At 36.9% G+C, this 121,896-nt stretch overlaps 4 protein-coding genes and 2 non-coding genes across 8 annotated transcripts; 4 read left to right on the top strand and 2 right to left on the bottom strand.

Annotated features, from left to right (window-relative positions):
- Positions 1–1,114: 1,114 nt before the first annotated feature.
- On the bottom strand, positions 1,115–4,240 carry LOC140166888 (uncharacterized). Its single transcript, XM_072190375.1, has one exon. It carries the CDS (start codon positions 4,238–4,240, stop codon positions 1,115–1,117), a length of 3,126 nt encoding a protein of 1,041 aa, XP_072046476.1.
- Positions 4,241–7,637: 3,397 nt separating this feature from the next.
- LOC140166356 (venom phosphodiesterase-like) lies at positions 7,638–67,835 on the top strand. The gene is made up of 24 exons (XM_072189801.1): positions 7,638–7,795; positions 14,260–14,295; positions 14,561–14,648; positions 15,355–15,439; positions 15,837–15,934; positions 27,873–27,949; positions 28,636–28,767; positions 30,150–30,289; positions 37,431–37,496; positions 39,703–39,775; positions 40,136–40,288; positions 42,553–42,631; positions 43,584–43,630; positions 43,944–44,065; positions 46,075–46,150; positions 53,695–53,782; positions 54,999–55,198; positions 55,712–55,781; positions 56,256–56,413; positions 63,498–63,636; positions 63,763–63,843; positions 64,739–64,886; positions 66,052–66,226; positions 66,641–67,835. The coding sequence occupies exons 1-24, from the start codon at positions 7,790–7,792 to the stop codon at positions 66,806–66,808; spliced, it is 2,505 nt and encodes an 834-aa protein (XP_072045902.1). The 5' UTR covers positions 7,638–7,789; the 3' UTR covers positions 66,809–67,835.
- Trnav-aac (transfer RNA valine (anticodon AAC)) lies at positions 60,438–60,510 on the top strand. Its single transcript has one exon. It is a non-coding gene; the product is annotated as a tRNA-Val (tRNA).
- On the top strand, positions 60,878–60,950 carry Trnav-gac (transfer RNA valine (anticodon GAC)). Its single transcript has one exon. It is a non-coding gene; the product is annotated as a tRNA-Val (tRNA).
- A 14,417-nt stretch (positions 67,836–82,252) lies between the features above and the next one.
- LOC140166887 (putative nuclease HARBI1) lies at positions 82,253–85,432 on the top strand. The gene is given in 3 exon segments (XM_072190374.1): positions 82,253–82,872; positions 82,875–83,268; positions 85,270–85,432. Coding segments are annotated over 3 exon segments (921 nt in total). The 5' UTR covers positions 82,253–82,508.
- Positions 85,433–102,369: 16,937 nt separating this feature from the next.
- Positions 102,370–110,940, bottom strand: LOC140166355 (uncharacterized). 3 transcript variants are annotated; one of them, XM_072189797.1, is made up of 6 exons: positions 110,849–110,940; positions 107,378–107,478; positions 106,158–106,277; positions 104,809–104,965; positions 103,910–104,043; positions 102,370–103,248 (listed from the first exon to the last, which is right to left on the bottom strand). In XM_072189797.1, the coding sequence occupies exons 2-6, from the start codon at positions 107,441–107,443 to the stop codon at positions 102,772–102,774; spliced, it is 954 nt and encodes a 317-aa protein (XP_072045898.1). In that variant the 5' UTR covers positions 107,444–107,478; positions 110,849–110,940; the 3' UTR covers positions 102,370–102,771. The 3 variants fall into 3 exon arrangements, with proteins under 3 accessions (XP_072045898.1, XP_072045900.1, XP_072045899.1); XM_072189799.1 differs by lacking the exon at positions 110,849–110,940 and adding an exon at positions 110,601–110,644; XM_072189798.1 differs by lacking the exon at positions 110,849–110,940 and adding an exon at positions 110,165–110,190.
- Between the last annotated feature and the right edge of the window lie 10,956 nt (positions 110,941–121,896).

Raw genomic sequence — 121,896 nt, 5'->3', positions numbered from 1 at the left:
TTCTCATCCTTTCTGAGCAAATTGGTCAAAGGATGTGCTATTTCTGAGAAGTTGGCGCAGAACTTCCGGTAATATCCGGCCATGCCAAGAAATCTCATCAATTCTTTCTTGGACATTGGTGTGGGGAATTGCTCAATAACTTCTATCTTGGCTTTAATTGGTTTGACCTGTCCCTGTCCCACTACATGACCTAAGTAAGTCACTGTGGTATGACAAAATTCACTTTTCATTAGGTTCACAGTGAGATTTGCTTTGGACAGTCTCTCAAATAGCTGGTGGAGTTGCTGTATGTGTTCTTCCCAAGTTTGACTGTATACTATGATGTCATCAATATATGCTTCATAGCCATGTAGGTCCGAAACTAGACTGTTGACTAATCTTTGGAATGAGGCTGGGGCATTTTTTAACCCAAAGGGCATTTTCTTGTATTGGTACAGCCCTTCTGGAGTACAAAAGGCTGTGATCTCTTTTGCTCTTTCCTTGAGCGGAACTTGCCAATAGCCCTTTAATAAGTCAAACTTGCTTACAAATTTGGCATTTCCAATCTTATCAATACAGTCATCAATCCTTGGGATTGGATAAGAATCGGTCTTGGAAAAATGATTGACTTTCCGAAAATCTGTCACGAATCGATAAGAACCATCAGGTTTGGGGACCAAAATACAGGGCGAACTCCACTCGCTATTGCTAGGCTCTATAATGTCATTATCTAGCATATACTGTATCTCTTTGTTTAGATACTCTTGTTTGATGGGATTGACTCTATATGGGTGTTGTTTTATAGGCTCAGTGTCACCCACATCTATATCATGGTATGTCAAGTCAGTAGTGTTTGGCACATCTGGAAAAATAGTTTCCCATTCATGGACTAAATCTTTCAATTCACAATTTGGAGGAAGATGTGTCCACTTTGTGTCCAAGTTAGAGAGCACATCAGAATTTTTAAGACTGCATTCAGTGTGTTTATCAGAAAGGCTGTCACTGGGGTCACTCATACATGTATCTTCAGTATGCTTAATTGTGACTTTCTCCTTTTCATCACCATGTGGCATAGGTGCAGTGGCAGTAGCACACACTGGTTGAGAATTTTGCTCTGATCTTTCAAAGTACTCTTTTAGCATGTTGATGTGACACAATTGTTTTGCTTTGCGTCGCCCTGGGGTTTCACTATATAATTAACTTCCCCAACTTTGGAGTCAATTTCATAGGGTCCAGTATATCTGGCTTGCAAGGGCTGTCCTTGTATGGGAAACAGTGCCAGGACCTTGTCACCTGGTTCAAATACCCTGTTTCTACTACCCTTGTCATACCATGTTTTCATTTTCTCTTGACTTTGTTTGAGATTGTCATGGGCAATTTCTGTAGCTCTGAATAACCTTTGTTTGAAGTTTACAACATAGTCCAACAGATTCAAGTCTGTGTTTTCACTCAACCATCTTTCTTTCAGAAGCTTCAAAGGACCGCGCACCGAATGACCAAACACAAGTTCAAAGGGGCTAAACCCAAGGGAGGTTTGCACCGCTTCCCTGGCAGCAAATAACAGGAGATGTACCCCTTCATCCCAGTCCCTTTCAAACTCATAGCAGTAGGTTTTGATCATATTCTTTAGCGTTTGGTGAAAGCGTTCAAGCGCTCCTTGAGATTCAGGGTGGTATGCGCTGGACTTGAATTGCTTGATTCCTAATTGCTGCATCACCTGCTGGAATATGCCAGACATAAAGTTAGATCCCTGGTCAGATTGTATTTCTTTTGGTAATCCAACCAAAGTAAAGAACTTGGTAAGGGCTTTCACTATTTGGGGTGCTTTTATATTCCTCAGCGGTATCGCTTCAGGGAACCTAGTGGAAGCACACATTATGGTAAGTAAGTATTGGTTCCCAGATTTGGTTTTAGGAAGTGGTCCTACGCAATCAATCAGTACCCTACTAAAAGGTTCTTCAAATGCTGGAATGGGTTTGAGTGGTGCAGAGGGTATTTTCTGGTTTGGCTTGCCCACCATCTGACAAGGGTGACAAGTTTTACAATACTCTGCTACATCTTTCTTCAGTGAAGGCCACCAGAAATGTTGTAAAATTCTGTCATAAGTTTTCTTGACCCCTAAATGACCTGCCATTGGGGTATCATGAGCAATGCTTATTATATCATTACGATATACTTTGGGAATCACTATTTGATGGACTACCCTCCACTCTTCATCCATTTGAGCATCTGGAGGCCTCCATTTCCTCATAAGCACTTCATTTTGCTTATAAAAACACACAGGAGATTGCTCTGCTTCCTGCGGGGTCAATGCCCTTTGACCAAGTATGCTAATTTCAGGATCATTTTCCTGTTCAAAAATCAGCTTATTATGATTCAAGGGATCTTGTTTACTGTCCCTAATTTGCACAGGATCTGGGGTCTTTTGTTCCCCTTCAGACTTTGTTAGAAATGTATCTTCCAAATCATAACTCTGGTCATTTACTCTACTTTCCTCTATTGCTTCTAGAGACGCTTGTTTACTCATTGCTCTGGTAACAGCGCAAGCAGGGTATATATCATTTTCCTGAGTACCATCATCCTGTAAACAGGGCTTATCGGTCATGATTGGATCGGGAAAAACTTTCTCCCCTGCCAAATCATTTCCTAACAGCATGGAAATGCCTTCTACTGGCCATTCCTGTCTTACTCCTATGGTTATAGGACCAGACACCAAGGTTGAGGTTAAATTAATCCTGTGGAGGGGTACACTAAGCACCTCCATCCCAACACCCCTGATCAATGCATGGCCCACTTGACTATCCTCACTAAAGGGTAACGTCCCCTCCAAAATCATAGATCGTGCACAGCACGTATCCCGCACAATCTTGATGGCTTGGGGACTATCCTTATCATCCAGTGACACTAATCCCTCTAACATGAAAGGTTCAAACATTTTACTAACTTCTATTGTGTCAGATTCCTTTTGTATGACCTTTTGATCTTCACTGGGGAGACTCTCATTAATACGCACAGGGGCTGCGCACGCTACAGGAGTTGAACTTGGTTTCCCATGAAGTTTCCAACATTGGGACATCAGGTGCCCTTTCTTCTTGCAATGATAGCATGAAGGCCCTGATTTAGGCTTATTTTCATTGTTAGCCCGAACTTGTTTCTTAGAGTCACTGGGAACTTCTGTACTTTTTGTATCACGAACCTCAGTTGACGAAACTTTTTCTCCTTGTGTGCTTCTACCTGATCCCCTGTAAAAATTAGAGTTTGAGTGGGGCTTTCCCAGTCTTGCTTTGTGGGTGAGGGCATATTCATCAGCCATTGTGGCTGCCTCATTCAAAGTTTTCAACTTATTCTCATCTAGATAGGTTTTGATGTCCGAGTGTACACACCTCTTGAATTCTTCAATGAGCAATAACTGTCTTAAATTCTCATAATCTTTGGCAACTTCTTTAGAAAGTAACCATCTGTCAAGCAGAACTTCCTTACTTCTAGCAAATTCTAAGTGTGTTTCTAACTCAGTCTTGCGTGTATTTCTAAATTTCTGCCGATAGGCTTCCGGAACGAGCTCATATGCATTCAGGATGCTCTGCTTGACTGTGGGGTACTTAGCGTCCACCGGTAAAGAGGAAAATACCTCCATAGCTTTACCCACCAAAACACTCTGTAGTAATAAACACCATTGATCTGTTGGCCAGGACAAACTATTGGCGATTTTCTCGAAATGCAGGAAATATTTGTCAACTTCGCATTCATTGAATTTTGGTACCAACTTGATATATTTTGTGACATCAAATTTTTTTTTTTTTTCTCCCAGCTTTTTCTCTTGGAAAGCTAATTCTTGTTTCAATTTCTCATGCTCGAGTGACATTTTCATTTCTAATTCTTTCACCCTGAATTCTTCTTCCATCTTTAACTTTCCTTCTTCCATCTTTAACTTTTCTTCTTCCATCTTTAACTTTGCTTCTTCCATCTTTAACTTTGCCATGCTTTCTTGCTCTACGATTTTCAATTTCTGCATTTCTATTTCCTGTTGCATTTCCAGTTGTTTAAGTTTTACTACATCCACCCCAACCTGAATTTGGACTTCCATTTTCTTATCCAAATATTTTTCATCAAGAAGATCGTCACCAACCGATACATCTATGAGAGCATTTTTAATTACTTGTTTTCTCATTGCCTGTTTAATATCCAACTCAATATATCTACGTAACTTGTCAAACGTTTCCCATGTTACATCCTCAATGAATTCTTCTGGTTTAAACGCCATGATGATGATGATACTGATTAAACCCAATTTTTACAGTGTATTTCTTTTCTTTACGTACAGTGTACTGTAATTTTTTATTTCAATATCTCAGAACACGAGCCCCTGTTTCTGGTAGGGCTCCAAATTACTTAATTCATTCCCGGACGTGAGCCCCCAATTCTGTTATGACCAACGTATATACCAACCTTACTGATGGCCTAGGGACAGAATACCCTTTACTACCAGGTTCACACAAAGTAAACACAGTACACTGTTTTTACTATTTCAGAACAATAAAACACCAGTAACATTTATTTTGGGGTTAATTACATCATCAGGTGGGGCTTTAACCATGTTAACCTGCTTCACAAGTTATAATACACATACACAATCATATAATGTATAGCATACTAGCATATAGAGTAAGAATATTAATATGTTATCATTGGCAGTGCCATCATTGTGGCATGAGATGATCTAGAGTCATTTGTTATCCATATCATGTCTTGATCTGTAGTTGGGAGTTTCCATGAAGACTAGTCTGTACTCTGTAGCCAGTTAATGCATGCTCGCAGTTCGCGTTTTCGTGTACACTACTCAAAGTCATGTCATGACAGAATCAAATAACACAGCACAGCTAGCTTAAGCTTAACAGTTCCTTGGAATGGTTTCATACCAACGTATAACTTTACCTCCACTATAAGGAATAGCTGCTAAGTCTTTCTGGTGAATCCCTTGCATTTACATTGCAAATGTTAGATATAAAAATCTGCAACTATCTCAGCCCATGTGCCATCCGTGTTGCTCAGGTAGGCAGCCATTTTGATCTCCCTGTATTTTCAGTCTGTAGGCAATTAAGCCTGTCTCCCAATTACTAGTAGCTGGCAGGGGGTGTCTGATGCTGGATGCTCAATGCCTCAATCAATCCTATGATATACCAGTGGACATCACAACATGTTCAGTAATATTTCAGATATGTTTACTTTTTCAGAAATATGTATTTCCTCTCCGTATACTTGTCTGATATACAATCGTGATGAGACGATTATTACCACAAACAATGCTGGCGTAACAATGTAGATTTAGAGTGCCCGTCTCTCTTTCGAAGCGATATTGGACCAAACTCCTCTGTGTAATGTTGATGCGAGTCATCGCTGCACCTCCTCCACAGCAACTCTGTTACCTTCATGGCATTGGATAAAACCGGTGCCCATTTACACACTAGTGGGGTGAGGCAGTACGGGTGAAGAGCATTGCTATACACAACACGTTAACACCGCGGGGATTCGAACCCACGACCTCGAACTATATCACGATTATGAGTAGAGAGAAAAAACAGTTAAAACAGTTATATATCCAACTGTAACTCGTATGTCAGGCAGTTGAAGATTGAAGTGTGTTTTAGCGTAGACATTCTTGTTTGCCGACTGAAGAGAATAATGAGAATAACTGATATTAAAACACTCCTCGATCTCCTCGATACTATCACGAATATCAATTTTTTTTCTGGACTTTCGATCGAGAGATCTCTTAATGGGTGAATATTTTAGATATGAAAATGGCTATTGAAAAATTCTCTACAATTCGTATGCTTTGACACGCACAGCATGTAAAATGTCAAGAACATTCGCCACAGGTTTGAAGATTAAATCAAATATTGGAAATATCAATTACAATTAACTCGAGGAGCTCCGAGGACCGATCGGATTTGAAAAAAAAAATGTATATAATTTCATTTCAAATATACTGATGGGATCAACTACACTTTAGAGCAAATATTACCAATCATCATATTGTATCACTCTTCTAAAATAATCATATAAATTGAAAACACCTACATCAAGATTCAATTAAAGTCCCATTCAGTGATCCCAGCGGAAGTATGAAAACAAATTAAATTGTTTATAAACCCCTTAAAAGTGAAGGATAACCCAGCAAACACAAAAACGTTTTAAAAACGTTTTAAAGAAGTTATATTTTGGCGTTTGGTTTAGGTAAAAACGTTTTAATAACATTAAAATGTCTGGTTATATAAAGGTCATGATAACGTTTTAAAACGTTTTGTATGAAAACATACTACAACAATATTTTTAAATGTTTTCAAAAAATGTTATTGTAAACTATTTTTGCAAACATTTTTGCCAAATATTATGTTAAAATATTTGAACCCAGCAAACACAGAAATGTTCTTAAAATGTTTTTTTTTTCAAAACCTTTTAATAACAAAATTGTCATTAAAGGGTAAATATTTTAGATATAATGGATTTTGATAACATTCTTTGCAATTCGCAGGTTTTGACATGCACTAAATGTAAAATATCAAGAACATACGTAATAGGTTTGAAGATCAAACAAAGTTATTGGAAATAACAATTATTACTACTTACTTGGCTGCCCTGAACTACTTGATGGATCAACTACATTTCATAGCAAAAATCATCGATCATCAGTTTGCAATTGTCATATCATATCGAGTCCTTGAAAAAACACATCAACGTTAAGAACTTGCTTGTTTACAGAAACAAATACACAAACAAAACTTGAAAAGCATTTGATGAAAATGCTTTAGATGTCCACAAATTTATTATTACACGATCGCCAATATGCAAATGTAAATGCAAACTGTTGGATAATGGATATGACGGATACTTGAGTTAGCATCTAAAATTTAATCTGCATTGAAAAAAAAAAAAACCGCTGTGTTCCGAAACTCTCTGGCATTTAAAAGCTTCTTTAGGAAAGTCTGTTAAAGTGTAAAATAATCAGTGATATCTGTATGAGTAAGCTCTTCAAACCACCAATCTCTGAGGAGAAATGGTCGTATGTCTTTGATGATATTGATTTGAATTCAAATTCCGTTGTCGTCCTACTGATCGACCCGATAAAACCCTTTTTTGAACATCGAAGACATATAGTCTTTATGTATTGTATGGTGCAACTGTAATTTTTTTCGTCTGTGCCCCCGAAATTTTATTTTGCTCCTTCCCTGACCAAAAAAGCTGGCTACGCCCCTGTATAATTTGCAAAAAATTCAGAGCTCAATTGATATTAATATTTATTTATATTGTGGAATAATTATGAACAAAATTACAAAATATATCGGAGGTAAACAAATTGGATGAACAAATATTAAATTTTCCCACATTAAAAAATGGAACCAATTGTAGTTTGATCATTTGAGATGTAAGGATGTCAAAAACATTGGTTCCATGTAGCAAGAAAAAATGGTAACCCAAATATTACTACACATCGCCATGTACTATTTACACCCTGTTTTAAACGAAACCGATTTACAGATAAAGGCCTATTGTATTTCGACAAACTATTCAGGTTTTGTAATTTAAATATTTCATGCATAAAATATGACCTTCAAATGCATTATAGCGTGTCTTTCTATTTGTTGTTGGTTACGAACAAGTTCAAGGGTTGGTACTTTAACCCACTGGTATCGGAGTGAAAAGTGAAAAGTAGGGATTTTGTTATTTGCTGTAAAGCAGAGATGTGACATTTCATGGTGCAAAAGACGAATATCACCGGTTTTCCGCCCTGACAAGACAAACTCCTGACAAGATGAAAGTAGGTTCACTTATTTGTTTGTGGGTAGGGATGTTCAATTATATTGAAAACTGGATTGGTAGAAACTGTTATAAATACATATTAACAATAATTTCCTATAAATCTGAATTAACTGTTTGCGGATTCTCGTTCAACTGCGTCATGCCGAGTAGTATCATATGCCGTATTATGGTACACAGAAGTACACTGAAAACAAAAGCTTGTTTTTCGTTGTGTTCTACTAATTTAAATTAGTAAAATAAACTGCTTGAGCGCATTCTACCAATTTTACGATGTCTTACGATATATGTAACTAAGCGGACGTATGCAAGACTCGTAAATGAAGGAATAATAGTTGTTGAGTGGGTCCTACCAATTGGATTTGGAAGTTCTACGACAATGCAACATTTAGTACAGCATCGATAATTCGTAAACCCTGTCATCGCGGCATTTACGAACTCGTTGTACCATTTGGTTTTACAAAGCTCTGGTGGTTTTACGATGTTAACATTCCCGCTGTTTCGATCATGTGTTCTGCACTCGACCACGCTTGCAGACGACTGACCGAGTAGCGGTTGTGCAGCGACAAACTTGAAGGTGAAAAACTATGCTAACAGGTAATATTTCAAGTTATTTCTTTCAAATTGAGCACTAGATATTGTATTGATGGTGTAAGCTTCTTTTCTGTATGATCAGAAATGCTGTGCACATGTACAGTGTGGTCGTAAAGACTAAAAGTCATGATGCTGTGTCACATCGCATGTAAGCTTAAAGCTACATGTATAAGCTTACATGCGATGTGACGCAGTTATGACTTTTAGTCTTTACGACCACACTGTACATGTGCACAGCATTTCTGATCATACAGAAAAGAAGCTTACACCATCAATACAATATCTAGTACTCATTTTGAGAGAAATAACTTAGAAATATTACCTGTATACATACTTTTCCACCTTCACAACCATCGTACATCACATTTGTACAATTGATTCGTTCGACCAGACAAACGAGTTCTAAACTTTGTTGAGCCTGTCGAACTAACGAAGATTAGTAGAAAGAGACATCGTTTTTACGATCTTATAACGTTAGTACGGCAGGTTTGAAATTAGTAAAGCGTATGCCGTACTAACAGTTTCATTGGTAAAGCAGACTTGTTCAGCATACCCAACCAATATAATAGCATCGCTAAACATGCCTTACAAATCACTAATTAGTAGAACGAGACATCGTTTTTACTAACTTTTATTTAGTATAGCTTACGAAATAATGTTTTCAGTGTATGTAGAAGCCAATGGAATTGGCAAAGGGGTAGGATTATGATCGAATCAATCTATAGACGAATCCAACGAGCCAAGTCATGGTCAGGATTTGGTCGGCCATTACTGGGTCCCCGGCGCACCAAGCTGGTGTTGGGACTGCCCAATTGGGTGGATTAAAGCCGCTTAAAAAATCAATGTTATATTGTATTATGTTGTAAACTTTCATCATTATTTTGTCTACGTGTAACACGGGTGATGGAATGCAGTTAAAAACTCCCTCCAAGGACGCATCATTTAACATTTCAGGTGAGATATACTCGGCGGGACCCAGCCATGGCTGCCATTGAGGTGTAGGAATGCGTGAAATTGGATTCGTCTATAATTGAAAATCTGTCCACAAATTGGAGGACGTTGAGATTGACAGTTTTGTAACGCTATTAATTTTCCCACACGAAAAAGTATCATTTTGAAAATAAAGTCATGATATATGCATGTAGTGGTCCTTATTAATGTGTTTTAGCAACCGCAATATTCGAGAAGCACCGAAATACAACTAATTGTAAGCGGCATTTATTAGTCCTGGTTTATAGTCAAAATCATAAAGTTTTCCTGAGTGGCCTGCACAAGCAATGGTCTCGATCCCCGCCAATTTGTGACCCTTCGTGACGCAGCACAATTATTAAGCATGGTACCGAAACTAGCGGTATATACGCACGTATGAACGCCCGTATTGACGTAAGGACCCCGCGCGTATAGAACATCGCAATAGTACAGCATAATAATAAAACATTTCATACCTATATTCGTTGTAACAAAATTGAATAAACCTCAGACTACATGATAATGATGTAATGAGCATCGTGTTGGCTACAAACCACTGTGGCGAAAATATAGTAAACAGTAGTCGTGTTTTTCTTTTCTTTTCTTTTGAAGCAATGGCAACCATTGAAAATGCTTATATTTTACTGAAATGATGGACAAAAGTTTGGAATACTTTTTTGTTGAAACACATCGCTTGTTTCGTGTGAAGACACTCCAATAATTTGACAATGACCTAAGTGGCCCGAGTACTGGTGCACTCTACGACGGGGGGTGGGGGGTCACTCGCCTACCAAAGTGGTATGCATGCTCGTCTCAAAAACGTCGAAAAAGGGTCGATTCTTGGGCTTGTGGCGGCGTCGACTTTTTAGAAAAAGGGTGCTTTTCAGGTTAAGTTTCGACGTTTAGGGTATGTTTTTTCAACTTCAATGGATTTGTTTCAGAGTTTACGCCATTTAGGGTTCCATTTTAGTTTCTTACGCCGAATTACGCCACATTTTAGGGTAAGATTTACAGAATCTTACGCCAATAAGGGGTAAAATTTTTCTACACAGATTACGCCATTTAGGTAGGGTCCATTTTTGAGGTGCTGGGACGAGCATGCATACCACTTTGGTTTGCGAGTGACTCCCCCGGGACTGTACGCAAGGGATAACTTTTGAAAGGTTCTATTGCAAAATAAATAGAATTTAAGGTAACACGGCCTAAAAAAGGAGGTCGTACATTCATATGTGCTGCGCGAGGGACCCTAATGGTGACCGTGATAAAACATGTCTACAAAATAGTTACTTGGATGACAGAATTCAGCAATAACGAAACCTTAAATGATATATTTTATGGCTTTTTTATGGAAAAAGTACAAAACAAGCAGACGAATGCTCCATCACTCTCCAGATCGAGTTATTATTGAGTAACACACGTTTTAAGCAAGGTCATGGCAAAAAGCAAAAGAATATTCCACACTTTTGTTCTTACATTTATATACTGTACAAGTCAGATAATTTATTCCATATATTATCCGTGTACAATAAAAGCCAATGAACTGGTTATTGATACTATTGTTAACCAAGTTGCATTTGCAATAAATGAGGGCAAGATTGTTTATGCCAGAGGCATGGATGAAAATGTCTCAGTGTTCAATTAGCTTAGATTCTTGTATTTTTAAGATATTTGAAAAAAAAGAAGAAAATTGTGGTCAAACTCATCAAAGAAAAGTGTTAGCACAGCCTTAGACACTTTTCAAATTCTAAAGTTCTATTTAAAACCCCATTTCTTTTCAATGTTGCCTCATTTTAGGCAGTTACTTGGGTCCACCAAAAGGGTTCGCGACCTTTTCACAAATTGAGTGGGACGGTCCATTCTCAACTTAGGGCATAGACCTTATCGAATTTAGCAAAAAAAATCTGTCCACCAATCTGTCCTGCCATTTCAATTGTTATACAGTTCCGGTTTTTAATAGGCGATATGATGGTCCACTGGTTTATGTTGCACGAAATTAGGTGAAGCTCCGTGAGGTGTGCGCGATTACGTTTTATGCATAACATCATTCCGAGCATTATTTTATTTTCCTAAACAATGACATTAAAATTATGGATTTCGTTCTTATTTCAACTGCTTTCATCGATACAATGCAATTGAGTTTTGTTTAAGGTTATTAATTATTTTAAACTGTTGTGATTTGGTAGTTCACAGCATCTTACGAATGGTAGTGAGCTTTGGCAAAAACTGCATTGCTCAATTTATGGCGAGTGTGTAGAAGAATTAAAATATCACAGATATACTTTTATAGGTGCTGCGGTTCTTGAGTTACGTTGTAAAGAGGGCTGAAACAACAACACTTTTGTAAAACGTACATAACTCATTAACAACAATAAATTAAGCAAGTTTGCAAAGTATATGATTTGTAGAATGAACCTTTGCAAAACATCAAGGCGTTAATTTTCAATAATATATTGATATAGATAATGAAAATCAATTTTTAGGTTGCTTCGACCGACAATACCTCGTCTACCCTTAATACCACCATTCTTTCCCAAGAATATCAGCATTTGCTTGACTTTTTCAGATACAGTGACTTTACAAGAATTGTTTTCTGTAACCTAAGTCATTGTTTTAAATAATATTTTCTTGTACAAAAGTTCTTTTGTCTCCAAATCTTCTTCTCATAGATTGTATTCAACAAACAAAACGAAATAACAAATTGAAAATAAATGTGTACTCTCTAAATGTAAAAGAGTGAAAAACCACTCTGAATTTCAGAGTGAATTTAAGTTAGCTCTAAAAGAGTGGGTTTTAGCTCTAAAAGAGTGAAAACAGTACACATAATTTCACTCGCGATTTCGAGTGAGCCTCGCTCGCTCAAAAGTGGCGCAAAATCTCACTCTTTCTTGGAGTGAACTGTCAGCCAATCAGAAGCGCCGAAAATCGGCCGATGTTTGTTGAACTTGTGTAACAAAATGGCGTACAGTGTGTGAATGAATGGCGAAAAGAAAGCGGATTTGATGAAGAAATAGACAGCATACTCAATAGTGATTACATTTATGTGTAGGTCACCCGGGGTAGGTCATAACTCGTAGCAAGTATACACTTGGTCTGGAGACAACGGCAGCAGTAAGCTTAAGTCATATGTGAGCAGTTTGTTACCGGCCCAGTGCCGGTTTACATGTACGCATATGTAAGCTTATGTAGGTTACGCCGCATCACGCTTCTCCAGACTGTGACCGTAAACATGGTATTTGCCAAGTGTTATGTCCTACACCTAAGTGTACTCACCATTGAACAGTTTGACTATTAGCTTCACTAAATCCATAGTTTTTCATCATTCATCCCACACTGAAGTTCGACACATTGTGTATGTGCTTAAGCTTTAGACCAGTTCAATATTCCTAGACCGGGTCCTACCTAACCTGGGGCCTAGCCTCACAACAATTTAAAGCACATAGTAGCTGCTATGAACTGCTGTGATATTCTTGTATATAAAATAGGCCTAAATGAATAAATAAATAAATAAATGCTCTTTTCTGATTCACTCTTTTCCGGAGTGAATATTTTCACTCTTTCTTGAGAGTGAGCTTCACTCTAAAAGAGTTGTCACTCAGATGGCTCTTTGAAAGAGTGAGATTTCACTCTTTTTGAGTGATTTTTCACTCTTTCACATTTAGAGAGTAGTTTTATAATAAGCCTAGGCTCACACCTTCTCAGACCCATCCAATAAATAAATAAATAAATAAATAAATAAATAAATAAATAAATAAATAAATAAATAAATAAATAAATAAATAAATAAATAAATAAATACGCAAGGAATGTATTTATATAAGCTAGCTGGACCTATTCTGAAAACCTTAGTTAATCTTCACATTTTTATAATAACGTAATATTTCAACAGCGGGGTTTCAACACGAAAATAGGCCTATAGCTATTTCGCTGGACAATACTTTCTGATGCGGATGGTCGAATAAATACTATCTCAGCGTATCTGATTATTATGACAATCGTCCCCATTGCACTAAATGGATTGATTCAAAAAAGTTCATGGTACCCGATATTCTACGGCTTGTTATAAAAAATATCGCGGAAAAGACCAAAATTGAAAAGAAGTGGGGTTTCAAATTGAACTTTGGAATTTGAAAATATAAATCACGTTGGGTCTAAGGCTGTGCTTACACATTTCTTTGATTAGTTTGACCACAATTTTTTATTTTTTCAAATATCTTAAAAATACAAGAATCTAAGCTAATTGAACAGACAGTAACAACCAGTGTTCATGTCTGTAGTAATGTTTGGAAGCAAGCGATTTTCTGTTAACCCTAGAACTACTGAGAAATATTTTGTAACACGAACTACGAGGGGAGGGGTTGTTGCGACCCCCCTTAATTTTCAATTATAAACGTCATATTCGCTTATATTTGGTATATGGGTCTCCTCTATCCAGTCATACCAAAATAAGTACAAACATTCCCCCACATAATGTCGATATGACGTCATAATATAAGGGCGCCCATGAAAATTTGGGAAATTCTGGCTATGTACAAAAGTATAGTATGTATAGGTAAAATTGATTTTCGGCTAAAAATTCTACAAAAATGCCAAAAAGTCAGTATCCCTTGAAATAATTTCACAAGAGCAAAATGAAAATCATTCGGGCCTCATCAACCCCCCCCCCCCTCTATGGTCATCTTTGATGGCCGGTCCTACCCCCGGTAAGGTTGCTGTGGTAATTTTTTTTCATCAAAATGAGTGCAAAGGATGTATCTATGATTGGCTTAGGTCATTCATGTCATTTGGGCGTAAACGCGTGCGGGTTTTTATGACCAAAATCTGGGGGCAACTCCCCTCTTCGTAGTTCTAGGGTTAATTAATTTTTGTACAATTCGTTAAATTAAATTTTTGTTCACATTTCAGAAAGAACCTGAATGGTGCCGTAAGAAACCAATATGGGTGAGTAATACGCATCTATATTAATATTATATATATCTATATTAATATTATATATTTTTAAAGATAGACACTTGAAAATTTAAACCATATAGCCAGACTTATTAAAATTGAGCTATCGTCACAGTGTTCCTGGAGCACAACAACATGCAGTGCTTATGCAAATTGTCTTGGAGCCTCATCCATATTTTTAAATATAAGATGCTTATCCTTTTCATAAGCCTACTGTTAATCAATTTTCTTCATTTCAAATCATTTTTGTTTTCAGATTCTACTTGCAATCATTGTTGTAATTGTAATTGTACTTGTGATCATTATTATTGCTTTAGCAGCCACTGGCAAGTTTAGTAAGACGGGTAAGTCATTTGCGTTGTCATTTGGCACTCAATTGGGTTCAATTTGAAAGAAACAAACATAATCATGAGGATGCAGGGGCTCTGGGGACGCCCGAAAGCTCTTTCAGCACATCACATGAAAACGCTGGCCAGGCCTACTTTGATAGATATCGTCGGCAAGGTTTTTTTTTATAATGATAAGGCGTAATTACGAATAAAGATGACTTGCCTTAGCTATAACATGTATAACTTACACCAAGATTTAAACTTGTAAGACGGACTTGCAAAATGAAAAAAGTATCAATGGACATCGTAGTTGCCAAAACCATTTCTGCTGATGATTAAAGATATATCGCCGAGCGTACAAGATGCTGTCATCGACCGCTCATTGCCAGAAGTGGTAGCTGCCATGTGTAGTTCCCATGTGTAGACATGGTAGATGAGTACAATATACTGTGTGCAAATTGACAATGTTCACAATGCAGCTATTGCACTTACCCACTTCTGGCACTGATCAGTCGTCATGTTTGTAAACAACCAATTTTTGAATAATACTTTGCAGTAATAAATTGTTTTCTCAGTTCTGATATATATATTTTCTTTAAAATTATTGGTGTTCACTTAATTCTATTTATCACCAATAAACATCAAAAGAGCAAAATCTTAAACAGTCTCTTAATCGCTTTGTAGGGAGAATTAACCTTGTTTATTTCTTATTTCCTTTCAGCTAGTTCGGAATACAGCGGTACTTTTGCTTCGTTTGCAGGTGAACCATGCAATCATACATGCAAACCAGGCAAATATATGACAGAGTAAGATTTATTTTTTAATTGAAAAAAAATTGTCTCACATTTTTATTGTATAATGATGTATATAGGAAGCAATTTTAGACTTCTACGCTACTCAATTTTAGTACACTCACCGGAGCGCTTTCACCGGGTCAACCGGCGTCTTCAGCGGATGTTATTGCTCTGAAGATTTGTTGTTGCTAGTGATGTTGTTGTAATATTGTTCAAATAAAAATAGTGTCTTATTCACGATCAACAGTGATGTACGAAACATGTTGAATGATATGATGATTATGATTAGATACTCGTGTTCCTCAGATATGTGTATCTAGGTAGGTTTCAGGAAAACATTGTACAACATGTCGTTAAAACAATGAAACAATGCAATATTATAACAATAGATTCTGATTTTGTATTTCAGTGGATCAGACACTCCGCTTGTCGTTTTGGCTCTGGATGGCTTTCGAGCTGATTATTTACAAAAATATAAGAAGGACTTACCAAACCTGAGCAGATTAAGTGAGTAATGCATCTATCAGTCTATAAATGTTATAAACATAATATGGGTACTAGTACATCATCTGTAGCGTTAAGCATGTTAAGACATATTCGTACACTCTTATAGATAGCGAGAACCAATCCGAGAAACCTTAGAAAATGCGAACCATGCATTGATTATAGGTTAATAACTGCGCATCAGTTATTTGGAGGGAATTGTGAAAAATCTTAAAGCCATATTATAACATTTCTTTAAAAAATAGATTAATATTTATTTTCCATAAAATGTTAGCTTTTACTGTCAGATATGTCCCCTTTTAATTTTGAGCCGAACAAGTGAGGTATAAAGCAAAGAAAATTGGAATTGACTAATAGCGCCAATGCATGTTGTTGTAATACAGTACGATCCTCTGGCGTGTGTGTGTATCCCGCACGCCGTGTACGTAGTACTGTGTTATGAACAACACATACGCGTTCGACTAATATTTCTATCGTAATAATAAAACGCCGGTTCCATCGGTTTATTCAAAATCACGGATTTTGACAAAACTACAGCACCTAAAGTCTTGATTTTTGTAGAGAATGTTATAATATGGCTTTAAGTTTAGATTTTGGAACCGAGGGGCGCAGTGGTTAATGAAAGCACAATGTTTAGATATTTCACAATACCCGAAAGTCATTAACCTTATTCATAACCGTCACTTTTCACTTTTTAAAAAAATCAATTCATGTCACATTTTCTTCTTTAAAATTGAAAACAAAATACAATTTCAACTGTATCTTTCGCATTCCCTGTAAAAAAATCGAATGGCCGATTAGGGAAATACCGTCATGGGCGTAGCAATCGGGTGGACAGTGTGGACGAAGTCCATGGGCCCCAAGAGTCGGGGGCCCCGAGAGTTCAGGGGCCCCGAGCAAAAGCGAAAATGAAATAAGGGGTTCAGCTTGAGGTTCAGATGGCTGAAAGTAGAGCCTTCGTGGCTGAAATTATAACACTTATACCATACTCTCACTTTATTATGTAAGTGCAGTGTTTTGTCAAAACTAAAGCGATAGAGTGGCTTGTCCTATTGTACCATATCTTGATGGGCCCCTGTAAGATTCGCCATAAGGCAGTTTAATAAAATTACACGCCAAAATGATAATCTTCAAATTTATCATTTCGATCTTTGTGGTATTTAGAATATTAATAGGAAGGCCCCTAGTGTGTCGGAAAATCATGAAAATTGTGTTGCCATGTTCAAAATAATTAAAGAAAAACGATTTTAAATTAATAATTTGCCTTCATCAGGCGTCGTACTATAAACAATCTCGACAGAATCTATGAAAATGTGGGTTGAACATGTTGAGGGGCCTAATATATTCAAGTTTGACAATTTTGTTATTGTCATGACTGTGTAATAAAGACAAATGTGACGTAGTTAATACGGTTATGTTGATGCCATTTACCAAAATCAAAGTTTGTTTAAGTGTTGTGCATCCTTAATCATTGCATTCCTATGGCATGTTTGTTTATGTGATGAGCGCCCTTGAAGTATAAGCTAAACATAGCCTGCAGCCCATCAATCACATGTAATTTGGTGCCGAATTTGGCACTGGAGGCTGTCATCTTGTATTTTGAAGTATTGTAGTGTAGAAGCTCTCGGTAAAGACACAATTAATCTTTACCTAAACCAACATAATTAGTATTTGTGACAAGAACAAGAAGAAGAATAGCAAGTGAAGATAATAAACATCATCAAGATACGTTTCAGCTAAAGTGTATCCTTGGATTTGTGATGATTTGTGTCACTTTTTGTTGTTGGTTTCGAGTCATCGAAGATTGTATTATTTAGTACCAAGCTTCTGCTAACCAGGGGAGCAAAGCAAGTTTGCCCCTACATTTGTAAAGATTAATTATCTGTAAGAAGATGCTATAGTTGGTAAATAGTTACCAAATAAAGGTTCAGTTGAGCGTCTGTTTTGTAAGCTTACCTAAAAATAGCTAAAAGCTTAAGGTCGTGTCAGCAGTGTAAACATAAACATTGCATTGGCACAGACAGTCACCACAGCCTCCAGTCATGTCAGACGTCACTGAATATAGCAAATATTAATGAGTGTGCATGTAGATAAATGCACACTTGGTAGAAGCTTATAGATTAGAACTTCAAAGAAGTTATCAAGGCCTATGAATCCGAATCGTAGAAATCAAATAAAGATATCAGTAGTAGTGCCTGCATGTACATTTCTAACACTCCCACGAGTCGCTTACGACAACACAAGCACAAACTGACACGGGACTACTACTGAAAAATAGCTTTGTGGTATTTTTTAATAAATATCTAATAAAGGGGTAACAAGTTTACTCCCACCCGTCGCGAGTCGCTTACGACAATTCAAATAAAGTTTGGTAGTAAAGTGCCTGCATGTACGCCTCTAATACTGACATTAGTAATCTTGCAGTTGCACAGCTAGTGCATGCAGGAATAACTCATAGAATCATACAACACTGACACAGGACTTCTACCTAAAACACAGTTTTGTGGTATTTTGTTATCAATAAACGGACGCAAAGAGCTTACTCCCGCCCGTCGGCACACAATAAACGGGTGGAACGAGCTTTCTCCCACCCGTCGGTAAGCAACGTAGGGCCTGCATTCAAGCGAAGTTTCGTGTATACTGACATTCGCATTTATTTCAGGTTTCGACACATGTAGCCTCACAAAGCACACCTTACACAGGTCCTACGTATAGTTTCTCACATAAATTTGTGAACCGTTGTTCACTTTAGAAAAGTATTGCGCTTCGTTGCTTGCATCGGCGTCGTTTCGTTAATTCGTTCGTTTCGGTACTATCGAAAACATCATGTCGAGTCATAAAAGCAGTTCCGAATTAAGAAGCAGAAGATCTTATAAAAGTGATGCATTATCAAAAAGTACAGAATATGCATTATTGCAAGCTGCAACGCGAAAGGTTGAACTAGAATGTCGAGCCAAAGCATTGAAGGAAAAACAAGCTTTAGAAAGTGAGGAATTTAATATCCAAGCAAGGGCAAGAGACTTGGAACAAGAAATGCAAGCCAGGGCAAGGGACTTGCAACAACAAAGAGAGTGGTTGGAAATGAAGACCGAAATAAACATAGAGCAAGCTAAAATAGATGTATTGGAGGATTATGAACATAAATCCCAGAGCTTAAGAAGTAGACCAAAATCGGTGCTTGATGACCTCACAGAAGCTCAACCAGATACAAACACATCAGTGAGGCAGTGGTTGAACCACAACACTAGAGAAGGTCAAGAAATTGATGGCAAGTTCCTAGCTAAACAAGATACAATTGGTGCTGTAGGACTAAATCCAGGGCAAGACCAAAATACACTCACATGGATTCGGGATTTGCTAAAGACCAGCCAGCAGGGGGTATGACTACTGATGGTAAAGTACATGCTGATTTAGGTCAACAAGTTCAACCTAGAAGCATGTTAACAACCAGTAAAACTATGCAAGTCAATTTTCCACCACAAAGTGAAGTCTTGTTTCCTGCAGCAGCACCTGAGGAATCAGAAAGTACAGGGGACAGAATACCCCACATTATTTGTCAGCCACGAAATATGAAAATATTGATGAACAGTATCGTCAGTATGGTCAAGAACAGTACAGTGAACAGTATGAACATGACGGGCCTTCATCAGTAAAGTATGGTCATAGAGTAACTTCGTCACCAGAGCCTGATGTGAAGAAAAACAAGTCATGTTGCCACGGCAACATACAACAGAAGTGAAAGAAGAAGATAAAGATACCAGTATAGAAAATTTGGCACGCAACCAAGACAACTTAACAAGGCTGCTGGTGGAACAACATAAACAAGCGAGTCTACCAAAGCGGACATTACAGACATTTACTGGAGACCCGCTTCAGTATGTTACTTTCATAAGAGCCTTCGAATTCATAATCGAAAATAAGAGCAAAAGCAATAGAGACCGTCTGTACTATCTTGAACAGTACACAAGAGGTGAAGCCAACAGTTTGGTGAAAAGTTGTATTCACATGGATGATGAGGTTGGTTACCTGGAAGCAAAAAGGTTGCTGGAAAGGAAATATGGTAATAAGCACAAGATTGCAGAGGCTTACTTAGCGAAGATGAGGCAGTGGCCGAATGTGAAAGGTGATAGTTCAGGGCTACAAGATTTGTCATTATTTTTGTTAGAATGCAAAAATACCATGACAAGCCTGGGCTATACTAATGAGTTGCAAAGTACAGCAAACATTAGAATGTTGATGATGAAGTTACCATATAGTATGAGAGACAGATGGAGGAGACAAGTAGATTATGTAGAAGAAGAAAGAAACAAAGTGGTAACATTTGAAGACTTCACCTCCTTCTTAGAAAAACAGGCTAGAATCGCAACTAATGCTGCCTACGGTAGAAGTGTGACGGAGAAGGAAGATAGTACTAAGAAGGAAGAAAGGGTAAAAAACCCAAACTATCAGACTTATAAAGCTAGAAGAAATCTAGCAACAAACACAGAAGCTGTGTCGGCAAGTGTGACATCAAATAGTCCAGGAGCCAGACCAAATGTAATGTCATATAGTCCAGGAGCCAGGCCAAATGTGTCGTCAAGTAGCCCAGGAGCCGACAAGCCGTGTACATATTGCAAGGGTAAAGATCACACTTTGGAAATGTATAACAAATTGAAGGAAAAGCCTATAAGTGACCGGTTGCAGTATCTAAGAGAGTTGGGAGTTTGTTTTGGCTGCCTAAAGAAAGCAACACATTACAGTAAAATCTGCAAATACAAGCTTACCTGCAAGACATGTAAAAAGCGCCATCCAACAGTGCTGCATGTGAAACAGGAAGAGACAAAGAAGTCTGGTGAAGTTGCCAATCAGACATGTGGGCTTACAGGCGCCGGAGTTAAATCTAGTGAATCATATCCCACAATAATACCAGTCATAGTCTACTCAAGAGTTTCCAGAATGTCTGTAGAAACTTACGCCTATCTCGACAACGGCAGTGATGCAGTATTCGGTTCTGAAAGGCTGCAAAAGGAACTGCATGTTAAAGGCAAGAAAACCAAATTGAAATTGAAACCATAACAGATGATATCATAGTAGACAGTGAAATCATCCAAGATTTAGAAGTTTCTGACATGAACAGAAATAATATCATCTCTCTTCCAAAGGCATATACACAAGATAAGATCCCTGGTGACTTGGCTGACATCATCAACCAGGATGATATTGATGCAATTCCTTATATGGAAGAAGTTAAGCTAGGAAGATTAAATGATGAATCTCAATGCCATATTGGTCTCCTCATAGGAAATAATGTGCCTAAAGCATTTGAGCCAATACATGTAGTAAATAGCCAAGGTGAAGGACCTTTCGCCTGCCAAACTAGACTCGGATGGACAGTGTATGGTGTCAAAAATAAAGAACACAAAAGGACATCAGTCATCCACAGAATTAAGGCACATGACACTATTGACCAGCAATTAGAGAAACTCTACAATGCTGAGTTCAATGAGCGAATCATTGACGATAAACCAGAGAGAAGCGTGAGTGAAGGACAATTCCTAAACAAAGTAGAAGCATCAATCAAGTATGTAGATGGGCACTACCAAGTAGGTTTCCCGCTCAAAGATGATGACATAAAATTGCCGAACAATATACATCAAGCCGAATTGCGAGCATGCCATCTGAAGAGGAAGTTAGAAAGGGACTCAGTTTTCAACGACCAATACACTGCATTCATGAAAGATAAGATTAAAAATGATTATGCAGAAGAAGTGCCCAAAGATGCATGCAATAGAAAGGATGGCAAGGTGTGGTATGTCCCCACCATGGGGTGTTTCACCCCACCAAGGGGCAAGCTGCGAGTTGTATTTGATTGTGCGGCGAAGTACATGGGCCAGTCTTTAAACTCACAATTGCTAAAAGGACCCGACTTGACAAGCAACTTGGTAGGTGTGTTGACGAGGTTTAGAGAGCACCCTGTTGGAGTTGTAGCAGACATAAAAGCAATGTACCATCAAGTGCGTGTACCAGAACCAGACAGAGACTTAGTAAGATTTCTATGGTGGCCCTACGGTGACCTGAGTCTGCCTCTGAAGGAATATAGGATGAATGTGCACTTGTTCGGCGCAACTTCGTCACCTTCATGTGCAAATTTCGCACTGAGAAAGACCGCTGATGATGGTAAGGAGAAATACAGCGAAGAAGTATGCAACACAGTGCTGTCCAACTTCTATGTCGATGACTACCTCAAATCTATCGAAAGTGAAAGCAAAGCTATTCAACTCGTCAGTGATCTCACCAGCTTGTGTAAGGATGGTGGCTTCAAGTTGACAAAGTGGTTGAGTAACTCAAGAGAAGTGTTGCAGTCAGTCCCTGAAGACGATAGAGCTGAGACTACAAAGACACTAGATTTGAAGAATGAAGAATTACCATCAGAAAAGGTGCTGGGGTTGCTATGGTCACCACAAACCGACAGGTTCGGCTTCCATATTAAAGTAAAGAGAGACCTCCTACCAGAAGAGGCATCCTAGCAACTGTAAGCTCCATCTATGACCCGCTAGGATTTGTTGCTCCAGCAATCCTGCCAGCAAAACAAATACTGCAGAACTTAAGCAAGCTGCAGCTTGGTTGGGATGAGTCTATTCCTAGTGAGCTTCTGACCCGTTGGGAAAGATGGCTTGATGAAGTTCCGAAATTGTCAGATTTCACCATCGAAAGATGTTTCAAGCCCAAGGACTTTGAAGAAAGTGAAGTTCAGATGCACCACTTCTGTGATGCAAGTCAGAAGGGGTATGGTTCAGTGAGTTACTTACGATTCGTTAACGAGAGTGGTCAAGTGCATCTTACTCTCCTGACAGCCAAGGCAAGAGTTGCTCCTTTGAAGATCATAACTATACCTCGCCTAGAGTTAACTGCAGCTGCAATGGCAGTAAAGGTCAACAACATGTTGCAAAAGGAACTACAGTTGAAGGTCGAAAGCACATACTTCTGGACTGATAGTCAGACCGTGATCAAGTATATTAACAATGACACCGCCAGATTCCACACCTTTGTGGCTAATCGAGTCGCATTGATTAGAGATGGCTCCCAGCCACACCAATGGAAGTATGTAGGAACCAGCTCAAACCCTGCAGACGACTGCTCAAGGGGCTTAGCCGTTGATTGCTTCCTCAAGAATAGAAGGTGGACTGATGGTCCAGACTTCTTACACAAAGCAGAAAACCAGTGGCCAAAGACTACCATTGGAAACAGCGCTGAAGAGCTAGCTGATGATCCAGAAGTTAAAAAGAAATTAGTAGTCAACACAGCGTCGACAGAAGAAGCAACAGATACAATGGAGAAACTACTTACACGATTCTCCTCATGGTATCAACTTTGTCGTTGTGTTGCATGGATCCTCAGAGTCAAGAAATATCTCCGTAAGATCTGTCATGATAGAGATGATGATAGAGTTGATGATAGAGTTGATAATGGAGATGATGATGGTAGAAAGAATGATGAGAATGAAGAGCATGGCAACATTACAGATTTGCTTAATGTTGCTGACATGCAAGAAGCAGAAAGAGCTGTAATAGTATATGTCCAAACCAAGGCATATCCAGAAGAAATTAAGACACTAAAAGAGCTGCAATTGAGAAGTAATGACAGTCAGCCAGAAGACGACTTGCAACAAGTTGGCAAGATTAAGAAAGCAAGTCCTCTCTACAGACTTAATCCATTTATAGAAGATGGAGTAATCAGAGTAGGTGGTCGACTGGCTAAGTCAGCTCTACCTGAAAAGACAAAATTTCCATCAATCATACCAAACAAGATATTCGCATGCAAGGAGTTATGTACTTTCATCTAAAGGACAGCAACAGACTGCATTTCTAGTTTACAAACTAAACATTGTTGTGTTCATGTTGATATGTTGTGATCATGTTGCACTTAAATAGTATCTCCCATGTGTTCTGTTGGCTTTTCCAATCTCACCAAAATGTGCCTGTTGTGTGGGTTTTTGTTTGGTTTTGTTTCAAGTAATTTTGGTTGGCATGGGCAGTTATCTCTTGAGTGCAGCATCATCTATCTTGTAAAATGAAGCTAAATAATTCTTTCATGTGAAGTTAAAATCACTTTGAAATGTCCAAAACTCAGTTTATTTTTCTTTTGGATCAAATCACTTGAAATTTTTGAAATGTTTTTTTTGTTTTGAATCATAGCATTGATACAAGTTTTTTATCACACAAGTGAATCAGATAAAGGTTTTTGATTTCATAAACTTTATTCATGTTTCAAAATCAGTCAAGTTTGATGTTTTGAAGTTTAAGGGTCACAAAGGCACCTCTTGTAAAAGGTTCAGTTTTGTCAGTCAGTAAATGGCACACCAAAACTATGTTTTAAGAAGTAATTGTTGCTGGTAGCAGACAATTAGGCGCCGGAATGTTGATGCCATTTACCAAAATCAAAGTTTGTTTAAGTGTTGTGCATCCTTAATCATTGCATTCCTATGGCATGTTTGTTTATGTGATGAGCGCCCTTGAAGTATAAGCTAAACATAGCCTGCAGCCCATCAATCACATGTAATTTGGTGCCGAATTTGGCACTGGAGGCTGTCATCTTGTATTTTGAAGTATTGTAGTGTAGAAGCTCTCGGTAAAGACACAATTAATCTTTACCTAAACCAACATAATTAGTATTTGTGACAAGAACAAGAAGAAGAATAGCAAGTGAAGATAATAAACATCATCAAGATACGTTTCAGCTAAAGTGTATCCTTGGATTTGTGATGATTTGTGTCACTTTTTGTTGTTGGTTTCGAGTCATCGAAGATTGTATTATTTAGTACCAAGCTTCTGCTAACCAGGGGAGCAAAGCAAGTTTGCCCCTACAGGTTATATTATGTTGAATCTCTATTGAAGCCATAATGTATGATGTTTTGAAACGAGATTGGTCATTTTTTTTTCAAAAACTGATTTTTTTGCCATAATTGTAATGTTTACACATACCAGTCCCAATTGGATTCAACCAAATTCATTGTGTTTTAGAACAAATGCACACAGCAGTTAAGCGGATGAGATAGTAATGAGTTTTCTGTCACATTCGTTACTTCATTAGTTTGGATTAAAATGACCAGAAAACTTTTTTATAATATTGCATAATTTTTGGCAAATAATAATCAAATTAAAATTTGACTGAAATCGTATATTAACACTACTATTATTAAAATGCATAGGTCCATGGTGAAAGGAGCCCTGTACATGTACGGTACGTACGAGTGTACGTGGGATGTTTTTTCTTATTTCAATGTAAAATATTTTCTATAGAACATGTAAATCGTTGACATGGAATGATTTATATAACTGGGATTTATGCATACATTATTTTTTCAAAGGTTTCCATGACTTCTTGATTCATGAGAATACACATGAATAATTTTCATAATGATCAAATGACCCGTGAATTCTGTAAAGCTCAGAATAAAGTTCATTACACATGTTAGAGGTAGACTCAGGACTATTAAATTTAGTTACGATGATAAAGATATGGAATGACTTCCTCTTCAATTTTTTTTGCAGTCTATTAAAGTTTCAAAATTCATAACCATAATTCAATACATTTTAGGACTATAGTCTGTCCACATAGAAGTACAAAGTAAATAGACCTCGGAAACTGGAGGTATGAGAATAATTATTTCAGCGCAATGCTTCTTTGGTGCGCCAACTGCTGCGCGATTTGTACACCACGCTCTTTACGCGTCGCGTCGCGCTCGCGTGTGACGCAAAGCATCGACCCCGGATGCCACAGATTTGGTTTGTACTTCTAAGTGGACAGACTGTACAGGGATTAGACTTTAGAAACATGGAAACATATGAATTAATTTACATAGTTTACAAAATTAATATTATTGTAAATGATTTTAATAAAAATAAAAATGTGCAGCCTATACAGTTTTTCATTGTTTATTTCTAGCCCAGCGTGTTAAAAAGGTCGCCTACCCCTGCTTTATAGATGGATGAGGATGATTTAAGCACTACCCAGCAAGTCTTGCGGTTAGCATAGCTGTGTGAGTGAACATGACACCACTGCCCACCCACTGCATACACGTGCATGGTTAAATTTGAATTTGGACAGATATATTTACAATAAAAACACCTTCAAAAATCTGGTCGATTTCACATTTTATGTTATCTACAGAAGGTGTGAATTATCCTTCATGCATACATCACTTTAGATCTGAAATCGACCAAGTAATAATGACACACACACAATTCTAAAACAACATCTTTTGCACAGAATTCAATGGGATTTGAAAAGTAAAGTGGCAGTTGAAACTCTAGTGATAACACTTTTACAGTGCATGATGGGGCTTCCTTAAATCATCCTCTGGTCACATCAATGACAGATGAATAAGTACGTTAGCATCATTCCTAGTCATATAATAAACCAGCAACATAGATTCATAATGTTTGCCTCTTGTTTCCTGTGTGTTAATTACTTAAAGGAGGATTTCGTGATCCTAGCATCCTCTTTTTGTGACATTTTTCAGTAGATATCCACGAAAAAGCTTATTTCCAAAATTTCAGTTGATTCCGATTTTGCGTTTGCGAGTTATGCATGATTATGTGTATTACACTGCTCCATAGACAATGTGTTGTAATTTCGTTCTGGTGCACCAGAACGAAATTCAAATTTAACGATATTTTTGCTAAACGAATTAATCTGCAAGAAATATTTGGTACATAAACATTATGTAGCCAGAGGTATCCAGTGGTGTAAAAATCTCAACTTTTTTGGGAAAAGTGGGGGATGAGGCTGTGGATCACGAAATGCCCCGTTAATGTAAAGTATTTTACAGCGGTCTTAAAGTCATGTATTAGTGGTGGTACTACACCCTTGATAAATTTGTGACTATTTTTGCATTTTCTCAAAAATAATAGTACACTGGTATCAAAAGTTATGTATATTATATGGGCAAGGAATCCAGTTACTGCACTGGAATTTCAGTGACTCAAGACACGCGGTACGTTATTTATGAAAAGAAAAGAGGTACCGCTACAATCTAACTCATTTCTTAACAAATAATGAACCACTCGTCTTGAATCACTAAAAAATTTCAGTGAAGTAGTTGGATTAGTTGCCCCTAATTTACATAACTTTTGTTAGCAGTGTGTAGTTATTTTTTGAGAAAAATGCAAAATTAGCCACAAAATTTATCAGGGGTGTAGTACCACCTTAAAGATTAAATATCTGTAGAAAAGTGAGTCGCAAATGGCCATTATTTTTGCCAATTTATTGCTAAGTAAACCATATAATTTTGGACTACTTGGTTTTCATTTTTGCCTTGAAATACTGGAATTTTCGATATTTCACATTTACGTTTAGCAGGAGGAGAGGGGTTCAGCCCCGGGGGTTCAGCCTCCTAACGAAAGAACGTTCGTTTATAGGACTTCATCGAACTTTCGGGTTGTTCCCTTAGGGATAAGGCTTATAAAGGAGATGTTAAAAGGCCCCGTATTGCTCCTTGTCCATGGGCCCCGAGGCTCTTGCTACGCCCCTGAATACCGCTAGCAACCATCAATCATGCGATGTCCAAAATAATACGGCAACTAGCGCCCGCGTAAATTCTTCGAATGTATAATACGTCACGCAAAGCGGTCATTGTAAAGCGTACTTTTAGCCACGTCACGAGATATGGTCAATAACATGCATTTGCGTCCGCCTATTTAAAAGTTATTATCTATGATTGGTTCAAACACATCGCGTATATTAATGAGGTGTATAATGCACGGCACGCGCACACGTACTACATGCAGTGCTTTCGGACCTATTCATCTTTCCTGCGGGTTGATGTATTTATAATTACTTGTATTTTCCAACATTTTTAGTGAAAATTATGTTTCAATACTTTGCCTGCAAAAATTATATTCTTATGTATTTCATTTTTATTTGTCTATCATAACCCTATTGTGTTAATAATTTACTTCAGGTGAATGTGGTGTAACGGCAGATATGCGAGCATCTTTCCCAGCTACAACAGCACCAAACCTATGGACGATAGTATCGGTAAGCGCAGGGACCAAAGTATTGCGTTTCATTTTCACACGTGCTCATAAATAATTAAACTAAGTGTCTGGAAATACAACATTATGCCTCATATGTTAGAAAAATAATTATCAAGCACGAATCACACAGTTTTATTTTTAAAAAATCTCATATTGACCATAATAACGATTTCAAAATTCCCGCGCCAAAGTTGTCTGGAGCAACGACGGTTATATGTGCTCAATTTTCGTCAGCTTTCATTATATTACCTGATTACTGGGCTGTCAGTACCCTAGACAATTTCGGCGCCCGGGAATTTTGCATATCGCGTTTTGCAAGGAAATCACTCCAGACCTTGGTTTTATTAATACAAAATTACAAAGATATATTTGAAAGAAAAGAATTCGAAGTTTTATTAAAATAAATATCGAGGGTTTCTGAGATACCGTGTAATAATATTTTTTCCAATTATACCCGCTACACAACGAAATTTGCACATGTCGGTTGCATACAAGCAAAATTTAATATTGCAAGAAAATTCTTATACATTGCTTACAGGAATTTGGTCAAAGTATAACAATATTCTGAAACTTTAAAATAAATCGACTGCCAAGGCTGCACTGCACAGATCTTATGAAAGTTCTTACTTTAATCTTACTTTAATACTTCAACAAACTCAACCGATTTTATCATTATGTATATTGAAGGGTTACTACCCCCAGTTCCATGGGATTGTATCTGATTGGATTTTGGATCATAAGACTGATGAGGAATATGCTCCACGAACAGACCCCACGGGATATGGTAGCATTGATGCAGGATGGTATCATGATCCAGCGGTAAGATAACATGATAAATGCAGACAAAAATAAACATCAAATCAATCTCGGTTCGAATACGATTACATTTTGTTGATCCTACAGAGACACAAATCTCTTAGAAATGTTAAGAAATTGAATATCAACAACTAAGGATGGATTAAGATACATGTATTGCCTTTATCCCAAAGGATTAGAGTAAGTTGTTTGCTGCTGTTTTGGCCAGCGACCTTACCGTGTATATTCATCCTCATGAATGTATTAAAAAGTAAAGAATATGGAAAAAAATATCCATCTTAAATCGGTTGATTTCACAACTTTCGTGTTTAGTTCATTGTCTCATCAAGGCCCAGTGGGAAGTGTCTATATATCTCCTTTTCCTTGACACTTGGACCAGACGTTGTGGTCAGAATAACCAGTGATGTGAACTCGTATCCTGGTAACATGTTGTGGGGTGTTCGTCTTACGCCACTAACCCCGTACAACGACTTTTGCACGTGACTCCAGCAATAAAGGTGCTATCCGGCATCACGGGTACGGCACCCGCTTATACCCTAAGGTAGAGACCCGGGGGGGGGGTCACTTCCATTGTGGCCTGTACACCATCCGCGATAATCAACTTTTGAAAAGCACCCTAAACAAGGATTTAACCCTTGGCTAAAACGATACCCTAAACAGGGATTTTATTTCTTGCATCAAATTTCATACCCTAAATTTCATTTCCGCGTATTTAGCAATTGCAATTTTGATACCCTTTTTCCAATTTTTCATGTTTTTGACACCCTAAACACGTTACGCGCGTATCTTGCATATCCACGAAAAACTACCCTTTTACGCGTTTTCATTATCGCGGATGGTGTACAGGCCACAATGGGAGTGACCCCCGGGGGTAGAGATGGTGAGAGAGACGGCAGAGATAACGGGTTCGTCTTGCCAAAGTGCAAAATGTATTTGCGGCACTGCCCTGGTTCGATACTACGCCTTTCCGATCATAACTCATGCAGCACGTGTACGCGTAATACCAAAGATCATAAACATAATAAACAGTTGCTCCACCGCGCCTTCCCGTTTTTCACTTTCCACGATTTCAGTTCACATTTTTTAAATATGAGCCAACTTGACACTGGGGTAAACCCATCCTACACATTTGTTGTTATTGTTGTTGTTGGTTCGATTAAATTTTATCACCACAGCCAATGCAACATTCTTGAATTCTATAAGGTAAGGTTAAATCGAATTCTGGAAATAAAATTTGCAACTTACATGCGACAGTTGCGTCCGGTAACTCCGAACGTCATCAGGCATCTGATTGGTCACGTGATGATTTTCTTTTATGTTATTTACTGGATGACTAATCTACACCAAGATTCTTGCATTCTGATCTGCTCTGTTATCCCATACAGTTATGGCAGCTCGCAAGAAAGCAAGGTAAAATCACCGCCAGTCATTCGTGGCTTGGAAACAATCTAGGGGAAGTTGAAGACGATCATCACCCGGGAGAGACCGTAGACAGAAGCCCTACATATTACAAAGCGTTTGGCAAGTAAGTATTCTGTGAAATTTGTAAAATTCACTGGTTCTAACTTTTTGGCATGGATTGATCTACTTTTGCAAGTTTTCTAACTTTGAAGGTTTCATCAAAGCAAAAAATAATAGTATAGAAACGTGTCAACCCCGGGTGTTAACCTGTCAAGATATCATAATTTGCAAAAGTTCTTGTATACAAACCCAGACATTATTAGGTATAACATGAAATGAATGACCAATTCTCTCGCTCCTCATTGTCTGCTTCATGTTGGTACTTGACGTTGGTGGCGCTGTTTGGGTGTTGAGTAATTGTACAATCCTGAACAATTTCTATACTGGACAATCCCGGTGAATGTATTTACGGATCTGTTAAGATATGATTTCAGTTATGTTATTTTACTTTGAAAATAAAACAAAATACTTTATATGACTCCCATCTTTGCTTTCCTTTTGGCTTATAACAATCTTACTTGAAACGTAGAAATATTCTTCATAAACAATTGACTGCTGATTCTTAATCTACTTGCATGGAACACGTAGAACTGAACCCGAGGGAGTTGATCCCGGTTGCGACGGTATATTGTACGTTGCAAAGGCTGCGTGTTATGATAAATACATTGGTCAAAAATAATGAATACATTTTGCTGAGCAGAGACCTTGAAGTGTTTAATCACTCAGCTAGCCACAAGTGTTAAAATTAGAGTTTTTGCCAATATTAATCGCAGTTTCATCTTTCGATTATGACTTACTGTAATCCCCCAAAAGCAAAAGCACGATAATAAGACACATAAAACACGGCTAAAGAATTTGATCAGAACTGTGTTATCGCACCCGGGTAAATCACCCAGGTCATATAACATGTATAACATCGGCTTTATCAAACCCCTGTAAATCCCTTTGGTCACCTCGTCGGCTTAAGAATTAGCATTTAAAATACATTGGCTTCACCAGACGTGTCCAGTTGATTCCTTCGACATTATCTCATGCATTGACTCTAAGAATTTGAATTTTAACTAAACTACCTCCGTATAACAATGGATAAGTAGTCTCATTCTTATTTGAACCAGGTCCTTCTTGACGTTTTTCCTCCGTGGAAAATAAAACCCTGTGGCTGTGGGCCAATCTGTATATCGAAGTGGACATTAGGTGGAAAAGTCAATCAAACGTTTATGAATTGTCGGTGAAATTCAATTCTGAACAAGTCAAATCCAGGAATAATCCTGTAAATTCTCTCGCCAATAGCCAAAATCAATGACTTACCGGTATTCTCTCAAGATGCCCTCTAAGTAAGAATTGCAGTTCAGTGTATAACTTAATGTAAAGCACGCCGACCTGATTTTTCTCAACCTTAACCTGACTTTCTCAACCTTAACTTGTTGTAAGTCAAGCATGACTATTTCACCAGCATAATCACGCAGAATCCCTGACGTGCGTAAAGGGGCTTTGAGAGATTTGACAGGAAACTGACTTCGCTTTATTCTGATAGATTGAAGGATCCATAGAATCACACCAGTGGTATCTTACAGAAAATCTATTAAAAGACGGCGATTTTTTATTATTTTAGATGATGATTAGTATATAGACAACCATAGCGTATACATTTAAACATCCGTGAACCGAACTTTGAACAAAATTGCGTGTGTAAGTTTTGTGAAATCTCACAACGATCCTCTATTAAGCCTAGAACTACGAAGGGGGGGGGGGGGTGTACCACCTCCTATGATTTATCCGTCGTAAAAAAACGCACTCGTTTACGTCCAAACGACCTAAGCTAATCGTAGATACATCCTTTGCGCTCATTTTGGTGATAAAATGTATACCCCAGCACCTTACCCGGAGGTAGGACCGGCCATCAAAGATGACCAGGGGGGGGGGGGGCGTGGTGAGGCCCCAATGATTTTCATTTCGCTCTTGTGAAATTATTTCAAGAGTTACTAACTTTTTACTTGTTAGTCATTCCTTTTATATTTTGCAGAAAATTCGGTGAAAATCGCATTTTTGTAGAATATTTAGCCGAAAATCAATTTAGCCTATACTTTTGTACATAGTCAGAATATCCCAAATTTGCATGGGCGCCCCCACATTATGACGTCATAGCGACATTATGTGGAGAATATTTTGTACTTAGTTTAGTATCACTGGATAGAGAAGACCCATAGCTATATAAACATCTCAAAAAAGTAACTAACCCCCCTTAAATAATGGCCATTATTCAAAAAGGGGCTATTGTATTACAAATCTGTAAAATGCGTTGGAAGCAGAATTTATTTCTGCGCATTTTGATTCCTCATTTGATACGATAGCCCAGAAGACAATAAAACACCGGTCAATTTAATGTCAATTTTGAGGCCAGATCCCGGGTCCACATTTGAAAGTTGCACTTACATACAAATTTTTACAATGCAAAAACACTCAGATATCATTACACAGATTTCCTTCCATTACACTGAATAAAAAATCAATACAATTTACTGCAACTTTCAAATCTTGGGTTACATTGATTTAAATGTACGCTGTGACGTCAATATTTAGTCAATTGCTGTAAATGTGGTGTCAAAATGTGCAGAAATAAATTCTGCTTCCAACGTATTTTTCTGATTTGTAATACAATTACCCGTTTTTGAATATTGGTCATTATTTAATATAAGGGGGGGGGGGGGTAGTTACTTTTTTGAGATGTTTATTATTACCAAATATAACGGTATATGCCGTTTATAATTGAAAATTAACGGGGGAGGATCGCAACAACAACCTTCTTCGTGTTACCAAATATGGCTCAGTAGTCATGGTAGTTTTGTGATTTGGATATGACAATTCCTGTGGTGACAAAAAATGTTTCATTTACAAGTAGTTTCTTTATAATTCACTAATATAGCCTATAGCTTACAATGCAATGCACTAATCACCTAGAAAGTACCAGAAATATAATATGCTCACTCAATTATAGCTCACATTTTCCATTTGGGATAATGATGATACATAAAATATATTGTAAACGCTCTACTTTAATAAAAATAATACATGTTTTTTTTGTCAGTCTCAGTTCAAAGTCGCATTTTTATGCGTTTTTTGTTTTTTTCGTAATAATCATTGTTTTGAAAATGTAATTTAAGGCATTATTTGTCGCAATTCCATTTTGTTTCATAAAGAACATTAAGAAGTATTGAATATACGTATGCATAGAAACGCATTAATAGCCCGTGGCCAAAGCGTAAAACATGAAATTACTGGTTCAGGGCAATCTATGGGTTCAAACATGACTATTATTGGCTCAAATGTTATTATATAATATTTGCTATTGTGGTTTTTGTTCAATTTACCAGCGGTCGTATCAATATAAAACATGTCTATCGAGCTGAAAAACCAATGTGACATATCTGGAAGCGACAGTATCACATACGTTTTTATTAAGTCCTTTAGGCTTGTTTGTTATTGGAATTGCAATGTATACCACTTCTACATGACCCTTTTCTACAAACTGGTTAATGCACAGTTATCAGTTACCAAGTTGCCAAATCAAAAATCCTGATAGAAAAGAAATCCGAAATTCCGATACCAAAAATACATTGAATGCAATTCAAATTCCTTTTTTAAATTTGTACACCAAATACTAGATTTTTAATGCTTAAAAAATTTCATTGACGTTGTTTCAAATTACCATGTTTTGTGCTCTTTTTGTTTCTGTTTGTATTGGTCTTGTTTAATCACTTTTCAATGCTTTGGATATATTAAAGGGACATTTCGTGATCCACAGCCTCATCCCCCCACTTTTCTCAAAAAAAGAGATTTTTATATCGCTGGAAACCTCTGGCTACATAATGTGTATGTACAAAATATCTCTTGCAGATTAATTCGTTTAGCTAAGATATCGTGAAATTTGAATTTCGTTCTGGTGCACCAGAACGAAATTACAACGCATTGTCTATGGAGCAGTGTAATACACATAATTATGCATAACTCACAAACGCAAAATCGGAATCAACTGAAATTTTGGGAATAGGCTTTTTTCGTGGATATGTACTGAAACATGTCATAAAAAGAGGATGCTAGGATCACGAAATCCTCCTTTAAATGGAACACATAAGTTCTCTGTTGAAAAACGTGACATGCTCAAGATTTTTAAAATGGTAACATTTTGGCTTTAAGGCTGTGTCATTAATATATTGAACACATTCATGTTCAACGGAATTTTCGGAATCCCCATCCTTCATAATGTGTTATAATATGTCACCAATCACGATGTATTATTGCATTATGATATGCCATCAATGTCTCCTTCGTTCAGACAATCGTTAAATTTCACTTTCAATATGCTGTGCCATTTGCAATCCTCCATACCCCTGCGGAAGATTTAAGAACAGCCTTCCACTTCCACTATTCCACAGAGTTCCATGTTTTTCATATGTAATTGGCTGGTGTTAATTATTTTGAAATTATTCTGAAACCTATATTCTTCTTATGCATGTTATGGCTTTACCTATATCTTCCATAACTTAACTAAAGCGAGTATTCCAAATGGAAGTGACTAAATCATTTATCATGTGGAAGACATTAGCTAAATCTTCAACGAGGGGAGTGTGGAATTCAAATGGAATGCTTTGTAAACTATGTCATCCGGATTTCTAGAATCTAGGTTAGATTTAGTGTTGTTATATTTATTTTGAGAGCAAAGTTATATATATATAGAATGACGCATTACGACAGATGGCGCGTTATAATGACGCGTGTGAATAAACACTGCAAGGATTCAATGCGGGGTCCAGTGAAACTTACAAGTGAAAAAGATAGAAAGAAAAAAGATAGAAAGATAAATACACAGATGTTGCGGCGATACGTTCCTTTAAATCCCGGTACATATTGTGTATGCCTAATTTCACAATCTGCGTTTTCCCCGGTGAAGTCAAGTGCATAATTATATATATCGAGCCCTGTTCTGGCCTTTAAAAAATTTTTATTGTTGTTTTTCTTTGTAGAAAATGGATGCTCACTTAATCCTGTGAGAGACTTCCTAAAGAGCCTCCTCTATTCGATTAGAAATCAAGCTAAAGGTGGGCTTATTTTTGAGGGGAGGTACATGACCGTCCACGGCGAATGAGCCGTAAATTGCTCCCCGGTCAATTTTGTTGTATTTCGTGTTTAAAAAATAAACACCATAAACTTAAAAATGGTATATCATTTGACTTCAAACGATATCCAGAAGCGGGGTTATGGTTTGTTAAACTTTGCTCCTTCAACAAAATTATAGCTTTTTACGTTTTTACATGTGTCTCTTTTTCCACATTGCTGGCAATATATATCAAACAGTCATAATTGGCGGTCATTTCAAATCATCCCCAAGTCAACGAGGTTTAAGAAAGTTCTCTCATTGTTAATTGTTGGTTATGCATACCTGTACAAAATACAATGCCTGGTAACCCACCACTTGAACAGGATTTAGCAAAAGCAATCAAAGACCAGAGCTATTAAAAGTTCTATAGCCGGCCATCTAAGGTAGAAGCTTATTATCCACTTCAACAATAGGATTATTGATTAGTCTTTGACTATCAAAATAAGACGGATGTCGGGCCAGCTTAAGTTATCGATGAATACGACCTTCGTACACATTTTACACCGTAACAAAGAATACTGAGAATACAATTTAGGGAATTTACGGCTCGTTTGTGCTGCCGGGTCACAATTATATAACATATAAAATATGGGCGTGGTTTTTGCGGTTCAACTAAAAAAGTGTTTAGCGCGAAATTTTAGATACGATGTTGGTTTCTGTTTTCTTCACTGTACATTTCACCGTCTTTCTATCCTTCCCGACATCCGTTTTAAACTTTAATTATTTAATTTTATAAACAAATCATATTCGGGAACATTGGGATAATCAAACAAACAAACCGTGTAGATTCCCTTGCCAATTTCCACAATCAATGACTTACCGCTATCCCTTCACTATGCCCTCTATAATTCTGGTAACTATTGAAGTTCTCAACCTTAGCTTGATTTTCGCAACCTTAACTGAATTATAGTAGAGCATGATGGCTTTACCAACATAGTCACGAAAATCCTTAGAATACTTAATTAACCTCAATCCAGCAAGTGGATATTCCAGCAATGCTCTAGAATACCACGCATTTAACAATATGCAAGTATATACTTTGTGTTACTTAGACCATATCGTCACGTCATGCAGCGGTTTTTGTAACAGTATACTGAAAGCTCTGACTGAAAGTGATATTGACAATTTTTGAGCAACACCCAACGACAGTATTTTTATTGACTCCTTCTCCATCAACACACTTGTTTACAGCATTACATGCATTTACCATGTTTACTCTAGATTTGTTAAGTGTCAGACAATTAGGATTCTTTTCACATGGGTTTACAGGTTTGATTTGGATATGACAATTACCTTTGGTGACGAAAAATGTTTTATTTACAAGTAGTTTCTTGCATGCATTGCGCCAATTACCTAGAAAGTCCCAGGAATAAAATATGCATAACCCAATTATTTCAGATGATGATTATGACACTATACTATACTATACGTTCTACTCTACAAAAAAAAAATGCTGCATATTGCTTTAAAAAAATAAATACTTGAGACATCAGTCGCATAGCCAAAGGTGATTTTAGTTGTTGTTGTTGTTTTGGTACCTTTTGACCATTTTTTTACTATTTTCTTACTCCCTTCGCCCCTGCTGGCTATACACCACTGCATTGTATTACACCGACGCATGTGCATAAACACTGCATGGGTCCAATGCGATGTCCAGGTGAAACTTTAAGGTGAAGCAGAAGAAAAGGATAAAACGATATGTTTTGCGATCTAAATCATTTATGCTACTAAATCATATTGACGACAATAATATCATAAATCAACATAATACTGGTTATTGGTTAATGTACTGCTCATATAAAGTATCTTTACTTTTTGAAAAGAGCCCATAATTCTAAACCTAAGCAATAATTTTGTTAAATTTAATGTTTCAATACAATATTTCATTCCCATACCTCTTGTGTGTCCGCTTTATTTGTCTCAATAGTTTTCTAAGATTAGCTAACTGTGTATGACTGTTATGTAACGCTAACGCTATATTTGAGCAACACATTTAATACCTGATCACAGATAACGCGTTAACTTTTCACATTTCGGGTTTTTTTTTCAGTACAATTGGTTACATGACGAAAATGAAACAAGTTTTGGAATGGCTGAATTTACCTGCAAACCGAAGGTAAAAGTAGTACACAAAAATTTGATTGCCGAAAATGATTTTGTTCTGGAATTAAATATATACATAGAATAATAACTATCAGAAATTCTCAAAATTCGTAACAGGTGTCAAGTAATAAGGAATATATTATACTGTTTTTATGAACGGTATTGCACATATTTTAAAGATAAAATTACGCCAGTAATGAGACTCATAATCTTCATATATTGCAGAGTCGGGAAAAGTAATTACCGAACTAAATTATTATACTAGAATGACGCACTCACTCGAGGGAGCCAAATGGATTAGTCCGTTGGCTTCGTCAAGAGTGTACCTCGAGAGTAAAGCCCATTTGTGACGTCAGTGCGTGCTCCAGTGCAAGTAGTACTATTAAATCGCGCGAGTTGACTCAAAGACCTGCCGTGTTTACATGCGCGATCAAAGGCGGTACAAAGGTGTTCAAATTCTCACTTTCTTGCCCACACTCCGCCCCTTTTTGCTTCATTCAATAGTCTCACAGTCTATGATATCCACAAACTGCAGAAAGCAATTTTCATGTACAAATTTTATAATGATCTTTTACCAGATATTTTTTTTTCAAATTATTTTATTAAAGCTAGTACGATTCATGCATATAATACTAGGTCATCGGAAATGTATAGAGCTCATCATTTTAAAAATGATTTAGCCCGTAACACTGTTAGACGACAAGGGCCTATACTATGGAACAATATTAGTTTAAATACCAAAGATTCACTTACTCTGACAAGCTTCAAAAAATAAGTACAAATCTGAGTTATTATCTCGTTATAAATAATCTCGTTAGTTTGTGTAATGTTTCATCATGTAATTTGAAAATTATTATTACTATTATGTATAATAGGTAATCTTAAACCATAGCCAACATTGTCTGTCTCACGTGTCCTGTCCGGTCTTTGTCTGCACATAATTATGTCCTCATACGTCTTTGATTGTGTTTCGTCCTGAATGTTTAACTTAATATTGTAAAGGGTGGCCAACAATTGTCGAGCTCTGCTCTGTTTGGTTTCCTACCATATGATTTTGCTTTACTCTGTAATAATTATTTAAAGGTGAAATAAACTGAAACTGAAAACTGAAACTGGTACATCTGTACATGCTTGAAATAACTCCAACAAAGTAGTCTCAGGAAGCCAAATGGAATATTTTGTGATAAGGAATCTTAAACATTCATATAAGGCATTACGGTATTACAGAGTCGGGGAAAACAACAATTTGTTATGTAAAAATACAATGTATAGTCCGTAAACGACGAAATATACGCCTAATATGCCTGCGTCGCTGCCTTTTGTCAGTCAAATCAATGGTAATAATTGTAGATACCTGTGCTGTTCGCTGGCGGAGTGATGTAATAATCGGATTAACTACCATATCAATAGGGTAAAACATTTTTGAATATATCGCGCTGCACTAAAAGCAGGTTGCACACATCACCTGTGCATGTCTGCAATCATAGATTAAATACAATACCGTTCTTTTCAAAGATACTAATCTTGCAGGTGCGAGTGATCAGTCCGACACGCCGCTAGTCCAAATCTAAAATACACTCTGCCAGTCCGACACGCCGCTAGTCCAAAACTGAAAACCACTGCGCTAGTCTGAAACTGAAAACCATTGCGCCCCAGTCCGAATTTGAAAAACACTGCGCTAGTCCGAATCTGAATTTGGGAAACACTGCACTAGTCTGATATTCAGACTAGCGCAGTGTTTTTCAGATTCGGACTAGCGCAGTGTTTTTCGGAGTCGGACAAGCGCTGTGGTTTTTAGTTTCGGACTAGCGCTATGGTTTTCAGTTTGAGACTAGTGCAGTGTCGGACTGAAGAAGTGTTTTTCGGATTCGGACTAGCGGCGTGTCGGATTGCTTTTCAGATTCGGACTAGCGGCGTGTCGGACTGTTGCAGTGGTTTTCATTTAAGGACTAGCGCATGCTTTTTTCGGACTAGCGCAGTGTTTTTCATTTTCGGACTGACGCACCCCTAAGTATAGGGAATTTGTGTAGTCGGACTAGCGGTGTGTCGGACTACAGGCGTGTCGGACTAGCGGCGTATCGAACTGAGCGATGCACCCATCGCTAATATGGAAATAATATACGCTTTAGATGCGTTCTACATCACAATAAATAATTAACTGATGTTGTTTTACTTGTAAACCTGTTTGTATTCAATTTGTTTTATATTAATATCACAAGGCCGACCTTTACTACCGTGTACTTTGAAGATCCTGGTCGAACGGGAAGAAAATATGGCGCATCGTCTAATGAGGTATGTCTGCTGCCGCCGAATAATAATTGTTATCATATTTAAAAAAAACCTGTAATTGTGAACAGCTAAAAAAGACAATAAAGAAATGATAAATGTGCGATGGGCAAAAAGGAAGAAAAAAAGATACAGAAAAATACTATAAAACAAACTGGATCGAATGAGAGCGATGACAGTTACCTCTATATACCGTATTCTGATAAAACCTTTCTTTCTGTATATGACCAATATACGGTACGTGCTTTCACATAACACATCCCATTTCTTCAGGTTCCAGAACACGATTCAATCATAACTTAAGTGTGATCACGCACTTGCAAATAATGCTAAATATAACATCAACATTTTACATTGTCTTTCCAGGTTCTAAATGTTCTCAAAGAAATCGACACAGCCATAGGACATCTCTTCGATGAGCTAATGAGACAACAAATCGTAGATTGTGTTAATTTTGTGGTAGTATCTACAAATGGTATGGTGGACACACACTGCGATGACGTCTACTACTTAGCTGATGTAAGTCACACAATGTTCATAGGGGTACATTATGCCAAGTGAATGAAATATTTTTCCACCTGCCCTCTTCCTTGTAGGAAAATTATTTTTGATTTACATTTTTGTTATGCTTTGTATTAAATAATAACAGTCATGTTTAAATGATATGGTTATCACTATAAAACATATTTCATATAATTTATCACAAAATTATAGAATTGGGAAATGGTAATGGTGTCCTCTATTCTACGACATAATAAGAATGTGTCTTCAATAGAAATTTGGCACAGAAAATATTAGTGGGAAGTATTTTAATACTTAAAAGTCCATTTCGCTTCCTTTCTAAAAATAAACCCGGGACAGAAATATTTTTGTTTTTTACTTAATCTAAAACACATCAATGTATTTTAGGCAGGCTACGTTAGTTTAATATTAGTTTGGAAGACGTTGCATTCTTTAGTCGAGTCTAATTATATTTCGAATATCATTAATATATGTATATGTTTGTTTGTTTTATTTCTTCTTTAACCTGGGACACTCAATCAGTTTAAAACACAATTAGTCTCTTCTCTTCCTTGAGGCCCTTATATTCAGAAAATATTTTAAGAGATTCTGAACTTGAGCTTTTATTACAAGTACCTGTTAGTGAGTTTTGCACAACATATTATGGCACACTGAAGAATTTTCAAGTTCAAATTCTTAGGATATGTAAAAGATTATTTTAAATGGATGTACAAGTAATAGTACCTCAATCTCTGGGATGTACATGATCTAACCCTAGAACTTTGAAAGGGAGAGGGGGTGTTTTATCCCTGGGCTTTCCATCTGGCATAAAAGAAACTGCCTTTGTTATTACCCAAACGACTTAAGCTAATCGTAGATCCATGTGCTCATTTTACCGATAAAATTATACTCCAGCACCTTACCCGACCATCAAAAATGACCAGGAGGCGAGGCCAACCAAAGGCTTCTACAGTCAAATCTATGATTTTCATTTTGCTCTTTTGTAATTATTCCAAGAGATATCAACTTTTAACTCGAAAAATCCGCAATTCGCGGAATATTTAACCAACAATCAATTTAACTATACTTTTGCCAGAATGTCCCAATTTGGTAAGGGCGCTCTCACATTATGACATCATAGCGACATTATGTGGGGAATGTTGTACTTATTTTGGTATCACTGGATAGAGGAGATCTACAGCTATACATTGGTATCAAATAAGAGTATGACTTTTAAAATAGAAAATTAAGGGATGCAACAACCCCCTCCCCCCCCCCCTCAGTGGGATGAGTGTTGCAGGTAATATGTCACATGTTGCGATGATGACGTCTATCATCTATTGATGTAAGATGGATTGAAATTAGACTGTCTCACAGTCTCGGTCCGGTTCGGTCTCTGGATAATGGAACGATATGGCCTTTAAAAATATTCCTTTATCCCCAGTCCGCTTCTAAATACACAGCGACAACAACCAATTCCCCTTTCTTCACTTATCGATGCCACCACACTGAATACACCTCCTATAGTGATCGCTAAAATTCAGTGACCGCTCCCCACACCGATTGGGTTGATCTAAAATGTTACATAGTCTACATTACCAGTCGTTATCCATGGACCCGAGGGAGGGTCTAGATTGAAATCGAAGGATTAGTATGTTAAAGTTTTGGATTATGCTATTTATTTACGCTATTTAAAGCACAAGGTAAACACAATAAATCCTCAGGCATTGCAAAGACGGGAAAACAACTTTAAAATGTCAGTAATAAACGCGAATACACTGAATGCATCATTCTGGCTGTAGAATTGTATAATAAAGATGTGTTGACATTTTTATGTTATTGTGTAAATTTATCAAAGGATGTTCGACATTGCTTTTCATTATTTTACATGTGTTTGCAAACGGATTGCGTAACTGTAAAATTGGGTTATCTAAGCAACGAATAACCAGAAATCAATCGTCTGTGTAATGGAAATGTCCCCTAAGTGTAAAATAAAGCAAGAAAGTGACACAAAAAGAAGTAGGGTATCCAGGAGACAGAATCCACAGCTGTAAAAGTGCTATGAAAAATCCACAGCTGTAAAAGTGCTATGGAACTATAATGAAAGACAGAGATAAAAAGACTAGTTCGCGTCTGAAATTCCGACAACTAGGCAGAAAATACCGTACTGCGCAGGTTGGCAACCAATCACGGCGCGCCTTTACCCGACGTCAGACGCGATTTAGTCTTTTTATCTCGGTCTTTCTTTATAAATCATCGTTGATAGTATTGTTTTATTACAGGATATTAACGACGTAGATGATCACATCATAAGTCCTGACTATCTGGGATCAATGTCTAGAATCACTCCAAAACCATCAGGTTTGTTGTTATTTTGACCATTAATCTATTTTTATTACAAGGCAGGTGAAAGCCACTTTTGAAGCATTATTTTGCATTTAATATGTAGGTTAATGAATGCAGCACCAAGACATGATTGCATATAAATATGCATTATTTGCCACGAGGCGTCTATACGTGGCTTTATTTTATTCTTCATGGTACTTTAGAAAATATTGATGTCTTTCAAGTAGTTTTAAAGGCTCTTAGATGTTGATTAAGTATTGTGGGTTCAGGCAGTCAAAAAGATCATTCATTACCTAAATCAATATGTTATTGAAAATAACACCTTGATGTTTTGAAGAATTTCATTCTACAAGTCATATACGGTACTTTGAAAGTGATATTGTTTTAGCCATCTGTTACAACATAATTCAAGAACCACACGACTTACAAAAGTATCTGTGATGTTTGATTCTTCTACACGCTCGCTATGAAATGATTGATGCAATTGTTGCCAAAGCTCACTACCTTTCGCAAGATGCTGTGGTCTGTAAACTGGGCGCTGCATGTAATACATGTAAATGGTAATGCGAAGAAGTGAAATGGAAGCAACCGTTGCTTTATTAATACTCAGTGGCATGTTTTAAAAGTTTTCATCCAGTGAGATTTGAAATATAATTCGTTATGAGTTCGGCAGACAGCCGAATTAATTTTAAATTAATTTTTTAACATTACCTAACCCTGTATGCCACCGTCTTTTGCTGATCGCCTTAATTCGCAAAATAGTTCATGCGTAAGGTGAATTTATAAAAAAGACGAATACGGATTCGGCTGTCTGCCGAACGCATAACGATATGAACACTCGCCGTTGTTAGTATAATTGATTACGTTTTTAAGGTGATTACATAAAAGATTGAAGAATCTCCAATGGACTGGTGGATGCTTTTTTTATTAATATTTTTTATTTTTTTCTCCGTATATTTCGTTTCAGCTCCCTCCGATATGGATTCTGAAGACAAAGTAATCGACTATCTACAGGTATCTCACATGTCTCAGTTAATTCTAAATAGCCATCGAAGAAAGGGTAGAAATACCATTATTCAGGGTTAACTTCTTCTTCCTCTTCATGCTAATGCATGCTGATAAACCCTTTAACATATAATTTATCTCTATCTTTGATAACACAGTTCCTTGTATATCCATAACAAAATTGACTGAAAACCCCAAAAGCTCTACTTTTTCTTACAAAAGTATTTGAAATCAAAGATAACAAATCCTGAAATCATGATTAAGCCTGAAAACTTAGACATCCCTGCACTACTGTCCATTTTTGTCCTTTTTATGTCTTCAGTGCAAAGTTGATCATGGTCAGGCATACCTGACGGATTTCTTGCCGAGTCGGTTACACGGGGCTTACGGACACCATCTTGAGGAGGCAGTGGTTCTTATGCAAAATGGATGGACGTTTGCAAAGTATGAGTTTTCTATTTCTGTTTATATCCTTCTTAGGGACGTGTAGGGGTGGGTGTGGTGTTTGGGGTGGGGGGGGGGGTAATAGTATGTGGGTTTGTCTTTGTGCGGATGAGGTGTACAAATATATTAATGCGGATGGGCGGATATGCGGTGCGGGGTGTGTATGGGGGTGCGCTCACGTGCTCTGCAGGTACTTGGTGCGATATCATAAAATATTGGTGAAGTAACGATTTTTATCAATAAATGATGATGAACTATATTAAGGCGGTACTACACCACTTGATAAATTTGTGACTCTGTTTTGCATTTTTCTCAAAAAATAATAACACGCTGGTAACAAAAGTTATATACATATTATAGAGGCAAGCAGGGGCGGATACAGGATTTCGAGAAAGGGGGGGCACGCTCCTGAAAATAAAAAAAAATGTATGAAATGGCCGCGAAGCGGTCATCGCGGAGTGCTTGCGCGACGCAGGGGAGTGTCTGAGGGGGGATGTGCCCCCCTCAGAAGTGAGAAACTTTTGGAAAATGAAGTCTCAAGTGAAGTCATTTGGTGGACCATTTTGTCAACATTATTGTGTAAAATATTAGTTTGAAAAAGCGTAAAATTTGCAAAAAGACGGCCCAATTGAAGCCATTCATGGACAAGTTTTGACCTCTTGTAAAATTATTGCTTTATATGTACCCATAACGTTGCGCGACATGGGGGGGTGTCTGAGAAACATTTGCAAAATAAAAACCTAATTGAAGCCATTTGGTGGACCATTTTGGCACTATTATGGTGTAAAATATGAGTGTGAAAAAAAGCCGAAAATATGAAATTTGCAAAATGACAGGCCAATTGAAGCCACCTGTTTTCACTGTTATTGTATAAATTCAGAGTGCTGGGTGTGAAATACAGAAGCGAAAACGGGCAGTTGTTTATATAGGCAGGGGGTTGTCTGATGTTCCCCCTCCGAAATTTGGAAATTTTGCAAAATGAAAGTCCAATTGAAGCCTTTTGGTGCATCTGTTTTACACTATACGAGAGTATATCATTGCTTTTTAAAACAAAACAGGGCCCGAACTCAATTTGTAAAATGTTACACTGACACTTTAATAGGCCTTAGACTCGGAGATTCGCAATTTAAAGCATGCATGGATCGAATCCAGCATGGAGTCCGTATATTAATACTGACTTTGATGACAAAATGTGACGGGCTCTGCATCATCGACGGGCCAGAAGAAATCAACAAGTACTATAGGGCCTACTTCTGATACTTCTTTTCCTCTTTTCCTCTTTTTTTGGGGGGAGGGGGAGGAAGGGGGCGCCGCCCCCTGAATCCGTGCCTGGAGTGCCACCCCGGTGTATGATACTCACTACAGATTTATTAGGCTACAGGTCCGAAGATTTTCTTTCTTTTTTTTACGTTGATCCGTTTTCTTTTTACTTTTCTTTTCTTTTTTCCCTTTCTTTTCTTTTCCTCTTTTCTTTTTCTCCTTCTTTTCTCTTTCTTTTCTTTTTTTTTCTTTTTTTCTTTTTGGGATCCGCCAAAGGGGGGGCACAGGCCGGCTGTGCCCCCTCTAAATCCATGCATGGAGGCAAGGAATCCAGTTACTGCACTGGAATTTCAGTGACTCAAGACAAGTGGTACATAATGTAATGTAAATAATTTATTTATGATAAAAAATGAGTGAGGTACCGCTAGCTAGAATGTATCTCATTTCTTAACATAATATAATGAACCATTTGTCTTGAATCACTAACATTTCAATGAAGTAATTGGATTTCTTGCCCCTATAATATACATAACTTTTGTTACCAGTGCGTAATTATTTTTTGAGAAAAATGCAAAATTGGACACAAAATTGATCAGGGGGCGTAGTACCACCGTAAGACCGTTGTTGTTATTCTCCTTTTATTACTTTGCAACCTCGCTACAGCTATAAACATAAACATAGGCTATAAGTGTCGTTTATCTATGAGTAACTTTCCATGTTAAGGTTTAACAACAATTTACTTTATGCAGAGAGGAAACTGGCTACAATCGAGACAATTGTCGAGGGGCAAATGATGGCTACGATCCGTTTACAGAAGATATGATGGTAAGTGCATTGCTTTTATTGTCGTTGCTTTCATTGTTTTTTTATTAAATCAGCCAGTTTATTCTCATTAATTACATATACAAAGACAAATAATGATACATGAATAAAATAAATATAGCAACAATAAAATACATATAAAATAGTACAAACTGGCAGTGAAAAATCTAGGACACGGAGATACCCGACCAGCGAGTCTCCGGCAAGATAAAATATTTATAAAAAAAAACAATTGTTAAAAGACATTATAGTTTAAACAGTGGTGGATCAATCCATGATGGTTCGGATTTGGAACAATATAAACTAAAAGATGTGCACAGGACGATTTTCATAAGATTATTCCGAACGTTCTTAAAAGTTTGAGTTGTACCAGAGAGATGTATAAGGGACTTAAGAGTAGATGTGTTTTCAGGAGATAGGTAACCTCTACTACCAATTTCAAAAGCATGAATATTGACTTTGAACCCCTTTTCGGTAAGATCATTAACAAGACTTGCATATTTGTCGAGTTTCCTCTGATGGGCATTAACAATGTTTGTTTCGAAGGGTATGGTTAACTCAATAATACAAATCTTGCTGAGATGAGGCCAATGAATGACAAGATCAGGGCGCTGGGAGGTAGGAAGAACATCAGGTGGAACTGTTGTGACTGTTTCTCCTTTTTACCTCCGAGATCAGCATAAACATGATAGTCATTAGTATTGTCAGAGTTCTTAAAAAGAGACACCAAATAGTTCAAAACCGAATCATGGCGCCATGTGTACCTTCCTTGATCAAGTTTTGTTTTGCAAAAGTTCAACACATGATGGAGAGTTTGGCTGTTTTGACACAAAGGGCATTTGACATTATTAGCTGATCTTAGGCGCCACCTCCCCAAGTTGGTCAATGTAGGGAGGGAATCTGTGGCTGCGTTGAGCGCAAATTGTAAGACACCACGTGGAAGCGCATACATTATATGTTTCCAAGTAAAACAATTCTGTTCTAAGTGAATAAGCTGGAGAAACCGGCCTTGAACCAGCAATTCTTTAACTTTAGAATTCCACAGGTTACGGATTTCATCAGTGACAAACTCTTTGATCTTACCAACAATACCTTTTTTTTGTGGGCACTGGATTGCTACGGGTCGGATTATTTTCCAGAGCTTTAACAGCTTCATTGTACAAGTTCTGACTATAATGAATTATGGAAAATTTACGAGAAAATGATTCTTCTCTAGTCAGCTTTGATACCAACGCATCCTAAACTCTTGAGTCGAAGCTTCTTTTAAGATGCACAAACTTAGAAGCATGACCTTCTTTATACAGCTGGGAAATGCTGCGAATTTCGAGCGAACCAGAAGAGTAAAGACCAGCCAAGGTACCCGGTCTAGGGATCTGCAGCCATTTTAATGTTATTTCATAATGTTGTGATGTGCCCTGAGTAATCTTTTACAATTATCTCATGAGAGATATCCCCTTTCATGTAATCATCCAAGAGGTTGTGTGTTTTAGGGAAACACCAATTAGTTGCTATACTCAATTCAGTCAAGGTGTATTAATAATCTTGGGAAAAACCAGTTTTCCAGAATGTGCACTGTTGTGCATGATGAGCTATTAATAGAATTTGGGTTTTTGTGAGTATATAAAGAAATAAAACATTTTCTCACGGCAGATTTTATGAAGAGAGTTATTGTAGACTATCTAATGTGTTAGTCGTAAATGTGTTTCAAAGAGTGAACCAGTCACTTTGCATAGCCAATAATGTACTGTTAATACAGCAATAACGACGGAAATTTTTAGTACACGAAAGTGCTCCTCCCCAAGCAATTAATACTCTTCAGTCGACTTGTCAGAGTCTGGTTTATGAAATAACGCATCTGTCAATAAAGTGGATCGATTTCCTGGAGGAAGTGAGTGACTGGTAAAAGTAGCACCATTTTGAAAACTGTCATCTGTGCAAGGATTTTATACGCAAAGGATATATAAAGTCAGGTAAACGATGGACTTTCCTGAACAGTGATCTTCGCAGGACAAGTTTGGATCAGTATGAACATCAGTCGTTCTGAACATTGAGTGGAACAGAACTTTATAATTAACAACAAGAAAACTGCCGGATAAGTAGTAACTGTTAGTGTGATTTTACTGCATATGTAATTATTGTTCATGCGCAAAATCATTATCAATTATAATTAATTTTCCTTAAAGATTCGATATTATTAACTTAATTAAACAGTGTGTTGTTTTTATGCATTTGGGAAAAGGTGATTTTGGCATCGAGTCATTACGGCTTGTAACAATGCTGATGTATACTTTTTAATCTTCGATGAGGCAAAAACAAAAACATGTTTGTTTCCTGTAGCAGGTCAAAAAAGTCAAATGCGAAATGCGGTTTTTTATTTTTATTTTTTTTTATAATCCAGGTCTTTTTTTTGGAATGGGAATTTAGAGTGGGTCTCTCCGACACACATTTCTTCATATTCAAGAATATTTATGATCCCCTTTCAACTTGCAGATTAAAAAAGGTATTAAAAAAAATGTGTGACGTTTTCTCAAGTAGTTTTTCACTATACTCGTTTGTTGTGTGATGTGTAAATGTTTACTCCAGTAGAGTTTTATATTATTTTTTGCGATTTTTTCCGGGTTTTTTTTTCTTTGTAAGTGAAAAATATTCTAATGCGCAAAATAAGCAGTCAAAAACGCAATGCGCGCGTTACAGGAAACAAACTTTTTTTTGGGCCCGATGTGCTAATATTTTCATATTATTTTTGCAATCACTACCTTCTAAGCTAGTGATTTAAACGTAGTGATTTAATGTAGCGATTTAACACGAATTAGTGTTCTTTCGCCCAAATGCTTGTACACACTTACTTTCAACCCAGTAGAGAACCCAAACTGCCAGTACTTGCATATTCCATTTGATCCAATATTGAGTGTAGGAAGACCCAAAAGAATAAAATAGCAATTGAAGATCTGAGCGCAAGAAGACCGTAAGTCCACTTGGCCCCTCAACATGTATACACTTATGTTGCGTATAGTTTCGTATAGTTTGGTAATGTTTTATACATGTTCAGGGGCCAAAAGAAATCTTTCACAATCTTTCACCCTGGAACATGTATTAAACATTAAACAATCTTAAGAAACTATACGTAACTTTAGTGTATACATGTTGAGGGGCCAAGTGGACTTACGGTCTTCTTGCGCTCAGGTCTTCAATTAAAGGCGTCACATACTGAGTAACAACTGAAATAAAAAATAAAAAAGAACATCATTTATTCACAAGCAACACACGCTAAAATAGAACAAGACGAGACGACAGCTAAACCACGTAAAAAAGTACAATGTCTCAATATATTTTGCAATAATTATTTGTGACAGAGAGAATTTGTTGACGTGACTCTGATTAACTTGTAACTCAAGTCAACCTACATGTCCTTAATTGCAAATGGAACTCATTATAAACTGATTCTGAACACATCACGCTATATCAATGTCGGGACACATTCAATGTCGATCCACCATTCCACATCCCCACGCAACTGCAAAAAACCCTGCACAAATCGCCACTGCAAGAAATGCCGACCTAAAGTGCCTAAAACTAGGTTTGTGGCAAACAAGTTTGAATTAAATTATAGATTATAAGCGAACTGTGTTGCCAATATAAAAGACCCATTGAATCAATTAATTCGTGTTTTTTGTGATATCAGTGCCATCCATTCAGGGAGGTAAATAACAGGAAACTGGGTGGTACTTATACTTTTATAAATTTTTATAGATTTCAACAAGTTTCAAGATTTCAAGATCTATTTTATCGATACGATGCACAATTCCACATTTGAACAGGAGATAACGATTGTTATGGTCATTATTAATCATGTTAATGAATCAGGATTTAATTGAACACAGATTGAACACGCGAAAAAACACTAACACAAATTAATGTTATGCTCATCATGAATCATGTTAATGAAATTATGATACTTGATGGATAGGGCTTTTGGGTAGCATTTCATCGAACACGCGATTATTTTTATGGTCATCATTGGGCTTATAAATTACGTTAATAAAATCATGATAGATAGGGCTTTTGGGCAGCATTTCATTAAATACTCAAAAACGCTAACCCCGTAACACTTAGAACGTCTGCTTAGACGGCGCTCAGCCTACAGTTTGAAGCTATTTATTTAAGTATTTTTTGCAGTGTATATATCTCATCTAAATCGATTACCGGTTTATTTCTTGATTTTCAAATTCGTTATCAGTTAAGCTCTGTAAAATTGTTGGAGACTTAGGAATGTATTTTAGGAAGACACATGAGTATGTCAGTGTCTAGCGATAAATGCCAGGACGGCAAATACTGGTAGACCTATTTACCAATAAATACCCATTTCATAATGAGTAATTTTATTTGATTACTTAACTTTGCTTACCATTTAAAGCTATTTCATGAGAGATATGAGAAATGTATCCCCCTTTCAAGTAATCATGCAAGAGTTTGTTGTTATGACATGATTTAGGGGAAACACCATTGGTTGCAATACACAGTTCAGTCAAGATGTATCAACAATAATGGGGAAAACCCCGTTTTCCAGAGTGTGCACTGTATTGCTCAAGATGAAATATTAATAGAATTTGGGTTTTTGTGCGTATATAAAGAAATGAAAACATTTTCTCATGGAAGATTTTATGAAGAGAGTTATTGTAGATTATGTGTTGGTCGTCTATGTGTTTCAAAGAGAGGTATCTGTGAACTAGTCACTTTACATAACCAATAATGTGCTATTAATACAGCAATAACGAAGAAGATTTTGAGTACACGAAAGTGCGATTAATAGTCGGTAGTCGACTTGTTGGAGTCTAGTTTATGAAGTAGCACACCTGCCAATTAAGTGGATCAGTGCAAGGAAAAGCCGATTTCCTGGAGGAAGTGAGGGACTGGTGAAAGTAGCACCATTTTGAAAATTGTCATCTGTGCAAGGATTTTATACGCAAAGGATATATAAACAGTGATCTTCGCAGGACAAGTTTGGATCAGGATATACATCAGTCGTCCTGAACATTGAGTGGAACAGAACTTTATAATTAACAACAAGAAGACTATCGGATAATTTGTGTGATTATATTGTATATGCATATATTGTTCATGTGCACAACTATTATCAATTATGATTTTTCCTTAAATATTAAGATATTATGAATTTAATCAAACAGTGTGTTGTTGTTGTGCATTCTATTATAAAGGAAATTATAAGGTGATCATGGTGATTTTGGCCTCGAGTCATTACGGCTTGTAACAATGCTCATGTATGCTCCTTCATCTTCGATGATGTGCTAATAATTTTCATATTATTTTTGCAATCACCACCTTTTAAGGTAGTGATTTAAACGTGGTGATTTAAGGTAGTGATTGAACACGAATTAAAATTAGTGTTCATTCGCCAAAATGCTTGTACACACTTACTTTCAACTCAATAGAGAACCCAAACTGCTAGTACTTTCATATTCCATTCGATCCAATAAATATGCAGTGTAGGAAGACCCAAAAGAATAAAATAGCAATTAAAGACCACGTTCAAAAGCAACACACGCTAAAATAGAACAAGACGAGACGACAGCTAAACCACGTAAAAAAGTACAATGTGCCTCTATATTTTACAATAATTATTTGTGACAGAAAGAAGACGTTGACATGGCTCTGATTAATTTATAACTCAAGTCAACCTACATTTTCTTCATTGCAAATGGAACTCTTTAAAAGTGATTCTGGGTGCAACACACTATTTCAATATGTCGGGACACGTATGTCATCGTCAAGAACTTCATAGCACAACGCTTAAAAAAGAAGAAAAAACCCTTTCTCCATTTCCTAACAATCTCAGAAAATGCTTCCACACCTTAAACTTTACGATCTAAGAAGCATGCTTGTGGAAATGGTAAGCTTGTCAGTTTCCCAACGGAGAATAACTAGCTGTGTCTGGTGGGGTGGGGGGGGGGGGGGGGGGGGGGGGGGGGGGTGTGTGGGGGGGGTGGGGGGTTAAGTCTATTTTGGAGGGGAAATTGTCCACAATTCCACATCCCCACGCCACTGCAAAGAATCCTAGCTACGAGCCTGGTTCCAAGTCAGTTTAATTTATTCCTGAAAAACCATTTCAATCAATCCAAGTCAGACTCAGTCACAGCTCCAGCTAATTTCCTCGCGCCCATTCCAAATTATTTCTGTAAGTCACTCATAGCTCTCTATCATAGCTCATTCCAAATCGCTTTTTGTTCAAAATTCGACGCAGCTTTGCCCTTTTATCAAAATTTAAAAAAAGTGAACTCCCCCAGAAAGCATACTGATTTTCAATAATATATATGAATGTCATTGAGTAGGCAACTTATACTGTGATGACAAAGTGATTCCAACAGTAAACCCACGACCAGACAGTTACTACATATTTCATATTATTTTTAATAATGTTTCAAGTAATTTGATTGAGACGAAGAAATGCCGACCTAATTCCTGCCTAAAACTAGGTTCATGCCAAACAATCTTCGGAATTGTAATGAAATGATAAGCGATGTGTGTTGCCAATATAAAAGACACACAGTATCAATTAATTCTTGGTTTTAGTAATAATAATGCTTATAGTTTTCAACATAATCCATATAACTCACGGGATCTCATTTTTAATTCTGATAGATGAATGCTTTTAATGCATGATTATACAAGATAAATGTGAACTGGAGAATTTATGGAGATATTGTGAAAGTGTATAAGTTTTACAAAGTCAATCCATATTGGCCTCGTGGTTATAAAATAATTATAAGGGCTCGGTTTAGGATTACGGCTACGCCACCATTTGAATAAGGATATGATCGAAATATTGGGCTATACGCTCGTAACTCCAAGACATTGAAGCAAATAAGATTAACCGAGTTCTGATGTTTGAAATACGAACGCGGATGTTATATGAAAATCGCAAGTGTTCTTACCGTGACCGTAACACTTTTATCATGCGCAATTTTTTAACTCAATATCGGGCAAAGCTGTTGTCATAGACACTGCAGACATCAGGTTTGGTTTCAAAGCTGAGTGTTGCTGCTGCTGCTCTTCGTTGAGCAATGGTTGCATAACCCGAGTGAACCTTAATGTGGAATTATTATTAATGCACACATAAGCGTTTTTATTATATAATACCGGGGCTTGTTTGATTGAAAATTATAGTTTGTAGTTGTGTCGTGATCTTGAAATCCGTAGATCGCTGGTTCGAGTCTCTATCATGTCATAATATTTTGTTTTATATTTTGTCTTATCATTATTGATTGTATGTTATTTGAATTTGAATTCATAAAGCAAAAAAGATAGAATAGTAAATTAATTCTAGCAAGAATATGTACAATAATGTTCTTTAGTAAAAGATTTGAATAAAAACAGACACCCAGTGAATCATGTCATCAGCCGAGAGCGTGTCTCTAAAAATATCCATGTGAAATCCGTCTAATATTGGTATTTGGTTTAAATTTGCAGATAATAGTAGCTTGTAATTTAACACGACAAACAATCATTTTTTGTTTACTTTTAATTTTCAGGGTATTTTCATCGGCTTTGGGAAAGATTTCAAGATTGGACACAGACTTAAGCCATTTCAAAATACTCAGCTCTTCAACCTGATGACAGGTAAGATTGTCGACAAGACTGATACCCTTCATGTCATTGATGTAATAGTTAAAAAGTTATGACTTTGAACATCCCTAACCCTAACTGCCTAAGGGCTTTTTGGCGACGGGAATTGAAAGAAGGAAGGAACAATGAGAGAAAACAAAGAAATAAGTTGTTTTCTCTGGGTGGGATTCGAGCCCGGGACCCCTCGCATGCCAAGCACTGGGTCGGCGCCACAAGTGTTGCGTCATCACACCACGTGAGATGCACGCACAAACAGCGCATATATCAAGTAATATTTTGTAGTACCTGGTACGGTTAGGGTTAAAGCCTTTTTTTCTTCCAAAATGATAAAATGCAATCATTATGAAAGTTCCCAATACATTTGGACGCGAAAAATATTGGAAATTTGCAAAGAAACAACATCAGAAACTTTATCTCTATCACTCGAAATATCTCGCACTAGGACGCCGAGTGCGGCCTCGGAGTTAGTCTCCTACGCAGCCAGTTTGGTTACATGTGTGGAGGGAGCGTCACCAAACTGGCTTCGTTGGAGATTAAGATTTGCGATCGTTCCGACATATTATCATGATCTGAAATATGTGACGTGTCATGTCAAAAGCAGACACTTTTGGGCAGGATCGTAAATGGAGAAATAGCCAAAAATCTGCCCGGGTGATTTTTTCACAATTTGGGTTTGTTGCGAATTTGTGATGTTATTAATGTTAAAAATATTGTCTGATAGTTTCAGCCCGAAATATAATGGGCATCTTGTATTTTTTTGAGACATTTTTCAAGGTAATTCCTACTCTCAACATTGTCAATAATATTTTTAAAGGCCGATATCTCAATTTCCAATTTTATAATACCATAACTTACGAACTCATTATCTTCGCTTAGGAATGTCCGATTTCATTGGGGAAAATGGCGTTATGGAGCAAAATATCTCTATATTTAAGATATGTAAAAACCTCAACATTTATAACCTGCCCAAAAGTGTCTGATTTTGACATGACACGTCACATATTATGATAATAAGTCGGACCAACAGCAAATCATCCTGTTTTACTACAAATAGGGCGAGTTTGACAGTTTGCTCATAGATGTAAGTTTAAACATGTGGAAGTATTCCAAATATGCCAAAAAATCGGTTTTGAAAAAAATGAAGGTATATTCTGAAAAAAGATCGTACATTAAGGCTTTAATGATACGCAAAACTGTCGTTCTGATTCAGATCTGATTGGAGTTGAACCCAGCACCACTGCACCACCTAGTGACGGGTTGCCAGGGTATTTAAATAATGCACTGAAAAACCCAAGACCGGACCCAGCTCTACCGTGGGGTCTTGCAGAACCCACCAATGACGAATGCCAATATCCGGATCAAAGGAGAACCGCAACTGATGGATGCAACTGTTCTACAGACGTACTTAATGTATGTTCTCACTCATGCACGTCGTCAAGATTAAAAGTCGAAATTTAAAATATGTGCAAAAAAGCGCCAAGCAAAGTTTGCCATTGACAAAATTTCGTTTGCAGAACCATTTTACCTTGCATTGTTCTTGAAAGCGTCAACGTTTTAAAGGGTTCTTCCTAGATGATTGATTGATATTTCATTCACTCTTTTCTTAATGGAAGAATGTGGTAGGGCTACATTCAGAAGACAAATGCAAAGCGACTTCGTTATTAAATTTTAAGTTCAACAAAATTGCTCTTCAAGTCAACAGAACAAATTAAAGAACATAAATATTGTAATAGCTTCAGCTAAATCTATATAATTATAAGCAAAGAAATCGCTAAAATGATAACATTGCTACAGATGCGGCAACCATGGTGGTTGTTATTATTGTTGTTGCTATACTATTCAACTGTGTTGTTCAAACATTTCTCCTCGCTTTTAAAGTCGGATTTGTTTTATTAAAATGCAGCTCATATTTCTATTTTTTAGATGTATCCGGAGACTGCAGGGATCAATCTGCAGGAGAAAGATGATAATCTGAATCGCGGAGGATCGCCTGGTAGGCCATCTGATATGTTTTTATAGATAAATGTGATTGATTGCGTGGCAGCTGCTTATGAGTGAAGCAGGTTTTTGTAAACCTCTATGGATGATAATCATGATTACGGATCTTTCTTGTCGAAAATAGGCGATTGATTTGATTTTGAAACCATTGCATATTCTGTGTCTAGACGAAATTGGGCTTTGCTCTACGCAAAGAAGAAAATTGCATATTATAGGAAAGATAATATCAAACTTTCTGTGACTCGCTATACTTTTAAACTTTTATCTATCCATCTTCGACAATATTGAAGCAATAAAACCATATCAAATAATTTCCATAATTAGTAATGCTAGCTTTAGAATGTAAAGAAAGGAAAATTAAAAACAAAATATTGTTGGTGTAAATTAAAAATAGTATCGAATCCACCAGGAACACTTTTTTCATGTTATATTAAATTAGATAACAATAATTCTTCAATTTCATTGTCAGCCGTACTTGAACGCAATGCTCCATTTGGTCTACCAGGAGTCAAAGACGACGTCAATGATGGCGAATATTTCTGTATTTTGTACCAGAATAACTATATCACAGGATACGACCATTCTTTAGAAATACCAATTTTTGTTTCTTTCGCAATTGACAACTCGGTAAGTATAATCTGAGACAGAATTAAAAAGACAAGTTTGCGTCTGACGTCACTGCCAAGCAGACTCCACATGACCCATTATTTCTTAGTAGCGCAAAGGAAGATTGATTCATCTGGTACTGATCGGAGAAAAGGAATCGCAGAAAATTCACATGGCAAAAAGCAATTTTTTAAGGCATTGTGTGCCTTCGGAAAGAAAGCTTCCTATTACTAATAACTTTTGAGACGGTTTGTATATTTAAAGGTGCAAAAATAACCACACGGCATGCCATTTTACCGCCGCGTTCAGAAACTCTCGAGAAAATCAATCATCACGACACTCGTAAAAAAAGTGTCCGAATTTGACTGGCAGATGACGTCAGACGCAAACTAGTCTTTTTACTTCTGTCTCTGACAATTATTTGCACTATCATTATTTGTATCTGACTGTTCAAGATGTATCAAAATAATTGGTAACGACCAGTTTTCAATAAAATAGTTGAGTCAGACATATCCAACATAAATTCCAAATAATTTGTAGATTAATTATTGTGTTACAAGTCATAAACTATACATACGGGACATTTCGGGAGTATCCAATGTTGTATTTGTAAGAGGCATGCTTTTCAATAAACATCAACATTGATGGGTACCAATCATTTTGATATCGTGTGGGAATAAAATTCTAAGACATGAGTTATGTCTTTTGATAGTATGTTTATCGGGTTTAATGACTTCAATAGTACCCAAGAGTTACCACCAGTTCTGTTGTTCAGTATTTGTCTCAGAAGTATTTTCATAAACTATTGCAAACTATGACAATGGTTTGATCTTGATTTTAAATTTTTAAATTTACAAATATGTCCCCTGATCATCATTATTCAAGAAAGGGATTAGTGGTACAGCCTATACATGTCACAGACGCAAAAACAATGGACTAGAAAACATTACAAGTCAAATAAACATTGATTTTATAAGTATGCTGCACTTGTCGCACTCATTTTAAGAAGAAACTTCTTTTTATGTCGGTTATGTCAAGAAAAGAAAACAGGTCGTCTCGTCTCAGCAAAATATCATTACAAATAGATCAAGCCCCTGTCATAACACATTACATACATCTAGATCATGTTGATCTCTGCTAGGGTTATCATCGTATCGTTCTAGATACAAGACTGTTTCAAATTATTTAATTATTTACAGCTGAAAAATATAGTCCGAAAATACAATAGGGTTTGCCAGTCCGAAACTAAAATAAGGCTGGATAGTCCGCAACTATAATACTAACTCTTTAAGATCAACGAAGCTTATTTTAGTTTCGGACTACCGAAGCTTATTTTAGTTTCGGACTACCGAATATTATTTTAGTTTCGGACTTCCGAAGCTTATTTTAGTTTTTATACTACCGAAGCTTATTTTAGTTTCGGACTACCGAAGCTTATTTTAGTTTCGGACTACCGAATATTATTTTAGTTTCGGACTATCGAAGCTTATTTTAGTTTTATACTACCGAAGCTTATTTTAGTTTCGGACTACCGAATGTTATTTTAGTTTCGGACTACCGAATATTATTTTAGTTTCGGACTTCCGAATCTTATTTTATTTTAGTTTTATACTACCGAAGCTTATTTTAGTTTCGGACTACCGAAGCTTATTTTAGTTTCGGACTACCGAATATTATTTTAGTTTCGGACTATCGAAGCTTATTTTAGTTTTATACTACCGAAGCTTATTTTAGTTTCGGCCTACCGAAGCTTATTTTAGTTTCGGACTACCGAATATTATTTTAGTTTCGGACTTCCGAAGCCTATTTTATAGTTTTATACTACCGAAGCTTATTTTAGTTTCGGCCTACCGAAGCTTATTTTAGTTTCGGACTACCGAATATTATTTTAGTTTCGGACTACCGAAGCTTATTTTAGTTTCGGACTACCGAATATTATTTTAGTTTCTGACTACCGAATATTATTTTAGTTTCGGACTACCGAAGCCTATTTTAGTTTCGGACTACCGAAGCTTATTTTAGTTTCGGACTATCGAAGTTTATTTTAGTTTCGGACTACCAAAGCTTATTTTAGTTTCGGACTACCGAAGCTTATTTTAGTTTCGGACTATCGAAGTTTATTTTAGTTTCGGACTACCAAAGCTTATTTTAGTTTCGGACTGGTGAGCCTGATTTATTTTGGGACTAACGATCCTTATTTTCGGACTAGCGAAACTGTCACGTCTCGCCAACATATAACTCAAGGCTGGAAACGAGCATGACTAAGGACGCTAACTAAAATTGAAGTTGACTCAATGAAACAACATGAACAGCGTAAGACAGAGCAAAATAAGCTTTATTTTTTCCCGCGACGAACGTTTGAACAAATTTACCCTTGCCCTATTTCTCAACTGTGGTTTGAAATTTATTATTTTCAGGTAAATTGAAGTGGCATATTTACATTCCAGAATCAAACTAATAACATTTGACTAAGCGAGTTCCACTTTCTTTGAACGACATGCACTCCCCACGGGATCTTTTATAAATGGTTAGGTGCTAATACAGGGTGTCCCAGAATGATCTGTACCGGGAAAGATGGATTTTAGGTATGAAGGGCATGTTGAATGGTCATATTGTTTTGCATTTTAAGTTCTACATATATTTAGCTTTCTCAGATTTTTTAGATTTTAAAAATTTGACGTTTCTTGTAGAAGTTATAGAAGATTGCGTAAAAATGGTGAATTCTAAGTTTTGACAACACAACCTATTTTGAAAATCTGTAACATTACTAACCGTTCAGCACAAAGTTATTTGGAAAAGTTATGCAGGTATTTTAGCTGTGCCCTGTTCATATTTCCAATAAATAGCCGATATCTATCTATTATTTATGACGTAACGAAGCAATCATTATATGGAATTAAAGATTTGTGGCCTAATCCCATTCTCTATTTGGCGGTAGATTTAAATATAGTTATTGTGGTGTGAGGTCCATGTCATTTGAAATGCTTGCAGAGATCGAACTGGCTGTGGTACAGAAAAGACGGCTCCTCAATTTACTGTACAGCAGCGTGGATTTCTTTCAAAAACTTACTGGCAAACTGGCAGCTATGTTGAGACGCAAAGAAGATTCATTAGACGATAGTGTATAACGTAAAGAAGTTTGACGAGCACGGAACTGTCAGGAATCGGCAGAGTGCAGCTTCAGGTTCTCGTAAGCATGTTAAGACTGTAAGAACTAGAGCGAACATTGCAGCTGTCCGGCAAGCTTTAAGGCGCAGCCCCAACAGTAGTTGTCGTCGAAATGCTGTGCCAAGCATCACACGTTCTTCATTTAATCGTATCGTGCCATTTTTCAAAGGTATGCGAGCCGTTTTTCATCGATTTTACATTATTGCATGCCACGCCAAAACAAATAAAGGTAGCGTGCTGAAATTAACAGAATAAGTAGGAGACATGTCCAACATTATAATGCTGGTATCAAAAATAGATACACTGCCCGTCTTCTATTTTTAGTTATTTTTGCAAACACGGTACAAATCATTCTGGGACACCCTGTACAACCTCTTTTGTGTAGATTGCGTGCAGAACGTGATCTTGAAAGATCTGGAATATGTGACATGATCCACTCAGACTCAAGTATAAACATATAAACAAGGGAAGAGGCCTACGCATCATACACTGGAACATGGAAACATTCAAACATTACAAACTAGCGCACGAGATCAAATTAATGATACTTAATCGTATTCTTAATATATCAATATACAGGGGAAAGAAGAATTACGCATCGCATTAATGATGCTTACCCGCCGGCCTAATATAATCATGCAAACAAGGGAAGAGGCCTACGCATCATACACTGGAACATGGAAACATTCAAACATTACAAACTAGCGCACGAGATCAAATTAATGATACTTAATCTCTTCCCTTGTTTGCATGATTATATTAGGCCGGCGGGTAAGCATCATTAATTGATCTCGTACACTGGTATGTAATGTGTTGTTTGTACTGTTTACCCCGCATGACTGCTCGTACCAGACTTGAGTCCTGTTTATCAGGGACAGTCTGTGTAGCTCAGTGGTAAGAGCGCTCGCCCAACAAGCGAGAGGTTTGGGGTTCGAGTCCCCGCACAGGCAGGTATGTCCGGAGTTTTTACTCTGGTATATCTGCCTATGCATGTAATGTTTCCATTTGTAAATTCATGTTTAATTGTGCTAGTGCGCGATGCGTAATTCTTCTTTCCCCTGTATATTGATATATTAAGAATACGATTAAGTATCATTAATTTGATCTCGTGCGCTAGTTTGTAATGTTTGAATGTTTCCATGTTCCAGTGTATGATGCGTAGGCCTCTTCCCTTGTTTGCATGATTATATTAGGCCGGCGGGTAAGCATCATGAATTGATCTCGTACACTGGTATGTAATGTGTTGTTTGTACTGTTTATCCCGCATGACTGCTCATATCCATAAGTACCAGACTTGAGTCCTGTTTATCAGGGACAGTCTGTGTAGCTCAGTGGTAAGAGCGCTCGCCCGACAAGCGAGAGGTCTGGGGTTCGAGTCCCCGCACAGGCAGGTATGTCCGGAGTTTTTACTCTGGTATATCTGCCTATGCATGTAATGTTTCCATTTGTAAATTCATGTTTAATTGTGCTAGTGTGCGATGCGTAATTCTTCTTTCCCCTGTATATAAACATTTAGTTATTACCATTTTCTAACTTGCTCATTACTTATGTTTACTGATGTTAAAATATCCAGATTCCTGTCGCAATTGGTTGCAAAGTTACAAACCTTTTAGATGTTCATTCTCTGTTTTTATCCCAATTTCGTTATTGTTGACATACATTCATTAATTTACATTACATTATTACATTAACCAACACAGTACAAGCACAGTAAAATAAAAGCAAAGACGCAAAAGTAATAGAAACTAAACATAATAGGAAATCTCAAACAGATGAGTTTTGAGAGAAGATTTGAAGGTTTCAATTGTTAGAGAATTACGGATATGATTTGGGAGATTATTCCAAGCTCATCATGGGCAAGTCAGTGAGAAGACCCTGTCTCCAGCACATTTATGTGTCTTAGGGACCTCAAGGTTCATAATAAGAACGGGTGACTACTGACCCAACACGAGGTATTCCACCACCAGACAATCTTTCATGTATAGGGGACAGAGTCTATTCAATGACTTCTACACACACAGGAGAAGTCAGTGCAAGTCAGTGAGCAAAGGGGTGATGTATGACAGGATGTTGGTTGTTGGTAACTCAGCCGGGCACATTTGTTTTTGGAGCTTCTGTAAACAATTCAGATATTTGTCTGATACCATTTAACAGAAGAATACAGTAGTCTAGACGGGAGATGATCAGATATCTATATAACATTGTTAGCACAAGTGTCAAAGTCTATGAATCTGCGAATCCTGTCAATATTGCGAATTTGCCAGTTAATGGATTGGCTCAAACTCAAATTTACATTTCATCTTGTTTATTGATTGACTGTTTATAAGAAAAGTCTTGTTCAGAAGCAATTTTTCAGTCAAATTTGCACCAGAATTTCATCCGAGTGAATACAAATGTTCTAAGCGATATAGTGAGTGAGTGAGGCATGTAAAAGTACCGGCACCCGTATTGACAGGGGCGTAGCAAGCGTGTGGACAGGGTGGACGAAGTCCAGGGGCCCTGAGCAAAAGCGAAAATGAAATAGGGGGATAAAGGAGGTGCTAAAGGGGCCCCGTACTGCTCCCTGTCCATAGGCCCCGCTCTTCGCCCATGCATATTGGTTACTTTTATGTAAAAACAATGAGAATCTATTTCAGAATAGCTGGTCCGAAGTTTAATCAACCAACAAGACCCAAAGGAAATCAATACCAATTCATTCCGTTGTTTTCTTCTGTTATGGTCACTAAAATGACCCAAATAGTATTGTTACCTTGCGTTTAGCTCAGTGGTAAGAGCGCTCGCCCGACAAGCGAGAGGTCTGGGGTTCGAGTCCCCGCACAGGCAGGTATGTCCGGAGTTTTTACTCTGGTATATCTGCCTATGCATGTAATGTTTCCATTTGTAAATTCATGTTTAATTGTGCTAGTGTGCGATGCGTAATTTTTCTTTCCCCTGTATATAAACATTTAGTTATTACCATTTTCTAACTTGCTCATTACTTATGTTTACTGATGTTAAAATATCCAGATTCCTGTCGCAATTGGTTGCAAAGTTACAAACCTTTTAGATGTTCATTCTCTGTTTTTATCCCAATTTCGTTATTGTTGACATACATTCATTAATTTACATTACATTATTACATTAACCAACACAGTACAAGCACAGTAAAATAAAAGCAAAGACGCAAAAGTAAGAGAAACTAAACATAATAGGAAATCTCAAACAGATGAGTTTTGAGAGAAGATTTGAAGGTTTCAATAGTTATAGAATTACGGATATGATTTGGGAGATTATTTCAAGCTCATCATGGGGCCAGTCAGTGAGAAGACCCTGTCTCCAGCACATTTATGTGTCTTAGGGACCTCAAGGTTTATAATAAGAACGGGTGACTACTGACCCAACACGAGGTATTCCACCACCAGACAATCTTTCATGTATAGGGGACAGAGTCTATTCAATGACTTCTACACACACAGGAGAAGTCAGTGCAAGTCAGTGAGCAAAGGGGTGATGTATGACAGGATGTTGGTTGTTGGTAACTCAGCCGGGCACATTTGTTTTTGGAGCTTCTGTAAACGATTCAGATATTTTTTTGATACCATTTAACAGAAGAATACAGTAGTCTAGACGGGAGATGATCAGATATCTAACAATGTTAGCACAAGTGTCAAAGTCTATGAATCTGCGAATCCTGTCAATATTGCGAATTTGCCAGTTAATGGATTGGCGCAAACTCAAATTTACAATCCGGCTTGAAATGTGTGTGGGGGGTATGGGGGGGGGGGGGGTGGGGGGGTTGTAAATCGGCCAAAATTGTCAAAAAGAGGCTGAAAAGAACAACAAATGGGTCATTTTGCCCCCTGTCACCCCGAGATTGACGCATGTGCATAGTTCGGACATTCTCATGAAGTAAACTACTTCAAACATAGTACATTAATGTTTTCTTTTGCTACTGTAGACTGATTCCGTAACTGTTCTAGAAGACTGTTTACGATATGATCAGAGATTAGATCCTATGAAGACTCCGCGGTGTATTGACTATGACAATGAAGTCGTTGATGAATCGGGTCTCCAACCCACTTTCTTGTATCAGCCACGTAAGTAGGCCTATGGCATAATAATGAAAATATCCACGCTCAACTTAATTATTATTTTAAATACGTATGGAAACTGTAATTAATGCGGCTGATAGTGATATGATATTTTTCTCATTTCATTTTTAGTGCTAGCAGGCAATATTGATGAAGAATTTAACGCTTTGATCACATCCAATGTAGTCCCAATGTATATGGACTTTGCAAGAGGTAGGTTATTGAAGATTTTGATAAAAATGTATTCAAAGATGAATAACCTCGTTCAGTGGCTTAGGTACTACTAACTCACCCGGAAAAGATACTAGGCCTATAATAAATCCGACTCTCTGATAGGATCCGTTTTAAGTCCGACTCCAGGTATATCCGTTTTAGCATGGATTGCCGCACGCCCATTGTCATTCATAAAAGTCGATATATACTGAAGCAATTTTTATCGTCCCCGATTCTGTAATGCCTTATGTAAAGAATTTGTTACAATTACTAAACCTATGTTGTTTTTCCCGATTCTGCAATGACTTATATAAAGAATTTGATACAATTACTGCAGGAATGTTATCTTTCCCGATTCTGCAATGTCTTATACGTCGTATAAGACATTGCAGAATCAGGAAAGATTACATTGCTGTAGTAATTGTATCAAATTCTTTATATAAGTCATTGCAAACTCGGTAAAGATGACATTGCTTTAGTGTTTTATTAAATTCCTTATGTAAGGCACTGCAGAATCGGGAAAGATGGCATTGCATCTGCAATTGCATTATATTCTATATGTAAGGTATTACAGTGCAGAATCGGGAAAGAAATCATTGCTTCATTAATTGTATCAAATTCTTTATAAAGACTTATTATTCTATCAGAGAGTCGGATTTAGAATAAAAAATAATCCATACATTGGGTCAACTCTCATTACATACTGACCGCCCCTCGTAAAAAGAATTTAACACAATACTAAAGCAATATTATCTTTACCGATTTTTCAATTCCTTATATAATAAATGAGACACTTACTGAAGCAATATTATCTTTCCCAATTATGCGATACTTTACATATAGCCCCACCCTTGTAATCGTTATTATAGAAAACGTTCATCTACTACTTTTTCAGAAATCTGGAAACCCGTTTCAATGCGCCTTCGGGACTGGGCTTCAGAAGTCAAACTCATCCACGTGGTAGCAGGACCGATATATGACATCAATAGAGATTCTACCAAAGATCGCTATGATGATATTGATAATGGTGAATTTAGTGAAAGGTAAATAATGTGAAATTGGTTAATTTCTTAGCAGTGTTAAGTTGAGAAAATGCACAGGCGCACTTGCTATTCGTCAATAATGTGCATTGCAATCTGGTATGCTGTGTATTTAATTTAATTTACAGAAGGTAGCTATGAATCAGTACCGAAGCGTCAACCGACTCAAATAAAAAGTATCCGTACACTTAAGGTGGTACTCGTACACCCACTGATAAATTTTGTGACTAATTTTGCATTTTTCTCAGAAAATATCTACACACTGGTAACAAAAGATATGTATATTATAGGGGCAAGGAATCCAATTACTTCACTGAAATTTCAGTGATTCAAGACAAGTGGTTCATTATATGATGTTAAAAAATGAGGTACATTCTAGCGGTACCTCTTCATAAATAACGTATTATCATAAATAACGTACCGCTTGTCTTGAGTCACTGAAATTCCAGTGTAGTTGCTAGATTCATTGCCCCTATAATATACATAACTTTTGTTACCAGTGTGTTATTATTTTTTTGAGAAAAATGCAAAAATAGTTACAAATTCCTCAAGGGGTGTAGTACCACCTTAAAACAAAAAGCTATTCTTCAAAGATGCTAAAACTACAAACATTCTGCACGTATTTTGATACCTCATTCGGCACGATACAACTTTATTTCCCTAACTTTTTGAACCCAAAAAGACTCTTTTTCAGAAGTGATAAAAAGTTGTATTGACTTATACCACGAAACACGTAGATAATGAATACAGAGGAATGAGCGTTAATCTACCAGGTTGTCAGATTCCCATAACAAAAAGCAATGGGATATTACCTTGAAAAATATCCAATTTGTCACTTTCGAAACTCTACCTTTGATCATTCATACGCATATAGCTTAGTGGAATTAAGTTGCATCGTGCCAAATGTGGTATCAAAGTACGCAGAACAAAATTCTCCATCTATCGACCGCTTTATTCTGTAATTTGGTTTTAGAAAACAGTTTCAGAAAACAACTTAATTTGTAAACAAGAGTCGGGGTAAAAATGAAGAGGAATAAACAACCATAATGATTGCTATGTAAATAACGTTATTGATGATAAATTTGGTATGCTCAAGTTCATTTCTCATGACAGATATAGATAAACGTGAAAATATCTTTGTTTCTCCACCTGTTCCCATTCATTCTAGCAACTTGTGGGTAGGTGATACGCCTGTTCCAACTCATTACTTTCTGGTGGTGACTCGATGTCTGAATGACTCAACGACTGAAGACACTCCATTGAAGGAATGTTCTTATGATAGGATCGCTACAATGACATTTATATTTCCGCATACAAATGAGCTGCCAAATGAACAGTGTTTTGTAAGTATTTGGATCAAAACCTAACAAACAAACGCAAAACATTGAAGTAAAATACTTTACCACTCTGATTTATAAAAAAAAATCCAAATTATTTTAATGGTTTAGAATAAGGCCATTAGGCAATGTACGGGGAAGGAGGGGGTGCTCCATCAATGCGAATCCTTCACTGTGTAAAAAAGGGCCATTTTTTCGTTGAACGTTTTAAAACTTACCATGCTTATTAAAACATATTAAGTAAAATGTTCTTTTCAGATCGAAGTAAACTAAATCCCCGGGACTAAATCATCTTGGGGAATCGTCTAAATTATATCAATATCAGATAGAACGTGTCGTCCAATCCAAGTCAACATTTGCAAATCAAACAGTGATTCAATTCTTATGATAATTGTGGTTCTCTGTGGGATTTTATTTCAGAACTTCGATGAATATCTAATGAACAACCGAGCCTCCATCCAAGACGTAGAGAGATTGTCAGGGCTCGCCTTCTATCCAAACTGGAGCCTGGATTCAGACATTCAGATGCACGTTCTACGGTTTAAGAGCCAATATCACAGTACTCACTCGCCATGGGTCGAACATTAAGTCGAAATTCATCAATTTCAGATCCTAAAATTTCAAATTAAGTTTTTTTTTAAAAGCGTTATAAGATCAGATGAAGTTTTTAAAATGTATAACGTGCCTGGAACCAGGTTTTCGATTAAAAACCTGATTTATCGATAGAAACTTGGTATATCGCGAGGTTTTATTTGTTGTTTTGTTTTTGATCGAAAAACTTGGATTATCGATGAGAAACCTGGAAATCCCTTTTTTTAAATCGAAAAACCTGGTTTATTGATAGAATCTCAATCTAGAATCCAAGTTTTCAATTGAACGTTGCTTAATCGAGAATCAAAGTTTTTTGATCGAGAAACCTGGATTCTCGTCTTGAAACCTGGTTTTTCGAGTTGGTCATTTTGCCTGGCATACACGGTGCATGGAGTGTGATAGACGCCCTCTCTAAGATATAACTAACGATGTTATCCTCGATTGCTATAAACCGTCTCTAAAGTCTCTTCTACATTGGCCAAGTGTGAGCACCGCATCGATCATGGCAAAAAGTCCCAAACGGCTCGCGTCGGACTTGCCCTCAACCAAAATCTATGGTCAGACAGTTGTCATCTCCGGTCAATAAAATATACGGGCGCGATTTATCGTGTGTTTACACAGTTTTATTTGGTCCGTAATGGACGCACTTGCGTGCAAAATATGCCAAGCCAGAAGGCCCTATATCTTAGCCTATAATTAGCCTTAGTTTAAAAAAGAAAACAAAATAGCAAACAAAAGACATATATGTAACTTAATCAAATTGGTGCAAAGAGATCCAACAATTATTGTACAGAATGGTGTTTAAAAAAAAATATAGACCACGGGTATATATTTCGTATTATTTGGAATAAACTGCATATAGTAAATAAGTTAAATTGGGTAAAGAAAAAAAGCAAATAGTGTATACATTTTAAAGTATGGTACAGAGCACTTATCTTTATGTAAGTTTGAAAAGTATATTGTCAACATGTGGTTAATAAAATAAACAAATTTGCGACCTTAACAATAAACCTTTTTATTCTAATTCCTCTTATAGTTGATGCTGCTGTTTATTTGTTTATTTGTTTCAAAATATTACATGAGTTACAGCACTTTATTATAATACACCAAGTTGATTGTGAGACCATGATCGCTAACATGGACCACAATGGCCTCATCCCAGTGGCATAGTTCAATAACCTCAATAAAACAATCATAGTGCAAAATTTGACCTCAAGTTGCAGAGTATGAGTTTTTGTACTTAAATTTGTAAAAGTCATTCAATGAATGTACAATATATTAGGGTTAAAGAACTGTGCCCTGATAGATGGGCATGTTGTGGATCCAGGTGTTTACAAGCATAAATACAGTCATGCTGAGGGACACACGTGTCTGAAAACGTACTTGCGTGCAAAATATGCCAAGCCAGAAGGCCCTATATCTTAGCCTATAATTAGCCTTAGTTTAAAAAAGAAAACAAAATAGCAAACAAAAGACATATATGTAACTTAATCAAATTGGTGCAAAGAGATCCAACAATTATTGTACAGAATGGTGTTTAAAAAAAAAAAAAAGACCACGGGTATATATTTCGTATTATTTGGAATAAACTGCATATAGTAAATAAGTTAAATTGGGTAAAGAAAAAAAAAGCAAATAGTGTATACATTTTAAAGTATGGTACAGAGCACTTATCTTTATGTAAGTTTGAAAAGTATATTGTCAACATGTGGTTAATAAAATAAACAAATTTGCGACCTTAACAATAAACCTTTTTATTCTAATTCCTCTTATAGTTGATGCTGCTGTTTATATGTTTATTTGTTTCAAAATATTACATGAGTTACAGCACTTTATTATAATACACCAAGTTGATTGTGAGACCATGATCGCTAACATGGACCACAATGGCCTCATCCCAGTGGCATAGTTCAATAACCTCAATAAAACAATCATAGTGCAAAATTTGACCTCAAGTTGCAGAGTATGAGTTTTGTACCCAAATTTGTAAAAGTCATTCAATGAATGTACAATATATTAGGGTTAAAGAACTGTGCCCTGATAGATGGGCATGTTGTGGATCCAGGTGTTTACAAGCATAAATACAGTCATGATGAGGGACACACGTGTCTGAAAACGTACTTGCGTGCAAAATATGCCAAGCCAGAAGGCCCTATATCTTAGCCTATAATTAGCCTTAGTTTAAAAAAGAAAACAAAATAGCAAACAAAAGACATATATGTAACTTAATCAAATTGGTGCAAAGAGATCCAACAATTATTGTACAGAATGGTGTTTAAAAAAAAAATAGACCACGGGTATATATTTCGTATTATTTGGAATAAACTGCATATAGTAAATAAGTTAAATTGGGTAAAGAAAAAAAGCAAATAGTGTATACATTTTAAAGTATGGTACAGAGCACTTATCTTTATGTAAGTTTGAAAAGTATATTGTCAACATGTGGTTAACAATAAAATAAACAAATTTGCGACCTTAACAATAAACCTTTTTATTCTAATTCCTCTTATAGTTGATGCTGCTATTTATTTGTTTATTTGTTTCAAAATATTACATGAGTTACAGAACTTAATTATAATACACCAAGTTGATTGTGAGACCATGATCGCTAACATGGACCACAATGGCCTCATCCCAGTGGCATAGTTCAATAACCTCAATAAAACAATCATAGTGCAAAATTTGACCTCAAGTTGCAGAGTATGAGTTTTTGTACCCAAATTTGTAAAAGTCATTCAATGAATGTACAATATATTAGGGTTAAAGAACTGTGCCCTGATAGATGGGCATGTTGTGGATCCAGGTGTTTACAAGCATAAATACAGTCATGATGAGGGACACACGTGTCTGAAAACGTTAGCAATCACGAAAATTGATTGATTTGTTTGGATTTATCAGCACATTTGAGCATAACTTTATCAGTACAAGTCATGTACTTTAATCACTCGGGGCGTTACCATACATACGTATAAAGATGAGTTAGATAGCTATATGATTTGATTTTCAACAAGTTTAAATATTTTATTTTGTGTTCTATTTGACATGCTAAAACATATTCCATGCATCTAAAATATTCAAATATGGATTTGCACTTTATTATTAATTATCACGGAAACGTAGGCGGCAGGGGACGTCCCCAATCCTAATAAAAGTAAATATAAAGCAATAATTGCCCTGTGCATCTGCCTTTTGTAGCCCCAGAAAACATCGTGGTTTGAGCCAAAATATGATAAAACTGTCTTAATTTTTGCCCTCGCGCAATGGGCCATCAAGTAGCAATATCTTTTATTTTGGGCGAAAATACTTTGATATACAAAATTTGTGCAGTTATCTAAAAATGTCTGCACTTGCCATGTCTTGACATGCACTTAACAAGCGTTATAAAAAATGTCGAGAATGAGAATAAAATGTTGGAATTATCAATTGCAACTCACTTTGGTGCCTTGAGAACCCGATAGCATTGGACTTTACACAATTTAATTCAATTTCACCACTACTTGGTAGATCAACTTCCCTTAAATAACATAGCAAATAGCATCAGTTTGCAAATGTTATATCATGTCTGTCACTCTTCTAAATATAACCATCGAAAACTTTGTAATTTCGTAAACTTTACATGGTGCCCTTGAAAGCATCTAATGCTTATTATCATAAAACTTGATACGTATATGTTTTAAAATATAAAATAATGCTTTTTAATTACATGGAAAAGCGACAATTTATGTAATTCATTCATTCATTCCATATTTCTGGTAAGGTCTGTTAACCCTAGAACTACTAAGGGGGATGTACCAACCCCCTAAGATTTTTTTATCCGTCATAAACAATGCACGCGTTAACGCCCAAACGACCTAAACTAATCGTAGATCCATCCTTTGCGCTCTTCATAGTGATTTAATTTTTACCCCAGCACCTTACCCGGGGGTAAGACCCGGCCGTCAAAGATGACCATAGGAGGGGTGGTTGGTGAGGCCCACCATTGGTTTCTACAGTAAAATCAATGATCTTCATTTCGCTCTTGTAAAATTATTCCATAAACTACTGACCTTTTACTTGTTAGTTAGGTTGAAGTAGTCATTTCCTTTTATATTGAGGACAAAGTGCGATGAAAACCGCATTTTTGTAAAAATTTTAGCCGAAAATCAATTTTGCCCATACCTAGCCAGAATTTCCCAAATTTGTATGGGCGTCCTCACATGACGTCATAACGACATTATTTGGGGGATGTTTGTACGTATTTTATTATCACGGGATAGGGGAGACCCATAGCTATACATAGATACCAAATATAACGGTATATGACATTTCTAATCGAAAATTAGGGAGGGGTGCAACCACCCTTCGTAGTCCGTGTTACAAAATATGGCTCAGTAGTTCTAGGGTTAATATTATACATAACTATTGATTTCCAAAGAGGTCCATAATCAACAATCAATATCGCAAGCACTTGATATGGATTATCAATCACCAGTTTCTTTACTATCATATCAGATCACGTAAATTATATAATACTCGAATAATTTCTTTCATAATGTTCTATGATTTCATTTATTTTAATATGCAATTTACATCATTAAAGTTATGTTTGGTTCCGAAGATCTTTTGACATATTATTTCAATTTCTCTTGAAATGCAATTCTAGTAAGTTTTTTCCTGTATAAAATTAGCTCTATGAACAGCGCATCGGAAAATACTCAACACAATGACCGTCTGAATATAATGATATACAACGAAGGCACCTTCTCTTTAGGTTCCCTGATAGGGCATCCTAAAGGGCTGAATTAGGCTGCAATAAAAGACAGTGTGCGATCTGAGGTTACTGTTCTCAGGCTGAAAGAGGACAAGGATTGTCAACTTACTTCAATAGTCTAGAGATGTTCAAATATGTGTGTGTATGCAACGTTGAGGGCAAGCGAAAAGGATGAATTTTGACATTTAGGATATTTATATTTGACGTATGTTTGGCGAGCCTTTGTATTACATTAACCCTCGACCTGGAAAGGTGGCACTTTTGAATTTTCCTGTTGACTTTTTCTAATCAAATCTGATCGCGACATAAATTAAGAGTCAGCCTTATTATAAAATGCATGGTTAACATAAAGGTTAATGAAAAGCGTTACCTTAACAGCCCCGGATATTTAAGGGTACACTAGGTATTGTTGGTCGAAACAGTAAAAAAAAAAATCGATTTTCATTATCTAAATCAATATATTATTGAAAAATAACACTTTGATGTTGTGCAACAGTTCATTCTACAAATCATATACATTGAAAACTTGATTTATTGGTGTTAATGAGTTATGTACGTTTGACTAAAGTGTTGTTGTTTCAGCCCTCTTTACAACATAACTCAAGAACCACAGGACTTACAAAAGTATATATGTGATATTTGAATTCTTCTACACACTCGCTATGAATTGATCAATGCAAATTTTGCCAAAGCTCACTACCATTCGCAAAATGCTGTGAACTACCAAACCGCAACAGTTTAAAATAGTTGCTAACCTTAATAATATCTTGGGCTTCTTCAATTTCCAATATATTAATACTGCAGCCACAGTATAGCTCAATTACCGTAATTAAACAAACACCGAAGTAGGTGAAGTACCGGTCTGACCTTATTGAATTGCAAGTGCGAGACATGCAATCTGCGATAATATCCGACTCCATTATGTTACTTATACCTTTTTCGTAGCTGTAACAGATCTGATAAGATAGATAAATGTATACTTCAAGATGCATTTCCTTCACGATGGTTTTGGGCATAGAACCCGAGGCATAGACTTCGATACTGACGACTGGAAAGATAGAAGCCGGGACATTCTACATTTGATATGCAAAACGTCTTGAGTCAATTGTAACAAATAATGAGCTTTTAAAGGCTTCTTGTTGTTTGCGATAGAGGGGGTTATTGGTTCTGAGTATAAACGTTTAGGAATCGCACAAAATGGCCACCGTACATTGCTTTTACTGCAAAGGTTTTAATACATCCATAAAAGTGGAAAACCCATACATATCATTCTGTTTTAAACAAGGATGGTTGATGAATAATGTGTAAGCTATATAATATAGGATTACTAGTAATAATACACTGAAAAGGTATACAAAAATGTTGATTTTAATAAAAACATATGATAATACAAAGGGGTCTTAAAAGTATTCATTGCAAACGGTCTGAATCTTCAAATGGTTGCGTTTGACCATTGTTGGACGTAGCCTTCTCCATGACTCTCCCATATCTTCCTGTCTCTTGCTTGTCTTCATGTAAGCAATATTGAGCACCACCTCCGTTTCTACCTGCCTCTTGACACTTTTTCCTGCTCTTGGTTGCCATTCTATACGCCTTTATTCTCCCTCTGTTTTCTTCCTTACGTACAACGTTGCATAGCCATCTCCATTTCGCTTATTTAATTTTCACCACTATGTTTTTTGACTTGAGCATGTTGAATTTGTTGTCTTATTTCAATGTTCTCTTAAGGTTATGGAAAACATACTTCTTTCCAGTGCTCTTTGGGTTTTCTTCAAAGTGTCTGTTCCAGGTTATTGGTTGTTGTCCATGTTATTTGTTGTTATTGTTGACATTGCACACACTTCTGCTTAGATGCATTGATGAATTTTTATCACAGTTCTTCAATCTTCCAAAGCAGCTCCAGCCTGCCTAATTTATCCGGACAATGACTTCTCCCCTGGTGTTGTTTTCATCTTCGCTTATTCATCAATCCTATCAATGATGTCACTTTCTATTACAACGAAATCCGCAAACTGGTGGTTTATGATATATTTTATTTTTCCCAGTTCAACCTTTTTACTTTCTTTATACAAGTCATTTAACCGTACCTCCATTTCCTTTACTGATGTTGTGGTCAAAGCTACATTGTCTACAAATAGCATCCCTCTTAGCTTCTGCTATCTATGATGATTTTCCTGTCCTGAAGGTCAAGTATTCTAAATATGTCTTTCATGGGAATGTTTTTAGAGATATTGTATTTCCCTGTCTCACACAAGTCTAACTATGAAATAAAATTTGAATGAATGAATGAATGAATGAATGAATGAATGAATGGGTTTGGAGACATCATTTTCACGTGTTTGTCTAAGTATCCTCAATGATTTGGACATACCCTTATTGACTCAAAATTTACGCAGTGCTATGTAGAGATCTTTACGTTCCACCGACTCGAATGCATTCTCATACTCAATAATCCGATGTATAATTTTTGGTAATATTCATTGGCCTTCTCAATTAGTTGATTTAGGCATGTAGATGGTCTACTGTCTATATTTATAAATACGTATTTATAAATAAACACGTGACCACCTCCGCGCAGCCATAACAGCATGTAGATAGGAAGTCTGGAAGTAACCGACACAGCGGGTGGTCTTCCTGTACATTGTTTTCTGTCGGCAAATACTTTCAAAATGTTGTTTTTGATAACATATTGCAAATTCAGAATCCCCCTATGGGCAATAATTTTGCAAAGAGTCAAAGAGTTCCTATCTATGTCAATGGCATGAGGATTTGGTCACGCTTGCTGGTCTTGGTATATCGTGCCCATTGGTCACGTGCGTGTTTATAAATACGTATTTCTAAATATATGATAATAATAATAATAATAATAATAAAAACAAGAATAATTTTTGCATGAATGTAATACCCAAAAGTATGAAGTGCTCTAATTACAGTAAAATGTAGGTTTTTATATTAAATCCGGGGATTTCCGAATTTTTCATATTTCACCGATCGAGTGGTGGCTAACACAACGCGTTCATGTGTATTATTGAATATAGTCGAAGGTAGCTGACTGTTGGAGAACCACTTCTGAAGCATGCCTGTTCCCTTGGTTGGGTTTTGCCAAGCACCCCCTTTTTTATGCAATATTCCTCCCCTATTATCATGATTATGGGTCGACGTTAAGTTCCTATATACGAGAAGATCGTTCAAATAAATCATTGTGAAAATGATAGGCAATCCCCGGGAGACAATCAGTAAATAATAGAGTTTCAGATAAAAAAACAAAGAAACTACGACATGAAAATGAAAATGGCCATAATGTAACTCAATTAGTATTACACACTACATCGGCCGCCGCTTCCTCCTCTCAAACATTACAGATTGTATGTAAGACCGTTTCCATTATGTGATAAATATGAAGTGTCAGGTTTCCAGCTAATAGCGACAAGTATCATGAACATGATGAAGTATAGTATGGATTATCTTAACCCCCTGAGCATTACCTGCCGATCCAACATTCTCTCTGATTGGTCAATTACATGATATCTTCATTTTAATCACCAATCATAATGAAGATTTGAAAATAATTCACTCAAATTCTTTTGCGTGGTGAAATTATTTTAACAATGTTGCTGATTGGTCCAATTGATAATGAAAACTTCGTTTTGACCAATCGGCAGGTAGTTCTCATGGGGTTAACCATTGCTGCTTCTTTTCCGAACAGAAAAGAGGTGGCAGGTGGACATCACTGAAGTGTTGCTTAAATAAGTCTAATAAAGTAGGTGCTTTCCAAATATACCCAAAGACACAACTGTACATATTTGTCTGAGTGAATTAAGTGGTCTTGCACGGACAGAAATCTCATTATGGCAAATTGTGTTACGTATCGCGTATTATATAAATGTTTGATCACGTCTCGGCTGAAAGCATTCAATAAGGTAAGCTTTTACCAAAATTGAGCCGAAGGTGTCGAGTTTTGATGAAATGACATGCTGTATGCTGCAATTCAAAGAGATAGAAAGGTTGAACTGCATATTCTACTTGCAAATTAGTTTTGTCCACACCTTCCGGTCCTCGACTACTTAAACCTTTTGTGAACAGCTTATCCAGGACTGCCCATCCACATCATATTTCTATTTCAACCAACTTTTTCATTCAAGCAATGCTCACGCATCTAGTTTTCCAAAAACCTTCTTTTATGCATTTTTAAATGAATTATGTTCAAATTTAATTAGAGTTCAATTAAATTGAATTAAAATTCTCAAGGGATTGACACCTCACGTTTGGCCGAGTTAAGAAAGTAAAATTGCACTATTGAATTTCCCAGACCTCTCTTCGACTGTTGAGCATGTATAGATTATCGTGTCCAAGCATTACATGCATGATCCATTACGTACCTCAGAGGCAAAGCCCATTTAACTGGCAGGTTCTTTTTCACCTCTAAGGGTCTTTTAAGGAATACTGGATGTGTACTTTATACTCTTGGGATTTAATTGTTATTCATTTATGTGTTGCATTTGATACGAATCCAACATATTTTAAAATGTTAAAAGTGGTATTAAAATCTTGTTTTCAACTTTTTGTCAGATTATCATTATTTTGACCTTGTTTTATTATAGCCCTTAAGAAAGGAGAAGTGGCAACAACATCAAATAATTTCGTGAAAATGTCGAAAATATCGAGGTCTTGTACTTACAAACAACCTCTACTTACCATTGATCTTATAGTGTACGTTGGTCTAGTACCAAAATTGTGTAATCAACTCCTTAGCAACACCCGGCTCTGTAAAATCATACAAGACTTTAAGAAGCTCTTCAAATGTTCTTATTGATGTATGTTGCTTATAATTACGTAGGTTACTTGCATTAATTGTTAACGGTTAGCCAATGTTACGTTAACCTGCCTTTCCAACAACAATATCATAATCATCAACAACAACATCTACAACATAAACAACAACAAATAACAACAAACGAAAGCATTCTTCCCCTTGCAATTGACGTGCCAAAGCATAATTTGATGTTCTGATTGCAGTTTTTATGATCAATATTCGAAATTTTGATAAACATTTCAGGACATGCATTAATGTCAAAACAAAAATTCGCACACTCTTTAGACCTGCGAACATAGCTTGCCTCTCCTTCTTATCACTGCTTATAGTGCACCTTTTTACCGCCCCATGTAGCCCTGCATGTACAAGGATAAACTAAGGTACATTGTAGGAGCTAAGAGGAAGCGCATTGAGACTATCATTTTGTTGATATTTTTCGATGCGTCGTAGGGTCATATTTACAATGTTATAGATTAATTATTGCAAATCTCATTGGAATATTGGTTTGCAAAGATGCATCCGGATTATAATGTCAAAAGATCTTCTTAGCCAAGTGTACTATTTTTTATGATGTAAAGTACTCTTTACTTGGACCTACCCTCCTGCACGCTATTTGTCTCTCCGTTTCATTTCAGGTATCGCTGGGTCTTCCAAATACTTTTCCTTTTCGCGTATTTGAATTAGTTTAAAACGTAATTAGATTCAATTGAAATACAATTCTCGTGGGATTGGCACCTTACGTTTGGCAGTTTTAAGAAATTGAAATTACGCGTTGAATTTCCACGACTGTACTGTGGAAACACATCCATTATGTACAGAGCAGGCAAATCAGTCAACACGTTAAAATCTAAATCACCATTTTATCATCATAATGGGTTAATTAAGGTAGACAATTAATTGTTTCTGTGAGCATTCTTTATTTGTCTAACTTGTTTTGCTAGCTCCACACGTGATTTTGTACCCGTGGACATACTCTCATTGAAAATCAGACATAGATTTGTTGTGACTACATTTTATGGAAATTTGAAACAGTGAACCCCATGCGCGGATTGAGACAAACAGTTTGGAGGATGTGTTCTTGAACAATCGAGGGTGCTGAATACGATTTATGGGATCCAACCTAGGGGAAATATGGGGAACCGAGAGGTGGCCACGCATGTCAGTAAAATAGTCATTTCAATACTAGTATTAGAAACTTCAATAAGTTGCGCTTTTGTACCAAACTGGGCTTTCTTACTGGTATTTTGGCGCTGCTCTAAAATGCGTCCTGTAACGTTAATGACATCTTTTGTTCACAAAAAAAATTTATTACCAAGAATAAATAAAAATTCCTTTAAAAAAGGAATGGGGCGCCCAATGTGAGCTGGACGGGATATGATGATCAAATACGAGAGAAATACTTCATGGAATGAAGCTTTCGTGTCAATTTGCGATTATGTGGGGTGGGAGTTCTGTTTTGGGGGCCTATTGTAGTGAGGATATTGCTTTGGATATTGAATATTGTTGAATTTTGTTATGCAGGGCCTAGAGTATATGATGGATAGTAGGGGCCTATAGAAGATACAAATAAGTAAGCCCCCCCCCCCCCCTAGTCATCTATACACTCATTCCTGTCACACGACAAATTTCGACAAAGTCATGTAAACGTAATTTCGTTTTTCACCCGCCCTCGGTCCACAAACAATCCTGAAATGTTGAAAACCTGGGGTCAGCGCACTCATGCCAGTTTATCCTAAGGTATACTTTGTGTCTTTTGTAGCCAACCCTGTGGCTATGAGAGGATAGGAAATACTTAAAACTAATACAAAAAATCATACCCTCCTTTCATATCAAACAATTCCAAGAAATTGACAGGCCTGTTAAATCAAGGGTAAGATCGATCGTTATTCTTCATGAGACAGGCACAGCCCATTTTATGTTATTAATTCTGCTAAAAATAGTAATTAATAAATAACAAAATTACGTCATGACTTTAAATCGGCCATAGAACTCTATTTTAAACGGACAAAATAGCCATTGGGGTTTCTTTCACTTTACCTTGCTAGGAACCCTTCCCAGCAGTTAGGCATATTACAATAAATATTATTTCATTCAGCATTTTGGGTAAAACACTAACAAAATGATGTAGGCCTAAATCGTACATTATTGCTTTAAACTGCCCAACAACGGTGAACCACGAGTTAAAAGTCGCCTAATTGGGCTACCATATCGCGGGGTTGGCAACTCGGGTTGCAAATACACTTCTGACCTTCAACACAATCATGTCTTTCGAATTTATTCCTTTCTCTGCTGAGCAGAATTGAAATTCGTTAATTAATGTTTTTGATCAGAGATAGTCACCACAAAGATACTGAGCTGTGTTCTAATATTTGGTCACAATCAGTTAGCAGTGAAGCATATAAACCAATTAGTGATTTCATGATTGGTCAGTGGTTGTTTTGTTTGGTTGAAGGATTAGGTGTGCAAAGGTCACTATGGACCACAATGGCCTCATTCCAGTGGCATATTATCAATAACCTCAATTAAACAATCATAGTGCAAAATTTGACCTTAAGTCGCAGAGTATGAGTTTTTGTACTCACATTTTCAAAGGTCATTCAATGAATGCACAAATGTATTGGGGTTAAAGAACTGTGCCCTGATAGATGAGCATGTTGTAGATTCTTCACACTGTAAACAACTAGTTCATGTGCAAACATGTTCAAAACATACATAATTAGAATGGTCAAATGTCACCGTCTATCGGGTTCTAAGAGGCGGTAAACTGCAGTTTAAACCATACCTGACCATACAAAGGTCACGGTGTATTTGGTGTTTTTATAAGTCCATTAATTTTGTATTTTAAACAAAGAATATACGCACAACATTTTATCCCGTGCACATCAGAAAACAATAATAAAATAAAATCCAAGCATATTGTGGTTTTATTTCTAAGCTGGGCATAATTTTAAGCAAAACAGTTCTGAAGTAAATCTAGCAAGACTGAAATTAGAAGCTTTTTGCAAAGTCAAGCCAAATAATGGGGGACACCGCCGTAGCGGGCGCCCCAAAAAGTTAAAACTGTCTACATTTTAACCAATCAGACGATTATTTAGAGCAAATAAAACATCATTTATAAGTATTTTGCTGCCATTCTGAAAACGTCCTCAAGGTGCATCCAAGTTTACATTAAATACTATTCATGAGCGCAACATAATAGTATAGAAGGTTATTATACCATAAATCATGTTTATCTTATAAGCTATTTGGTAGTCTGTGAGAACAAAAACAATCCCTATCAGTTCGGGCGCCGTGAACCGGGGTGTGATTTCACACTCTTTTCACTTGTTTTAATTTTTGCAGCAAATAAAACACTTAGGCAGTCTGTTTGGTACATTAAATAGTTAATGAGCTTTCTTGTTTCAAATTGCAGTTTGGTTCAAACAGTAGGAGCACGTGTGGCCGAGTGGATACATATAGGGTATAATCTTCTTCCACGGTAAACCAAACAGCTTCCGTGGTAAACCTTATAGCGCCATCACTTGATGAAAGTACGTTATTAGTAGGCGTGAGTTAAAAGCTATCATGGCTATAACTATTGCGACTGTAGGGGTGAGCTTGCCTACAGGTAAATACCGGTAGGCCTACTCGTGGCGGTTACATTATAGATTTTACAGATTAGACACTTAAAAGTGACCACCTAAATAACATATTTGAAAACACAACCCTCTCCTGTATAGTTTAAATAGGCCTATTAATATAATTTTTAAATTCTATTTTATTATTTTGTTATTAATTGAAAATCTAAAATAGTATAAAATCGTATATGATGCCTTAAATTAAAGTTTAAAACGTTCTTCCAATATTAAAAACTATTATTAAATAATCCCTAACATCTCAGACAACACCCACCTCCCCCCAACACACACACCCCCACGCCCCTACACCAACAACCACATCTACCTTGTACTAGTACATGTGCAACCGCGCGTGCACCATCCAGCATTGCCCCGATACACTACCCTATTACGAGCAATGGAATAGCCCGTCAATCATACACAGTGGTTGCTGCTGGAAGGAAGATTATACCCGATATGACGCGGTTGCTCATGGAAGACAAGAAGGATTATACCCCTTTTCAGTGGATAAGGCGCCCGACTCATAATACATAGGTTGTGAGTTCGAGCCCCGCTCGTGCCAACGTGTTGTGTCCTTGGGCAAGGCACTTTATCCTCATTGTCTACTGGGGGATGTGGTTGGGTTGGATTGGATGTTTGTATAGTTGTTTGTTTCAATGTTGCAATATTGGCGCTGATTAAGCTGCTGCCTGCAAATTGCATTGTGTCTGTTTAGGTGTGTTAAATGTACAATTCTAGCAATTTGACCTGCGGGTCACCATTAGAGTTTGAAATTAAATTTAAAAAAAAAAAAAAAAAAAAAATCATTTGTGCAATTCTTTTTCAGCAGAGCAAAATAACGCAATAAAGCAGAAGTAACCGATAAAATTGCAGCTTAATTGTGTTCGCTGCTTTTTAAGGATATTATGTTGTTGTAGTACAAAGGAAATATTTAAACCACAACAATATAAAAAACAGCATGTATAAAGCACCTTGAAGCACAACTAGCTAAAAATGCAGTAAGAAATTAACAAGAGTATTTGAATTCACAGACGGTCTGTGAATTCAGAGGAGTCTTTGAATTCACAGCGCCCGAACTGACAGGAGCCAACGTAGAGGGCACTTTGATTAAACAGGATAGAACTATTTTTTTATTTCCCAAAAATCGACCATGGCATAGTCTAGTCTTGGACAAAAACCTTATGACGAGAATACAGGGTGTGGCAGAAAACATTAGCAATCATGTGATTAATTATTTTATTATTTAGCAGCTTTGTGAAACATTGTCAGATGAGACATGATCAAGCATTCATAAATCGATACCGGAATCGATACATGCAAGAACAGAACACGCAAGACAAGTATGTGTGTGCAGCTGTGTCTTTTGGTTAAGTTGGACGATTTTATGTGCCCTAAGGTTGAATTACTCTTTTTGTCTTTTATTAAAGCAACACTTCAGTGATGCCCACCTATCCCTTTTTTTCTGTTCGGTATGATTGTTCTGACCATTCAATTCATATTATACACAACATCGGATGCCACTTCCTCCCCTCAAACATTACAAAAATGAATATAAGACCGTTTGTATCATGTAATAAATACACATCCAATTACTCACTGGATGTACTCTGGAGCTACTCTGGATTACCCCCAGGGCTACTCTGTAGCGGTGTACCGTAACGCGAGTCAAAAATCCGTGGACTACTCCTATCCGGGTTTCCACGGTGTACCTCCCGTAGAGACAGCCTATAGCGGAGTACCTCTAGAGGTACTCCTTAAAAAAATGCGTGATGATCTGTTGCCAGATTGAATGCTATTTTTCTCAATTTAGCTTTATTGCATGCTTTTATTTGGATATATTAGGGATTTTTGTTCTTTCTTTCTTTCTTTTTTTAATTATTTTTCAAATATATGTTAATAGTATAATAAATTAATAATAGAAAATAGTAAACAAGTAAATAGGCCTACAAAATACATAAACAAGTTCAGAAATAGACAAGTAAAATTAATGAAGTAAATAACTGACTAAATAAATTTATAAATGAATAAACAAGTAAATAAAATAATAGGTAGGCCTAATTAAATTAACAAGTAAAAACTACACAAATAAGAAAGTAAATAAGTAAACATGTGTATTAGGCCTAAATAAAAAAAAATGAATAGTACTCGTAGGCCTAGGCCTATGTAAAATAATCAATAATAGAATGCTAATAATTATCATTAACTTGGTTGTTATTTAGCTTTTTAATTTGATTACCAGGGCGCCGTTTCATAAAACTTTAAATTTAAACTTAAGTTTAATATTTCTATCTTAAGTCCTAAAAATTTAACTTAACTTTAAGTGAGATTTCGGGCGTTTCATAAAACATCGTAAGATAGAAATTTAACTTAACTTCATCCGAATTAGACTTAAAGTTAAGATAGATCGCCAATCAATTTTAAACGGACAGCCAATCAGCGTCAGTCAGATTTCGCGGGAAATTTTCCCACGGTATATAAACAACAGCGCCCATCGTTTTTTGAAGACTTCGAGCAAATATGGCTGGCTATCGACTCTTGTTATTTGAAAATCGCCGCGCAAGGCGACGTGAAAGAGTGTTTAGGGATCGACTTAACCCTTTCGATGAGTATGACAACGTGGACATGTATAAGAGGTATCGTTTTACCAGGTTGGGATGCCAGCATATTATCGATCTTCTTCAAGATGAATTGCAGCCCGATACCCTTAGAAATCATTCAATACCACCAAGCTTACAGGTTTTCATAGCTCTTCGATTTTATGCGCGTGGTAAAGTCATCGACTCCTCGGGAGACAAGCATAACGTCAGCATTCCCACGACTTCTCGAGTAATTCGTAGAGTAACTTTGGCTCTCTGTAGACGTGTCAACGACTACGTGAAATTTCAACGACTCCACAGGCAGTTGCCACGGCACAGCAGGATTTCATGAACATTGCAGGTTTTCCTCGCATTTTAGGAGCTGTTGACTGCACTCACGTTGAACTACATGGTTGTCCATGGGGTCCTGACGAGTACATCTTCGTAAATCGCAAGAACAGACACAGTATCAACGTTCAGTTAATCTGCAATGCCCACTACAAAATCACAAATGTAGTTGCACGCTGGCCTGGGAGTACTCACGATAGCCGCATCCTCAGGCGTAGCCGAATAGGAATGTCGTTTGAAAATGGAGACATTCAACAAGGCATTCTTCTAGGGGACTCGGGGTACACACTACGACCATGGATGATGACCCCCATACTCAACCCAGCTAACGCTCCAGAGGAAGCATACAACAGGTACGTCTGCATGTTTTCAAAAGTGAACAACACTACGATTGCACTGACTGAATATTTGTTCATGCAATATTAATGCCTCACAAAAATGCTCATCATGAACTTATGCATAAATCATGTTTTATTTAAAAGCTTCTTCTAGACTAAGTTTGACCCTGGTTTGATGTCATGAATGTACCTCATGAATATCATTATGAAGCCTTACTAATTTTAATACTGAAGTATGGAGGATCCCTAAACCCCGGGCCCTAGCCTGGCATATGCAGGGTCATATTCAAGCTAGCGAATTAAAAAAAAATTGTCACGAGTCATATCTATAAGCTTAGCCTACCCTAAGCTAGGCTACAGCTACAGCTACATGCTAGCTGACTAGCATGGACTAGTAAGTAGAATTAGTACTATAGGCCTATCTGTTTACTTTTATTGTCTACTGGTCAGACCCAGCCTTGCATTCTTGTTGACCACATTCACTGTTCACAGGGCCGGTCTGTATCCATGATTGGGGGTGGGCACGGGGTCTGATTGGGGGGACACATTTCCAGCAAATTTCCTATGTTTATGGGTTGTTTTAAATTTCAGATCGATTGGGGTCATACCCCCCCCCGGTGCCCCTATGACGCTACGCCACTGGATACTAGGATTGGGGCATTATACGTACAACCTGGCTATCATGGCCTGCAATAGTATTTTTGCTGAATTTTAGCTAAATCAACAACAGCTGAATAAAAAATAAAAATTCCTTTTTTTTTCATTCTTACAGTCAGTTGAAGGAGTATTTCGTGATCCTAGCGTCCTCTTTTTAATATGACATTTTAATAGATATTATATATTATACCCACAAAAAAAAGCTTATTCCCAAAATTTCAGTTGATTCCGATTTTATGTTTGCGAGTTAGCCTACGCATGATTATGTGTATTACAATGCCCCATAGACAATGTGTTGTAATTTCGTTCTGGTATACCAGAGCGAAATTAAAATTTCACGATATTTTTAATATTGATGTAAACTATTTGTTTTAAGCACAAATCAAATACCGTCATAAAAACTCCCCTTTTTTCTTTAATGAACGAAACTTGTTTACAACTTCACATTTTTTTTGTTTGCGCGTATACTGCTCCCAATACTGCTAGCGGCGTGCGAGTATTCCGCACTGCGTCTACGCATACAACATAATACATACGCATACCTCTTTACGCGTTATCAACACTCATGATGACGTGGGGTCATCTACAGCCTGATAGACAACACCCAAAATCATGTGATTGTCCAATCAGATTATGTTTCTACAATAGACCACTCCCACTGAATAAGAATGTAAAATATACTTTTATTTTAAAATAAATTTATAAAGTTACAGAGTTTCTGAAAATAATTATTTTGATGAAAAAAACATTGGTGAACATGCACCAATGTATGTAACTATCAGGCGCCCCAATTAAAAGGCATGTTACAAGTGGTGACCCCGGGGTTCTTGAAAAAATTTATGCGGGGTGTGCCACGCAGACTTTCGGATGCTGACTTTCTCTACCCGGTACCTACTTTTTGCTACCCATCAGTATACCAATTTTCAAGAAAAAGCACCCAAATTTGCCATAATTGGGTGCTTTAAGTCTAATTTTCCCAAAATCGCCCAATTGGCGCATTCCGCATTACAATGGTTTCCGCTGATAACCCACCCATCGATATACCAAAATTGCTGAAAAGGTACCCCAAAACCGTGGCACATCCCGTATACCTTCAACCAGGAAGAACCCCCCCCCCCCGGGTGGTGACGCCTAACGCCTGTCATCTGATAACAAATTTGCTGCAAGTTGTACATTGTAGATATGCAAAGCTATTTAACATCTAAATATTTTGTTCATGTCCACTTTGCATTGAAGAGCCCATCTTTAGGAACTTCAATTTTCCCCTTTTTTCATCCATTGTTTAATTTCCATTCAACAATTTTCCCCATTATTAATTCATCTATTGTTAATAATTTCCTATTCTTTTCCTTTCTGCAGGGCTCACTGCAACACCAGGGTCCGGATTGAACAGGTAAACGGTCCGTTAAAGAATAAGTTCAGATGTCTGCTAGGTGCCGGCTTGCAGATTCAACCAGATCGAGCTTGTGACATCCCGGGGCACTCAACTTTTTTTGGTAGGGTGTGCCACCGCCAGTTTTGAACTTGAGGTCTAAGGAATAGATAAGCAAATAAAAAAGGGGGGTCTAGGGAACTGATCGGCCGGTCAAAAAGGGGGGTCTTGAGAACTGTTTGACCGGCCAACAGGGGGGTCTTGGGAACTGATCAGCCGCCAAAATCTGAAAAATCTCGGCAACTAAACCATGCAGGCCAAACCAGGGTTCAATTTTGTTGCGTTTTTGCCACAGATTTTTGAAGGAATCGATTTCACTTTGAATTGTGCATTAAATTATTAAATCAGGAAAACCATTAAATTTAATGCAAAATAGGTCTGGTTTGGCCTATTACGATGAAAATCTCAGCAAAACAAAACAGCATTTGAATCAAAATTACTAGACCCTGCAGACCTACAATCTATGCTATTAGCCTACTGATAATTATAGCAGCAGCTAGCAGCATTACATAAAAGCCCCCCATAAAAACAAACCCACAAGAATTTTTTTTTTCAGTGCCGAAAAGAAAAACATTTTGACTACATAGAATTGCATGAGATGATTGAGTGAAGTGTGCAGAATTTGACACCATTCCACTAGACCAGTAGATCGTAAATTACCTTTTAATTCACTGTTATGGCCAGCTGCAAGGATGTGCACACAATTATTTGAGGTACTTTTCCTCATATTTGGCAATTTTATTCCCAAAAGAGATCTCAAAATCATTTATTTCTAGCAAAATGTTCATCAGCTGAAGACATCGGCATCGCGGCAGTCAGTGCAGTGCTGTTTATAACAACAAACCAGTGTTGCCACTACTAAAGGAGCCCAAAATCCCGCCCAAAGTTCACCTTATTCCTAATACAACGTGTTTCAATGGGGAAGAAATTTATGGAAAATTCCCTTTGCAAACGTAGCTTTTGGGCTTGAAATAGTAGGACAAAAAACACGCCTGTCAAGATGCCAATGAGAGCGTAAATCGATGATCTGAGGGTCTATGGAACGGCTAGAAAATTTTCGGGGCTTCAGAGCGGGCAATCAATGAATTCAGAGGGTCTAAGGAACGGCTAGCGGCTCTGAAAAAGGGGGTCGTCGCCGCGGCACATACCCGTATAGCTGGGAAATGTGAGTGCCCCCCCCGGGGTGACATCATCATTGCCACCTGCGTGCTATATAACATCAGCAAGGATCTGCGAGAACCACATCTTGATGCCAACAATGATGTAGATGTTGAGCCCGAACCAAATGCCATCGGGGGACGTGATCGAGCTCGCGGAGTTGTGGCCAGGATGCTAGATCATCAATGACTATTTTCGCTGACTGTACTTTAGTGTGTCATATGCAATGTTTGCAGTCTGCAGACTGTTTAAAACTTTTGTGTTAATTGTTTTTTTTCATGAACTTTGAACTTTAATATTCTTGTTTAGATTTTAACTGAATTATGGGCAGTGCAATAATTATAATGTCTATGGAGAGCCAGCAACATTTTGGTACATGTTAGATGGGGTGGCCAAGGGATTTTTGGCAAAATATGTTCAATTGTACACAAAAACCTGTTGTTACTATTGTACTACGCTTCATTTAAAATAACTATGTTTAAAACAGCAATATCACACAAAATTGGCACTGGTCTACTAAAACTTATGATGGGGATTAAATAAGCATTTCTTGCACATCAATTTTAATTTTGTCCACAGGTGCATTCGGATATGTTGCCCTCTTTCAGAGCACAGTATGATTCTTGTACTTGCTATTGTTGTATGTAATAAGATTATGGTTTTGCAAATGCAATGTACAAAGTGAAAATTATCATGTAAATAGTCTTAAATTCAAATTGACTGATATTTACATCAGGGGAGTTTTACATGATGAAGGTACAAGTTAAAATACACTTTTCCCAATAACATTGTTCAGGGAATGATTTTTTGTTTATAAAAATTGGGAGCATGGGGATTTAAAAAAACAAAAATATTTCAGGCAAACTTGTGTGGGGATGTAAACTTTTTAAAATGTTTTGTGGACATTCCACCTGGTGTAAATATCACTTGATACTCATATAGTATGTGTTGTAATGCTGTTGACCTTGTTTTGTCCTGTTGCATTGGTGGAGCATAAGGGGGGTAAGCAATTTTGGCCAGCCAAGAGGGGGGGCAAGCAATTTTGGTACACATTCATAGGGCGCCTTTTAAAAAAATGCGCTAAAAGGCTTAGGAAAACAGTACGGAAACAATTTTATGCAAATTTTCCTGCTCGCTCGCTCACAACATTTATATCTAGACCATTTAAGGTTTGCAAATTGGGATCCCAAATATTTGGCATATACAAGTGTAAAGGGGGAAGATTTTTTGGCGGGCGAGATGGCAGCTCAAGCGATTTTTGGCGGGCCGTCCAGGAATTTTATGAAGTGGGTGCATTTGATATTGGTGATTTACGCCGGGGGTACTCAGTACAAATGACCATACGAGGGGACGTGCACGCAAACATGGGTAGCATTTTAAGCCTTCTGGTATATCAATGACCCCCCCCCTTTTAAAAGCCTATTTTGGTATATGAATGGGTCATTTTTTTTTTTTTTTTTTAATTTTTTAGGAAAACAGCCAAATTTTCCCTTAATCTAGCCAAAATTGTCAAAATTTTCCCAAAATTTTGGGGAAATTTGTAAAAACTAGGACAATTTTGGTTAAATTCGGCCGAAAATTTCGACTTTTGGCATATCAATGGGTCCAAATTTCTTGAAAAATTGGTATAATTATGGGTCCACTTCCAAAATCTCAGCGGCACGTTCCTACCAAAACCAAACTTGAGTACCCCCCCCCCCCCGGAGATCTATGGTACAAATTTATGTAGCACCTTTACATTAGCATAAATTTCATGCTCCCTACAATTACATTATTATCTACAGACTACAGGGGGCAAGGAATGTTTGACATACTGACAGGGCGCACATTTTTTGTAGTGCGAGAGGGGGTAAGACATTTTTGGGGTGCCTTTGGAATTTGGAGGGGCACCAAATGTGACTTCATACCCTCCAGCGTATCACGCCGTATGTGCGTCCCAATTAAATTGCTCGTTAGATGATATCAATGACCTCAGCGTATGCTTCACGCGATACAATGACTTCAGCGTGAGTGCGCATATGTTGGCCCGGAACTCTACACGCGACGCAACTACCATATTTGCACATGGCGTGATTGCGCAGTGCTGTAATTGGTAAGTCCGTTTTAGCCTGTTCGACTTTTGAAAGGCGAAATATAAGTTTTGATAAAAATTGTTTATTTCAACAAATTTCAGAGAATATAATCTTGAGATTTGCTTGAGTGATGAGTTAAAAGTGACGGTTATGAATTCGGTTAATAACTTTGCATCAGTTATATGTGGGGCATTGTGAAAAATCTAAACATTTTGCTTTGGACCTCGGAATATCCCTTGGGGCTCGGTTCCAAAGGCAAAATGTTTAGATTTTTCAAAAAACCCTCAAATAACTAATGCACAGTTATTAACCTAATGTTTGTCTGTATTTATGTTATTATGTCACCTGAATGTATTGAAGACACTCTGATCTGGGCCTATTCAAGACTCAAGTAGTCCAAATTATGTCTGTGGGGGGTGAATCAACATGCTACATAGTACATGTTAAAGTTTTTATAACATGCTCTCATTTTTAAAAGGTCCGTGACCAATACATCCATAAAAGTGTCCAAGTATAAACATGGGTATTTAGGTAAGCCCCATGCCCGGCCCCATGGGGTTATTAGTGGAAAAGTGGGTACATGGATGTCCAACAGATTTATGGGGCATGTTCACACATTGGGTCATAAAATTTGAAATTTTGGAAGAATGGTTTACGAAATTTCAAAAATCTGGTGTGCCCCTAATTAAGGCTGGCATTTTCGGTCGGATGGCGGGTACCCGCCGAGATTACATACCGGTAGGAAATACCCTCCCGGGTACCAAATTCAAAAAAAAAAAAAATACATTTTGAAATCATTAATAGACTATGACATGAATACAAATTATCAATTTTCATATAAAAAATAACAAAATATCTTGAATTTTTTTTAATATTTTTTTTTATTAGGTCAACCATGAATGATCCTGGCATTTAGGTCTAGGTCCAGAGACACTACAAAACCGAAAAAATAAAAAACTTTATTTTTTATTTTATTTTTGCAATTTGGTACCCAGTTACCCGCCCGAAAATTGCGGTGGTACCGGTACAAAATTACCGAAAATGCCAGGCCTACCCTAATACATTTTGAAACTGTGGCAGACTGAGATGCTATTTCCGCTCATGGCGGCTTCCATGAATCGCAGAAGCGAAGAAGTAAAAGTGCTTTTTGTTTGTTAGGAATAATTATGTGTACCCTAGGGTGGTGAGATATAGTGGGACATTAAATTTTTGGCAGTCCTGTGCGCAAGAAATTTTAGCACATAGTTTTGGGATCATTTCAATATAAGGGACCATTCACAAACACTTGTTAGGGGGACCTGATGCAAAAAAATATCATTGCAAAAATTTTCAGACCCCCCCCTTTCGAGATCTCAAAAATTTCAGCCCCCCTTTTTGACATGAAAATTATGGGACAACCCCAGAGAAAAGCATATTTACTCAATTTTCCCAGGAAAATTTGTGGTCATCTTTTTCATGCCTTAGGAGGGTCAAAGATTTTCAGCCCCCCTTTTTTTTTTTAATCAGGCACCCCTAACAAGTGTTTGGGAGCGGTCCCTAATACTATAAGAAGGTGTAGAAGCAGGTAAGGAAAATGTTCAAGTGTGCAAAATTTCATGTCAACACTGCTCGATGTGCCTGCATCACATGTAGACCTTTTAATTTGAAGGTTCTAAATTTGTTTAGCTTCCCCAAATCTGACACATGTAATGGGGAAAGGGGGCAAATTATTTTTGGTGCAGCTTAAGGATAGGGATGGGGGAAATTTAAATTTGGTAGACCATTTCGAGAATTCAACACCCCTTGGTTCACATAATTATTGCATAGCCCTGGTTGAAGACTATTTTTTTATTTAGTACTTTTAATAGGCACTATAAAAATGGAGTGAACTTTGACATCAACGTAAAATTAATTTAACAATTTGAAAAGCGACACCCACATTACATACGTGTACATTGTGACATTGTTCAAGTGTACATATTGAACATCTACTGGATCATCTTCACTCAACATAATTAGACTCAATTTGATCCATGTGCTTAACTCATCTGAAGGGATGCATCCTCTCAGCGGTGGACAGTCGCTATATAAAATGTCCAGTTATCTTATTAGCGCAAAAAAGCTGCAAAGTAAAAAACATCAGGTTTGTCTCAGGAGCAAAAGAAAAAAGGCAAAGCAGTGTGTTTTTTTTGGGGGGGGGGATTGTTACCAAAAAAGTTACCAATCAGCTGACCCACTCAATTTTTTTTATTGGACTTTTGTGATCGGATTATAACTATTATTTTGTGAATGTAAATCAATGGGGAAAAATCATAAAGACATTGAAAAAAACAGATGTTTTAAATTGTGAATTTAAAAGCTATGTGGCATGGTCTCCTGAGACAAAACTTTTTTTACTTTTAATATACATGTGTATACAATGAGTGTAATAAGTGTAATTTTTAATACAGCGGTGGACAGTCGCTATAAAAATGTCCATTCATGCCTCATATGATGCGCGGATGATACTCATTGTCCTGGTTATTGGCAATGGGTATGTTCAGGCGTTTGGCACTAAATTTGTCTTAATTTCTGCTCGGAAGACCCTGTTTTTTGCAAACAAATAAGTTTCCAAGACCAGTGCATGGCATAAGGGTTAAAATTTCAAATTGTTTAGCATTTTTTGTTCAGGTGGACAAAAATGTTCAATTTCGACTACTTTAGTCCAGAATGAAGGTGAGGTTTTGTGGGAACAACCCAAAAGTTCAATGAAGTCATATAACACTATGAAATTTTGACAATGAAAATCACACTGATATTTACCTCAACTCTGAAAACATGCTGAAAAGAAATTCAGTGTGAAAAATCACACTGAAAACAAACCCTTTGTTATGCAGTTATGCAAATGAGAATAATGCTCATTTTCACTGAAATATCTCTGAAAACTTTAACCTGGGGCAAATCACACTGAAAATCTACTGAAAAGAATTGACCTCTTGGTAAATCACAATGAAATTGTTCACAACCGTGGCAGTGGCGATTCTTTAATCCCACTGAAATTGATTTAATCACACTGAAATGAGCTGGCCAGTGCTATTGTTATGTAAATTTATCCTCTGAATCATTGCTCATTATAGCAAGTATTAAAATACTGAAAATACACTGAAATACTTCTGAAACACAATTTCAGAGTTGACTTTCTTTTGTTCTGGTCATTTCAGTGTTGAGGTTTGCTTTTCAGTGCTTTTTTCATTGACAAAATTTCATAGTGTAAACGATTTTCAATTTTCAATATTTCATACTTACGTTAGAGGGGGGAGGGGGTCAGCCTTCTAACAAAAAGACTTTCGTTTATAGGACTTCATCAAACCACTGGGTTGTTCCCAAATTCATGGACCAATGAATGGCTACAGTTGAATGCGCACAATTTTATTCTATTTTGGCTCAAAACTGCATGTTTTATGGGGCTAGAAAGGAATATGCATAGGGTAGTTATTGCTTAAACTTGTCAGTCCCACACTTATGTTATGAATCCAATTGTCTGTTTTGCTGGTTTTTTGGTTGTCCGGGCGGAAGCAAATTCATTAATCCACTCTGCAGCTTAAACGCAATAACCGATCAACTTCATTATTATGTTTTCAGGGTTATTAGGAGTTAAGAAAGCCTAATAATGATAACATTGGATGGCATATTTGCGCATGATACCATATAACATATCGGATTCGTCATACAAATTTCGAACTCGCCGTTGGCTCGTCCGATACTTTTACCACTCATCCGATACGTTATGGTATCATGCTCAGCCATCAATATTATATCAAACTATGGTGATAGTATACGAGGGGTATCCAAAAGTTTTGAAATCACCCAGAAGTGAAGTGAATTACTGGTCCATATGTACATTATGGTCCAAAAATGGTCTCATAAGTATGTTTACTTTATTTACAGGTGGCGCTAAAGTAATATTCAGATTTCCTTTGACAGCATAACCATCGTGTATCTGTGCACGACGTCAATGGCGTGCATTTGACCTTGTGCAAAATAATACGTGCTGGACGGCTAGCAATGCACGCTTAATTTGTAAAGGGAATCTGAATAAGACTTTAGATGGGCAGTAGGCGCATTACCTGTAAGATGGTGAACTGAGGCATGCAGCGTGATTACGTTCCTGCATTTGAGCGGTTAGCCTACACAAATGGCACTGTTACTTTTTGAAAAAGGAATTTCCAAACTGGCTCCATGTCCTCAAAGATGAGCCAAGAAGTGGACGTCCATCACTTAATTACGAAGGAACTCAAGAAAGTGGAGGATTTTATCATGAAAAGGTTATCCGCCTACTGCCCATCTAGCGCCAGCTGTAAAGAAAGTTCACATATTTATGAGACCATTTTCCACCATAATGTACATAAGGACCAGTAATTCACTCCTTCACTTTTAAGATCATATGTATACAAATATGGCTTATGAACATGCACAGACAGCCATAATTATTGTTTTCTAATTTTATTTACAAGTGTTCAAGTTCAACTAACTCAAGTTTGCTGGATTTTCATCACTTTTAGGAAATAAATAAAATGTATGTAGGGGCAATTATGTAGCAATATATAACGCATGTAACATTTCAAGGTCATGATTGGTCAATTTTTTGGGGTAGAAAAAATTTTGTTGAGTTAAATTAGTTATTTAATATTGATTGAATTTTTTACATGGTTCAGGTAAACTCACTGGGTGGGCAGTTATAGGGGCATGGGCAGTTTAAATGGAAAGAGTACAGTAGTTTAGTTTTATAACACTTGATACTTTCTATATTTTGTTCGTTTTATTAATGTTTTCTATTAATTTGTTGCATCTTTGTTACTCATGGTTGATAGTCAGATAGTGGAAATAACTCAAATTCAGTTGCAAATATATATCCCGTGAGGGTACTCAAGTTTCGTATGGATGTGCCCAGAGGATGATTTAAGCACTTCCCAGCAAGTCTTGCGGTTAGCACAGCTGTGTGAGTGAACATGACACCACTGCCCGCCCACTGCATACACACGTGCATGGTTAAGTTTGAATTTGGACAGATATATTTACAATAAAAACACCTTCAAAAAGTTGGTCGATTTCACGTTATCTACAGAAGGTGTGAATTATCCTTCATGCATACATCACTTTAGATCTGAAATCGACCAAGTAATAATGACATACGGGCAATTCTAAAACAACATCTTTTGCACAGAGTTCAATGGGATTTGAAAAGTGAAGTGGCAGTTGAAACTCTAGTGATAACACTTTTACAGTGCATGATGGGGCTTCCTTAAATCATCCTCTGGGGTGTGCCACTGAGAATTTGAAAGTGGCCATCAATATACCAACTTGATTTTTCAAGAAATTTGGAGTTGGACCCAGGGTAGCATTAAGTCCCGAAAGTCGGGGTTGTTTTCCACTCCCGAGCTTGCAGAAAATCCAAGTACATGGGGTGAAAATTAAATCTCGGGGGTATAAAATATTTTGCAGTGTAGTCAGGGACAGGAGTAAGGTTTAAAAGTAGAGTTCACCCCCGAGCTTGCACATATTCCCAATGTCGAGGGTGAAAAATTAATATTTTTTAAATTTAGGGGGTCATTCACCCCCGATCGGGGGTTAACGCTACCCCTGGTTGGACCCCTCATATCAAAAGCCAACATTTTAGGTCAAATTTTACCAGAGTTGTATTCCCATCAATATACCAAAATTGGCCTAGAAAAAAGGCATTATTGATATACCAAAAGGCCAGAAAATGCTACCCATGGCACATACCCATACGGTTATTTGTATTGAGTAGTACCCCCCCCCTTGTATTTGCCACATTTCAAAGTCTCGGGTCAATTAGGAAAAAAGTTGTTTGTTTTGTTGGAAATTTTATGTTTTTTGCGTTCATCATTCTCTTGCTTGTGTTCATCATTTTCTTGCATTGGATCATTCTCTTGCACGATAGGATGATGTTTGTTTTTCCTTTGCATTTTGATCTTTCAAAGAATTTGGACTCATCAATAATAAAATCAACATTCTCGGCCGAATTTTACCCAAATATTATTTTTTTTATAATTTGATATCCATAATTTTGGTAAAATTTGTTAAAAAAATGGCTATTGAGGCAAAATTTGGCTATTTTCCACAAAAATATGAAAAAATGACACATCAATAAACCAAAATTGGCCTAGAAAAAGGCATCATTGATATACCAAAAGGCCAAAAATGCTACCCATAGCCCGTCCCCATACTGTCATTTGTATTGAGTACCCCCCCCTTGTATTTACCACATCATTTCAAGGTCTCTGGTCAATTAGGAAAAAAAGTTGTTTGATTTCAGTGCATTGGATCATTCTCTTGTAAGATAGGGTGATATTTATGTTTCCATTTTTCCCCCATAGTTTACTCATTGTCATGAAAGTTTGTGTTGCATGTTTAGCATTTTGTTTAAATGTGTTTTTTTAATTTTTTATAAAAGCTTCATGTTTGAAAGTAAAAGTCACTTCATAATAATGCTCAGCATTTTCTGGTTTAGAAGAAAATGCCTAATATTGCATCTTAAAAACAAATCAAATGCACCCACGTGATATGTTCAATGAATCACAAATAATCATGATGATTGACTACGATGTATAAACTCATAAATATTGCCCAAAAAGTAGTATTGTTTAGACAATGGCACATGATATTACAGGCATATGGTGAACTTTAATGGGATGCTAAAACTTCCAATATAAAACATGAAGCTTTTCCAGTCTTCTTATGTACATGTGGTGTTCCAGTCACAGAAATTTATTAACCTGTTGAACTAAATATTTCTTTCATTAGCCCCCCCAAAAAAAAAAAAAACCTATTTGTTTTGTTGCCCTCAGCTACTGAGGTGAATCGCAATCATTAATTGTTTTGGAATGACAATTTTTATATTCAAAAAATTTATGTTTTTCACTAAAATAAATATTCTATTAAAAGACTATTAAATTGATTATCTAACAAGTTTCCAGTAGTCGAAATTTACAAATCTTCCTGATGGAAGAACCAATATTTGGGAATTTTAAAATGAAGGTCTAAACAAAACTTCTGTTTTTTCTCATTTTAGGGCAACACAACAAAACAATTTTTTTTTTTTTTGAATGTATCCAATGAAACTATGTATGGAGAAGCCAGCAGCGCTTATTACATTAATTAATATTGGACAAATCGTAAAAAACAACAAAAATGTTGACTTTTGTCATTTTAATTTTTTTCACTGGTTGGTGCAATTCTTTGGGTTTTAACGAAAGAAATATTTTGTTCAGCATTACACTTACAAACTGTTGATGGATTTCTGTAGTCACATGTGCAGTTCTTCCTGGATAAAGAAGAAACTTGGCTGATGGTACCCGCCTTGATGTGGAAGCCGAGCTTATCTTGTTACGGAGAGGTCCCAGACTGGATATATAACTTTTGAATTGATTTCTTTCAGATTGTTGTGCTTACTACTTTACACGCTCAGTCTTAGTGTCGTTTATGGAAAGTTTTGGAGGATGATCGTGTGACATGATATGTTCTTAAATAAAAATCATTACTATTAAATTTGAGAATATTGAGTGATAGTTATCTTATTTTTGTCTCATAAAAGGAAGAGATTGTACCATTTCATTTTTCACTATGCATTGCTAAACACAGGGATGCAAGTTTTCCTACTTTTTCATTTATTTTCAGCCCGTTTTGTGGCTTTATAGCCCTAATTTAAACATACATTCTCATGCTTTTCCTGCAAAATCACTTCAGGCCACTTGCACCCCTGTATACATCCTCAAATCACCACCATGCCACCAAATAATGAGATTTTCATATTTTCTAAGGCATTAGATCTGTTTAATAATATATTTTATTCAAAAGAAAAACGTCAAGTGTTCAAACTTAACAAGCTCTTTTTCTCTAAACGGCAATTTTAATTTCAAGTTAGATCATTTTACCAAATCAGGGCCGATTATGTCAATGTACTAGAACTTTTTACCGCCCTCGTAATTAGACACATAATGAAATCACAATGACAATATAATTTATGTTCATTCATTCATTCATTCATTAAAGGTTTATTACACAATTGTCATAGCAGTATAAAAACTGAAATGCAACAATTTTACAAAAGTACACACATATAAAATATTAAAATACATAAGTATAAATGCTAAAATACAATGTACATATAAATACAGCAAAAACATGAAGAAAAAAGCAAATTATATAGTAAAACATCCATACATTCATATTCATCCACATGTACACCCCACACACACCCCTGCATCCCATATCCACTTTTAAGGTATCACTACCACAAGATCACACCCACTGACCTTACACACCACTCATTCAAACACTTTCTCTACTCATGCACTAGTGACTACATACTCAAACTCCTTCTCGGCACACACATACTTTCATAAATGAATTACTTAGCATATTAAGATCATATTAAATGAGAGAAACAGAAAATATATTGCACATAATAATGTTTATAAAATTTGGTGGAGATGGGAGTGAAAATGCCAATAGCCTTGTAAAATAATTAAAAAGCTAAAAAATAGGAGTCTTTTTATTCCACATATTGGCTATGTACACCAGAGGGCTTTTCTGACAACGCAATGTTCTACACCTTGGTACCGACAATTGGTCAGAATTTCTTAAAACTCTGCCATGAATGGTGCTATTCTTTGGCGGTACCCAACTATGGAAACGCTCAGATTTGAAAAGCGAGTTGAAAAACTTCAAACATTGTTGCTCACGTCTCTCATACATGGTTGGCAACTTACAAAGTTCAAGTGCCTCATCATAGGTTGTATACTGCTTGCCAACAATGATCCTACATGCTCTCTTCTGGATTCGTTCCAAAGCGGCACTTTCGTCGATGGTCAGACCAGGGTGCCACACAGGGGCAGCATACTCAGCTAATGGGCGTACAAACCCAGAAAAGATAGTAATAAGATCATCTGTTGGCAAGTTGAAGCGTTTGAGAAGTTTAAGCATATAGTCTACCATTTGCTTTTTTTAGCACTTCAGTGACATGGTTACCCCATTTTAGATCAGAACTTACATGGACACCAAGTATTTTTGCAGCTGAAACAGACTGAAGGGGAACATTAGCAATCATAAGTGGTTGGTCAACTGGGTTGTTTCTCAAGAATGACACTTTCATAGAAGCACACTTTAAAGGGTTAAACTTCATGTGGTTTTGCACCGCCCAATCCTGGAATTTGTCAAGATGAGTCTGCATGTTAGATGCATCATTACGTGCTCTCGTCTCAACCATAGTTAAATCATCGACATATTTCAATGTCGTAATGGCATTGTCCATAGCGGCATCATTAACTACGGTGACAAAACCAAAACACCTGGAGGGGGCTGAATGGTTGACTCAGAGTTGCTCAAATTTGCCATGACCTTGATTTGCTTGTACCACTCAGCTGGATTTGCTTTTTTATGGCGTTGAACCCTGGTTTTATAGTGCTCTTTCTTTGCCTTTGCAATTTCACGACTAATTTCCGCTCTGCGTTTCCATTTTCGCCGAACCTATCACATGGTGGAAAAGCTGTTGTCTCTCATTTGTGAGTCGCTTTATGTAACTAGTCATCCACGGTTTATCAGCGTTGTGCACTTTCATGGTTTTAATTGGAAAGTATCTATCAATGCCTTCCTGAAGGGTGGTATAAAAGGCATTACATTTTTCCACTGCACTTGTTTTTTCATACACTTCAGACCAGTTACGCTCTCAATCCAAACTCTCTCATATTTGAATCTTTCATCGGTCTTACAACTCGCGAACGTGTTGTGTTGGCTTTGGATGGAAGACTATTCAGAGGGGACCAAAGAACCGGAATGGTCGCTTGTTCCAACTGGGGAATATATTTCAGGTTCCTTGTAATAACGATTCATAGTAGTGATAATTTTGTCAAGAATCGCGTCTTTCCTGGTTTGTTTATTCACAACTCGAGCATATAGACCGATGTGAGAAAGGCGCTATAAACTATCTGAGTACGATTTATAGCACACCTCAATTCCTAACCTTCTTGAGTGCAATTTAATAGTACAGTTGATAGCCTACCTTATAAGGGGGTACTACACCCCTGGCCAATTTTGTGCCTATTTTTGCATTTTACTCAAAAATTATAGCGCATTGGTGACAAGTAAGCTATGTATATTATAGGGGCAAGGACTACAACTATTGCACTGAAAATTCAGGAACTCAAGGCAAGTAGTTATTGATTTATTGATCAAATATTGGTTTTCCCTCATTTTTGACTAGTATAACTCCACAACTGTTGTCTGTGTTGAAATAAAATTTCCAGTGCAGTAGTTGTAGTCCTTGCCCCTATAATATACATATCTTAGTTGGGTGTAGTACCCCCTTAACATTACCAGAAGTGTGATTTGTAGCACGCATGTGATTCTCAAAACTCAACCCCTGTTATAGCGTACTATTACAATACATGTAGTGCAAGTGTCCTATTAAAAATGGTTTAGAGCTTTGATCACTATTCTGTTACCAAGTAATAGGTGCATGATTTAGCACACATTAGCACGATATATAGTGGCAAACTGGCAGTATTATGTCATCTGAAATGAAATTGCATGGATAGCGCAATGTATAGCACAAGAAAGTGTTTCACAGAGCATGATACTAACTAACTACAAAATTTCGCTAATTGCAGGTAGTGGTGTTATTCATCCCAAGTGGCCAATAAAATTGCACTGTAGTGTAATGTAGCACAAATAGCAAAATTGCACTAATTGCATGTAGGGGTGTCATAGATGCTAACTGGACAGTACAATGACACTATCCGCATGATGTAGCACAAGGAGTTGGAGTATTATGCTATCTGAAATAAAATTGCACAAATAGTTCTATGTAGCTCAAGGAGGCACTATTCCATTACAAAGTATTATATAGCTGTAGCATGAATAACACACACTAGCACGATAGTATTATGCTATCAGAAATAAAATTGCACAATTAGCACATGAAGCTGCTATTCTGTTATATTTACACTACTATGACATTATCAACACAATGCAATTGTCGAATTTTAAGTTGCAGTGGAGAATTGTACACTGGCAACAGCATTTCATTTGATTCAGCGATATGTGACATGATCAAGGGGAATGAGTCACATGCCAGCAATTTCAAATTATAAGTTTTTTACATCATTTTCTGGCAGTTTATAAATGCAAACCTCATCAGAATCGGACATCTGGTTGCGAGTTATGAGCAATTTATCCTTGGGTGAAAACAATATTAAACAAAAGTATTTGAACACTGCTTTTGCCAATATCTCAAAAAAAATATTAGCGTCATCCCGACTCATTCCTCTTGATCATGTCACATATTATGGCAATTGTCAGATTCAGCAACTTGTACACCGATGAGGAGTCTCTACTAATATTGATGTACAGTCCAACCTCTACATGTATATATCCAGCTATAATGGGACCAAGCAATGGCTTGATAAGTGAAGAACCTGTATTTAAGTGAATTACAGTATTTGTTTCATTAAGGGGGTACTACACCTCTAGCCAATTTTTTGCTTATTTTTGCGTTTTACTCAAAAAATATAGCGCATTGGTGACAAGTAAGATATGTATATTATAGGGGCAAGGACTACAACTACTGCACTGAAAATTCAGCAAATCAAGGCAAGTGTTATTGATTTATTGATCAAATATTGGTTTTCCCTCATTTTTGACTGTAACTCCACAACTGTTGTCTGTGCTGAAATAAAATTTCCAGTGTAGCAATTGTAGTCCTTGCCCCTATAATATACATATCTTACTTGTCACCAATGCTCTATAATTTTGAGAAAAATGCAAAAATAAACACAAAATTGGGCAGGGTGTAGTACCTCCTTAAAACCAAGTAATGGAAGACACATTCATCCCTGACCGAATTTGAGATTTTTGATATTTATCAACACTAAGATGTATTCTTTCACTTGAAACTGATAAAATACAACTTGCTAATATTTATTCGTATTTTGCTTGATTTATTTCACTCTTTTCAACTCTAAAAACTCACATGGCTCAAGACAGCTTAGTAAATTGGCGGGAAATAATGAGTCAGAAATCTTGAATCACGAAAATATTGTGATTGCGTATGTCCAACGCAGTTAAGGCGCATTCGGTATGTTGTTAATGCCAGCAAAATGTGGTGTAAACAAAACAAAAATTTGCAGTCAAAATGCCATAGATTTTTAAATTATTTTGAATTTTGGCGCACTGGAAGCAGAGATTATAGATTCATTGGTGCAAAAAGATGCATATTTAGACCATGCACCAGATACAGCTTTTACAAGTGTGAAAGTCTTACCGTTTTAAAATTTAAGGGCGTTTTGTGCATAATTTTGACATTTTTTACTAAAAGCGTCGATTTTGCAGAGTTCACTTTTGACAATATTGCGCGATTTTTGTGACAAGATAACTCGAAAAATATGCAAGCAATTTGTAAACTTTTTGCACTATCCTTTAGAGTACATCAAAGTCTAGGGAAGGTTTTTCATTTTTCAAAATATTTGTTTTAAACAAAAATATACACCATTATGTGCAATTTTTAGCTTAATAGAGTGACAAAATGGCTTTTTTCACATGTTTTTTCAATATTTGAAAAAAAGGCGAAATTTCAAAAAAATAAAAAACCTTCCCTAAGTTCATGTCTCTTCTTCATGAAAAGCTAACTGAATTTTTTGCTCGAACAGATTTTTTTCTAAGTTGTCACAAAAAATTGGGGTAAAAAGTGAATTTTCGTGATTTTTTCAAACACTTGAGATTTTTGAACAAATCTGACGTCACCACAGGATTCCTTGACTCATTTCCTTTCCAAAAATGTATAGTTTCATATACTTTGGATATACAATTCAGAAATAATGAAGCTCGAAAAGGTCCATGTTCTCTCCCATTACTCTGCCCTTAACGCCCAGAGCACTTAATAATGTCATTTTGGATGGGGATTTATTTTTTTGCACTGTTTAGGCCTACAATACATAAAAATGCCCAAAATCTTCTTCCATGATCATCGCCATTTCATAAGTTTCAGATCACGATTCAGATTTGTATGGGCAGTTAATAAACTATATCCACAGTTTGCTTGCTGGGTCAGTCCATGTCAAATCAGCCAATTTTCTGAAAGGTTTCCAGGTGACCCTCTCAGATTTGTGACATTTGAGTCATATGATCACATATTTTTGGCACCAGGGGACCCCCAAAATGACAATATCACACTTGCGGTTGAATAAATTACCAACTTTGAGTGCTCATAACTTAAAAGGAAAGCAGATATCTGAAATTTAGAGCCAGATTCTGAAAATATGGCATAAGGTTAGCTTGAATGCCTGGATGATTTGACATGGACTGTAAAGTCACTGCATGGATGCTTATTAGCATGGTGGTTAATTGTACAAATACAGGATGTAATTCAACATTGAGACAGCAAAAGGTTACTCAAAATGGGGTAACAACACTGAAAGATGCATTATGCAACATACTGAGTTATGGCCTCTCAAATGCATCATTGTGTGAACTGAAATCAAGCTCTCAAAGCTTTTTTTTATGAAGATCACATGTGGATATATAGCGATCCTATAAAAGGTATGGATAAGGTGGGTTTTACTGTACAGATAATATTAGGGGCTGTGCAACAATTATGATGAGCCCCTTGGGGATCAAATTACCCAACAGCGTACCAAAATATTCATACCCCCCTCTCGACTTGGCCCCTCCCACTTTGCTCACGCCAAATTTTTGGGATTCCATTTACAAACCTAAAATTGCCTAGATATATATTGTGAGTGCAGCGAGCATGAAAATTGCATATTTACATGGATGTCTGCCAAAAATTGTGTGCCACCCCCCTCCAACAACCTTGGCTGGCCAAAAACTAGTTGCCCCCTCTCGGCTGACCAAAAAAGTTCATGCCCCAAATTTAATCTCCCTCGTTCATTATAATTATTGCACAGCCCCTAATGTATGCACCACTGCAATCAAGCATGAGTGAGTCAGCAGAAGTTTCCCAAGGTTAAAAACATAAAATAATGATAATGCAAGAACAGCTTGAATGTGTAATCATTTTACCAGGGATACATAAACATTTGGCTGATTTAATAAATTTGGGTTGATTACATTAGGCAGCAAAATCTTTAGTTTTGGGGTGGGAATTTTAAAGGAACAAGCAGAAAATGGGACTAAATTTGAGTTTCACTTAAACTGTTTTAATAATTAATATTGCCAAGATTTCAAAACTTCTAAAATGTGGGACTGAACTGCTAGGGTCTCCCTGTTCACCTGAAGTGCTGCCCTATCAGTCTCAAGCTGTTCTTTCATTAAGACAACTTTCTGTTTCTCAACCCGGAGGAACTCCTCCTGAATAACGTCATGCCTGATTGCAGAGGAACATGACAGCAATGGATCTGAATCTGATGATACTACTTTTCCTGATGCTGCTGCTGATTTTGATGATGATGTTGGAGCTGATTTTGATGATGATGGTGCTGCTGATTTTGATGATGATGGTGCTGCTGATTTTGATGATGATGGTGCTGCTGATTTTGATGACAATGTTGGTGCTGATTTTGATGATGATGGCGCTGCTGATGTTTTTGATGATACTGCTGCTGATGTCGATTTTGATATCGATGATGATGCTGCCAAAGATTGTGAGTCTTGTGAGTCTTGTGAGTCCTGTGAGTCCTGTGACTGTGTAAAGAAAAATCATAATCAAATTCAACCTACCGTATTCGTACCATTTATACATATGTAATTATGTAAACAATATAAAAAATAAGCGCCCACCCAAAATTACTTTGTTAAGCGCCCTGGGCAGTTAATGGAGTGAATACGGTACATGGAATACTGGTGGTAGAAGTACTAGATGATTGTGAAAACGTATGAAATTGTGCTTATAAATCCATAAATTAACATTACTAGCACTATTATCAGAGTATTTGCTAATTAGCGCTAATTTGGCTAATTAGTGAGTATGCGCAAATTACAGTTATAGGCAAAATAACCAATTCTCGATCATGAGAGGATGAAACTTCTGCATCAGCGTACTTTTCATAGAATAACACAATCGCACCTTGACCTTGACCTTGCCTAGCAACGATCGTGTGATTGGTCAATTCTCAAAAGCTGTGTTTGCGCCGTAAGCGCCGGTCTTTGCGTAGTACGCTCGACGCAAATATATGCGCATACCCAAGTTTGCTCTCATGATCGAGAATTTAATATTTTGCCTATAATTGCGCTATTAGCATCTATTTTGTAAATTTAGTGGATTTTTGCAAATTAGCGCTAATTATTATGCTAACTCTTGGTTGTGATGGCAACATAAAATAATTGATTTCATATTAATATTTACCTGAGGCCCATCAAAGCCAAATGGGTCGCTTTCCCCACGATGTTGGGAAGTGATCCCGTGCTTGGTTTGGTGGGCAAATACCTCCAGCACCTTTTGACATACCAATATATTCCCCTTAAAGGGTGGTCCACCTCCTGAAGAAAGGATAACAATAAAATGTATGCAATTAATGCTTTGATAAACCTTGAAATTGCACAATAATTTTAACAACTAAAGAGAAAACAAGGATTTATTCCGTGAGAACTTATCTTACCTCATTCAACCTATTAAAGTGAGCTTTTGGATTTCACGTATTGAATCATACCTTTTCCTTTGTATGAGCTTCATTTCCTCAATATTTGAGCAGAAATACATGTACTGCATTTATATTTGATTCTATTTTCCAACATTTTTAGTGACAATTTTGTTATAACAAGGCGGTTCTCGAACCACAAGTCTCACCTGCTTTTCCGACTGCCTGCTTTCCTTACACGCCTACCCACACCAGGGTACATATGGGGTACCTAAATATGGAGGTACTGTGTAATAGTGCATCTACGTACCCAGATACCCTAATGGAAACCTCCTGGGGGGGGGTCCTAATACACTTACCATAGTATACTTGTGGTGTAAATATAATCAAGCACACAGGAAATTTCCTTGTGGGGAACAATTTTTGTGCTTATTTTCACACAGGGACCACATACACCCCTTGTGAAATAGGTTAATAAATGCATATCACTTGTTGCTCGAGAAATTGTGCAAAATATTCATGTATGCACCTGTACTGAGATGTTGATATACGTCTAATGCACCCCTCTGTTAGACCATCAAAAACCCAGTATGCAGGCATTATTTTGTACAATTTCACTCCCAACAAGTGATACACATTATTAACCTATAATTACTTCAATACTCACCTGTCTTATTCGTAAAATCTTCGTATCGTAATGCATTAGTCTTTAAGTTGGACCACTTTGTCCGCATCTCCTCCCCTGTTCTTTCTGTTGGGGCCTGGGAGGTTGCTCGTACATATTTGGCCGCTCTCCCCCAGCATGCCGTCTTTCTCTTCTCAACCTAAGGAAAACAATGATCAAATCTCTCCAGGTAACAAAACGTAATGATTGAAAATAGCCCCTGGTCCCATGTAAAACCCCGTGAACCAGGGGCTATTTTTTTTCTGGTCTGGTGCTTCTTATTTCCCATCCTGATTGAGTGAGGTATCAAAATGTACACAACAAATTTTCCCATCCATCGAATATAGCCCCTGGTTCATTGAAAATAGCCCCTGGTTCCATACAAAAACCCGTGAACCAGTGGCTTTTTTTACAAAGTAGCCCCTGGTCCAGCACTTCTTATTTCCCAGCCTGGTGGTAAGTTAAGATCTTTCTACATGTGCCTAAAGGCTAGGGAATGTATTTAAATTGAATTACAATTTTACAATATTATAATTGAATACATGAATCCAAAACCCACCCAAGTCCATGGGAAGTGATTTTGAGAAAAAAACCTGTGTATCCATTTTATTTCCTTCAGTTAGATTTACATGGTCAATATGGTAAGTTGTACGTGCAAATGGGTGGGTTAAACTGTATTAGGTATGACGATTAGCATTTCAGGGACTTCGTGGGGTTCATTTTAAATTCTGGACTTGGGTGGTTTTTTGAATCATATACAAAGACAATAATGTTGGAATGAGATTACCACTAGTAAGATAATACAAAATAAAGCACACAGTTATGTATAATGTTGATAAGCATTCTGTCATGTAATATAAACCACACACTTTCCTTGATTAAACCCATTTTTTTTCTTCAAAAGTCACTCTTCAGCAATAAATGTGTTACAAGTGGACTTTTATACATACTGGATTTCAATCAATGTGTTACACGACTCAAATCATGGACTTGGGTTGATTCTTTCATACATGCTATTTTTCACATGCCCAATAGACACAGAGGATGAACTTGAGTTGTTCTTCCATACATATGACAGGCCTAAAGGTAAAGGAGTCAAACCAATAGGAGCAAAAGAACCATGAGCAATGATCAAATGGGGATACTTCATTGCATTTGTGATTGTGGCACTGAGCCCCAGACACTGCAACATACACTTGCAGCAATGCCTCTTGCTGATGAGGAACCATGAACAATGGTACACCAGGCATGGTACACCATGGTAGACTTTGCCCATCACAACTTGATAGCCGATGTGTACAACAGCGGGTAAACACACATATAGAGAAGAAAATTATATTATCATTCATTACCTTCCCACTGCTGTGCTTGGCAGCGCTGAATAAAGCCTTGCCATTTTCTGGCTCCTTAATAAATTCTATGAGCGCAAATACTTCTTCTTCACTAAAATTCTTGTTCCTCTTCTTTCCTTCCTGAAATAATAAAACGGAAACAAATATTTTAGTACAATTTTAATTCATTTTAATTACATGAATCAACACTAAACTAGATGGACCGCGGTTCTCGGATGTCGCGGTTTCGATGCTGTGTGTCGACCGTGATGCCTCCACCAAAGGGAGTGATGTTGAATTCACAAGTTGATACAAAGCTTCAAGCCTAAAAGAGGAGACTGAATTTGACCTTAGATGACACCTGGATGACCCCAAAACAACCTTTCAATGACTCCTGGGTGACCCCGGATGACCCCAAAAATAACCCAAAAACATTTGGCTCTAAATGTTGACTGCACCCACCAAGTTTCATGCCCATATAGTAGTTTATACTAATTTGACCTCAGATGATCCCTGGTGACCCCAAAATGACCTTCCAAAAAATTGGTTCTAAATGTTGACTGTACAGTTTTTACTAATTTGACCTCAGATGACCCCTGGATGACCTCAGATGACCCTGAAATGACCTTCCAAAAATTTGGCTCTGAATATTGACTGTACCCACCAAATTCCATGCCCATACGACAGTTTTTACTAATTTACCAAACTTACAGTCCTTTTTTGCTGAGGACTTAAAATAAAGAAATTGTAAAAAGTCGGACAATTGGGCGGAAAATGTAAAAAGTGAAAGTCCAAGTCACAAGCTTTAATTTAATGTAGGTTGCACTCTCGTAGCAGTAGCACTTAAAATGAAGAAATTGTAAAAAGTCCCCTACCAGGGGAGTCGTCTCTCTTACTCTCCATAGATTGCTACTGTCAGTCTCTCTTATTCACAGTGAGGCTATGCAATATGATTAGGGGAAAACTATTCCAGAGGGAGTATGTAAATTAAATGGAACAGCCATTTCAGAGGGAGTATGTAAATTAAATGGAACAGTCCATTTTGGGGCCATTCCAGAAGATGGCAATATACCCGTCCATGCTTCGCATGCAGGTATCACTAAATAGACACTCCAATCACACAGAAAGAAGAAGAATTACACTATCAAAACTTCCTCTTTGTTGCCAAAGTATACAGTCAGGAGGATAGGGGTATTAGAATAGCGATTATCAATCATCGGTAACATTTAACACAAACTTACTTCTCCATTGACCTTCTTGTCTTTCTTCTGCTTCTTGTGTTGCTTGTAGTTCTGGTCATTCTCCATGATTACCGATCTGTGTTAACTTAAAGCGAAATTATCTGTACGGAAGAAAAATGAAAAGACCACAAGTGTCCTATTATTTAGGATTGCATGATAAACTAGGCTGTGGAACATTTTGTAATCCCAGCTTAAATTCCCAGCGGTAGCTTTTCATTTATTCTTCTTCATACAAAGCCATTCAGAAAAGCCTTCAGAAAACAAGCACAGCAAAGTGCATAAATTGTCAGGTTCATGATCTAAGGCTGGCATTTTCGGGTGGGCTCATGGTACCGCCGAGATTACAATACCGGACAGGAAATACCCTGCCGGGTGCCCGAAATTAAAATTTAAAAAATTTGTAATTTTTTTTTTCGTGTTTTTTTTTCAAATTCAATGCATTTTGATATCATTAGAGTATGACATGAAAACAAAGTATATAGGTCTAGGTCCAGGGACACTAAAAACAAAAAAATAAATAAAAGCGGTAACTTAAATTTTTTTTGAAATTTCTGGTACCAAGTTACCCGCTTGAAAAATGCGCTGGTACCCGGACATAGTGATGAAAATGTATGAAGAATTATGTGACCTTATAGAGTTAGGTCAAAACCGATGGAAGTATGCGAATGTAATGGTTGACAGAAAGAAAGAAGAAGAAGAAGAAAGAACCTGTAAGAAAAAGAACACAGCGTGCTGCGTGACTAACGTCACAGCTGTGTAATGAGATTGACAATCAAATTCGGTGTACTCATCGATAGATTCGCATCAAGGCTAGAGTGGAATGAAGCATTACACTGTGTAAAGCAATGGAAGTTCAGAAGTAAACACAGCTGATTGCGACATGTAAAAAAAAAAAAAAAATTGCTAAAATTACTGTTCAAAATAAGCAACCTTTACTAGTAAGATACAGTTGACTCAGCCGGCCGGGCCCGCGGCCGGGATGACTCATCGAAATAACTTTCATCATAATTTCAACATTAACATAAGAAATATGATAGATAAGGGACCGTTCTTTTTCACAAACACTTGTAACAAGGGGCCTAATGCAAAAGGAAAATTAACATATTATTTCAGAGCCTCCTTTTGGACCTAAAATTAATTTCAGGGCATCCCTTATTGCCCATGATAAATGAACGTCAACCACATAGAAAATATTGTAAACTCATGTTCCGATCGACATCGCCTGGTAAAATAATTACCAGTACATTGTACACACAGGAAACTAAATCAATACCGGGAATCGGATCGATACATAAATAAACTAAATAAATTTCGTAATTTACATCTAGCGCTTTTTCCAGAGGATTCAAAGCGCTGTAATTTCGCTGCGTGGTGAATCATCACAATCAGATCGCATCAACTAGGCTAGTTGCAGCCGAACCCGGCACAAACCTATCCGCACTTAGATTGTAACATCCACCCATTTTCTGCAGCTCCCCAAATTCCATTGGGTGAAGGAAGTTTTTGATAACGAAACAACTAATCGCCGATTTTGAAAGCAGGAGGAAACCGGAGATCCCGGAGAAAACCTGCTAGAGCGAGCATGGATCGGGATAAAGCAAATGCACATGAGTCCTGGGCGTGCGGGCTTGAACCGGGACCTCAGTGGTGCAAAGCGAGGGAACTACCGCTGCGCTAACTCGCCCTCCCACATGTCATGTCATAAATTCGGTAAGAATCCGGTGAGAATTCGGCGAGAATCCGAGAATCCATTGTCTCGCAAAGATTCGATGATCGTCAACAAAATTGAATATTTCAGTTTATCATGCAAAGTTTTTATGTGGTGAGATAACTGCAAAATTCCACTGGGAGAATCGATCCAAAAGGATTCTCGCACTTGATTGCAAATTACTGACCCTAACGATGGAAATATATTGGTCGAACACGTACCGTATAGCGATGTTCATAACACAGTAATGTGGGGGAGGGGAGGGTTAAACACACACATCAAATGATCGTACCGTGATACGATACACTCAACTATCCTAGGTTCCAGGATCGTGCACGTGCAACTATACTCAAACTGTTGAGGCAAGCATGTATCAGGAAGGAAGTCCTGAGTATAAACACGCTTTGGCGCTGGTATATTGTCTTCACTTTACTAAAATTAATATGGCTACAAATGCCAAGGCGTGTGTAAACATGTTTTAGAGTATAATGACATTTGACATTATGACGTTTGCTGGTTTTCTGGAAATTAAGCTTCTACTTGATATTTACACTCTCTGTAGTCTGTACTAAATTGGCAACAAGACAATCGTAACTGAATCGGAGTGTTAATCTATTTTTATATAAATATTACAATATGATGAATATGGCTACAAATGCCAAGGCATGTGTTAAATAATTGCTCGAGAAGTCTAGCCAAGAATTTGCTCACTGATAGCTTCACATTCTAGGCTAGACCATTCAAAATCTAGTCGGATTCGCTGAAGCATGACACCATGTAAATCAACAGAAGTTCAGTGCCAGCCTATCACGACAGGCGATTGCATCAAAAATATTGCTATAATTACACTTCAGCAAAATCTTTCATCCAAATTTCCACATTTAAAACAGAATAAATTTATAACCTCTGTTGCACCGCCGTCAGACCGAAAAATGATAGCAACGCACTCTAGCATCGAATGCGTATCTATCGTGCAAATTCAAACCTATAGTTCTTGAGCAAGGCGTGTGTAAACATGTTTTAGAGTATAATGACATTTGACATATGACGTTTGCTGGTTTTCTGGAAATTAAGCTTACTTTTTACTAGTTGTACTCTCTGACTGTTGTCTGTAGTCTGTGCTACCCTCATGACCCTGTGCTACAACTAGTCCTGCCAGCAAGACTTCAGTCTTTATCATAAACCTAATGACATCAACGGTACGTATGCCGAGTTACAGTTACTGGAACTATACTAGATAGAACAAGATAATATTCAACAGTTTCAACCAACACTGTCGTACAACAAGGCTATATACTACACATGTCATGTACCGGTACTTGTATAAAAGCTTACTCATTATACTACAATCATGATGTACTTGTCATGCTTGTTTGGTCGTGTACTGTAGTGTACAAAAGTTGTCAACAAGACATGCAATACTGTCGTAAAAATGAAGACTATTTTACTGTGAGAGATAAGCTGTTATACGTATATAATATGCTCACAACTACGATGAATTCATACTCAATTTACCAGTTCATCGTTTGGCTTCGATGAATCACGCCGTGTTGCTAATGTACACAATGGTATAGCATAGGGAAACCCCATTGAAGAATTTTCACCAAAAAATCGAACCGAAAAATGGCAAAATATTCACACAAAGTAAGATTCGTATTTATCAAATAGCGCCTCAATGCATACTAAGTGACTAATTCTTAAATATTCTTGAGATTTATGTTGAAAAGAAAGTACATTTTATGAAATATTCAGGAAATACTTACCACGAAAATTTTCTAAGCGGGGAAAACCGGCAGATTTTAGAAAGTTGAAAAACCCTCTGTCAAAATGACGTCACAGATGCATCAAAAATTAGTCTCGTTACTACAATTTAGTTAATTGATTGGTTGAAATTAACCTTGGCTTAAGTCTAATTTTATGAAACGCCCAGTTAAAATTAAACTTAGCGTAAGGTTAATTTTAACGGGACTTGATTTAAGTTTAAACTTAAGTGTAATTCTTTATGAAACGCCGCCCTGTTTGCTTACATGTTTTTTCATTTGATTAAGTAGGCCTGCATTTGTATGTTTTTAAGCATTTTTCTTTGCATATTATACTTGAATGATTGGTCATTTTATAGCCAATATTTATTTTAGGACCCCACTTTTATTCATTTATTTTTTACGCTTTTATTAAATTTATAATTAGTTTTATATTTATTATTTATTTACGTGTATTATATTTTACTTATTTACTTTTTAATTGTTTAGTAATTATTTAAATATTTACTTTTTAATAAATAAGTGACCAATCATTCAAGTATAATAAGCAAAGAAAAAATGTCTAAAAAACAAACAAAATACGGCCTACTCAAACAAACGAAAAAACACATATCAAACAGGTAAGTCAAATTAAAAGATGAATAACAACCAAGTAAAAAATATGAAAACTGTGAATAACATCAATGAAAGATGAAAGAGTAGGCCTAAGGCCTAGCCGAACGAATCAAAACCAAACTGTATTGCAAGAAGGTGTATTATAGGCCTAGGCCCACGCCTTGCAACAGTAAAGTAATGCGGTGCAAAATGTTAGGAAAACAGCGTGAAAACAAGAAGTATAAATTATGAATAAATTTTAACTGTGGGTCCAAACTCCTGTAATAAACATGGGAAAGTAGAACCGCGAACCGCAGTATGCACACTTTTTTTTAAATACAGAAAAACAACGACAACGTCATGCAAGCATCTCAAGTTTAGCAAAACTAAAAACATAACAAGAAACACAAAAATAAATAATGATTAAAAATGATTTTAAAAACAAATTGAGAAGAAGTCGTACTGTCGTTAAACAAAAGAACAAGTTTCTACAAAGGAAACAACCACTAAATAGAAACAAAATGTCTCCGTGACATCGACAACGGTGATTCTCGCTCCGTGTGGCTGAAAACGATTCATGACGCCCTATGCAAACGTGCAAACATGGTCAATCAATTAATCAAAACAACAAACGTTCGCTTTGCTAAAAATAGCTAGGTACGCGCACTAGTACGCGGCCGATTACGCGTTCGGCGAGTTGTTTACCGCTGCCGGTCAATGACCCGTTTGGCTGCGGTTGTACACCGGAGCTGACTTCGGTGTTACTCCAGGGTTGGCTCGTGGCTGACAGCTATCAGATGTACTTCAGAGTAGCTTCTTAAGAGTACCTTTGGAGTAGCTCCGATATGGTATATCCAGAAGTTGGCACTAGTGTAGCACCGGAGTTGGCTTCTAGACAGACAATGGATGGAGTAACAGCGAAGTAGCTCTGATATGGTGTATCCACTGTGGGTTTGCTAAGGTGTAGCTACTTCGGAGTAGCTTCAGAGTAGCTCTATTAAGGTGTAGCTTCAGGGCTACACCAGGTGTAGCCGCGAAGGTAATCTGCCGCGGTGGTAAACCGTGAATGAGAATAGCGACAAGGAGCATGAAAATGATGAAGTATGGTATGGATTATCTTAACCACTGCTGCTTCTTTTCCGAACAGAAAAGAAGTGGTAGGTGGACATCACTGAAGTGTTGCTTAAATGAAAGTGGAATAAAGTAGGTGCTTTCCAAATATACCCAAAGACACAACTGTACATATTTGTCTGAGTGAATTAAGTGGTCTTGCATGGACAGAAATCTCATTATGTCAAATTGCGTTACGTACCGCGTATTATATAAATGATCACGTCTCGGCTGAAAGCATTCAATATGGCAAGCTCTTACCAAAATTGAGCCGAAGGAGTCGTGTTTTGATCAAATGACATGCTGTATGCTGCAATTCAAAGAGATATTCTACTTGCAATTAGTTTTGTCCACACCTTCCGGTTCTCGACTATATACTTAATCCTTTTGTGAATAGCTTATCCAGGGCTGCCCATCCACGTCATATGTCTATTTCTACCAACTTTTTCATTCAAGCAATGCTCACGCATCTAGTTTTCCAAAAACCTTCCTTAATGCATTTTTAAATGAATTATGTTCAAATTTAATTAGAGTCCAATTAAATTGAATTAAAATTCTCAAGGGATTGACACCTTATGTTTGACCGAGTTAAGAAAGTGAAATTGCACTATTGAATTAAACAGGCCTCTCTTCGACTTTTGAGCATGTATATATTATCGTGTCCAAGCATTACATGCATGATCCATTACGTACCTCAGAGGCAAATCCCATTTGACTGGCAGATTCTTTTTCACCTAGACACTCAGAATACTAGTTAGTCGGTGGTATTGTTATACAAGACCCTCTCAGTCACATAGTCACGATCAAATTCGGTGCTGAAATGAGCAAAATTTTTAGTTACACAAAAATCATGTTTATTTGTAAATAAGCTTTTTGGTAGTTTGTGATAATAAAAACCAATACCTGCAGTAAGCAAACGTAGAGGGAACTTTAATTAAACAGGATAAGCTTATTTTTTTCATCGAAAATCGACTATTGTATAGCCTAGTTTTGGACAAAAACCTGATGACGGGAACACAGGGTGTGACAGAAAACATTCAATAGCAAGCCGAGTGATTAACTACTTTTGTTATACCGGCTTCGTGAAACATTGCCGGGTGAGACGTGATCAAACATTCATTATAAAGCGCAGTATACGCTACCCATTCAAGAACACGTAAATCACTAAGACGAGTGTGTGCGCAGCTGTGTCTTTTGGTTAAGTTGCAAAATTTACGCACCTTCAGACTTAATTGCCCCAGGTCTTTTCTTTTATTTAAGCAGCACTTCACTGATGTCAACCTATCACTTATTTTCTGTTCAGAAAAGAATTGACTCTATTGGTAATAGTAGAAAACCCGAAACTTCACAATTAGCACACACTGACGACCTGAAATATTATTAACGCTGGGGGTTTACTACAATTTCTCCCCGGTTTAACAAAACGCACAATTAAGCGCTCAAATGACTTGGTTAATCATGTGTCCATCCCAGAGCGTCCATCCTTTGCGCTTATTTTTAGGCAAAACAATTTGACCTACCATCTTTCCCTGGGGTATTTGGTCGTTCAAACATCAAAGACAGGTTTTTTTTTTATTTGATTTAATTTTTGTAAGTAATATTGAAGTTCCTTGAATACCTTTTCTATTTACCCAAATTCCTGGTATTATTTGTTAGCTAAAAATCATTTTGTTTTGAAAATTTTAAATTGTGCGAGAGCACACTTACAATTATGACGTCATAGCACCATCACGCGAATACTTCATTTAGAGTACATCTTCGTACATTGTTCATCTGATCACTCTTTACAATTACGAAAACACCGTTCTCGCGATATCGACGTCAGATAATATCGAAGATTGCATTTCCCGCACTTGTAATTTATCGGTCAGATTGGTACTTCACCTACTTTGGTGTCAATTCAATCACGGTAATCGAGCTATACTATAGCAGAAGTGATGAAATGAGACAATGATAGTAATTAAAAAAAACACTATGAAATATAATTCCCTTGGATGTTTTGAGCTGTTTTGGTGACAACCTTTAACCATGTTTTATTTGTTATTAGCTGATTCTTAGATCACATTTTAATTGTTAGTTTTGTAAAACGATCGGATTCAATCAAAGAAGGTAAACAAGTTTGCAGATGGGGGGTGTTATAATAAATGCATAGCCAGTATATTCGTAGATCCGGGGGCGGGGGCTAAATCCCCCGAATATTTTGCCAGGGGGATGGTCCATACAATCATCCCCAAGTTTGACGTCTTTATAGGGGTTTCTGACCAAATTGTCCTCATATTTGGCCATTTTATTCCACTTTTGCACCATATTTCATCAGTTTAGCTTCACTATATGGCAAAACTTTTTCCCGCGCTTTTCGCGAATTTGTACCATAACAACTGATTTGAACAGTTTAACGTTTCATGACCAATATTCGAAATTTGGATTCCCCGACCTTTGTTGTGGGACCTGCCAAAGTTGTTTAGCTTCAATATGGCAGTAACTTTTTCCCGCGCTTCTCGCGCATTTGTACCATTAACTTATTCTGTCGCCAAAAGGTGCTGCATTCACGAAAAGAAATCTACGCCACTCGTAGCCAATGTTACGTTTACTTTGCTTGTGTTAAAACAACTGATTTGAACAGTTAAACGGTTCATGACCAATATTCGAAATTTGGATTCCCCGACCTTTGTTGTGGGACCTGCCAAAGTTGTTTAGCTTCAATATGGCAGTAACTTTTTCCGCGCTTCTCGCGCATTTGTACCATTAACTTATTCTGTCGCCAAAAGGTGCTGCATTCACGAAAAGAAATCTACGCCACTCGTAGCCAATGTTACGTTTACTTTGCTTGTGTTAAAAACAACTGATTTGAACAGTTAAACGGTTCATGACCAATATTCGAAATTTGGATTCCCCGACCAAAGTTGCTTGTCTCCTCCTTGTTATATTGCACTTTTTAGCAGCCGCATGCAGCCCGCTACAAGATACAAATATTTTCAATGGGTACCCTATATAGAAACCAACAAGAAGGTGCCTGCCTTGCTTATTGGCAAATTTAAACGTTTATTATTTTGCTGGTATATTTTCAATGTGTCGGTCATAGGTCATATTCATAATGTAATGGGGGAAAGAATCGTTGGAGGAAACCTTATTAGATTATTGTCTTTCGAAGAAGAAACTGGAACGTGTCAAAAGATCTTCTAAACCAAGCGTTTTATTTAAGAAAATCAACCCCTTTGTAATCTTGTTCATGTCAACTCTTTTTTGTAAAGAAATTGTACCTGAATAACGAATTTGAGCAATTCCAGCATTGATTAAAATGAAGTGGTGTGTGTAATTGGTACCGCGTAACAGTGATCTACCTCATAAATTGCCAACACAAACTCGAATGACTCCTAATCTCTGCAACAAGTTATCTACAAGTAGGTCGCCAAAGATATTTTGTTTATTTGCTTGTTTCTATTGTCAAAACGAATTGCACATTGTCGAATGTTCATGTAATTATAGATTTGGGAATACCTTTTAAAATATGGAAAAACAGTGGTATGATCGACGGGAATTATATATAATAAACATAATTTTTCACCAGGTTCGCCGTCGCAAATAATAAAGGAGACAAGTAGAAAAAGTGATCCTGCCTGGGAATCGAACCCAGGACCTCCTGATCTATAGCTTATAACATGAATATGACTATGATATACATGTATAGATATACAGGGTGTAACAATAAAATTTATACAATTGCATTTTGACTTCTCAGGAAAAAACTAAAAGAGTTATGGCACAAATGTTATATGCAATACAATCAGTAATATCTTGGCTAGAAGAAGACGTTTAGTTGGTTTCTTTACTAGCTTGGGTTTAAAAGTTACGTGCGATTAATTAAATCGACCAGAAAACGTGTTGGGCCACTTTTGCCATGATTGCGCATATCAAGTTTGAACCGCGTAGATATGCTAATCGTGCATTAAACATCAAAGAACGGACACGAAAGAATTACAAGATGTGTTTCTGCATATAATTAACATAATAATATATTTCTTTAAAATCTATAAATGAAGTCATGAAATTTCTTTCAAATTATCTGATAAATAAAGTAATTTCTCATATACCTTAGATATCATTTTGTATATTATACGGGCAAGGAATCCAGTTACTACACTGGAATTTCAGTGACACAAGACGAGTAGTTATTGATTTATTTATCAAATATTGGTTTCCCTCATTTTTGACTGTAACTCCACAACTGTTGTCTGTGCTGAAATAAAATTTTCAGTGCAGTAGTTGTAGTCCTTGCCCCTATAATATACATATCTTACTTGTCACCAATGAGCTAAAATTTTTGAGAAAAATGCAAAAATAGGCACAAAATTGGCCAGGGGTGTAGTACCACCTTAAAAGCAGAGTGGGAAAAATATGATATAATGACAATTGCAAATTGACAAGCGATGATATGTTACTATTAAGTCAGCTAGATCTATCAAGTTGTTGTGAAATTGAATTTGGATGCGAAGAGATATGATATCAAGACCTCAGGGCAGCAAATGCTTTTAAGAACATTCTATAGACCTATATTGCTAATGATGACAAATATTCGCTGGTTATTTCTAGCAGAAATTTAGATGATGACAATTGCAAGTTGTTGAGCGATGATATCTGCTATATCGCAACATTTGCGGCGGCGGGCAACCTCGATATTTTTCAAAATTCTGATTTGCACAATATTGTGATGTACATTAATGAACTAATACCCTGCAAAAATCCAGGCAATATGGGCTTGATTTTGTTGAGAAGAATGCCAGAGATTTTTGATATCCCTCCGGAACACGACATTCACACGATCGAAAATATTAGTGAGAATTGAGGGCGGCTAAAATCTGCTTGTCTGCGTGAATCAATGACGCATATAGTTAAGGGGTACTACACCCCTCGATAAATTTTGTGTCTATTTTTGCATTTTTCTCAAAACTAATAACACAGTGGTAACAAAAGTTATGTATATTATAGGGCAAGGAATCCAATTACTACACTGGAATTTCAGTGACCCAAGACAAGCGGTTTGTTATTTATGATCAGAAATAAGGTACCGTTATGATGTACCTCGTTTCTGATCATATATACTGCACCGCATGTCTTGAGTCACTGAAATTTCAGGATTCCTTGCCCCAATAATATACATAACTTTTGTTACCAATGTGTAATTAATTTTTGAGAAAAATGCAAAAATAGTCACAAATTTACCACATGGGTGTAGTACCCCCTTAACACTAAGTATTTGGAAGACCTAGTCCGTGGGCGTCACCAGGATTGACATGGTGAAATTAGAATCGTGATATAGGTGTGAATAGCTGTGAATAAATGTCTCACGAAAAGTGGACCAACCTTATTTACATCGATGGACACCAGTCTCTGTGAATCGGAACGTGTCAGAGCCTTAAGTTTGGTAAAAGCTTACCATATAGCCTAGAATGTTGTTAGCCGAGACGTGATAAAGCAGGAATATAAGGGAACAAACCAAAAGTTTCCCGCTCTAATTAGTTTGATCCACCATAGTGGGTCCAGTTCTATATATTTGTGAGCATTAATTTTTTATCCGGGGGGGGGGTCTTTTACGTACCTCAGACCCCCACTTTAAGTGACTGTAGGCCAAAAAAAAGTGCTTGTTTGCCCAGACACGACCGACCCAAAAAATCAAAAAACATCAAACACTTTTTTTTTAACAATGATATAAAAATAAAGAAAATGATGTTTTTTCCTATAAAAATGCCAAATGACAATTGAATGTTAATATTCCTGGCAATCACAGCTTTCATTTATCCCATTTAGCCCTCCCCAACAATATTTTACCCTCAATCAACATCAATAATAGAGAACCATGTATGGTTTGGGATTTTGTACTCCAGCCCGTCACCCTTGCAACAAGCATGCATTTATACTGAATTTAAATACTGAATCTTTATCAAGAATTTGTTGCAAAAGAGATTAGAGTCACGCGGTAGCCGTGACCAGCAAGTTTTAAGAAAAAAAGACTGTTAAAGAAGACTAATAAGATGCTCCCGCGAGACTATATTTACACCTAACATTAAAACACTTCTATTGTTCTATGATATTTTTCGCTGGGTACAAAGTGTATCTAAAACCATGTTTAATGTTATTTAGAGTCCCAAATGTAATATCTTGACAACTCATTAATTCAAAAAGGGACACCAATCCTACAGTCAACCATTGTTTAATAATAAACAAACACTTTTGCTTCATTTCACCCGGTATTTCATAGCGACAATTAGTGGAAAATAATGCTGATCCAGAATTTTTGGACAAGGCTACAGCACTAGCGGGCAGTCACCTACACACTACTTTTTCAGATTTACTTCCAATTATACCCTAGCATTTTCTGAGATACCCTACATAAAAATTCTGAGCCCCATTCGCCAAAAAATCAAGTTTTTCACAATTCTTTTGTTCTTTCCGGACGATGCACCCATTCATTACGTTTGGGAATTGGAAAGAACCTTCTGATAAATCATGCATGACTCAATTACAAATCTCTACATCCCTTTCTTCTTGTCTATTGATATTTTGAATAGTGTTTATCTTTCCCTAATAGATAGCGCCCTGATCGATTCTTCCTGCATACACTTCTAGTGCATCACTCTATTGTTTATTATCCATTGCTGTCCAGTGCATTATATTTTACGAATCACTCTTCAGCGAGGTTATCTGAAGTCAGCGTGCACAAATTATATAAACCTGCACGCTAAACAAAAGAATCTAGATAACGTGCACGCTAAACAAAAGAATCTAGATAATACGTGCACGCTGACCTTTTATAACCTCAAGCAAACCTCTAGAAACACCAAGTGATTGATAAGTAAAATACAATACACAGAACAACAATAGATAATAAACAATAGATTAAACTACTTGAAGAAAATCAATTGCCAACAACAGATGAATACATCACTCGAAGTAAACATACATATTATCGAATTATGACGTCAATAACCTTCAGATATTATTGTAAGTTGTACTTAAGGGGTGGGGTATGAACCTTTGGACAGTATTTATTGTGTAACATTAGAGCACATCAGACATATCGAATTGCATTCTGAATACGAAGAATGTCCTTCTGATATCAAATAATTTAGATTTTTTGAAATTTGCAATTTAATACACATCTTATGGCAAATGATTAAAATTGATATTTTGATATTTTAAAGTACTCGAAGTAAACTTTATAAATCTGATGATTTATACTTAAAGTGTATATAGGTGGGATGAAAAGCCGACGATCAATTAAAAATTTTGACCTTTCGTATTGAAGATATGGATTTTTCCCAAAACAGCAAAAAAAATGGTCTTTTGGGGGGAAAAATCCATATCTTCGATATGAAAGGTCAACATTTTCAATTGATCGTCGGCTTTTCCTCCCAGCTACATACACTAGAATATATCATTAGATTTATATAATTTACTTCGAGGACTATTATATAAAAAAAATGTGAAAAATATCAAATTTTAATAATTTGTCATAAAATTTGTACCATATCGTGAATTTCAAAATGAAAATTATTGATATCAGAAAGACATTCTTCGTATTCAGAATGCAATTCGATATGTCTGATGTGCTCTCATGTCCCACAAAAAATAGTGTCGAAACGCTCAAAACGCTCATTCCAGATCCCTTAAATGCAAGATGTGTGTATACCCTCACTTTGGAAATTAATGCTTATTTAGACTTCATTTTATAAGCCTATACTTTAAATTATTTGGACCTTGCTTTCTACGCTCAATTTGTTTGACATGCATGTTAAATGTTTTATTGATGAATTTTTGACTATTTCTCGCAATAAAAATTGTTCACTTACATGACCTTTCGGCTTGCGGTCGATAAGCCTTTTTCAAACTGATGTTATTAATCTTGAAGTATTATTATTCTTTAAACATGTTTAAAATGTCATGAAAGAAAATTGTGTCTACATCTTATGAGCTAACATGCTTTCACATTTCAACACTTTTTGTTAGCGTCAATTCTATTAAATTATGTGTTGTTCAATTTCACCGAATTTTAGTCCAAACAGTTAAAAGAGATTCATCGACACAACAGCGAGAAAGAAGTTGTATTTTAGAAGCCCTAGGTCCGACGATAGGCCTATAACAAGACTGTTCTGTCATGTCTTTGATCACGTTTTCAACTGACCAATTAAAATTGGGTGTCTTTGTAAAAGTTAATTGTGTCTTAGTATCATAATTATTGATACAATATTTGTTCGAATTTGGGTGGTAAGATTGTGTCATTATTCCGTTTACTTTCGTTTTTTTAACTTTTCTTTTCTCTTACTTTTAGGCTTACAATTAAATTACTCTGTTTCCATTTTTGAGGTGTATTGCTTTAGTTTTACCCAATTGGAGGATATTACTTTAGGTGGTGGTGGTGGTGGTTACCACTTTTGATCAATTCTTTTGGACATTATAGGCCTACTTATGAAACGAAACACGTCGCGACCGTTATGTTAATAGGCCTACCCGGGTAATCATAGTAATGAGAAAAAACAGAGCTTTTTGCTGATATTAATATCCCAGTTTATATTACACGTATAAGCCTACATCTTTAAATCCTAAATTTTGTTGTGTGATCAGCCGAAATACATGCATGTATTGAATATAAACCTTGAAGTTTGCTGTGTTCTACTTTCGAAATTCCGGTTTGTCTATGTCACTTTCCACGTTTTTGCCGTTTTCTTATGACTTATCGTGTTTTGTCCGTTTTACCATGTTTTGTCGTTTTAAGAAGTTATATACGCACTTTTTACACGTTTGTTTGATTGAAAACAACAACAGACACTTTTTTTTGATATTTTTCTTAATATTTTATTCACTTTTGTCAATTATTTCAATTTTATTTATGAAACTCTGTTCTCCGTTTTCTACCTCCGATTCCATGAAATTCGTCCGTTTTCGGTATCACGGCATGGCTTTAATGAATTGCAAGGCCTAATGTTTTTAAAAACTTTAATAAAGTGATTCTTACCTTTTCGTCGAGCGATCTTGATCACGGGACATTGTTCGTTACTTCTGTTTTCCTTCTTGTTGTATTTCCTTCCTCAACCACCATGCTCGCTGATATTATCCAGTCATATCATATATGTCCAGATATGTCGGAAACAATTGGTACTATAATATACTTTGTACATCGAAGACAGTGATAGGCCTAAATCATTGGTAACTTCCATAGTGTAAACATGCAAAGGTTTGTGTTGAAGATGTTTCCTCTCGGGGCACAAGTAGTTGAATGAGGAGCCAGTGAGGAGCGCATTCTGCCAAATTACCACTGCTTTGATATTTAAATTACGTGTCTTTATAATTCA

This window comes from Amphiura filiformis, chromosome 12 (genome assembly GCF_039555335.1).
Source record: "Amphiura filiformis chromosome 12, Afil_fr2py, whole genome shotgun sequence".
Lineage (NCBI taxonomy): Eukaryota > Metazoa > Echinodermata > Ophiuroidea > Amphilepidida > Amphiuridae > Amphiura > Amphiura filiformis.
This window is presented reverse-complemented; position numbering and strand designations above follow the sequence as displayed.

Excerpts from the sequence above, each read along its gene's own strand:
- LOC140166356 (XM_072189801.1), top strand. Across the intron at positions 14,296-14,560 it reads GCCGTAAGAAACCAATATGG|ATTCTACTTGCAATCATTGT; the intron begins GTGAGTAATACG and ends TTTTGTTTTCAG. Across the intron at positions 55,782-56,255 it reads GAATCGCGGAGGATCGCCTG|CCGTACTTGAACGCAATGCT; the intron begins GTAGGCCATCTG and ends TTTCATTGTCAG.
- LOC140166888 (XM_072190375.1), bottom strand. The coding sequence starts at position 4,240 with ATGGCGTTTAAACCAGAAGAATTCATTGAGGATGTAACATGGGAAACG.
- LOC140166355 (XM_072189797.1), bottom strand. The coding sequence starts at position 107,443 with ATGGAGAATGACCAGAACTACAAGCAACACAAGAAGCAGAAGAAAGAC. Across the intron at positions 106,278-107,377 it reads ACAAGAAGGTCAATGGAGAA|GAAGGAAAGAAGAGGAACAA; the intron begins GTAAGTTTGTGT and ends TTATTATTTCAG. Across the intron at positions 103,249-103,909 it reads TTGGCTTTGATGGGCCTCAG|TCACAGGACTCACAGGACTC; the intron begins GTAAATATTAAT and ends TTCTTTACACAG.